Source organism: Hyperoodon ampullatus (assembly GCF_949752795.1).
Source record: "Hyperoodon ampullatus genome assembly, chromosome: 3".
NCBI classification, from domain to species: domain Eukaryota; kingdom Metazoa; phylum Chordata; class Mammalia; order Artiodactyla; family Ziphiidae; genus Hyperoodon; species Hyperoodon ampullatus.
In genome coordinates, this window is record NC_136916.1 from 94,130,174 (window position 1) to 94,245,638 (window position 115,465).

Sequence of the window (115,465 nt, forward strand, 5' to 3'; positions counted from 1 at the left end):
CCTTTTTTCTTACAATATCATTGTATTGGGTTTGATCAACAGACCTTTTCTGTGGCTCATGTTTATTTCCTATGCATTTTAAATGCATTTTGTAACATTAAAATTATATTAGCTCTGGTGATGTTAAGCTCTAAGTTACAACCTATTAAACTGTAAGCTGTTGTGAATTAGGTACGATTTTTTTTTTCTTAGCAGTGTGTTGGACTAAGGATAGTAGTCTGGGTTAACTGCCATTGACACCATGCTTGTCCTGAGGTCTAGCAATCTCAGTTACTGTAAATTATATTTGTGTTATAATATAATGCTTCTTTAATGTCTGGCTATTTCACTGGGCATCTGTAATGGAAAGATAAGTACTTTTTTTTTTTTTACATATACTAAACAGATTTTAGAACGGAATTTGTGGGGTTTTTCCCCTGTTTCTAGCAAAGCAACCTAATTAATGTATAGGATTAGTAGTGTTACTTGATGCTGGAATGTTTGTGTTAATTAGTTAGTCCTGATATGCTGCTGCGTTTCTTTTGTTTCAGGTTAAATGGAAACCACCCTTGGGAGCTGGATGCCTGCGTAGCCATTCTACCATATCAGTGAATTGCAATGAGTGGAGGAGGAGAGCAGCCAGATATCCTCAGTGTTGGAATCCTGGTCAAAGAAAGATGGAAAGTAGTGAGTAGTATACATCAGGGAGAGAGAGGGGCAGGGTGGGGGGAGGGGCTGCATACATATGAGGGGGTAACTTTTGGTATCTTGATAAAACCATTTCATTAGGAAATAATACATATATTGCTTATATGCCTAAAGCAGTTATTTTTGGTTCTTTTCCTATGATTAGGTTCTGTTTATGCCCTAATTCTTATTCTTGCTTCTTATAGGAGTAAATTTTCCTAAACTCTGATAGGTACTATTTTTTTAAAAATTTATTTATTCATTTATTTTTGGCTGCGTTGGGTCTTTGTCACCGCAGGAGGGATTTCTCTAGTTGCGGCGAGTGGGAGCTACTCTTCGTTGCGCTGCGCGGGCTTCTCATTGCAGTGGCTTGTCTTGTTGCAGAGCATGGGCTCTAGGTGCGCGTGCTTCAGTAGTTGTGGCACACAGGCTCAGTAGACGTGGCTCGCGGGCTCTAGAGTGCCGGCTCAGTAGTTGTGGCGCATGGGCTTAGTTGATTCACAGCATGTGGGATCTTCCCGGACCAGGGGTCAAACCCATGTCCCCTGCACTGGCAGGCGGATTCTTAACCACTGCACCACCAGGGAAGCCCTCTGATAGCTACTATTGAGTAAGGTAAATAAAAGTATACTTAGGGAAAGAACAGTTGAAAAAAAAATACAGTACAGTGAACTGCCCTTTTTTATTTTTTAACATTTTATTAAGGAAAATTGTAAGTATACATTAAAATAGTGAGACTGTTATAAAGAACCTCGAGGTACTCATGCCCCAGCTTAAACAGTTATAGACTGATGGTCAATCTTGTTTCATCTCTTTAACCTCTCTCCCAGAAATTTTTTTTTGTGTGTGTGTGTGGTATGAGGGCCTCTCACTGTTGTGGCCTCCTGTTGCGGAGCACAGGCTCCGGATGCATAGGCTCAGTGGCCATGGCTCATGGGCCCAGCCGCTCCGTGGCGTGTGGGATCTTCCCGGACCGGGGCACGAACCCATGTCCCCTGCATCGGCAGGCGGACTCTCAACCACTGTGCCACCAGGGAAGCCCTCCCAGAATATTTTGAAGCAAATATTTTACCTTAGCATTTCTCTTTACGCACTTCAGTATATATCTCTAAAATATATACTTCTTCTTAAAATATAATCATAATATCATTATCACATCTAGAAAAGCAATCATTTCTTAATATCATTAGGTATCCTTCCAACTTTCACATTTTCCTAATTGTTTTGTAAATTATTTTTAACAGTTGAATCAACCAAATCCAAGTAAAGTCTGGATATTGCAGTTGGTTTACATCACTTAAGTTTTGTTTAACTTCTAGGTTCCTTTTTATCTCTCTTTTTTTCCTTACAGTTTATTTACTAACGAAACTAGGTTATTTGCCTGTAGAATTTTCCACAGTTTGGATTTTTTCTATTGCTTCCACGTGGTGTTAACATGTTTCTCTGTCTCATGTATTTTATGTAAACTGTTAGTTATTTAGAGAGGCTTGATGGATCTGACTTCAGGTTTGTTTATTGAATTAGGGGCATTTCTTTTTTCATAGAGGGTATTGTGAACTTTGGATGGGAGGCATATAATGTCTTATTGCCCATCATTTTTTGTGATGTTAGCACTATTGATTATCATTGTCTAGGTCTGTTAATTCATTAGGGATTGCAGACTGGTGATAGTCTATCATTCCTTCATTTATTAGTTGAAGTACATCTATGAAGAGAAATTTCCCATCATTAGCTATCTGACTACCCTGAGATATGGTTTGACTAGGAATACAGGATAAATGCTTGATTCTTTTCTTAATTTACCAGTTTTCAAAATAATGAATTGGTTCCCTAGCATCTTCTAAAAGTGACCAATGAAATTTTTAAAAATATAATTAAGAATTCATGGATTTAAGCATATTTAATGTGTTTCAGTCCACATCAGTTATCATTCTTATTGATTCTAGTTATCATTCTTATTGATACGCAAATTGTCTCATTTGACTAAGGGGACATTCTTCAGGTTGTCTCCTGAGTGCTTTTAACATGATCTTAATAGTCTTTTGATGGCTTCCTTGCCCTAGACTTGGAATCTGCCATCTTTCCTCCTATGAAAGAAGCTATTTTTGTTTTGGATATATTTAAATATATTTTATGGCTACCCAGTCTTTGGTAACCAAAGTTTTGTTCCATTAGTAGGTTTAGCAAAACTATTTAATAGTTTCCTTAGTCTATCAACAGATTGGAAAAAGAAGATTCTTCTTTTAGAAATAAAAATTTTGGGCTTCCCTGGTGGCGCAGTGGTTGAGAGTCCACCTGCCGATGCAGGGGACACGGGTTCGTGCCCCGGTCCAGGAAGATCCCACATGCCGCGGAGTGGCTAGGCCCGTGAGCCATGGCCGCTGAGCCTGCGCGTCCAGAGCCTGTGCTCCGCAACGGGAGAGGCCACAACAGTGAGAGGCCTGCGTATTGCAAAAAAAAATAAAATAAAAATAAAAATTTTGTTTCTATGGTACAGTGTTTTACTGATTAGGCAAATCAGTAGGCTTTGAAAATTTACTTGAGTAAATATAAGAAAAGAACCTTTTCATCATCATGGACTGGTGCAGGGAGATTCCAGCAATTGGTAATCTTTAATGTAAGTCAGGCATGAGTGTTGGTTTGGTGGGAGCTTTGTGTTAAGTGCTGTGGTAAAGGTTGGCTTTCTTCAGTAGACATATCAAAAGGTGACAAATGAAGCTACGTCTGGCATAGTTGCTCTGTCCTGGTAATGAGAGCTAATAAATGTATGGAGCATGTCCCCCAAATTTGAGAGTCATAGTGGCATTTTTAGTAAAAAATCATAGGCTCATTGTTAAGGATGGTGTTTTGGTTATCTACTGTTATATAACAAACTGCATCAAAACTTAGAGGCTTAAAACAGTCATTTATTTTGCTCACAGTCTTGTGGATTAGGAATTTAAGAAGAATTTGCCTGGGTGGTTTGTCTCGTAGCCATGTGGCACTAGCAGGTTTGGGGATTGGAATGTCCACTTCCAGATGGCTTCTTTGGTGCCTTGGGGTCCTTAGTTCCCTTACCCCCAAACTGGTGGCCCATTTTCTAGGACCTCTCTACAGGGCTATGGCTTCTCAGGATGGACACACTTTTTACATGGTGGCTGGCTCTTGAGAGTGTTCGGTTGGTTAAAGTAGTCACAGGATCCACCCAGGTTTAAGAGGGTGGGGAAATGGACTGTGCCTCTTGATGGGGGAGTGGCGGGGTCACAGAAGAGCAAAAAGGATGGGCACTATTTTGTGGCCATCTTTAGAAAATACAGTCTGCCACAATCTTACCTCTATTCTTTCCCTAGTCTGCATATCACCATCGTACTAAATTACCTCTGTCTCTTTGCCATATAAACATTGGTGATGTCTTAGGGTTTTGTTAAGCTCAATAAAAAAAAAATTCATGCTCTATTATTGTTCAAATGATTTTATAGGAATAGACCAAGGAGCAAAATCATTTATTTCAGCTTAGAATTTTTGTTCTGTTGTTTGGTAAGGTTCTTTGTGAGGTAAAAACATGAAGCCACCTTGCATCAGAGTCCATAATTAGAAAGATGTCACTTTGGTACTGTTTATGACTTTTTAGAGTTACACAGTCTTTGTTTAATGGACAAAATATAAATAATCATAAGATTATTATGATTGGGCCCCAGTCAGGGCCCAAAAAAGAGAATTTATTTAACTGAAATTAAGTTCTGGAACTTTTTTTAGTCCCAAACTCATATCAGAGTTTCTCGTGGTATCTCTTCCTATCACCAAACCAGAATAAGGAAGGATTGTGGCTCATGTATACAAAGCAGTAAATAGTTGTTTAGCAATAATTATATAGTTACCACTTTGCCAAATGCTATGGGGGAAATAAAAAATAGAAGGAGTGGCCCTCTCTTTGAAGAAGATTAGTTTCATTGTAGGGGGATAGGGCATTGACAATGAACAGTTAAACAGTATGAGTTGAAACACTGTATAGTGTATTAATACAGGTGATACCTGAGGTATTTATAGTAAAATGATTAATTAAATGATTAAGCACATAATTCCTATAGAAATTTGGAAGAGATAAAGGAATCAACCTAGATGCAGAAATCAGTACAGACCGTGTGGGGAAAGAAGTAGGAATTGAGGTGAGGCCTCTGGGGTGGTTAAGATTTAGGACCCTGTGCCTCCAGTGATGACTTCCTACATTATATCACATCCTAGCTGCTTGATAACGTGCTAAGGAGAAGACTGAGTTTCAGGAATTGGAAGAAGGCTAATGTTATGCTGTATCTAGGCTGAAGTATATCACCTCCCCCCTCCTACCCCAGTTTCTCACTGCTCTACAGTTCCAGTTGTCACTAGCTCTTCAGAACTTGCTTTAATTTTATTTTATTATATTATTTTTTTCAACTTTTTATTTTACATTGGAGTGTAGTTAATTAACATAGAACTTGCTTTTAATACTCAAAGATCCTGATATTCCTCAGTTAAGCTAACACATTTTATTAGGGAGAATATTAAGTGTTTGATGAAAGTATTTATTTATTTATTTATTTATTTATCTATCTATCTATCTGTCCCACGTGGCTTGCAGGATCTTAGTTCCCCAACCAGGGATTGAACCCCGGGCCACGGCAATGAAAGCACCAGCCCCCAACCACTGGACTGCCAGGGAATTCCCTGATGAAAATATTTAATTTGGTTAGAGTTTACTATTATTTGAGCGTATGGATATATAGTGAACACTGGGATAGTTTAGAACAGGAGCTGTTCTGTGGAGCCTGTTCAGTGCCTCAGAAAGGAGGGTAAATGGTGCTGAGAGGGCTGAGCTCTGGCTGCCCCTGTCCCTTCTCCAACCTCCCCACATACATATCTCAATCAGGTTCCAGATAAGATTTCAGTTGGCAGAAAGATTTTTTTTTTATTTTGTGGTACGTGGACCTCTCACTGCTGTGGCCTCTCCCGCTGCGGAGCACAGGCTCCGGACGCGCAGGCTCAGCGACCATGACTCACGGGCCCAGCAGCTCTGTGGCATGTGGGATCTTCCCGGACTGGGTCATGAACCCACGTCCCCTGCATCGGCAGGCGGACCCCCAAGCACAGCACCACCAGGGAAGCCCCGGCAGAAAGATTTTATGGATTTAAAGTCTTCAAATGATTGCCTTAGAATTAGAATAAATAGGGTTGTTGAGGGGTATTTGTGGGAAGTGAACTTTCAGATATTGTGTCTTTTATGATACTTCTGATGCTGGCTGTAGGCCAGATTTTAAAATTGTTTGTGGCTGAAATAAATTCAGTACTTTTTGTGGACAAAACTGTGAGAAAAGATTTTGATGTTATTTCTAGGTATTTGTTCTTGGCATATGCCTAGTTAACAATATTGAGATCTTTTATCATAAAATAGGGCCGGGCTTCCCTGGTGGCGCAGTGGTTGAGAGTCCGCCTGCCGATGCAGGGGACGCGGGTTCGTGCCCCGATCCGGGAGGATCCCGCATGCTGTGGAGCGGCTGGGCCCGTGAGCCATGGCCGCTGGGCCTGTGCGTCCGGAGCCTGTGCTCCGCAACGGGAGAGGCCATGACAGTGGGAGGCCCGCGTACCACCAAAAAAAAATAAAAATAAAAAATAAAAAATAAAATAGGGATAGGCAAATTATATATTATTTTCTAAATGTAAGAGATGAATTAGTTTCTAATTAGAATCTTCTAGTAATTTTGTGTGTGTGTGTTCTTATTTTATTTCCCATGCAGTTGAGGAAGATTGGGGGTGGGGGCTTTGGAGAAATTTACGATGCCTTGGACATGCTTACCAGGGAAAATGTTGCACTGAAGGTGGAATCAGCTCAACAACCAAAACAAGTTCTGAAAATGGAGGTTGCTGTATTGAAAAAACTACAAGGTAAGCTGCTTGTATGATATACCAAACAGTTTATAATTTATTGTTACCTTTGTGAACCTCAATTACATTCTCTATCAATTGAATATTCTGGTGTCAGCTTGGTTTAAACATGCTGAACGTTTTTCTCTTGGAAATTTTATCACTAGCAGTTGTAGAAATACTGATTGCTTAGAGTAATTGGACTTTGGGAATTCCTTTTCATGGTGAGCAAGGATGAGAGAGAGTGAATAATCTGAAACATTCTGCTTTAGAAAGTGTTTTCATGTCTGTTATGGTAAAACTTGCCTTTTTTAAAACAATAGCCAAACATGAACACCTCTGAGTTGTTTCTACTTATGTTTTTGGATGTTAAACATGCTTTAATCCCATTAAGGAAGCTGCCTTCAAATCACACTGAAGGATGGATTAAAAATAATAGTATTTGTTATATGTTGATTTCATTAGCTTCAGTTTCATCGAATAACTCTTTCTGGCCCTGTCATCATTTTTGAGGTCCATTTTACGACTTGGATCCCTATTGTTTTACCACAAGCATAAATAACTTTTTTTCCGACTTCAGTCAAGTGATTAAAACCCTGAACACATGGCTAGTTTGATTCATCTTTGTATTTTCAGTTTATGACATAATCTGGTATTACTGATATTTAACTGTTTTACCTGAATCAAAATTAAATAGGGGTGATTAGCACATTAAATGATCTTGTTAAGCTCTAGAAGGTTTGATATTGCTATGGGACATTCATTAGCATCTGAAGGAATTTAGTACTAACATAGAGAGCAAAGGAAGTTGCTATAATTGGTAGAAATAACTGTAGTTGGTAGAAATAGCAAGGACAAAGTGCTGTGTATACTCTGGTTTCTCTTCAGATTGAATAAATCTTTTGCCTTTTACTAAAAAAAAAATGCTTTGTAGCTTAGGACTCTCAAATTCATGGCTGTGTAGTCTCTAGGGTGAATGTGCTGTCTTTGTGAACCACTGATGTGATGATGTCTGGAATTCTAGTAAATTAGTTTCTGTTAAGTTAATGAAGTGTGTATTATGTATTCTGGCAACATCTATTCTTTTAATCATTGCTCTTTGCCTTAAGCTTTCTCATTGTCCGAGTTTCTCTACTAGTTGGCTCATTTCATTAGAGCATGATGCTAATAAAATTATAGCTCTGTTTAATAGTTACTTTTAGCCTAAACTTAGCTTTCCTAAAACATGGGAAATCAGGAAGACAGTGGATAGATCAGCACCCATTGTCGCTACTAGAAAAAATGGATGACTGGAGAAGAAAGGATAGAGAAAAGGATGGTGTTCTCTTTTTCTCACCTTTTCTGCTTTTTCCCTATTTCTTTCGAGCTGTTTCCAGCTCAGTGACGTAGGGGCCACAAACAGGTGCAGCTGGAGCTACCTCTTCGTGGTTTGCACGGATCCCAAGAGATCTGTTTTACTTTCAGCTAAGTCCATAAAGGGTATGTCAACATCAGCTTGGCTTGGACGGTGCTGCTTCACCTGTCTTTCTCCTACTTGGTCCTGAGGAGATGCTTCCAGATGAGGCAGGATACAGCTTTGTAGCCCTTTCAGTAAGTTCTCCTGCCTATTTTGGCCATGGTTTACTTAGCATTGTATGTGATAAAGCTTGAAGAACAGTTTAGTACCTTTTAATGGGTGAATTAGAGATCCTTGGATGTTGAGTCTCTCCTTTACTTCTTATTTTATCTTTCGTACTATTACCTAAAATGTTTTTCTTTCTTGCTTATAACCACGTGACATCCTATTCCTCAGGACCCTTCACTTTCCAAAATAAGTAGATTTTTAATCTTTTGGTCTGTATTTCAGTGGACAGCCCTTGACTTTCTTTTCTTGGCTTTCTGACTGTGCCTTCTGCATACTTATGCCTCACAATTTCTTTTTGTTGAAGGTGCTTTGGAATCTGTACCCTTTGAGAACATTTTTATGGGGCTGAGCTGCTTGCTTCTGCCCGCTTGTTGGCATAATGATTTTCTTACTCAGTGACCCCAATAAAAAGGCTAAATGTGCAAGGAAAAGGTATATAACCAGAGGCTAGCCCTTTATAGGATTGGTTGGTTTAAAGTTGATGTTCAATTTTTGATAACTGGTATAGGAGTTGTTTCTTTTGTTTCTTTGTTTTTTTTTGGTTTTTTTTTTTTTTGCGGTACGCGGGCCTCTCACTGTGTGGCCTCTCCCTTTGCGGAGCACAGGCTCCGGACGCGCAGGCTCAGCGGGCATGGCTCACGGGCCCAGCCGCTCCGCGGCATGTGGGATCTTCCCGGACTGGGGCACGAACCCACGTCCCCTGCATCAGCAGGTGGACTCTCAACCACTGCGCCACCAGGGAAGCCCTGTTTCTTTGTTTTTTTTTTTTTTTTTTAAATGATTTATTTTTATTATTATTATTTTTTTTGCGGTACGCGGGCCTCTCACTGTTGTGGCCTCTCCCGTTGCGGAGCACAGGCTCCGGACGCGCAGGCTCAGCGGCCATGGCTCACGGGCCCAGCCGCTCCACGGCATGTGGGATCTTCCCAGACCGGGGCACGAACCCGTATCCCCTGCATCGGCAGGCGGACTCTCAACCACTGCGCCACCAGGGAAGCCCCTCTTTGTTTTTTTATGATGAGTTTAGCCTGAACCCTAAGTTTTGTTTCTTTTAAAAATCAATCCCCCTATTCAAAATTCTCATAATGTCTTTTCCTGGATTCCTTCAGTTCTGAGTTTTCTCCCAGTCTTTCCTGTACTTAACAATCCTAGATTTCCTCAGCTCGTGCATAACTCATAGTAGTATGTTCCTTTCTCACTGGCCCTAAAGTGCAAAGGCCTTAGCATTTTACCTCATCTTTCCTTCTGAATGACCTTCCCCACGCTACTATAGCAGATAACTCTCTTTTCAAAGCTCTCTGAAATATTCTGGATATATATCCTACAATTCTCTATTGAATCAAACTAAACTCCTGAATTATACTTGGGTTTTACAAATGAGTCTGAATGTTTTAGTCACTGCTCAACTAGACCACTTGTCTATAGGCCTCTTAGGTAGTACTTCTATACTCAGTTATTCTCTGAAGTTTCCTTATTAAATGGAACTGTAAAACTTATTAAGCTTTTCCTTTTATTAACATCATTGTTCAGAGCTACATCTCTATATAACCATTTATTTGTGTTTCTTTGCTCAATTTATGACTATACTATCTTCAAACCTTTGTTTTAAATTTATTTGCTTTGACACTGTGCAAAGTGTTACTGCCTCCTTACTCTGTTAGATTCTTTTTTTTTTTTTTTTTTTTGATGGTCCAAATTTTTTTTTTTTTATTAGTTTCTGCTTTATAACAAAGTGAATCAGTCATACATATACATCTGTTCCCACATCCCTTCCCTCATGCATCTCCCTCCCTCCCACCCTCCTCATCCCACCCCTCCAGGCGGTCACAAAGCACCGAGCTGATCTCCCTGTGCTCTGCGGCTGCTTCCCTCTATCTATCTACCTTACGTTTGGTAGTGTATATATGTCCATGCCTCTCTTTCCCTTTGTCACAGCTTACCCTTCCCCTTCCCCATATCCTCAAGTCCATTCTCAAGTAGGTCTGTGTCTTTATTCCCGTTTTACCCCTAGGTTCTTCATGACATTTTTTTTTTTTTTAAATTCCATATATATGTGTTAGCATACGGTATTTGTCTTTCTCTTTCTGACTTACTTCACTCTGTATGACAGACTCTAGGTCTATCCACCTCATTACAAATAGCTCAGTTTCGTTTCTTTTTATGGCTGAGTAATATTCCATTGTATATATGTGCCACATCTTCTTTATCCATTCATCTGATGATGGACACTTAGGTTGTTTCCAGCTCCGGGCTATTGTGAATAGAGCTGCAATGAACATTTTGGTACATGTCTCTTTTTGAATTATGGTTTTCTCAGGGTATATGCCTAGTAGTGGGATTGCTGGGTCATATGGTAGTTCTATTTTTAGTTTTTTAAGGAACCTCCATACTGTTCTCCATAGTGGCTGTACCAATTCACATTCCCACCAGCAGTGCAAGAGTGTTCCCTTTTCTCCACACCCTCTCCAGCATTTATTGTTTCTAGATTTCTTGATGATGGCCATTCTGACTGGTGTGAGATGATATCTCATTGTAGTTTTGATTTGCATTTCTCTAATGATTAATGATGTTGAGCATTCTTTCATGTGTTTGTTGGCAGTCTGTATATCTTCTTTGGAGAAATGCCTATTTAAGTCTTCTGCCCATTTTTGGATTGGGTTGTTTGTTTTTTTGCTATTGAGCTGCATGAGCTGTTTATAAATTTTGGAGATTAATCCTTTGTCAGTTGCTTCATTTGCAAATATTTTCTCCCATTCTGAGGGTTGTCTTTTGGTCTTGTTTATGGTTTCCTTTGCTGTGCAAAAGCTTTGAAGTTTCATTAGGTCCCATTTGTTTATCTTTGTTTTTATTTCCATTTCTCTAGGCGGTGGGTCCAAAAGGATCTTGCTGTGATTTATGTCATAGAGTGTTCTACCTATGTTTTCCTCTAAGAGTTTGATAGTTTCTGGCCTTACATTTAGGTCTTTAATCCATTTTGAGCTTATTTTTGTGTATGGTGTTAGGGAATGATCTAATCTCATACTTTTACATGTCCCTGTCCAGTTTTCCCAGCACCACTTATTGAAGAGGCTGTCCTTTCTCCACTGTACATTCCTGCCTCCTTTATCAAAGATAAGTTGGCCATATGTGCGTGGGTTTATCTCTGGGCTTTCTATCCTGATCCACTGATCTATCTTTCTGTTTTTATGCCAGTACCACACTGTCTTAATTACTGTAGCTTTGTAGTATAGTCTGAAGTCAGGCAGCCTGATTCCTCCAGCTCCGTTTTTCGTTCTCAAGATTGCTTTGGCTATTCGGGGTCTTTTGTTTTTCCAAACAAATTTTGAAATTTTTTGTTCTAGTTCTGTGAAAAATGCCAGTGGTAGTTTGATAGGGATTGCATTGAATCTGTAGATTGCTTTGGGTAGTAGAGTCATTTTCACAATATTGATTCTTCCAATCCAGGAGCATGGTATATCTCTCCATCTATTTATATCATCTTTAATTTCTTTCATCAGTGTCTTATAATTTTCTGCATACAGGTCTTTTGTCTCCTTAGGTAGGTTTATTCCTAGATATTTTATTCTTTTTGTTGCAATGGTAAATGGGAGTGTTTTCTTGATTTCATTTTCAGATTTTTCATCATTAGTGTACAGGAATGCCAGAGATTTCTGTGCATTAATTTTGTATCCTGCTACTTTACCAAATTCATTGATTAGCTCTAGTAGTTTTTCGGTAGCATCTTTAGGATTCTCTATGTATAGTATCATGTCATCTGCAAACAGTGACAGCTTTACTTCTTCTTTTCCAATTTGGATTCCTTTTATTTCCTTTTCTTCTCTGATTGCTGTGGCTAGAACTTCCAAAACTAGGTTGAATAAGAGTGGTGAGAGTGGGCAGCCTTGTCTTGTTCCTGATCTTAGTGGAAATGGTTTCAGTTTTTCACCATTGAGGACAATGTTGGCTGTGGGTTTGTCATATATGGCCTTTATTATGTTGAGGAAAGTTCCCTCTATGCCTACTTTCTGCAGGGTTTTTATCATAAATGGGTGTTGAATTTTGTCGAAAGCTTTCTCTGCATCTATTGAGATGATCATATGGTTTTTCTCCTTCAACTTGTTAATATGGTGTATCACATTGATTGATTTGCGTATATTGAAGAATCCTTGCATTCCTGGAATAAACCCCACTTGATCATGGTGTATGATCCTTTTAATGTGCTGTTGGATTCTGTTTGCTAGTATTTTGTTGAGGATTTTTGCATCTATGTTCATCAGTGATATTGGCCTGTAGTTTTCTTTCTTTGTGACATCCTTGCCTGGTTTTGGTATGAAGGTGATGGTGGCCTCGTAGAATGAGTTTGGGAGTGTTCCTTCCTCTGATATTGTTTGGAAGAGTTTGAGAAGGATGGGTGTTAGCTCTTCTCTAAATGTTTGATAGAATTCGCCTGTGAAGCCATCTGGTCCTGGGCTTTTGTTTGATGGAAGATTTTTAATCACAGTTTCAATTTCAGTGCTTGTGATTGGTCTATTCATATTTTCTATTTCTTCCTGAGTCAGTCTTGGTAGGTTGTGCATTTCTAAGAATTTGTCCATTTCTTCCAGGTTGTCCATTTTATTGGCATAGAGTTGCTTATAGTAATCTCTCATGATCTTTTGTATTTCTGCAGTGTCAGTTGTTACTTCTCCTTTTTCATTTCTATTTCTACTGATTTGAGTCTTCTCCCTTCTTTTCTTGATGAGTCTGGCTAATGGTTTGTCAATTTTGTTTATCTTCTCAAAGAACCAGCTTTTAGTTTGGTTGATCTTTGCTATCGTTTCCTTCATTTCTTTTTCATTTATTTCTGATCTGATCTTTATGATTTCTTTCCTTCTGCTAACTTTGGGGGTTTTTTGTTCTTCTTTCTCTAATTGCTTTAGGTGCAGGGTCAGGTTGTTTACTCGAAATGTTTCCTGTTTCTTAAGGTGGGATTGTATTGCTATAAACTTCCCCCTTAGAACTGCTTTTGCTGCGTCCCATAGGTTTTGGGTCATCGTGTCTCCATTGTCATTTGTTTCTAAGTATTTCTTAATTTCCTCTTTGATTTCTTCAGTGATCACTTCATTATTGAGTAGTGTATTGTTTAGCCTCCATGTGTTTGTATTTTTTACAGATCTTTTCCTGTAATTGATGTCTAGTCTCATAGCATTGTGGTCGGAAAAGATACTTGATACAATTTCAATTTTCTTAAATTTACCAAGGCTTGATTTGTGACCCAAGATATGATCTATCCTGGAGAATGTTCCATGAGCACTTGAGAAAAATGTGTATTCTGTTGTTTTTGGGTGGAATGTCCTATAAATATCAATTAAGTCCATCTTGTTTAATGTATCATTTAAAGCTTGTGTTTCCTTATTTATTTTCATTTTGGATGATCTGTCCATTGGTGAAAGTGGGGTGTTAAAGTCCCCTACTATGATTGTGTTACTGTCGATTTCCCCTTTTATGGCTGTTAGTATTTGCCTTATGTATTGAGGTGCTCCTATGTTGGGTGCATAAATATTTACAATTGTTATATCTTCTTCTTGGATCGATCCCTTTATCGTTATGTAGTGTCCTTCTTTGTCTCTTCTAATAGTCTTTATTTTAAAGTCTATTTTGTCTGATATAAGAATTGCTACTCCAGCTTTCTTTTGATTTCCATTTGCATGGAATATCTTTTTCCATCCCCTTACTTTCAATCTGTATGTGTCTCTAAGTCTGAAGTGGGTCTCTTGTAGACAGCATATATATGGGTCTTGTTTTTGTATCCATTCAGCCACTCTGTGTCTTTTGGTGGGAGCATTTAGTCCATTTACATTTAAGGTAATTATTGATATGTATGTTCCTATTCCCATTTCCTTAATGGCTTTGGGTTCGTTATTGTAGGTATAGTCCTTCTGTTGTGTTTCTTGCCTAGAGAAGTTCCTTTAGCATTTGTTGTAAAGCTGGTTTGGTGGTGCTGAACTCTCTCAGCTTTTGCTTGTCTGTAAACGTTTTAATTTCTCCATCAAATCTGAATGAGATCCTTGCTGGGTAGAGTAATCTTGGTTGCAGGTTTCTCTCCTTCATCACTTTAATTATGTCCTGCCACTCCCTTCTGGCTTGTAGAGTTTCTGCTGAGAGATCAGCTGTTAACCTGATGGGGATTCCCTTGTGTGTTATTTGTTGTTTTTCCCTTGCTGCTTTTAATATGATTTCTTTGTGTTTAATTTTTGACAGTTTGATTAATATGTGTCTTGGCGTATTTCTTCTTGGATTTATTCTGTATGGGACTCTCTGTGCCTCCTGGACTTGATTAACTATTTCCTTTCCCATATTAGGGAAGTTTTCAACTATAATCTCTTCAAATATTTTCTCAGTCCCTTTCTTTTTCTCTTCTTCTTCTGGAACCCCTATAATTCGAATGTTGGTGCGTTTAATGTTGTCCCAGAGGTCTCTGAGACTGTCCTCTGTTCTTTTCATTCTTTTTTCTTTATTTTTCTCTGCAGCAGTTATTTCCACTATTTTATCTTCCACCTCACTTATCCGTTCTTCTGCCTCAGTTATTCTGCTATTGATCCCATCTAGAGTATTTTTCATTTCATTTATTGTGTTTTTAATCGATGCTTGATTCATCTTTAGTTCTTCTAGGTCCTTGTTAACTGTTTCTTGCATATTGTCTATTCTATTTCCAAGATTTTGGATCTGGGAAATAGAATCTTGGATCAGCTTTACTATCATTATTCTGAATTCTTTTTCAGGTAGACTGCCTATTACCTCTTCATTTGTTAGGTCTGGTAGGTTTTTATCTTGCTCCTTCACCTGCTGTGTGTTTTTCTGCTTTCTCATTTTGCTTATGTTACTGTGTTTGGGGTCTCCTTTTTGCAGGCTGCAGATTCGTAGTTCCCGTTGTTTTTGGTGTCTGTCCCCCGTGGCTAAGGTTGTTTCAGTAGGTTGTGTAGGCTTCCTGGTGTGGGGGGACTAATGCCTGTGTTCTGGTGGTTGAAGCTCGATCTTGTCTTTCTGGTGGACAGGTCCACGTCTGGTGGTGTGTTTTGGGGTGCCTGTGGCCTTATTATGTTTTTAGGTATCCTCTCTGCTAATGGGTGGGGTTGTGTTCCTGCCTTGCTAGTTGCTTGGCATAGGGTGACCAGCACTGTAGCTTGCTGGTCGTTGACTGAAGCTGGGTGCTGGTGTTGAGATGAAGATCCCTGGGAGATTTTCGCTGCTTGATATTATGTGGAGCTGGGAGGTCTCTTGTGGACCCGTGTCCTGAAGTTGGCTCTCCCACTTCAGAGGCACAGCACTAACTCCTGGCTGCAGCACCAAGAGCCTTTCATCCACCCGGCTCAGAATAACAGTGAGAAAAAGTAGAAAGAAATAATTAGTAGAAGAAAGAAAGAGAGATTGAAAGAATGGAAGAAGGGAAGTAAGGAAGGAAGGAAGGAAGAAAGAAAGAAAGGAGGGAGGGAGGAAGGATGGAAGGAAAGGAGGGAGGGAGGGAGGAATGAAAGCAAAAGGAAGAGTGAATGGAAGAAGAGAGGGAGGGAGGGAGGAAGGAAAGAAAGAAAGAAAGACAGGAGGGAGGGAGGGAGGAAGGAAAGAAAAAGAAAGTGGAAAGAAGAAGGGTGGGAGGGAGGGAGGGATGGAGGAAAGAAAAAGAAAGAAGGAAAGGAGGAGCGGAGGGAGGGAGGGAGGAAGGGAAGGGAGGAAAAAAAGAAAGAGCAGGTAAAGTAAAATAGAATAAAGTATGAAATATAGTAGCGTTATTAAAATTAAAAAGTAATTATTGAAAAAAAACACGGACCGAAAGAACCCTGGGACATATGGTGGAAGCAAAGCTATACAGAGAGAATCTTACACAGAAGATTACACATACACATTCACAAAAAGAGAGCAGGGGGAAAAATCAAAAATCTTGCTCTCCAAGTCCACCTCCTCGATTTGGGATAATTCGTTGTAAAAAGAGGAAAAGGGCGAAAAGTCTGAAATCTTGCTAAGTCCACCTCCTTAATTTGAGATAATTCGTTGTAAAAAGAGGGAAAAAAAAGGGGGGAAAGTCTTAAATCTTGTCCTCAAGGTCCACTTCCTCAATTTGGGATGATTCGCTGTCCTTTCATGCACTCCACAGACGCAGGGCACATCAAATGGACCGTGGAGCTTTAATCCGCTGCCTCGGAGGCTGCACAGAGAGATTTCCCTGTCTCTGCTCTCACAGCTCCCGGGTCTCAGCCTTGGACCTGGCCCCGCCTCTGCGCGTAGGTCGCCGGAGGGCGTCCGTTCTTCGCTCAGACAGGACGGGTTTAAAGGAGCCGCTGATTCGGGGGCTCTGGCTCACTCAGGCAGAGGGGAGGGAGGGGAATGCCCTCTCCTCGCGCACCAGGCAACAAAAGGGAAAAAAGTCTCTTGCCTCTCCGGTAGCTCCAGACCCTTTCCCCGGACTCCCTCCGGGCTAGCACTAACCCCTTCAGGGTCTCTTCCTGCCGCCAGCCCCAGACCTCTCCCTGCGCTCCGACTGAAAGCCGATACCCGAGCCTCAGCTCCCAGCCCCGCCCGCTCTGGCGGCCGAGCAGACAAGTCTCTCGGGCTGGTGTGTGCCTGAGGGCACCGATCCTCTGTGCCAAAATCTCTCTGCTTTGCCCTCCACACCCCTGTTGCTGTGCTCTCCTCCGCTACTCCGAAGCTTTCCCCCTCCGCCACCTGCAGTCTCCGCCCTCGAAGGGGCTTGTAGTGTGTAGAAACCTTCCCTCCTTCACGGCTCCCTCCCACTGGTGCAGGTCCCGTCCATATCCTATTGTCTCTGTTTATTCTTTTTTTCTTTTGACCTACCCAGGTATGTGGGGAGTTTCTTGCCTTTTGGGGGGTCTGAGGTCTTCTGTCAGCGTTCAGTAGGTGTTCTGTTGGAGTTGTTCCACGTGTAGATGAATTTCTGATGTATCTGTGGGGAGGAAGGTGATCTCCGCGTCTTACTCTTCCGCCATCTTCCTCCGGCTCCTGTTAGATTCTTTTTTCTCTCTTCTCTCCCATCTTAATAAATATTTTATAGTGACATTCTACCTATCTTTACTTCTCCATTTTTATGGTCTCTTGAACTCTATCTCACTGCAGCACTCTTTTTTTTTTCATTTTAATAAATAAGTTTTATTTGCAGTGCTGGTATAAGAGGGAAGAAAGACCCTTTTGTCCTCTGATTCCAAATCTGATCGCTAGTAATTCTGCAGTACCTACCATCAATACTTTTTAAAAAGATAGATTTCATTTCCAATCTTTTTTTTTTTTTAATTTTTTTTTATTAGTTTCTGCTTTATAACAAAGTGAATTAGTCATACATATACATCCGTTCCCACATCCCTTCCCTCATGCATCTCCCTCCCTCCCACCCTCCCCATCCCACCCCTCCAGGCGGTCACAAAGCACCAAGCTGATCTCCCCGTGCTCTGCGGCTGCTTCCCACTATCTATCTACCTCACGTTTGGTAGTGTATACATGTCCATGCCTCTCTTTCGCTTTGTCACAGCTTACCCTTCCCCCTCCCCATATCCTCAAGTCCATTCTCAAGTAGGTCTGTGTCTTTATTCCCGTTTTACCCCTAGGTTCTTCATGACATTTTTTTTTTAATTCCATATATATGTGTTAGCATACGGTATTTGTCTTTCTCTTTCTGACTTACTTCACTCTGTATGACAGACTCTAGGTCTATCCACCTCATTACAAATAGCTCAGTTTCGTTTCTTTTTATGGCTGAGTAATATTCCATTGTATATATGTGCCACACCTTCTTTATCCATTCATCCGATGATGGACATTTAGGTTGTTTCCAGCTCCGGGCTATTGTGAATAGAGCTGCAATGAACATTTTGGTACATGTCTCTTTTTGAATTATGGTTTTCTCAGGGTATATGCCTAGTAGTGGGATTGCTGGGTCATATGGTAGTTCTATTTTTAGTTTTTTAAGGAACCTCCATACTGTTCTCCATAGTGGCTGTACCAATTCACATTCCCACCAGCAGTGCAAGAGTGTTCCCTTTTCTCCACACCCTCTCCAGCATTTATTGTTTCTAGATTTCTTGATGATGGCCATTCTGACTGGTGTGAGATGATATCTCATTGTAGTTTTGATTTGCATTTCTCTAATGATTAATGATGTTGAGCATCCTTTCATGTGTTTGTTGGCAGTCTGTATATCTTCTTTGGAGAAATGCCTATTTAAGTCTTCTGCCCATTTTTGGATTGGGTTGTTTGTTTTTTTGCTATTGAGCTGCATGAGCTGTTTATAAATTTTGGAGATTAATCCTTTGTCAGTTGCTTCATTTGCAAATATTTTCTCCCATTCTGAGGGTTGTCTTTTGGTCTTGTTTATGGTTTCCTTTGCTGTGCAAAAGCTTTGAAGTTTCATTAGGTCCCATTTGTTTATCTTTGTTTTTATTTCCATTTCTCTAGGCGGTGGGTCCAAAAGGATCTTGCTGTGATTTATGTCATAGAGTGTTCTGCCTATGTTTTCCTCTAAGAGTTTGATAGTTTCTGGCCTTACATTTAGGTCTTTAATCCATTTTGAGCTTATTTTTGTGTATGGTGTTAGGGAATGATCTAATCTCATACTTTTACATGTACCTGTCCAGTTTTCCCAGCACCACTTATTGAAGAGGCTGTCCTTTCTCCACTGTACATTCCTGCCTCCTTTATCAAAGATAAGTTGACCATATGTGCGTGGGTTTATCTCTGGGCTTTCTATCCTGTTCCATTTATCTATCTTTCTGTTTTTATGCCAGTACCACACTGTCTTGATTACTGTAGCTTTGTAGTATAGTCTGAAGTCAGGGAGCCTGATTCCTCCAGCTCCGTTTTTCGTTTTCAAGATTGCTTTGGCTATTCGGGGTCTTTTGTTTTTCCAAACAAATTTTGAAATTTTTTGTTCTAGTTCTGTGAAAAATGCCAGTGGTAGTTTGATAGGGATTGCATTGAATCTGTAGATTGCTTTGGGTAGTAGAGTCATTTTCACAATATTGATTCTTCCAATCCAGGAGCATGGTATATCTCTCCATCTATTTGTATCATCTTTAATTTCTTTCATCAGTGTCTTATAATTTTCTGCATACAGGTCTTTTGTCTCCTTAGGTAGGTTTATTCCTAGATATTTTATTCTTTTTGTTGCAATGGTAAATGGGAGTGTTTTCTTGATTTCATTTTCAGATTTTTCATCATTAGTGTACAGGAATGCCAGAGATTTCTGTGCATTAATTTTGTATCCTGCTACTTTACCAAATTCATTGATTAGCTCTAGTAGTTTTCTGGTAGCATCTTTAGGATTCTCTATGTATAGTATCATGTCATCTGCAAACGGTGACAGCTTTACTTCTTCTTTTCCAATTTGGATTCCTTTTATTTCCTTTTCTTCTCTGATTGCTGTGGCTAGAACTTCCAAAACTAGGTTGAATAAGAGTGGTGAGAGTGGGCAGCCTTGTCTTGTTCCTGATCTTAGTGGAAATGGTTTCAGTTTTTCACCATTGAGGACAATGTTGGCTGTGGGTTTGTCATATATGGCCTTTATTATGTTGAGGAAAGTTCCCTCTATGCCTACTTTCTGCAGGGTTTTTATCATAAATGGGTGTTGAATTTTGTCGAAAGCTTTCTCTGCATCTATTGAGATGATCATATGGTTTTTCTCCTTCAACTTGTTAATATGGTGTATCACATTGATTGATTTGCGTATATTGAAGAATCCTTGCATTCCTGGAATAAACCCCACTTGATCATGGTGTATGATCCTTTTAATGTGCTGTTGGATTCTGTTTGCTAGTATTTTGTTGAGGATTTTTGCATCTATGTTCATCAGTGATATTGGCCTGTAGTTTTCTTTCTTTGTGACATCCTTGCCTGGTTTTGGTATCAAGGTGATGGTGGCCTCGTAGAATGAGTTTGGGAGTGTTCCTTCCTCTGATATTGTTTGGAAGAGTTTGAGAAGGATGGGTGTTAGCTCTTCTCTAAATGTTTGATAGAATTCGCCTGTGAAGCCATCTGGTCCTGGGCTTTTGTTTGTTGGAAGATTTTTAATCACAGTTTCAATTTCAGTGCTTGTGATTGGTCTATTCATATTTTCTATTTCTTCCTGATTCAGTCTTGGCAGGTTGTGCCTTTCTAAGAATTTGTCCATTTCTTCCAGGTTGTCCATTTTATTGGCATAGAGTTGCTTGTAGTAATCTCTCATGATCTTTTGTATTTCTGCAGTGTCAGTTGTTACTTCTCCTTTTTCATTTCTAATTCTATTGATTTGAGTCTTCTCCCTTCTTTTCTTGATGAGTCTGGCTAATGGTTTATCAATTTTGCTTACCTTCTCAAAGAACCAGCTTTTAGTTTTATTGATCTTTGCTATTGTTTTCTTTGTTTCTACTTCATTTATTTCTGCTCTGATCTTTATGATTTCTTTCCTTCTGCTAACTTTGGGTTTTGTTTGTTCTTCTTTCTGTAGTTCCTTTAGGCGTAACATTAGATTGTTTTTTGAGATGTTTCTTGTTTCTTGAGGTAGGCTTGTATAGGTATAAACTTCCCTCTTAGAACTGCTTTTGCTGCATCCCATAGGTTTTGGATCTTCGTGTTTTCATTGTCATTTGTCTCTAGGTATTTTTTGATTTCCTTTTTGATTTCTTCAGTGCTCTCTTGGTTATTTAGTAACGTATTGTTTAGCCTCCATGTGTTTGTGTTTTTTATGTTTTTTCCCCTGTAATTGATTTCTAATCTCATAGCATTGTGGTCAGAAAAGGTGCTTGATATGATTTCAATTTTCTTAAATTTACTGAGGCTTGATTTGTGACCCAAGGTATGATCTATCCTGGAGAATGTTCCATGTGCTCTTGAGAAGAAAGTTTAATCTGCTGTTTTTGGATGGAATGTCCTATAAATATCAATTAAATCTATTTAATTTATCAATTAAATCTGGTCTATTTTGTCATTTAAAGCTTGTGTTTCCTTATTAATTTTCTGTTTGGATGATCCATCTATTGGTGTAAGTGGGGTGTTAAAGTCCCCCACTATTATTGTGTTTCTTTCGATTTCCTCTTTTAGAGCTGTTAGCAGTTGCCTTATGTATTGAGGTGCTCCTATGTTGGGTGCATATATATTTATAATTGTTATATCTTCTTCTTAGATTGATCCCTTGATCATTATGTAGTGTCCTTCCTTGTCTCTTGTAACATTCTTTATTTTGAAGTCTATTTTATCTGATACGAGTATTGCTACTCCAGCTTTCTTTTGATTTCCATTTGCACGGAATATCTTTTTCCATCCCCCCACTTTCAGTCTGTATGTGTCCCTAGGTCTGAAGTGGGTCTCTTATAGACAGCATATATATGGGTCTTATTTTTGTATCCATTCAGCAAGCCTGTGTCTTTTGGTTGCAGCATTTAATCCATTCACGTTTAAGGTAATTATCGATATGTATGTTCCTATGACCATTTTCTTAATTGTTTTGGGTTTGTTTTTGTAGGTCGTTTTCTTCTCTTGTGTTTCCCACTTAGAGAAGTTCCTTTAGCATTTGTTGTAGAGCTGGTTTGGTGGTGCTGAATTCTCTTAGCTTTTGCTTGTCTGTAAAGCTTTTGATTTCTCCATCGAATGTGAATGAGATCCTTGCTGGGTAGAGTAATCTTGGTTGTACGTTCTTCCCTTTCATCACTTTAAGTATATCATGCCACTCCCTTCTGGCTTGTAGAGTTTCTGCTGAGAAATCAGCTGTTAACCTTATGGGAGTTCCCTTGTATGTTATTTGTCTTTTTTCCCTTGGTGCTTTCAATAATTTTTCTTTGTCTTTAATTTTTGCCAATGTAATTACTTGTGTCTCGGCGTGTTTCTTCTTGGGTTTATCCTGTATGGGACTGTCTGCGCTTCCTGGACTTGGGTGACTGTTTCCTTTCCCATGTTAGGGAAGTTTTCGACTATAATCTCTTCAAATATTTTCTCTGGTCCTTTCTCTCTCTCTTCTACTTCTGGGACTTCTATAATATGAATGTTGTTGTGTTTAATGTTGTCCCAATGGTTTCTTAGGCTCTCTTCATTTCTTTTCATTCTTTTTTCTTTATTCTGTTCCGCAGCAGTGAATTCCACCATTCTGCGTTCCAGGTCACTTATCCGTTCTTTTGCCTCAGTTATTCTGCTATTGATTCCTTCTAGTGTATTTTTCATTTCAGTTATTGTATTGTTCATCTCTGTTTGTTTGTTCTTTATTTCTTCTAGGTCTTTGTTAAACATTTCTTGCATCTTCTGGATCTTTGCCTCCATTCTTTTTCTGAGGTCCTGGATCATCTTCACTATCATTATTCTGAATTCTTTCTGAAAGATTGCCTATCTCCGTTTCATTTAGTTGTTTGTCTGGGGTTTTATGTTGTTCCTTCATCTGGTACATAGCCCTCTGCCTTTTCATCTTGTCTGTCTTTCTGTGAATGTGGTTTTTGTTCCACAGGCTGCATGATTGTAGTTCTTCTTGCTTCTGCTGTCTGCCCTCTGGTCTGTTTTTCGTTTTGAGTATCACTATGAGATCATGGATTTTTATATATTTTATTTTAACCCACTGCAGTCATTATTCTTCTCAGACTAAAATTTTCACTTTTTTTCGCTAGTGGAAGCCCTTTTATATTGGCTGTTTGTCCTCCTGATGTAACTTCAGTGTTCTTTGACATTATTCTAGCTTTCTGGCCCAGTGCATGTTTCAGGCTTTCCTTGAACTTTCCCTTCAGCAGAGTTGGAATCAGGAACCCTTTTTCTCCAAGATCCCTACTTCCTTGTATTGGGAAACAATTGAGATCACGGTGTGGGGACTAGGACACTAATCGCTATTAGACCAACACATTTCTCTCAAAAGGTTTTCATAAATACTAGATTTTGCCTGGTTTTTTCTATGTGCACTTTTCAATTTGTTTACATTGTTTATTTTTAAAAACATATTTGTGTTCTCTTTTAAATTTCAGGCTCTAAAAGGGCAGGAATTATGTACTTTAATTTTTTAAATTTGTTTATTTTATTTTTGGCTGCATTGGGTCTTCGTTGCTACGTGTGGACTTTCTCTAGTTGCAGTGAGTGGGGGCTACTCTTCATTGCGGTGCACAGGCTTCTCTTTGTGGTGGCTTCTCTTGTGGCAGAGCACAGGCTCTAGGTGCTCAGGCTTTAGTAGTTGTGGCTCGCGGGTTCTAGAGCACAGGCTCAGTAGTTGTGGCGTACGTGCTTAGTTGCTCCGTGGCATGTGGGATCTGCCCAGACCAGGGCTTGAACCCATGTCCCATGCTTTGGCAGGGGGATTCTTAATCACTGCACCACCAGGGAAGCCCTGGAATTATGTACTTTTAAACTTGACATATTATGCTTAGTGGCAAAATGATAGCAGACGGTGGCTTTGTGTTTGCTGATACATTTGTAAATGGAGATGTGGAGAATAGGATAACATTAACTCTTCTGTTTTGTTATTTTGTTAATAAAATTTAGTTTTTTGGTAAGAAAAATAATTGTTAAGATTCTGGAATAATTTGTTAAAGAGTGTTATAAATACTAGTTGATAAAGTCACCTTTTGATGACTATGGCTTAGATTCTCAAAACCGAATTATACAGATGTTCAATTCTTCGTTGTTACAAAAGCCAGTCACTTGGGTGTTCCAGAAAATGATTTCTGTTTGGTTTGGAAGTTTTTTTAACCTTTGCATATAGGTGGTGTAATATTTTGGGAATTCAGAATATTATGACTAAAATTTATCCTTATATCTTTTCATCAAAGGAAGTCTTCCTAGGATCTTTAAAAGTTTATATTTTGTTTATTTGCTTCCAATTGAAATATAAATATATATCTAAGCTTAAAAATAGTTTTTCTTTAAAAATATTCTGTAGATCAGGTTTCTCACTAATTCTTATGTGTCTTCCCTCCATAATGTGTTCAATCTAATGAAGTTTTTTATACTTAAAAATCACTACTTAAATCAATGAGTGACTAGAACCTTGCCCAGCCTTTCTGTCCCATTTTAGCTCTTTACTTCATGCTGTAAATGAGCAACATCATCTTATCTCTTGTGTTCTTTCAAAGCACCAACTTGAGTAAAACTGAGGTTTTTCTCTTTATTCATTACCTTGGGTGAAAAAGTAATTAATTAAAAGCTTGTTGAATTATTTAAAAGTTTTTCTCCTCTACATTCTCTAAAAGCAAGTGAAGATCCTATTAATATTAAGAAATAAGAGAGTAAATGCCACTGTTTGATAACCAAATAATTTTATTATTCTCAGTTAAAATAGTTAGGAATTAATTTTTCTTGCCCCATATAAATGCAGGGAAAAACTACCTTTTTCCTAATAGCCCATAAAGAGATTGTGATTTTTATTCTGATTTATGGAGACTTTTTTTTTAAACCCTGAAATATTGGTCCTGGATTTTATTTTTGCCTTAGAAACTGCAGAGCACAAGCTGAAAGTTGAGATGAAGGATAACTATTACAGAAGATCAACTGCACCTCTTCTGCCTTCCCTGCTTGACATCTCCAGCTACTGCTGTAATATGTGACGACTTTCTTACCTCAGTCATAAGAATATAAGAAATATGTAAATTCTGGATTAGACCTCTGGTCTGTTCAGTATGGAATGTCTATGAAAGTTATTCCAAATTTGCTTGCCCTCGTTAAGTCTCTGTTTAATCAAAGGGTGTGTTAGAAGATCTCTGATGACTCCTTTTATGGAAGAGCATAATAGTCAGACTCCGGGACCTAAAGGTTTGGGATAAACCCTTACCCCTCATTATATATTTTAATGTTTTAAAAACCTATCGTCTTTCCTTTTGTTCATTTCAGCCTGTGCATTTTTTCCCCTTAAAGTAACTTTTGCTTGCCCTGGTTAAGGTTTGTCTTTTCTATCAAAGGGTGTTAGGCGATCATTGAGAACTTTATCTGTTAGTATGTCCATTTTAGCATTTCCTGACTTGGAAGATTTAACTTTATCTGCCAGTTTAGTGATTTGTCTATTCATTACTCTATTTGGGTTTAGAAAAATGACACGTAAGGAATATTGGGTTGGGGCTTCCCTGGTGGCGCAGTGGTTGAGAGTCTGCCTGCTGATGCAGGGGACACGGGTTCGTGCCCTGGTCCGGGAAGATCCCACATGCTGCGGAGCGTCTGCGCCCGTGAGCCATGGCTGCTGAGCCTGCGCGTCCGGAGCCTGTGCTCTGCAACGGGAGAAGCCACAACAGTGAGAGGCTCGCGTACCACAAAAAAAAAGAAATATCGGGTTGGCCAGAAATTTTGTTTGGGTTTTTCCATAAGCTCATGTGGAAAGACCTGATCAAAGTGTTTGGCCAACATAATAGAATAGGTCTAGATTATTTTAAGGAACAGAGGTTTATTTCCTTGAAAGAGAATATAATGTATATAAGTATATATATTTATATGTGCTTTATATGCGCAAATAAAGTCTGGAATTGTATAGAACTCAAGAGGCCATTTGGAATGGTTATATTTGGCTATTGGAATTAGAAGGAACAGGGCAGGAAAGGCTCTTTTGCTGTTTCCCTTTATACCCTTCAGTGCTTAAGAAAATGAGACAAATATGCAAGCATTTCTTTTACAATAAAAGAATTAAATGATAGTAATAAATATCTTTAAAATCCATTCTTACTCTTTATCTTTTCTCAAATTTCTGAATGCTTGAAAATACCTGGTAAATTAGTGCAGTATAGTGTAGTGTAATGTAATTGGAAAGCTGTTTTGTGTTGTGAAATTACTTTATAAATGGTTGGTAATATCTTACTTGTGGGAAGATCTGTAACAGTGTTTGAGTGCTTACTATATGCTAGAAACAATGTTACTGAACGCTAGGCTCATTCATACATATCCTGCTTTAATATCTTCTATCTGTCTCATATCTAATTTATGCATAAGATCTTCCATTTTTTTTACAACCCTTTTTAAGAGTGTAAATGTTCATGGTAAAAGTATTTAAAAATCAAACAGAAGAATAATGTGAAATGTAAAAGATTTTTTCTCTTAGCCCTTCACTCTCCTTCTCTAACCACTCTTACTGGTTTCTTGTGTTTTTTTCCAGAAACATTCAATACATATTTTAATCTATTTATCCACATATATACATACATATATATATAATTATATAGAATCATAATCAGATATAAAGTCATATAATCATATGATTTATGGATATATTTGGATATATAATCATGTGATTATATAAGATGTGTATAATAATATCATGTGTGTGCCTGTGTGTATGTGTGTGTATAAAATCTCCCTCCCTACCCATAACCCCCAACCACGTGTGGAATCATACTAGTATATACTGTCCTGCAACTTGATGTGACCCTTTAGATTCAGACAGTAAGACTCATTTTCTATGCACCTTTATGTTCTGCAGTGGAGTGATCCTTCAAAAATACCAATCAGATCATGTCACCCCCCCAAACATTGCTAAAACACTTCAGGGCCTTCCTTTACTCAGGTAAATCCACCTACCTTAGATTAACATGGCATACAAAACCTTGAACTGATGCCTGCCTGCTTCTCTAGCCTCATTTCTTGAAACTGTTGGGCTTACACTCAGAGTGTTGGTCATCCTGAAGTTTTTTTCGATTTCTTAAACAGTTTATAGCTTCTCATCTACAATTGGCTTCCTCTGTCTCATACTTTGGATAAGTACTTAGTCTTAGTATTTATAAAAATCCACAGGTAGAATAAGATTTAAAGAAGTAAAGCAAAGTACAATTAAGAACTTCACTTTTTTCCTAAGCGTTTAATTTCCAAAAGTATATGTGCTTAAAAAAATGTGATCCTATTAGCTTGCTTGTTCCCTTTTCCTCAATAAGGTTATTACAGGATTTATTTATTTTTAAATTTTAATTTCTTATAACCAAATTTAACAAATAGTTTAGTCAATCAGTTCTACAAAATTTGTTATGAAAAGCAGTAGTCCAGGTTCTGGTTCCAGATAAGATGGAGTAAGCACACTTCACCCTGTCTCTCCCACTGAATGCAGCTATAAGACCTGGACAGAATGCTTGGAGTGGCTATTTGAGGACTCTGAAAAATAAATAGTAGGAGGCAGATTGGGGAAGAAGACCAGAATTCAAAGTACTACTGAACCGGCGGTGAGTTTACCATTTTTTTTTTCTTCCAGTATGCCCCAGCCTGAACTTAATGTATCCTGAAACTTGGACGTGAGCATTATTAACATGGACAGAAAAAGCACCACGAGAAGCCCTCTAGTTCTGACTCAAGGAGTAGGAAAGGGGTATCCTAATATTCAGAGAAAATGTGGCAATCCCACATCTTCTCTTTTTTCTTTTTTTTCCCCTTTTTCTGCATTCTCTTGCCCCCAAGGCCTCAAGCAATCCTGGGCAGTAGCTGCAGTGGCGTCAGTGGGGCAGGCAGGAGCCTAAATCTGAGAGGGAAGGGAACCTTCCAAATGCCATTGCTTTTCTTCTCCCTCTGCTCTTCTGTTGCTTGGCCCTTATGTGGGCACAGTTACAGGAAGTACATGGCAGAATGGGGTTAATGAAGCCCCAGCTTTCTGCTGGAAGGCTGAAAAAGGGAAGCCCCAGGAAACCAAAAGATTACAGGAGAATGAGGAGCTTGGGAAACTGATCACTTAAAGTTGCTCACGGACTTCTGAGCTGACTTCCAAGCTGTGCGTGCATGAGTGTGATCCTAAACAACATACAAAAACATTGAGGACTGAATTATGGGATAGACCACCCCCAAGCCCCAAACTGGACACTGCGTGGAATGATTATGGAACACATTCAGTATGACTACAAAGGCTTTGCAAACTGAACTGAAATTGGAAATGCAGCCTGCAGAAGGATGGTCAGAACTTGAAGTGTGAACCCAACTGGGTCAATTACTGGCTAAAACAAAAACACCAACATTCTTGGTGGGACTTAAATAAGACTCAGATTCTCATAAGATAATATTCAAAACGTCCAGAATACAACCTTGAATTACTCAGCTTAAAAAGAACCAGTGAAATCTGAACTCACATGGGAAAAGACAGAAAACAGATGCCAGTGCCAGGACCACAGATGTTAAAATTATCTCAAGAAGACTTTTAAAATCAGCTATTATGACCATATTCCAGGAATGAGTGGGAAGATAGAAAGTCTCAGCAAAGAAATAGAAAATATAAAGAAGAACTAAACGGAAATTTTAGAACAGAGAAATACAATAATGGAAGTGAAAACTCACTGGATGGGCTCGGTAGCAGAGAGGATATAACAGACGAATAAGTCAGTGAACTTAAAAATAGATAAATAAAAATCCAATTTGAAGAATAGAGAAAAAAAGTTAAAAATAAATAAATAAGCAGCTTCAGAAACCTTGAGACTATCATAAGACCTAACATTTGTGTCATCAGAGACCCAGAATGTGAAGAGAACAGTTGTGGTGTGGCAAAAATATTTGAAGAAATAATGGCATACTGATTGGAAAGGAAGAAATAAAACTGTCTCTATTTGCAGATGGCATGATTGTATATGTAGAAAATCCCAAGGAATCCACAAAAAAATTCCTACAATAAATGAGTTTAGCAAGTGGTTCAAGGTCAGCCCACAAAAAGCAATCATATTTCTGTATACTAGCAATAAACAATTGAAAACTGAATTTAAAAAAATCCATTTATAGTAGCTCTCCCAAAATGAAAGAATTAGGTATAAATGTAGCAAAATATGTATGAGATCTCTATGCTGAAAACTGTAAAACCCTAATTTAAAAAAATAAGAAAATTTAAATAAATGGAGACTTGTATTCATGAATTGGAAGATTCACTATAGTTAAGATGTTGATTCTCCTCAAGTTGATTTATAGATTTAAAGCAATAACAACAAAAATCCCAGCAGCACTGTTTGTAGTTATAGAGAAACCAGTTTTAGAATTTGTATAGAAAGGCAAAGGGCCTAAAATAACCAAAACAATTTTGAAAAAGTAAAATATTGGGGGAGGCTGAGAGGGAGGGAGACGCAAGAGGGAAGAGATATGAGAACATATGTATATGTATAACTGATTCACTTTGTTATAAAGCAGAAACTAACACACCATTGTAAAGCAATTATACTCCAATAAAGATGTTAAAAATAAATAAATAAATAAATAAAAATAAAAAAATGAAAAATGTTGGAAAAATCAAACTACATGATTTTAAAACTTAGTACAAAGCTACCACAATCAAGACTGTGATACTGGCAAAGGGATAGACATATAGATCAATTAAATAGAATAGATTCTAGAAATAGACTCACACAAATATGGCCAAAGTTGCAAAGTGGAAAAAGAATAGCACTTTTGATAAGTGGTGTTGGAACAATTGGACATCCAAATACAAAAATAGTGAACCTTGACCTAAACCACACACATCATACAAAAATAAACTTTAAATGTACTGCACATCATCTTCCCAGACCAGGGCTTGAACTTGTGTCCCCTGCATTGGCAGGCAGATTCTTAACCACTGTGCCACCAGGGAAGCCCTTTCATTTCTTCTTGTACTTCTAACTTTTACTTTATATTTTGATTCAGTACTATTTGATGCATATTGATCTCTGAAAGTTATATTTTCGTTTGAAATTGTCTCTGATAATAATACAATATTTGTCCTTATTATTGCTTCTGAACTGGAATTTTAAACTGGAATTTGACATTGTCTTAACAACCTCAGAACCACCATGAGGATTAAATGAGATGTTACATGTCCTGAGCACTAAATAAATGTCAGCTATTATATCTCAAAAATAAATAAATAAAATGTACCACATTTAAATGTGAAATATAAAGCTATACAGCTTTTAGAAGCAAACATAGAACATCTTTGTGAGCTGGTGTAAGTAAGAAGTCCTTTCACATGATACCAAAATCATGATTGATAAAAGAAGAAACTGATGAATTGGACTGAATCAAATTAAAAGCTTTGCTTGTGAAAGACACTGTTAAGAGAATGAAAAGACAGATTATAGACTGGGAGAAAATATTTGCAAATCACATACCTGTACCTGCAAAGGACTTATATTCAGAATATGTAAAAACTCTGAAAACTCAACAGTAAGAAAACAATCTAATTAAAAATCTTTAATGGGCTTTGGCAGAGAGGATATAGAGTGGAAAATCAGCTCAGCAAAAGGTGTTTAGCTTAACTAGCCATTAAGGGAATGCAAATTAAAGTCATGGTGAATTTCTGCTGCACATCTATTAAAATAGTATAAAACCTTTGACAATACCAAGTGCTGACAAGGACATAGAGCACCTGGAACCCTCATACCTTGCTGGAGGGGATGCAAATTGATACAGCTCCTCTGGAAAACAATTGAACATATACTTACCATATGTTCAATATGGATTCACTCTGTGACTCAGCAGTCCCACTCCCATAGGCATTTAACCTAAAGAAATGAAAATTTACATTCATATAGAAACATATACATAAGTATTTATATCAGCTTTATTCTTAATTACCAAAAATATGTCCTTCAAAGAGTGAATGGCTAAATCAACTGTGATGTATCCATACAATGGAATACTATTCTGTAATAAAAAGAATGAATTACTGATAAACACAACAATTCTTTTTTTTTTTTTTTTTTTTTTTGCGGTAGGCGGGCCTCTCACTGTTGTGGCCTCTCCCTGTTGTGGCCTCTCCCCTTGCGGAGCACAGGCTCTGGAGCACAGGCTCAGTGGCCATGGCTCACGGGCCCAGCCGCTCCGCGGCATGTGGGATCTTCCCAGACCGGGGCACGAACCCGTGTCCCCTGCATCGGCAGGCGGACTCTCAACCACTGCGCCACCAGGGAAGCCCACAACAATTCTTAATTTCTTCTTCTTAGGGAAATCACTTCAGGAACCTCCTAGTCTGTTCCAGTTAGGCCTGGTTATTTTCTACATTCACAGCTATTGTCCTTGGATCACCCTGCAATTTCTTCCTGGGGACTCCCCTTGCTTCTCTTTTATATTGTATGCCTTGTTGAATCCCTTTCTCTTTTTCGTTTATTCTCATTTTAGTGAAGCACCCCTCTACTAACTTCCTGAGTAAAGGGTGCATGGGAGATATATTTTTGAGACCTCTCTTGCATGTCTACCCTGATGTTAAAAAACACTAGCTGGATATAGAATTCTGGATTGAAAATAATTTTACTTCAGAAATTTGTCTTCAGACTCACTGTAGTGGTTGAGAAAGGTAATTCCCATTGTGATTCTTGTTACTTTGGCAACTTGTTTTTTTCTTTTTCTCCAGTGTTGTGCCATTTGTGTATTTTCATTTAGTAAGCCAGGCTGTGTCCTTTATTGAAACTTGCAATCTGAAAGTTTTTCTTGGGAAATTTTCTTGAATTATTTTGTTGGTGGTTTCCACCTGTTTATTTTATCTATCTTCTCTTTTGGAACACCTACCTGTTATGCAGATATTGGGCCTCTTGTAGTGGTCTCCTAATTCTTTATCTTTTCTCTCTTTTTTTAAACATATATTTGTTTATACATTTTTGTAATAGTTTAGTACATCTTAAAAATAGATAGGGTGAGGAAATCATGTTCTTTTTTTTTCATTCTAATCATAAAAGCCTGCTAGTTTTAAATTGGCCATTGTGATAGGGTAGTCTTGTTTAAATGATGAAATTCCCTGTGATGGTTATCTAGACTGAAGAGTTTGGAAACTTTCTTCTGCCTTTAGTTCCTGGTGAGCTACTTAGAACCTTAAGGATTGTTAGATGGGCATTCTTATGAATGCTGATAGGAGCCTTTATTCCTTAGACTCCTTGGCTGAATTATTTTTCCTAGGGACTTGGCTTAGAAGACACCCTTCCTTCTTTTGGTATCACTGTCAAGTTAACTCAATCAAGCTCCAAGCTCTATGATGTATTCTAATCTAATCTCTTGCTTTCTCTGTAATGCTTATTCTTCATTTTTATAGGCTATAATTTGATCTTGTACTGCCTATATTGGTCTTGTAATACATTTATTGCTTCTAACAAGATTGTAAATTCTTTGAGGAAGGGACCTAGCCTTATACTTTTCTGTCTCCTGTTGGTGTGGATATTTCATGAGTTATTATTAGGGTAGATATGGTTTGTTTGTTTTTGGTGAGGAGTGGGTAAATATGAGGAGTAAATGATAGATGGATAAGGAAGCTAATTTTGTTGTATCTTTAGTAGTCTAATTGTCCAGCTTTGCAGAGTCCCCTTATTTGCTAATTTGTAATTGACCTGGAATTTGTTCTTTGAATTCCAGAACATCCCCATTTAGTGGGTTAGGGATACTTTTAGTTCAGGTTTTCACTTTATTACTAAATGGCTTCTTTTATTTAAAAAGAAAAATAACTGATGCCCATTTTGATTGATTTACTTTCCTCTAGCAGCAAGTTATGTAAAATTACTTGCCTTTTGCATGACATTTTACTCTTATTAATATTTAACACTGGGATGTCGACCACCAAACCACTACCTGCCATAGTTTTAAGCTCTTGAATTGAAAGCAAGAGTAGTAGATGATCATCTGAAATTGTAAGAACAAAAAGATTCTTTAGGTTATGTGCGTTTAGTTAAGCATATAGCATACCTCTTCCTTTAAGAAAAAAAAAAGCCTTAGATGAATAGAAATCCTTTCTTATATCACATTTAAAATCTGTGTTTAACTAGCAAGGTCCTACTTTGCCTATAATATCTTTAGATATTATCTGTCTGTCTAAATTAAGCCTACTTCTTACTGTCTTTTTTGGGTGGAGATATCACTGATTATTTCTCTTTTGCACAGAGCTTGCTTAGTCCACAAGCATTCCCTGTAGGGTTAGAGTAGTCAAGAGCTAGAAGATTTAAGAAAAAGCCTTAGTGGTGACATTTTGAGTGGTTGATAAAGATCTGGTTTGTATGTTCAGGATTCCTTTTGTCTTTTAGCAGATTTCTAAGAGTAGACATATAAGCAGAAAGTTAAAATTGGTTTGTTGATATATTTCCATCCTGTGTTTTCTTGTGGTCAACAACCTATGATTCCTAGTGATCAGTGCTGCCTTGCTGACTTCTCTTCTTTCTCTAGTTCCATCTGTGCACCAGACTCTGCTGCTCTTATTTGTCTCTAGGGAACTCTTGTTTTAATTGTCTTGTTTATTTTTTCCCCCTCAGTGCCTGGCTAGGTGACTAACTTGCTAAATATCTGAAAATCTAATGCTGAGTATTAATTTGTTAATATTACCTCCTACAGGGATATTTAGATTTTAAGAGCTGTATTTGATTTGAGGAAGCAAGGTTGAGGGAAATAAATGTGAGCAAAAAATAAGGTAGAACATTTGTGAGGGACAATAAAAAAGAAACAGACTTCAGAGTGTATAATTCTTGTTAAACTGAAGGAAATGAGGTTTGATAAGTAATGTAGAATGAATCTTGAATTCCAGGCTCACCATTTTAATCTTATTTCTTCAGGCATTATTGTTTATGGTCTCTTGAGCAGGCAAATGATAAAAACAGTTTTTTTGGGGAGATATCCTATGAATAGTGTGTGGGCAGTGACATTATGGGACATGTTTGGCCTGGTCCACTGAAGTACAGTCAGATTTGACAGAATGGATGGTGCCAAAGAGAGGTACATGCTAGGTGAGCCTGATTGGTAGATCCAAGATTTGAACTTATATCTGTCAACTTCCAAAATTAGTGCTCACAATCACTAAACTTTAATGATAGTAATAGGGAGCATATATTGAGCATTTATTATGTACCAGGCAGTATATTAAGGATTAGACATACTTTAGCTGATTTCACTTGTGCAGTAACTCTTTGAGGTAAGTGCTATCTTACTCTTCATGTGGCTTTTAGAGGTTAAGTAACAAACTAGCAAGTGAAAAAGCTGATATTTAACTCAAGCAGTCCTGAGCACATGCACTTTTCCTACACACCAAGCTGAAAGGTTCAGAGGTGGGATATGCTTTAGTTATATTTTGATGCTTTCCTTTGCTGTGCAGAAACTTTTTGATTTAGTGTAATCCCACTTTTTATTTTTGCATTTATCATCTTTGCCCTTGTTGTCAAGTCCAAAAAAATCATTGCCAAGGCTGATGTCAAAGAACTTACCCCTTGTCTTTTCTTCCATGAGTTTTATGGTTTCAGGTCTTACGGTCAAGTCTTTAATCCATTTTGATGGATTGTTGATTGTTGATGTTTGATAGTTGATTTTTGTATATGGTATAAGATAGGGTCTACTTTTCATTCTTTTGTATGTGGCTGTCCATTCGATGCTCTTTTTTCCTGTGATTATCTTTTCCATATTGTGAACTTTATCTTCATGTTGGTTTCTTTCACAGTTGAGAGACGATTGCCCATAGCAACTGGTAGGGGGCTATATTCTTTCTCTTTAAGTGTAACATCGCTTCTCATAATTATATGAAGGTATTGAGTTTTGCTCTCATTAGAACGTCCCTGAAACAATTATACTTGTTAGAGTAATATCATGCATTGATTATCTTAAGTCTTGAATATCTAGTTTTCTTTCCATCATCAAAGTGATCTCAATTTCTAGATTATTCTGATTGGCTTAGAGCAATTAATGCCCAGGCTTGCCTGAGAGTGAATCAGACTCATTGAGACAGTGGATATACAATTGAGGAAGATCGTTCCCCAAGGGAAATTTGGGTGCTGTTAGTATGGAGGAATGAACACTGAATAGTTAATCAAGAAAATGATTTATAAATATATTATCTCATTTAATTTTTTTCAATAGCTCTGCTGAGGAAACTGAGACTTGCTCAAGGTCCCATAATTACTAAGTGGCAGAGCTGAAATCTAACTCAAAGCCAACTTCTTTTCTTTACAGCAGTATTGTGTCTCCTTCAAAGAAAAATAATAGGTTGTCCTGCATCATATATGGCATTAATGACCCTACCTTCTAAGATTCTAAAGTGATTTTCTACAGATTCCTTATTTAAAACTTAATCATCACAAGGTACCAAAAGTTATGGGGTACAGCTTAAGCAGTACTTAGAAGGAAGTTTATAGCAGTAGACACCTACATTATGAGGCCAGAAAGATCTTCAGTAAATAACCTAAGCTACCACCTTATGACACTAGAAAAAGAAGAGCAAATTAAACCTAAAGCAAGCAGAAGGAAGGAAATAATAAAGATTACAGTGGAAATTAATAAAAGAAAACAGAAAAAAATGGGGAAAAATTCACAAAACAAAAAATTAGTTCTTTAAAAAAATGAACAAAATTGGCAGACCTTTAGCTAGACAGACCAAGAAAAAAAAGAAGGCAAATTACTAAAATCAGGAATGGAAGAGGGGACATTTCTGCTGACCTTACAGAAATATAAAATGGATTATGATAAGGGAATGCTATGGACTACATGACAAAAAAATTAAATAATTTACATGAAATGGACAAATTCCTAGAAAGACCTAAACTGTTGAAACTGACTCATGAAGAAATAGAACATCTGAATAGATTTCCTTCTCAATCTCCTTCACCATTTCCTTTTTCCTTCCCTGACGTGTTGGTGTTCTGGCGTTGACCTGGTTCTCTCAAACTATCCATCTTCTTTGGGCAGTCAGCTCCGTTGACAATACACAGATCTATTACTTTATATAGTTGACCTCTGTTAAACTCTACCCCTAAATTTCTAACACAACTTGCATGTCTTATAGATAAATCGGTACAAAATCCCCAAACCAGAAATCATTATCCTCTCTCATACTTTTGTCTTGGTTTATATTAATGCAGTTTATCTTGTCCACTTAGCTTAAGCTAAAAGTCTTCCTTCACTTTCTTCTCTTCCATAATCTGTCTATTCTGTCTCTTAAAGCTTAACTTGAAAGCTTAATTCTCACTCCCAGTGCTTTAATTTGAACCTTCCTTATCTTTTACCTCCTCTGTTGTTTTAACCTCCTAATTGATCTCCCTGCCTTAATCTCTTACATAAATCAGCATCTAATGGTGAACAGCATTACCTTTCCAAAACACAGGCCAAATCATGTATCTCTCATGCTTGAAAACCTTTGAACTACCTCCTCCCATCTCCAACTGTCACCCGTTATCTAATAATGAGTCAAATCTGAATTCCTTTATGTGGCATATAAGACTTCAGTGTACTTTTCTTGTCTCAGCATGCCCCCCACCTGAGCCTACGTTTTAACTATTATCCAGCCCTCTAGCCTTGTTAACTCTATTATCTTTCATATATGCTTGGATCCTTCACACTTTATGTCCTCTTAGAATACTCTTCTCATATATTTAAAATTTAGTGATTTAACTCTCATGAAAAGCCTCATAAACAAAATTTTCACATCTTCTGTGTGTCCACAGCAATTTGTCTATAATGTAGAGCTCATCATACTGTATTACCATTTTTTGTTTATGTATCTGGGCTGTGAATTCCTTGAGGGTATGGGTCTTACTTAATTTATCTTGTATTCCTAGTGCCTACTTTAGTTTTTGGCACTTAGTAGGTCTTCTTGTCTGTGTTTTCTCAGTCTTTTTTTTTTTTTTTTTTTTTTTGGTACGCGGGCCTCTCACTGTTGTGGCCTCTCCCATTGTGAAGCACAGGCTCCAGATGCGCAGGCTCAGCGGCCATGGCTCACGGGCCCAGCCACTCCGCGGCAAGTAGGATCTTCCTGGACCAGGGCACGAACCTGTGTCCCCTGCATTGGCAGGCAGACTCTCAACCATTGCGCCACCAGGGAAGCCCCTGTCATAGTCTTTATTTATCTTTTAGTTTTAATATTTATTTGCAAGGTGTTACTTGACTTTAAAATCTGTTTCAATTGTTTCTGGCGTAATGGATAAGAACAAAGGCTCTAAAATCAAACTGCTCCATCATTTTCCAGCTGTGGGGTCTTGAACAAAGTACTTAACCTCACTAAGCCGCCATTTTCACATTGGAAAAATAGGGAAAATAATAATACTTATGCTATTAAGTTGTGAGGATTAAATACATATAAAGCATTAATATAATGGCTAGCATAGTATGCTTCCTATTATGCATGCTTTATTAGTTATTGTTATTTCTATTAATTTGTTCATTCACAAATATCAGTCAGGTGTTTCACTCTTTGCCAGGTACAGTGGGGTAGGTAACAGAACAGACAGACATGGTCCCTGTACTCATGGAGGGATACCTCAGTTTGTACTAGTTATTATAAAAGTTATTTTAAGAATTGCTGTAAGTGGTGGTGAAGAGTTACTGTTTCAGTTAAATTGTAGTTTCTCTGTACTTCCAAAAATTTGTACATATTTACTGAAATAACTTTGTTAAGTAGTTTCATTAATTGCATATATCTAAAATATAAGATCAGTAGTGTATTATGTTATAATGTATGAGATAAGAACTCATTAAGCTCTTACCTAAAGCAGTAAAGATGTACCAGGGAATCCTAGAAAATTTGCTACTGACTTTGTGTTTTGGTTACCCAATAAAGGGTCTAGTTTATTTGATTTTTATCGTTTTAAAAGTAGGTTGGTTTTGGGCTTCCCTGGTGGCGCAGTGGTTGAGAGTCCGCCTGCCGATGCAGGGGACACGGATTTGTGCCCCGGTCCGGGAGTATCCCACATGCCGCGGAGCGGCTGGGCCCGTGAGCCATGGCCGCTGAGCCTGCGTGTCCGGAGCCTGTGCTCCGCAACGGGAGAGGCCACAACAGTGAGAGGCTCGCGTACTGCAAAAAAAAAAAAAAAAAAAAAAGTAGGGTGGTTTTAGTATCAAGAGATAAATAGTATTCTGACGTGACTTATCATAAAGATATTTTTAAAAGGGCATTCCTAGAGGAGTTAAATTTCGTATGGCCTTTTGTTATTAGATGATTTAAATGTCTTTGTAATAGAGATGCTGCGTTTAAATGTTACATGATAGGAAGGTGGAATCTTGAGGAATGGATAATAAGAAAATACTTTAAAATGATTTTTTTTTTTTTTTTTTTTTTGTGGTACGCGGGCCTCTCACTGTTGTGGCCTCTCCCGTTGCGGAGCACAGGCTCCGGATGCGCAGGCTCAGCAGCCATGGCTCACGGGCCCAGCCGCTCCGCGGCATATGGGATCCTCCCAGACCGGGGCACGAACCCGTATCCCCTGCATCGGCAGGCGGACTCTCAACCACTGCGCCACCAGGGAGGCCCTAAAATGATTTTTTAATTGTTTCTATGAAGCTGAGGAAAAGAGTAAGTTACCAATTGGTGGTCATTTTAATCCTTTCATTCTTACTACAATTTATTAGATGACTTAGTTTTGCAAACATATGTAAAATATATATAAAGTGATATACATACATTGTACACATTGTGAATTATTGTTCCCATTGCACCTGTTCTTGCTAGTTATGGCCCTTTTCAACAAAAGCACAGAGAATGAGAGAACAATGTGATAACCTAGATGCAAAAGAGAAGTGTGGAATTATTAACTAAATTAAATCTGGATTGTATTTATATTTTAAATCAGTCAGTGGACTAATTCCTTATGATTGTTGGGATGTATTTCTTAACAGTCTATCAAAATTTGTCATTCTAGCTCTTGGTCTGTGACTTCCTCTCTCTTTTGGCAAGCTTATTCAAAGATTGCCCTCATTGTCTCATGTTCCATTTACTCTTTAACCCATTATAGACTAGATTCTGCCCTTTCCACTCACCAGTGACTTCTTAATTTTTTATATTAATGAGCACTTCTCAACCTTTCTATAGTATTTGTCACTGGCCACTTCCCCCTTAAAATGCTCTTCTCCTTTGGATTCTGTGATCTATATCCTTTTTTTTTTTTTTTTTTTTTTTTAGTTTCTGCTTTATAACAAAGTGAATCAGTCATACATATACATCTGTTCCCACATCCCTTCCCTCATGCATCTCCCTCCCTCCCACCCTCCCCATCCCACCCCTCCAGGCGGTCACAAAGCACTGAGCTGATCTCCCTGTGCTCTGCGGCTGCTTCCCACTATCTATCTACCTTACGTTTGGTAGTGTATATATGTCCATGCCTCTCTTTCGCTTTGTCACAGCTTACCCTTCCCCCTCCCCATATCCTCAAGTCCATTCTCAAGTAGGTCTGTGTCTTTATTCCCGTTTTACCCCTAGGTTCTTCACGACATTTTTTTTTAAAATGCCATATATATGTGTTAGCATACGGTATTTGTCTTTCTCTTTCTGACTTACTTCACTCTGTATGACAGACTCTAGGTCTATCCACCTCATTACAAATAGCTCAGTTTCGTTTCTTTTTATGGCTGAGTAATATTCCATTGTATATATGTGCCACATCTTCTTTATCCATTCATCCGATGATGGACACTTAGGTTGTTTCCAGCTCCGGGCTATTGTGAATAGAGCTGCAATGAACATTTTGGTACATGTCTCTTTTTGAATTATGGTTTTCTCAGGGTATATGCCTAGTAGTGGGATTGCTGGGTCATATGGTAGTTCTATTTTTAGTTTTTTAAGGAACCCCCATACTGTTCTCCATAGTGGCTGTACCAATTCACATTCCCACCAGCAGTGCAAGAGTGTTCCCTTTTCTCCACACCCTCTCCAGCATTTATTGTTTCTAGATTTCTTGATGATGGCCATTCTGACTGGTGTGAGATATCCATTTCTTATAGTTTGCTCTCAGGCTGTTACTCTGTTTCCTTCATGGACTCTTTTATTTCTGCTCATGCTTTAAATGCTTCATTTTCTTTTCTTTTCTTTTCTTTTTATTAGTTTCTGCTTTATAACAAAGTGAATCAGTCATACATATACATCTGTTCCCACATCCCTTCCCTCTTGTGTCTCCCTCCCTCCCACCCTCCCTATCCCACCCCTCCAGGCGGTCACAAAGCACCGAGCTGATCTCCCTGTGCTCTGCGGCTGCTTCCCACTATCTATCTACCTTACGTTTGGTACTGTATATATGTCCATGCCTCTCTTTCGCTTTGTCACAGCTTACCCTTCCTCCTCCCCATATCCTCACGTCCATTCTCAAGTAGGTCTGTGTGTCTTTATTCCTGTTTTACCCCTAGGTTCTTCATGACATTTTTTTTTAATTCCATATATATGTGTTAGCATACGGTATTTGTCTTTCTCTTTCTGACTTACTTCACTCTGTATGACAGACTCTAGGTCTATCCACCTCATTACAAATAGCTCAGTTTTGTTTCTTTTTATGGCTGTAAATGGTTCATTTTCTAGTATTCTGTTCTTCGGTTTCTTTTCTTCTCATTACTTATTCTTTCAACTTGGAAATCATCCATTTATGTTTGTAGTTCCATCTGCCTTCCATGAACCAATCCTTCCCCAATGTATTTCTGGAGTTCAGCTTTTTGTCTCAGCACCAGGCTTGAAATTACAATTGTCTACTGAATTCAACTGGTTGTCCTCAAACTCAACATTCTGATATCCCTTAAAATCTATGCAACCTACTATATTCTCTTATTTTGGTACAACTTTTACTTGTGCCAATTTCTAGTCAAAAACTATATCTTTAGTATCTCTCAGATTTATCCTATTTTTTAATCTATCTATAATACGTAAGATTCAAAAAAAAGGTTCAAACCCATATTCTCTCTCTTGAGATATTGTAACTATCAGCAGAGTGACCATTCTGCATCCATATTTGACCTCTCTGTAGTCGATCTTCCTCATTGCTACCATAGTGATGTTCTAAAATGGAATGTTTTAAGTGTTTACCTTTTAGATGCTTCTCACTACACAGCAGTAGTTTCCAAATACCTGGATGTTTCAAAATCATCCATGGCCTGTCTGCGTTTGGGTCATTTAGAGAATTTTTGAAAGCTCATATCCTGTATCTTCCGCCACAGATCCTGAATCAGTATAAAGTTCAGGAGTTTTCAAAAAGTTTCCCAGATGATTTTGATAAGCAGCCAGGGTTGGAAAATATTGACTTATACATATGGTTCAGATTCCTTATCGTGGAGTCCAAGACCCTTCTGGATTTGGTGCCTACCTGTTTCTCCAGCATCATCTCATTCTGTTCTCCCTCCCTTCATTCACTGTTCTCCAGCCTGATTCCCTCTTCTGGCCCTGGAATCCACCAGTCCTGATCCTCTTTTAGCACCTTTGTTTGCTTTTGCTGAATCAGGGGCAGGACCCTAGCCTCTGTCTGCTCCATCTCTGATTCCCTCTGCATTCTAGCCACTAGCAGCTCCTTGGATTTCACATGTGGAACTCAGGTTGAAAACCACTGAGCAAATCCAAATCAATAAGGCCTAGAAAGATGAAGGGACTCACTGAGTCTATAATGGTGAATGGCAGACCATATCTAAAATTCAGGGTTTATATTCCTAACATAGTTCTTATTTATTGCTCTTCTGTGCTTTCAGATGTATCATGTCTGGGCAAGTTGATCTGAAATGACCTCTTAATTCTTTCCTTCCTAAATAAATTATCATTCATTTGTTCCCTCATTTACTTATTTATTTATTCATTTAGTAAACATTTATTTGACTACACAAAGAGCAGGGTAGGATATGGAGGGAGATGGGTAGAAAATTTGAATAATACTAATCTCCTGTCCTTAAGGTTCTTAAGATAGATCCTTTACATTCGATCATAAAATACTATACAGAAAAACAAATTATTAATTTTTAAGAAGAGAAACTGTAGTACAACCTTTTCTACTATCTTCTTTCTTTCTTCCTTTTATCCAGGGAAAGACCATGTTTGTAGATTTATTGGCTGTGGGAGGAATGATCGATTCAACTACGTGGTCATGCAGTTGCAGGTAGGTTAACTTTGAAAATGTATCTTAAAATTGTCCAGTTTTGATCAAAATACCTAATTATAGTAGATATGAATAAAATTAACAACATTCTTGGTATCATCTCAGAATGTTTTATACTATGCAGATGGAACTTTAAACAGACCTGATAACATATTTTTCCAAAGATGGAAGGGTTGTCTCTGTCAACTATTTAGTTGATGCATATCTTCATTGATTGTCATCACTGCAAAGTTTTTGATCTCCACATGGATTGCTGGATATAATATGAGTTTTGTCCTGTCCCTGTCCCTTCCTTCTCCACCTTTCACTACCTTAAGGGCTCTAGTTTTCCATTTTCACAAGTATCAACCTTGACTGCTTGAAAATTTAAGAATAAGATGAGATAGGGGAGAAATGCCATTCCTCTTTCTCTTTATCATTAACATAGCTCTGTTCCCCTATCCTTTAGATGGAAAGTGGAGTTGGGTTGGGTAGCAGATGCAAGAAATTCAGAAAGGGAGCATTGAAGTAATGACTACAGCAAGGAGAAGAGGAAAACCATCCCATTCTCTCTGACACTGCCTCTGCCCCTGAATGAACACACACATACACACACACACACACACACAGAGTTCTGAACCTGTAGTCACCATCAGTGTGTAAAAGCCATAGTTCAGGGACTTCCCTGGTGGTGCAGTGGTTAAGAATCCGCCTGCCAATGCAGGGGACATGGGTTCGATCCCTGGTCTGGGAAGATCCCACATGCCGCAGAGCAACTAAGCCCGTGCACCACAACTACTGAGCCTGCATGCTGCAACTACTGAAGCCTGTGCGCCATAGAGCCCATGCTCCGCAACAAGAGAAGCCACCACAATGAGAAAGCCCGCGCACCGCAATGAAGAATAGTCTGCGCTCGCTCCAACTTGAGAAAGCCCACTTGCAGCCACAAAGACCCAACACAGCCAAAATAAATAATAAAAAATAAAATAAAATAAAGGCCATGGTTCACTTTGCTGCCTAGTTTAGGATCCTCAGGGTTTCCCTTCATCTTTAGCAAAGTTTGTTTTAGGCATTTGGTTCTTTTATTTTTATTTTTTCAACTTAGGTACATAGTAGAGATTTTAGAGACATAGATCCTGGCCTAAATTCTTCCTCTTCTTTTTTTGTTTCCCTCAGCTATCCTTCAGCATTTGATTTAGATCTATAGATATTAATCTCCCTGCAGACTGTAGCCTTAAAGTCTTTGAATCATGTGATTCACTACTCTTGAGCCAGCATAGTTTTGTTTCTTTTTTTTTTTTTTTGCGGTACGCGGGCCTCTCACTGCTGTGGCCTCTCCCGTTGCAGAGCACAGGCTCTGGACGCGCAGGCTCAGCGGCCATGGCTCACGGGCCCAGCCGCTCCGCAGCATGTGGGATCTTCCCGGACCGGGGTGCGAACCCATGTCCCCTGCATCAGCAGGCGGACTCTCAACCACTGCGCCACCAGGGAAAGCCCAGTTTTGTTTCTTGAAGTAGCTATCCCTATATCTTTTTAGGTCATTAGTATGGACCATTCTGTCTTTCACTTTGACCAATAATAATATAACTTTTTGTATGCTATTTTATAGTTTTCTTCTGGATTTATTATGCATCTTATTTGATCCTTATCATATCCTCTGAAGAGGATAGGACAGGTTTTATCCCCATTTTGCAAATGAAGAGACTTAAGCTCAAACAGTTTTGTGGTTTGCCTGAGACTGACTAACTTGATGGGTGTTAGGACTTGATGGAAGCCTGAGGCCAGTACTCTTGGCACAATAAAACTATTTTTGTCTTTAGGCTACTACTGACTGGAGAACATGGACAGTCTTTTTTAGTCTGCAGTCTCTCTCTCAGTCCTAGCATATACTCAGTTTTATTTTATTTGCACTTAACCTTAATCTCACTTTCTGGAAATGGGAAGGCTCCTAGTCTGGGAGAACTAAGGAGGCTGGTGTATATCAGATAACGATGGCTTTTGTGACCTTTGGCAAGCGCCTATGGACCCATCCAAGAACCTTTCAATTTGACTTGCATGCTGTATTTTTTCCTGTCATGAGAAAATTAACCCACCATTAACCTCCCATCCCTACAGTTATGGTTGACTCGATTTGAGGCAAGACTAAAGCTGTTATAACTGTTCGAGGGTTCTTTCTCTTATTTGACATACTGAAGATGACTGCTGGGGTTTCCCACATATATTTTAATAAAATTTATATGCTCAGACCCAGCTTCTCACTGACATATCTAATTTTTTCTAAAAACCCTCATTGTTCCTAAGTTAACTTCAGTCTTTTCCTCCTGGCAATTCAATTATATAACATCTGCTGTTTAAAATGTTAAGGAATAATCCTGTTTCTCTTGTAGAAGTTCTAGCTATTTACCGTTAAAATGGGTCTGAAATCTAATAGAGTTCAAGCAGTCACACATGTTTATTTCCTCATTTCTACTAGGAAGACCTTGGCCAGGTCTCATTTGATATCCTGTCACTATTGAGGCTTTACATGATCATCCTTAGTATAGCCAAAGGGTGATATTTTGTGATAAGCATATCACCTAGGAAGGGGCAAAAAATGTTTTGAATCCTGTAACCAGTACAGATGTATATCTAGATTGCCTAACATCAGGACTACTATATATATATATATATATATATATATATATATATATATATATATATATGTGTGTATATATATATATATTTTTTTTTTTTTTTTTTTTTTTTTTTTTTTTTTTGCGGTACGTGGGCCTCTCACTGTTGTGGCCTCTCCCGTTGTGGAGCACAGGCTCCGGACGCGCAGCCTCAGCGGCCATGGCTCACGGTCCCAGCCACTCCGCGGCATGTGGGATATTCCCGGACTGGGGCACGAACCCGTGTCCCCTGCATTGGCAGGCGGACTATCAACCACTGCACCACCAGAGAAGCCCCAGGACTGCTATATATTTTTAAACTTTTTATTATTGTGGAAAAAATTAAACATAAACAAAAGTAGAGCGAATAGTATAATGAATATCCATGTACTCACCACCCAGCTTCAGTAATCTTCAATATATGGCCAATCTTATCTGAGGTGTAGTCTCCCTTTCCTCTCCTTCCCCAGATGATTTCAAAGAAAATCCAAGGCATATTTTATCTGTATGTATATCAATATATATTTCTAAGAGTCAAGGATTCTTTTTTTCCCACTGTTAACCATAATGCACAATAGTATCTTAATAACATCAATTATCAGGTCAATCTTTAGATTTTCTTGATTGTTTATCTCCCTTATTTATTTATTTTTTTTATATTTGTTTTACTTGAATCTGGTTCCAGACAAGGTTCACACATTGTATTTTGTGCATACATATCTCTTAAGCCTGTTTTAATCTTTAGTTTCCCTCTCATTTTTTTTTCTTACAGTTTTCTTTTTGTTGTTTGTATTGTCATTGATAAAAACAGAGTCATTTGTCATGCAGAAGTTTCCATATTCTGGATTTTGCTGATTGTCTCCATGTGGTGATATTTAACATGTTCTTCTGTCCCCTGTATTTTCTATAAACTTGTGATTAGATCAGATTCCAGTTTTGTTTTATTTGGCTAGAATACTTCAGAGGTGGGTTGTGTGCTTCCTATTTATATCATATCAGTAGGCAGTGTCTGGTTGTCTCTCTTTTAGTTAAAATTGAACAGTGAGGTTTCGGGGCCATCAGCCTCTCCATCCATTTTAAAGTTCCCAGTGATTTTTCTCTTAGGTTTTATCAACCCATTATTAACCACTGCCTAGATTCATTACTTCAGTAGGGTTGCAAATATACTGTTGTAATTTTTATAATTTCTTCTTTATTAGCTGGAATTCTTTAAAAAGCACTCCACCGGGCTTCCCTGGTGGCGCAGTGGTTGGGAGTCCGCCTGCCGATGCAGGGGACACGGGTTCGTGCCCTGGTCTGGGAAGATCCCACATGCCGTGGAGCGGCTGGGCCCGTGAGCCATGGCCGCTGAGCCTGCGCGTCCAGAGCCCGTGCTCCACAACAGGAGAGGCCACAACACTGAGAGGCCCGCATATAGCAAAAAAAAAAAAAAAAAAAAAAAAAAAAAGCACTCCACCAACTATTAGGTAATCCTAAGGTACATTTCACACAGAAGGGAAGGACTAATGTTTGATTCTTTTACTTAAAAGTTTTCAGAATAATGAGTTGGTTCCTTAATAGGGAACTTTGATAGTATCCTTACTTTCTGATTCCTCTTAATGAGAAATGGTATTTAGAGATGACAATATAGATGCTATGGGTGCCTGCTGCAATTGGGTTGGTCATTGTTTTAAATTCTTTTCAAGTGGATAGGTTCAGGATTTTTTTTTTAAAGAAAAAATATATCATAGTTCATACTGATATTTCCAGTTCAAATTTGTGGCGATAGAATTGCTGGCATGTAACTTCTTTGATTTTATATTTTCATCTCTTTGCCTAATATATGTAGATGAAGTGATATGGTTAGAATTTACATGAGAATAATCCAGTATATGTGTGTACAAAGGGAGATGTTGTGTGTTGCATAGTGGGAGAGGAGAAGTGGATAACAGATGAAACAAGATTGGCCATTAATTGATAATTGTTAATTCTGGGTGATGGATAGGTATATGAGAGTTCATTCTTTTTTTAGTGGTTGCATAACAGTCAGTAAGATGACTGAACCATAATTTATTTAACCATTTCATTTATTGATGGATGTATAGATTGTTTTCAGTTTTTATCTATAACAAATAATAATCACCTGTAATATATACCCTGAAGTATAACTTGGTGGATCAACCTGCATGTATGTACCATGTTAATAATTCCTTTCCCCATACCCTTGCCAGCTTTGTTTTTATCTTCTCAGATTTTGTTAATTGATACCTTAGATTTATGTTTTAAAAGATTTAAAATTTAAAAAGCATTACTAATATCATAAATACACTTTAATTGATTTCCTTTCAAAAACTTTTATGATGACAGAATTTGTTTACAAATAAAGTTCCAGTATTACCTTAGGTATATATTTGGCAGTCAAAATACTGATTTTTGAAGAAAAAAATTATTGAAATGCTAATTAAAGTTATTAGGTACTCTCATGGGATTATAAAACTCATTGCCCTAGATTATCAGTCATTTTACGTTTGCTGAGGATGTAGAGAACAATAAAATAAATTCCACTAACATTAAAAAATAATAAAAAAGTTAACTACCAATTAATGCTGTGGGAAAACCGCATTTTTAAAGAGGATATGAAGTATTAAAGTCTCCTGACTTTTCTGTAATTTTTCAATTCTCGTATTACTTGATTACTATTTAATATTTTATTTTACATGGTATTTAAGTCACTTAATTTATTACTTTTTCAGAAGTGAATTAACTGTCTTTAGTTGAGGTAATGGTATTAGTGGTATTAATCCCAAACATACACTATAAAATTTTGGGTATAGAGAGATTAGGATGTTTCAATCCCCTTGTGATATAGGAGCCAGTTTCCATTCTTTGGGAGGTGGAACTGCAGCATCCTAGCCTGCTCTTCTCGTCAGATTGCTTGTTTGTACCTATGCAATAAGGAATCTTCTGGGTAGAGCAGCACTGTGCAGTGGAAAAAGAGCACTTTCCAGTCAAACAGACTAAGATTTGAAGAACAGTTTTACCTTAACAGGTCAGAATTATTTAAAGTCTCTGAGCCTCAGTTTTCTCATCTGTAAAACAGGAATAACAACTTCTATTTAGGGTGCTAAGGACTAAATACAGTCATGAATGTAATACATCTGGCACAGGCTAGATAAATTCATTGCTTTTATCTACTGCTATAAGTAATTGAGTGTTTGTTTCATATCATTTTTATTTATAATAACAGTAATTAGCATTTATTGAGTACCTAGTGTGTGCCAGACAGTATTCTAAACACTACATGGATCTTGTTTAATCCTTACAAAACAGTGTAAGGTAGGTATTATGGGCCCCATTTTATAAGGAAACTGTGACACAGAAAAGTTAAGTAGTTTGTATAGGAATATGTTAGGCAATAATGAGGAATTACTGCCCTGTGTATATATCTTTTTTAAGTAATCAAGACTATATTTTGTTATAACATCAGTGACAAAGGAAACATGATGACTCAGAAACATATAATAGACGTAGAATAGACAAAGACAAATACTGTATGATATCACTTATATGTGGAATCTAAAAAATACAATAAACTAGTGAATAAAACAAAAAAGAAGCAGACTCACAGATATAGAGAACAAACTAGTGGTTACCAGTGGGGAGAGAGGAGAGGGGGTAGGGGCAGTATAGGGATAGGAGATTTTTAAAAAGAGTTATTATGGCATTATATGAAATCATGTGTGTGAAACTTTAGAAAATTGTGAAGTTCTATAGAATTTAAAGAATCCTTCATTCAGAAAAAAAAGTTAAAAAGAAACATAATATGTTAAAAAAAACTTTGGTTATTCTTAAATATCTCCGAAATGTTCATGCGTTATCTTAAGAGAATCTCTTCTCTTGAGTGAGAGGCTCATGATTCGGGTAAAATCCTTGCTATTTCATTCAAAACATTTTTTAATGGTAAATGAGCAATTCTCTACTCTTCTCTTATACATTTAGTACAGTACTTGAAAGTATTTATTTGGTTTCCACAGGGTCGGAATCTGGCGGATCTACGCCGTAGTCAGTCTCGGGGCACATTCACCATTAGCACTACTCTTCGGTTGGGTAGACAGATTCTGGAGTCTATTGAGAGCATCCATTCTGTGGGATTCTTGCACCGAGACATCAAACCGGTAGGGGGCCTTTTCCTCCAGATCACAGAATGAGTTTGCTTGGTAATCTTAATCTTATGATGGGACACAGTAAATTACAAATGTAGCTTTCTATATTAAATACAAGGTAGTATTTTAATTTCTGTGGCAAAGATGTAAACTTAAAGTACATGTAACTTGCCTTTTAATTTAAAAAAAATGATAATTACAAACTATAACTTATAATAAAGAGCTTTTCTCATACAATGAAAATGTTGCTCAGCAGCCAAATTAAAAATTATTAATGCTTCACTATTATTATTATATGTGTTAACATTGTCAATTACTTAGCCTTACACCTAAATTAGTAGTTATTCTTTGGATTTCTTTTTCCTGATATTGGTTAAATATATATACATATGTTGCTTTTAGATGTTGGCATTATGTTCTTTGAGCTATTTCTCAAGTGACAAATTATACTTATAAGAAACCATCAACTGTGAAAGAGCTTGCTTTTTCTTCTGAGTGCTACAGTGCCAATATATAGTATTTTTTTCTATTCTGTTTTTTCTTAGAAATTGTCATTTCTGTAACTGTGAAATATGTCTTTATTTTCTCTTTCTTGGTTTTTGTATTACAAGGGGAAATGACCCATTTCTGATATGCTGTATTTACTATAAATTTATCATATGTTGGTTGTTGCAGTTGAAAATTATTTCCATCTGTTGCTACATGATTTCTAAAATTAAACAGTTTACATGAAAATGCCAACTAAAATTAACATAGTTGAGTCAGACTTAATGTAACGTAGATTTCTCCTGCTTTTATTTTTATGTCAAGTTAAACGTCATTATTTGAGAACCATGGTGATTGAAGAGTTTCCATTTTGATTAGAAAGCTCCCTAAGTAGAACAGTATTTTAAAATAAAACAGTATTTCAAAATAAAAGCTAACAATTCTGTAACAATTTGACTTTTGACTTTTTTTTAAAAAAAAATAAATTCCCTTATATACCTGTCTTTGCAAGTTTGTGGTCATTTAATGTTACATTTATTTTTATTAGGGGAAGAATGCAGAGTGTATTTTCCTTAAGTCTGTTTTGAAATGTGTCCTTGAATTGTATTTTAATTTTTACATGTAGTGAAATTCAGGTTCATGATGCTTATAGGAAATTCATTTCAATTTCTGAACTATGTATTCTATTTTGCTCACTCCTAGTTCCTCCCATTTTAAAAAGTAAGTAGTGACTTAGACTAGAATTTCAAGGAACTTAGAGTACTGATTCCAGTTAAGTCAGTGTTGTGTTTTATGTAAATTTATAGTCACATAAATTTTTTGTTGCTCAAAGTTCCCCTGATCCTAGGCATTAGTAGAATCCACAGCAAAATTATGTATTAATATCCAGTAAACATCATTGACTAGAATAGTATATTTGGGACATGTGTGTTTTATAGAGTTTAAGTAGAAGAATTAAAATAGAGGAAGGATAAGGTATAAGGACTAAGTATAAAAATAATATGTATATTTTCCTTCTTTATTTTTCTAGTCAAACTTTGCCATGGGTCGCTTTCCTAGTACATGTAGGAAATGTTACATGCTTGATTTTGGCTTGGCTCGACAATTTACCAATTCCTGTGGTGACGTCAGACCAGTAAGATTTTTCATATTATTATTAAATATTTGAGAATTAACTTATGATTTATAGTGTCACACTTTTTAAAGAAATGCTAATTGTGTATCAGAATGGATGTCATCCAAGAAGTATCATATAGATTTTATGATTACTTTATAGATGGTGTTAATTAATTTTATTATTGAGAGTTGTGGCTTTTAAAAACATGTACATTAGATGCAGATTTAGAGTGGTTTTATAAGAACACACATTACCGCTTTAGCGTCAAGGGTCTTTTTTGCAGTCTGGGTCTCTTTGTACATCCTATACTTCTATTGCAGTTACCGTATTTTTCATACCCAGAATTTCTATTTGGTTCTTTTAAAAAATTTCTCTTTAGTGATATTCTCTATTTGATATGGCATTGTAATTATACTTTCCTTACTTCTTTAAGTAAGGAAAGCTTTCCTTTATTTCTTTGAACATATTTATAATGCCTACTTTGAAATCTTCTCCTGTTATATCCAACAGGAGAAGAATGTAGTCATTCTTATAGTCAGTTTCTGTTGTCTACTTTTTTTTTTACATGTATGGGTCACATTTTCCTGTTTCTTTGCATGTCTTATATTTTTTTGTTGTTGGAAATTGGACATTTTTGATAATATAATTCTGGGTACTGGTCCTCCCTTCCAGGGCTTGTTAGTGCTATTTGCTTATTTATATGATTAGTGACTGACTAGATTATTATTATTTATTTTTTTTTTTTTTGCGGTACGCGGGCCTCTCACTGTTGTGGCCTCTCCCATTGCGGAGCACAGGCTCTGGACGCGCAGGCTCAGCAGCCATGGCTCACGGGCCCAGCCGCTCCGCAGCACGTGGGATCTTCCCAGACCGGGGCACGAGCCCGTGTCCCCTGCATCGGCAGGCGGACTCTCAACCACTGCGCCACCAGGGAAGCCCCTGACTAGATTATTTTATCCTTCCCCCCCATCCCAGCACATAGGGTTAAGTCTCTCTTTTTAAAAAAAATTAATTAATTAATTACTTAATTAAATTTTTGGCTGTGTTGGGTCTTCATTTCTGTGCGAGGGCTTTCTCTAGTTGCGGCGAGTGGGGGCCACTCTTCATCGCGGTGCACCGGCCTCTCACTATCGCGGCCTCTCCTGTTGCGGAGCACAGGCTCCAGACGCGCAGGCTCAGTAGCTGTGGCTCATGGGCCCAGTTTCACGGCGGCACATGGGATCCTCCCAAACCAGGGCTCGAACCCGCGTCCCCTGCATTGGCAGGCAGACTCTCAACTACTGCGCCACCAGGGAAGCCCTGTTAAGTCTCTCTGTTGCCCCTCAGGGAGGTGCAGCTTTGGGTCTGCCCATCGTCACCCTGGAATGACAGTGGTGCTGGTAGGGCTCTCCTCCACACTTTTTCTGACCACATCCAGTTATTAAACCTGCTGATTGCTGGCTGATTGCTCTGTTGCTTACAACCAAGTACCCCAAGACGTACATTCCTTGACAGACTAATCCAATCAAATTGTGGCTCCTAAAATGGAATAGTTTTGGGTTTTTTTGGCTGCTGCTGCAGGCTTGCAGGGTTAGTTCCCTGACCAGGGATTGAACCTGGGCCCTCAGCAGTGAGACCACAGAGTCCTAACCACTGGACTGACAGGGAATTCCCTTCTGAGGTGATAGTTTGATGTTTGTTCTGACCCCAGAAGGGCTCCCCCACCTGTCTTGTTCCCCTGGTTCTCACCTGGCCAGCCTGTGGTCTAGGCTGTATCCTCATATCCACAAATCCTCCCAGTTCTCTTTATTATAACCTCCACTATTAATGAGAGGGTCTTAAGTTTAATTAACTTCACTGTTGCAAGTGAAATAAGTTCCTTTGGGAAGAGATTGGGAGATAAACTTTTTTATGGCGTTCTTCTGTCCGCAGACAAAATCTCTGACCGAGGGCTCTGGAGTTGGGGGTGAGGACTATGGCAGACTTCTCTCTGAGTGACATCCTGTCTTAGGAGCAGGGCCCTCTGGTTCAGATCGGGACAGTAGCCTGAGGTCTCTTGGCTTGACTCTCCTGGCATGGAACCACTGCTTCATGAGCCAGGAGAAGGGCTTTTGGGGCCCCAGTATTTTCAGCACACCATGCCCAAGGTAGAGCCTTCATTCCATGAGTGGAAGCTGGGTGCAAGAAAGGGGCTTCCACCTCTGTACCACGCTTGCCCATGACAGCCTCCTCAGCAACAGGCAGCTGGGAGAAGATGAGAAATGCTGAAGTCCTGCTCCTACACGAAGAAAGCCCTCTGGCTCGGAACTGGGGAAGGAGGGAGCCCTGTGTTCTCGGCTGCAGCATCCTGGAGTGGAGCCACCCCTGCTGATCTGGAAGAGAGGAAGGAGGGGGAGCGGTTTTGGTTCAAATACCATGGACTCTAGCTTTTCTTACTGACTTTTCATGAAGTAGCTGTTTCATCATTTGTTGTTTGCTTGAAGGACCATTTCCAGAGGCTACGGTTATTTTTTTAAATTATTTTTACCGGTTTTACTGGGGAGCAGGTCATTAGAGCTCCTCATATTGTCATACTGGCAGTTGATCTCCCCCTACAGTTCTTTAATGTCTACCTTTTTTTAAAATTTATTTTTAATTGAAGTATAGTTGATACAATGTTGTGTTATAATGTCTACTTTTATACTTTTTGTTTCAACTTGGTACTATGATTTTCATTTCTAGCAGAGTAGTTGCACAGAAGTTGAAACACTGGTTTTGAATGAGCTAACTATATAATAATAGACTTGTATACAATAAATGTAAATTATATTTAAAATATAGGCACATGAAAATTTAAGCACCTGGAAATTATAAGAGAATCTTTTTGGTTCCAGTGAAGGTCTTGCATTAATAGATAGCAAGGCAGGTAATGAATTTGGGTCCAATGCAGCTTATTAGACTTGAATATATTTCTGGAGTCTCATTTCTTTTCCAAGTATCTTTTTTTTTAGTTTTTAGAATATTATGAGGTTATTATTTATTCACTTATAAGACACTTATTAAATGAGCACAGATTATGTGTGAGGCATGGATCTAGGTGCTGGGACTGCAGCGGTGAACAACAGACCAAAATGAGGTTCTTATGGAGGTTATATTTTAGTGGTGAAGACAGATAATATACAGATAAATACATAATTTTAGACTGTGATAAATTCTACAAAAAAAACCCAGCAGAAAGCAGGGTATTGACATAGAGAGCGATGGGCAGTGAGGCTAGGAGACTATTTTAGAGGTATTAGTTAGAAAAGACTTCTCTAAGGAAATATTGAGTTGAGAGTTGAATGAAGTATGAGAGCAGGCTGTGTGATTTTCTGGAAAGAGAGTGCTCCAGGCAAAGGGAACAGCAAGTGCAGAGACTCTGAGGCAGAGTAAGTTTGGTATATTCAAGGAAAAGGAGGGAGGCCACTGTGGCTGTAGCATGGCATAGCATAGTGTGGTGGGTAAGTGGAGAGAGACGAGGTTTAGGAGGTTGGTAGACCCCAGAATGTGAATGATTTTGCCAAGAGATGGATTTTATTCTAAGTGTGATAGGAAGCAGGGTTGTTGCATAATATGTTACATGCTCTGTCAATAAGCTAACTATAGAGTTATATACAGAAGTAGGTTATATTTAAAACGTAGCCACATGAGAATTTAAGTGCCTTGAAATTGTGGGAAGACTATCTTCAGTTCTATCAATGTTCTTGTATTAATTGGTATTTGGGCAGGTAAAGAATTTAGTTTCTATGTAGTGTATTGTATTTGAATATATTTCTGGAATCCCACTTCTATTCTAAATAGAAGTTTTTCAATTCTTAGGACTTTTTTTTTTTTTAATCACTCTGTGAAGAAGAGACTATTGAGAGAAAGAGTAGAATCAGAAAGACAAGTTAAAAGGCTAATGCCATGGTCCAGTGGTCATTGCTGGTGGCTGGGACTTAGGGCATTAGGGTGATACAATGAAGATGGTGGAAAATGCTTATATTTAGGATATATTTTAAAGATGTATTTAACAGGACTTCCTTCTGGATTTGATACTGAAATGTGAAGGGAAAAGAAGAGTCAAGAATGACTTCTAAGTTTTTGTCCTGAAACCATGATAGAGATGAAGGCTGAAGTGTGGATTTGATGAGGGAAAAATGGAAGTTCCCTTTTCTTTTCTTTTTTTAAAGCTTTCTTAGTTGTTGTTTTTTAATGTAAAAATTTTTTAAATTTTTGGCTGCATTGGGTCTTCGTTGCTGCGCACGGGCTTTCTCTGATTGTGGTAAGTGGGGGCCACACTTCGTTGCGGTACACGGGCTTCTCATTGCGGTGGCTTCTCTTGTTGTGGAGCACAGGCTCTAGGCACGTGGGCTTCAGTAGTTGTGGCTCACGGGCCCTAGAGTGCAGGCTCAGTAGTTGTGGTGCATGGCCTTAGTTGCTCTGTAGCATGTGGGATCCTTCCAGACCAGGGATCGAACTCGTGTCCCCTGCAATGGCAGGCGGATTCTTAACCACTGCACCACCAGGGAAGTCCCCGGAAGTTCTACTTTCTAAAAGTTAAGTTTAAAATGCCTCTTAGATTCTAGATGGAAATAATAAGAAGTTGACTTGATATGATAATCTGTAGCTCAAAGGAGATATCAGGGATGGAGATAATATAAATTTAAGAATCATTTGCTCCCAATGTTTAAAAATAAATGGTAATTAAAAAAAATGGAACTAGGTTAGATCAGCTAGGGAAAAGGTATAGCTAGAAAAGGAGAGAGGTCTGAGTCTGAGCCATTGAGACACTTTAGCAACTCGATAATGGATAGAAAAGAACTATGAATTAGCAAAGAACAGTGGGGAGGAGGATTGGCCAGTGATGTAGGAGGAAAATCAGGAGAGTGTGGTATCTTGAGAGCCAAGTGAAGAAAGTGCTTCAAATATGTGCGGTGCTACTGATGCTACTGGTAGGTCAAGGAAGGTAGGAGAACTGAGAACTGATCATCTGGATTTGGCAAGATGGAAGTGACTGGTGACTTTTATAAAAGTGATTCGGTAGAGCAATGAAAACTTAATTGGAGTAGGTTAAAGAAAGTGTTGGAGAGAGGATGTGGAGAAAAGGAATATAAGTAAAACAGGGAAGTAGTTGTGAGGGAAGTAAAATCCTTCCCTCCTTCCCTAGTTTATTTTTTTTTAATGTCAGCTATTGTAGCATGCTCGTGTTCTAATATTAGTAGTGCTCCAGGAGACATGAAAAAAGTTGATGATGTAAGACAGAGCAGGAACAATCATAGGAGCCAAGTTCTTGCAAGCTGTTAGGGGAAGGAATCCTGGCACAATGGTGAGGATAGCCCATTATTAGAGCAAGAACACTTCTTCCACTGTAACTGAGAAAAGGTAGAATAAATGGACAGAGATACAGGTAGGCATTTAGATTTGGTGGTGGAAGTTGAAGTTCTCTCATGGCTTTTATTTTCTCAGTGAAGAAAGAGACAAAGCCTTTTGCTGAGAGTGCAAAATGGTGTTGGAGGTTGAGGAGAGAAGAGCACATGTGAAATAGTTATCATGGAAGGGGAGAGAGCAAACTGACTGGGAAAATATACTAGATTGCTGGGCTGTGCTGAAAGCTCATTTGAGTATGATGGTAATTTAAGGTAAGATTGTCAGTACAATCCTTTTTCTCCATATACTTTTAACTGCTTGTTTACAGGTACAGTTTAGTCTATGAATTGAGTTTAACCGGGGTTGGGGTCAGTTTAGCACTATGGAAGAAAGAGGGAATATTGTTGTGGTCGAATGTAGCCCAGGCTGTGTAAGGAGTTAACCTTCCCTTTATTTATGTGTTAATAGCTAGTTCCTTTTAGAGTTTTTATGCCAGTAGGATTTCATAATTTTCTTTAAAACTCCTAAATCTCAAGTAAAATTACTTTCTTACTTTTTGGATCATAATTATGATTGAAATCATTTTCTTATATTGTTCCACTAATATAAAATCAAAAGTTGCCTGGGTAGATTTCTTTTATATAGTACAATTTTGTTTATTTATTGCTTTTAAGAAACTTGAATTGAGTTGCTTGGATTCTCTAGGTATGCCATCATGTTATCTGCAAAAACCAATATTTCCTTTTTTTTTTTTTTGCCTTGCTATGTGTATTCTAGAAGAGTGTAAAAAACATATAAAAATTTTAAGGAAGAATGTCAAAACATCTGTGGCCTCCATCTAGGTTAAGAAATAGTTCATTACCACCTTAGAAGTGTTCTGTGGGTCGGTCACTTCCTGATCACATCCCTTTTCCTTCTTCGAGCTCCTTCAATGGAGCTTACCGCGAAGATGGAAGTGTCTGTATGTGTACTGTCTTATATGGTAGCCACTAGCCACATGTGGCTATTGAGCAGTTGAATTGTGGCCAGAGCAAGTGAGGAACTGAATTTTAAATTTCACTTAGTTTTAAGTTGCTGTTATAGTGGCCATTGCAGCCATAACCTACATTGTATATTTTGCATTAACCAGTCCCTTGCTTTGCTTTCTTCTTTCTTCTATAGACCTGAGGGTACTTGTTTTGGAGTATGGAGCAGATTCAGGGAGCTGTTGTAAAATAGTACAGTTATCATGTACCCTTCACCTAGCTTCCCCCAATGATGACATCTTACATAATCATAATACATTGTCAAAACTAAGGAACTGTTGTTGGTATACTATTATTAACTCAAGTACGGACCTGAGTCAGATTTCACTATTTTTTACATACACTTTTCCTTTCAGGGGAGGAGTGGTATATGAAATTTTATCACACATATAGATTCATATAACCAACAGCCCAATCAGGATATAAAACTATTCCATCACCACAGAGAAACTCCCTCAAAACATAAATGTGTATTTATTTTTCCAAAATTATGATATAGGATTGTCACTCAGAATGCATTACAAAGGGAATGATGGATCCTATCTGTTACACTAGTGATACTAGCAAGTTGTTTATGTGGTTGGTTTTGAGAGCCTCTACTGTTTTTTGTTTGTTTTTTATGAATTTATTTATTTATTAACTTATTTTTGGCTGTGTTGGGTCTTCGTTGCTGCGTGCAGGCTTTCTCTAGTTGCGGTGAGTGGGGGCTACTCTTCGTTGAGGTGCCCGGGCTTCTCATTGCGGTGGCTTCTCTTATTGCAGAGCACGGGCTCTAGGTGTGCGGGCGTCAGTAGTTGTGGCACGTGGGAGATCCTGTACTGTCTATAACCTTTAAGATGTATTAGTTGTATCAAATAGGGATGTGAGATAAAAAGGAGTTGTGTGTGTCTCTGTATATATATTTGCAGTACCTTGGTTCATACGGTTTTGGAGTTGAACTTCTATTTACTTAGTGATTTGAATCTGCATGTTCATGTTTTCCCTCCTGGTTTAGAGGATGCCCCAGTTTCTTTAGCCCTTGAGCTGGCATCTTATTACATTGGCCCTTTGTGTCTAAGCTCTTGGAATGCCATGTTTTCTCCTGCTACTTCCTTCTTTTTTTTTTTTTTTTTTTTTGGTACGCGGGCCTCTCACTGTTGTGGCCTCTCCCATTGCGAAGCACAGGCTCCGGACGCACAGGCTCAGCGGCCATGGCTCACGGGCCCAGCCGCTCCGCGGCATGTGGGATCCTCCCGGACCGGGGCACGAACCCGTGTCCCCTGCATCGGCAGGTGGACTCTCAACCATTGCGCCACCAGGGAAGCCCCTGCTGCTTCCTTCTTAACCATTCAGCTGAAACTTCCAGTGCCTAGGGCTATAGTGTCCTACTTAAGAAAAAATTTTAAATGTTAACATTCCAGAATTTCATCTATTTTCTTATTTCCATTGAGGGTTTTATTACATAGTTCTCCACGCTTTTTTCCCCTCCTGATCCTTTCCTTTTGGTAGCAGTAGGTCTAGGCTTATACCTCAAGTCCTTCCCTTCTTCTGGATTTATTCTCCTAGGGGCTCATTCTGTCTCTGACATTCATCCCCGCCTTTGCTGCTTCTGTCCTTGTACTAGTCTTGTGGTTTCTTGTTTGTATTTTTAAAATAGTTTCCTCACTGGTCTTCCCTACCTTCTCCTTCCAATCTATCCTTTATACTTGCAGTGGAGTAAACATCCCAAGCACTTTCTCAATCATGTTACTTCCTTACTTAAAATTTTTTTATGAATTCCATTTGCCTCTACCTTATAAGCCAAACAACATATGACATTTAAGACCATCCTTCATTTGATTCCAACCTACTTTTCCATTATTTTCATCCTTCATTTGATTCCAACCTACTTTTCCATTATTTTCTCTCACCATTTGCTTCAACCATACCAAATTCTTTTCCCTAACACTTAACAGTACTTTTGTCTCTTTTTGCATTGTTCACTGTGTTCTTTTAAAAATGCATTTCCTTTTCTTTTTCTGACTTACTTCACTCTGTATGACAGTCTCTAGGTCCATCCACATCTCTACAAATGACCCAATTTCATTCCTTTTTATGGCTGAGTAATATTCCATTGTATATATGTACCACATCTTCTTTATCCATTCCTCTGTTGATGGACATTTAGGTTGCTTCCATATCCTGGCTATTGTAAGTAGTGCTGAAATGAACATTGGGATACCTGTGTCTTTTTGAATTACGTGGTATCTAGAAAAATGGTAGAGATGATCTTATTTACAAAGCAGAAATAGAAACACAGAGAGAGATCAAACTTATGGATACGAAGGGGGAAAGGGAGGGGGGGATGAATCGGGAGATTGAGATTGACATATATACACTATTGATACTATGTATAAAATAGATAACTAATGAGAACCTATTGTGTAGCACAGTGAACTCTACTCAGTGCTCTTTGGCAACCTAAATGGGAAGGAAATCCAAAAAAGAGGGGATATATTTATACATATAGCTGATTCACTTTGCTATACAGTAGAAACTAACACAACATTGTAAAGCAACTATACTCCAATAAAAATTAATTTAAAAAAATAAATAAATAAAATGCATTTCCTCCTTCCTGTTGTAATTCTGTCAGTCCTTTAAGGCTCAATTTATTTTTGCTTTTTCATTTTCACTTAAATATCTAGGTACTTTTTTTCTTTTTCTTTTTAAAAATTGAAGTGTAGTTGATTTACAATATATTAATTTCAGGTGTACAACATACTGATTGAATATTTTTATAGATTATACTCCATTTAAAGTTATTATAAAATATTGGCTATATTCCCTGTGCTATATAATACTTCCTTTTAGCTTATTTATTTTATATATAGTAATTTGTATCTCTTAATCACCTACCCCTGTCTTGCCCCCTCCCCATTTTTCTCCCCAGTGGTAACCACAGTTTATTCTCTTTGTCTGTAAGTCTGTTTCAGTTTTTTTTTTTTTTTTTTTTTTTTTTGTGGTACGTGGGCCTCTCACTGTTGTGGCCTCTCCCGTTGCGGAGCACAGGCTCCGGATGCGCAGGCTCAGCGGCCATGGCTCATGGGTGCAGCCACTCCGCGGCATGTGGGATCTTCCCGGACCGGGGCACAAACCCGTGTCCCCTGCATCGGCAGGCGGACTCTCAACCACTGCGCCACCAGGGAAGCCCCCTGTTTCAGTTTTTTTATATTCATTTGTTTGTTTCATTTTTTAGATTCCACATATAAGTGATAACATACAGTATTTGTCGTTCTCTATATGACTTATTTCACTAAGCATAATACCCTTCAGGTTCATCATGTTGTTGCAAGTGGTAAAATTTTATTCTTTTTAAGGCTGAGTAATATTCCATTTGTGTGTGTGTGTGTGTGTGTGTGTGTGTGTGTGTCATCTTCCTTATCTATTCATAAGTTGATGGACACTTAGGGTGTTTCTATATCTTGGCTATTGTAAATAATGCTGCTATGAACATTGAGGTGCATGTATAATTTTGAATTAGTGTTTTCATTTTCTTTGGATATATACCCAGCAGTGCAATTTCTAGATCATATTGTCTATGAGCTATTTTTAGTTTTTTTTGGAATCTCCAGACTGTTTTTCTTAGTGGCTGCATCAATTTACATTCCCACTAACAGTGTATGAGGGTTCCCTTTCTTCCCTGTCCTCACCAACATTTATTATATGTGTTCTTTTTGATGATAGCCATTCTAACAGGTGTGGTTTTGATTTGGATTTCCCTGATGATTAGCAGTGTTGAGCGGCTTTTCATGTGCTTCTTGGCCATCTATATGTCTTCTCTGGAAAAATATCTATTCAGGTTCTCTGCCTATTTTTTTTTTTTTTTTTTTTTTTTTTGCGGTACACAGGCCTCTCACTGCTGTGGCCTCTCCAGTTGCGGAGCACAGGCTCCAGACACGCAGGCCCAGTGGCCATGGCTCACGGGCCCAGCCGCTCCGCGGCATGTGGGATCTTCCCAGACCAGGGCACGAACCCGTGTCCCCTGCATCAGCAGGCGGACTCTCAACCACTGCGCCACCAGGGAAGCCCTGCCTATTTTTTAATTGGGTTTTTTTTTATATTGAGTTGAATGAGCTGTTTATATATTTTGGATATTAACCCCTATTGGTCATATCATCTGTGAATATTTTCTCCCATTCAGTAGGTTGTCTTTTCATTTTTTCAGTGGTTTCCTTTGCTATGCAAAAGCTTTTAAGTTTAATTAGGTCCAATTTGTTTACTTTTGCTTTTGTTTCCTTTGCCTGACAGATCTAAAAAATTGCTACGATATATGTCAGTGTCTGCCTATGTTTTCTTCTAAGGATGTTATGATTTCTGGTCTTACATTTAAGTCTTTAATCCATATTGAGTTTATTTTTATATATGGTGTGAGACAATGTTGTAATTTCATTATTTTACATGTAGCTGTCCAGTTTTCCCAGACCACTTACTGAAGAGACTGTCTTTTCTCCATTAATATTCTTGCCTCATTTGTCATAGATTAATTGAATGTAATTGTGTGGGTTTACTTCTGGGCTTCCTATACTGTTCCACTGATCTATGTGTCTGTTTTTTGTGCCAGTACCATGCTGTTTTGATTACTGTAGCTTTGTAGTATAGTCTTAAGTCAGGGAATGTGATACCTTCAGCTTTGTTCTTTTTTCTCAACATTGCTTTGGCTTCTAGGTATTTATTTTAATAAAACATGCTCTTAGGTAACTAACCACTCTCACTTTTTACTTTCTTTTTCTTTAAAGATGTTTTTAAACATAAGTTTTGGAAATATATTCATATGGTACAAAAATAAAAGAATTAAAAATTCATCAAAAGTAAACACTTCTGCATTTTGCAAAAACACTATTAAGCAAATGAAAAGTCAAATCACAGACTGGAATAAAATATTTGCAAAACACGCATCTGACAGAGGACTTTATATCCAGAATCTATAAGCAACTCTCAAAACTCAATAATGAAAAACAAACCTATAAAAATAAGCAAAAGATTTGGATAGGCATTTCATTAAAGAATAGATACTACAGATGGCAAATAAGTACATGAACAAATTCTGAACATCTTTAGTTATTAGGGAAATGCAAATTAAAACCACAGTGAGATACCATTACACAGTAATTAGAATAGTTAAACCTAAAACACTAGACAATTCTAAGTTCTAAGGAGGGACAGAAATCAGAGGTTGCCAGCCAGACACTGGGAGTCAAGGGAGGGGATTGACTATAAAGGGCATTAAGGGAACTCTTGGGGTAATAGTACCCAATAATTTAAGTTTATGAACATATGAATTACATGTGCAGGGAGAGGTACAAGTTGCCACCATCTTTGAATTGAGTTTGAATGATATAGCCAAGACACAAAGAGGTTGGCATCTTATTTTACTTAGACCTCATGGTCTTAATATACTTATTTGTAACCAGAGCCTGAATATTAATGTATATACTATGATGCTTGTCATGAAAGCATTTATGTTTTCTAATGTACAGAGTTTGTCATAAATCCTACTTTATTTTAAAATGGTAGGAAAAAATGGGAGTCATTGATAACTAAAATGGGACTCATTGATAACTAATATGTTTTAAACATATGACTTAGAGATATTCTCTCTCTAATTTTTATAATTTCACAATTATTTAGAAAGTTAGGAATTTAAGTAGTGTTTTCTTAACAATAATACACGTTTCTCCCTTCTTCTTCATGGGCTCAAGTGTGCTGAATCTTATGCTATTTAAAGCTCAGTTACTATTCTTTGCTTTGTTTTGTAGCCTCGAGCTGTGGCAGGCTTTCGAGGGACAGTTCGTTACGCATCAATCAATGCTCATCGGAACAGGGTAGGTATCTGAACTAGAGTCGTGGCTGTATAAGCATGCTGATGCTTGAATCAGATTGACTTCTTTACATTAGAGTACAGAGGTGTGGAAAGTGCTTGGGAGCAGAAGGAAAGGTGTTAGAAATACTAACGCATGGTATGGTGTATAGTGGATAGATAATAGATGTGTGCAGCTGCATAGAAAATAAAATTTAATTTGGCAGAAAATATAATGGCTAATTATATATATGTCTATGGAGAATCTTGTGTCCTTAATTAGATGTAAGTATTAAATTTACTATAGAATTTTGAAGAAAGAAAATATCTGTGTTCTATTTCAAGAAGTTATTTGGGAATTCATACTATCAATACCTAATGAAGGAGGTCATTTTATCTGTAATATACATCTAATCTGTGATATCCCCTCTCCATCAAACTTTTGTTTTCATGAAGATCTAAAGTATAGCAACTTAAAATTTTTTTTTCATCTTAGTACATTATACCTCTCCTCTTGGGTTAAATTTAAAAAATTTCTCTCTCTCTTTTTTTAACTTTGATCCTTTTGTTTTGCTCTAAAATTTTTTTTCCTCATCCTGAACCTTAGTTTTGAGTAGGAAAGGTGTGTACTTTATGGATTCTCAACTCTTGAACTTGTTTGGACAGAGTTGAGAAATTTAACAAGTGATTCCTTGATAAAATAAAGAGAAATCTTTTCTTGGTCTTTTGTTACCTTATTCTTGTTCTGTGAAGCCAAAACTGCTTTAATAAAAACTTGACCAGGACTTCCCTGATGGCACAGTGGTTAAGAATCCTACTGCCAACTCAGGGGTCATGGGTTTGAGCCCTGGTCTGGGAAGATCCCACATGCCGCGGAGCAACTAAGCCTGTGTGCCACAACTACTGAGCCTGCGCTCTAGAGCCCGCGAGCCACAACTACTGAGCCCATGCACCACAACTACTGAAACCCGTGTGCCTAGAGCCTGTGCTTTGCAACAGGAGAAGCCACTGCAATGAGAAGCCTGCGCACCTAAACGAAGAGTAGCCACTGCTCACCGCAACTAGAGAAAGCCCACACACAGCAATGAAGACCCAACGCAGACAAAAATAAATAAATAAATAAAAAATAATAACTTGACCAATGCTAAATGTAATAGGAAGAGAATGCTGTGGTTTTATATGCTATGCTTCAGTTAATTTGGTTTCTTAGGATGTGATTATAAATTGAAAATAGGAAAAGTATTTTTATCAGTGTGTAGCACTCTGCCGAGCATTTTAACTCATTTGGTTTGATTCAGTGTTGCTTTATTTTATGGTATTTAGTTAATTATTCTACCTTGAAAAGAGGTACGCATCCTCCAGATAGATTCTTGCAAAAGTTTAGAAGTACTATGCTTTCTAATTAATTCTATTAAAGAATATGTCCACATTGGAATCTGGAATAGGACATTCTTTTTGAGATAAGCATAAACATTTTCAGAGATCATAATAGCTATATAAACATTTTCAAAATAGCTACTAGAAAGAGATTTTATATATATATATATATATATATATATATTCTTTTTTTATTTTTTATTTTTTTTAATTGTATTTATTTATTTATTTATTCATTTATTTATGGCTGTGTTGGCTCTTCGTTTCTGTGTGAGGGCTTTCTCTAGTTGCGGCAAGTGGGGGCCACTCCTCATCGCGGTGCACGGGCCTCTCACTATCGCGGCCTCTCATTGCGGAGCACAGGCTCCAGACGCGCAGGCTCAGTATTTGTGGCTCACAGGGCTAGTTGCTCCGCGGCATGTGGGATCTTCCCAGACCAGGGCTCGAACCCGTGTCCCCTGCATTGGCAGGCAGATTCTCAACCACTGCGCCACCAGGGAAGCCCTATATTCTTTTTTTTTCTTTTTAATTTGAAGAGTAGAGATTTCTTCTAAAAGCCTTTCCAGCATAGAGTGCTCTATCCGTTGCTCTGTTAACCTGCTTATTAATCTTGGTAGAGAAATTTAATAGTGTATGGCAGTGGTTCTTACCCTTCTTTTCTGCTCCCAACACACCTGAGGAGTAGAATGCTTTACACAGTAACACAGCTTCACAACAGTGATTTTCGGTGTATGTGGTGACACAGGAGTGCAGCTAGTGGAACCTTGAGAATGTCTTGTCTAATTTAAAAAGAATTCCCAGGTAATTCTAAAATACACTTCTTTCTTCCATACTCTGCGACCATGATTCGATAATTTCTAAACTTAATACACTGCATTTCTATTTTTTGGGTACCTAAATCTTAAACTTTTTTTTTTTTAAGTAAAAGCAAGTTTATTTAGAGAATCTTAAACTTTTAACGTAAATAATTCCCAAACAATACAAGGACTTTTCAAAATACTTGACGAACTCTGTTTACTTCATCTCATTGTTTTCCTTCATTTTAATCCTTTGTTAATATTTGTTTTGTGTCAATACTTTGAAGAAATTATTTTACTTTCTTCTGGTTCTATGGTTGCTACTGAGATCTTTGTCCATGTATTGTTGTTACTTTGTATTTAATTTGTCCTTTTTTTCTTGACTACTTTTGATATCTTCTCTTTGTCTTTGGTGACCTGCATGTGCCTTGGTGTGGATTTCTTTATATTTATTTTGTTTTGAGATTTGTTTTGCTTCCTGAACATTCATATCTTTCATCTATTCTGGAAGATTCTCAGACATTGCTTGTTTAAATGTTGCCTCTTTTCCTTTCTCTCTGTACCTTCATTTTCATATCTCCAAATTGATGCATATTAAACCTTCTTGTTTTGTCTTCCATGCCTTTTAAGTTCACTCTCAGGTTTTCTCTTTTGGTCTCTTTTTTGCATTCTAGATAATTTCTTCAGATCTGTCTTCCGGTTCATTAATTCTTTTTTTCTGGTGTGCTTGATCAGCTTTTAACCTGTCCATTGAGTGTGGGTTTTTGTTGTTGTTGTTGGTGGTGGTGGTGTTTTGGCCGTGCCACGTAGCTTGTGGGATCTTAGTTCCCCGACCGGGGATTGAACCCAGGCCCTTGGCAGTGAAAGCACCTAACCACTGGACTGCCAGGGAATTCCCTAACCATTGAGTTTCTAATTTCATATTTGTGCTTTTTATTTCTAAATGTTCTTTTTAGTCCTTTTATAAATCTAATTGGTCTTTTTATTTGGGGGGAGAGAATATGCTTCCTTTCTTGTGACTGATTCTATTTCTTAAACATTTTAAATATCTTATTTCATATTCTATATCTTATAATTCCATTCTGAAAGTCTTGGATATCTAATTCTGCTCTTTATAGTTTTTCTTGCCGTTAGTTTATGGTAGCTTGCTTTCTAATATATTTTATAATTTCAAGTAATGAACTTGTATTTGGGGGGGCTTTATCTATAGGAATTCAATGAGGTCTGAATTTAAGGGTATCTTGAGAGGATTTTCATTTGCATCTGTCATTACTGTAGGACAGGATCACCCAGAAAACACTTAATTTCTGGGCCTGGTTTCCTGGACCACACAAACAATATAAATTTAAACCCCAGATCTGAGTGAGGGGTAGTCCTATGGTAACAAATTCTCAGGGCAAATTTTTTTTAACCACTTGCTTTATCTTTTTGATAGTGGTCAAATTTTACAGAAAAAAATTATTGTAGTATAACATACATACCAAATACTGCACTAAAGATAGTCCTTTGAGGGTCCTAGCTATATGTTGGTGGTAGAGGTGGGGAAGTTACAAATTCTGTCTTGTGTAGGCTCAATGCTTTTACACCTGTCCCCTTCATGACTGATAAAACCCTTGTTGGTAAACCTGTGACAAATGCCCCCAAGACAGCCAAAGCCAGAGCTTCAGTATTAGGTTGCTTCTCATGTTTCCAGCTTTCTTTTAATTTTGGCTCTTAAGATTTCCTTTGCTTTTTTTTTTTTTAATTATTGTAGTAAAGAACACATAACATTAAATTTACCATCTTAACCATTTTTAGGTATACAATTCAGTAGTGTTAAATATATTCATATTATTGTGCAACAGATTTCTAGAACTTTTTCATTTTGCAACACTGAAACTCTGCACCCACTAAACACTAATTCCCCTTTCCCCCTTCCTCCAAGCCCTTGGCAAGCACCTTCCTTTACTAATTAGTGAACTCATTTATTAATTAATGGGTTCTTAATTATTTCCAGCATTTCTGGGTTTTGGGATGTTCTTTGTATCAAAAGTTTTTCAGTATATCTGTTATGTCATGTAGATTGCTGTATAGCTATACAGCTACATAGATATACCTACCAGATAGTTTTACAGGAAAATGAAACACAATAGTTAGGCCTTAGATAATGTAATGTACTCACAAGGAGTGGTAATGGAATGTGACTGAATTCTCTTTTGCTTATGAAGGAAATGGGAAGACATGATGACCTTTGGTCCTTATTCTACATGTTGGTGGAATTTGTGGTTGGTCAGCTGCCTTGGAGAAAAATAAAGGACAAGGTAATTTTGGAAATGGAAATGTTAGGACTTCCCTGGTGGTTCAGCGGTTAAAACTCCATGCTCCCGGGGATTCCCTGGTTGGCGCAGTGGTTGAGAGTCCGCCTGCCGACGCAAGGGACGCGGGTTCGTGCCCTGGTCCGGGAAGATCCCACATGCCGTGGAGCGGCTAGGCCTGTGAGCCATGGTCGCTGAGCCTGCACGTCCAGAGCCTGTGCTCCACAACGGGAGAGGCCACAACAGTGAGAGGCCCGTGTACCACAAAAAAAAAAAAAAAAGACTCCATGCTCCCAATTCAGGGGGCCCGGGTTCGATCCCCGGTCAGGGAACTAGATCCCACGTGCCACAGCTAAGAGCCTGCATGCCACAACTAAAGATCCCGCATGCCACAACTAAGACCCGGCACAGCCAAATAAATAAATAAATATTTTTTAAAAAATAAAGCCTTTAAAAAGAAATGGAAATGTTAGTTTTGGTAGGGGAAGGAGTAAAAATTTCTGGGTAGGCGTTTTTGTTGAGATTATACTTATGCATAAGAATTAAAAGTTACAAACATTTTCACTATATCCCAATATGTATATTTTTCTTTCTATGAGCTGATATTAGAGATGTAATTAATGTTATGACTTTTTTTTATGTACGTGGAGAATAGATACTAATTTAAGTACAATCGTCATTTCTGATTTGACTTCTAGCCCTCCCTCTTAGGTTTTATTTTTACTAGTTCTCTTTTTTCTTTTTTATAAGTCAATTAGGCTTTTAGTTTTTAATTGTCACATTATATTGTTCGATTTGAAAACTAAAAATGCATGTGTTGATAAAGAAAAGTAGACCAGATTTAAGGTCAGCTCTTTCTTTTGGGGAGCTATGTGTTCACTGATGCAGAACTGTGTTACCCCTTTGGTTCTGCACTACAGTCCCCTCCCCCTGCCCCCTTAAAGCAGTGTGCATTAAGCTGTTAGCTATTAGTAAGAGCTCAGTTCTTGCTTTATGCTTAATTACCCACTGTCTCATTCTGTAGTACATACCCTTGAGACTGTTACTGAGAGGCTCTTAATGTGTAGCTGCCAAGAGAAATTGACTTCGGTTCCTTTTCTCTTTACTTCCCAGGAACAAGTGGGCTCTATTAAGGAGAGGTATGAACACAGGCTTATGTTGAAACATCTCCCTCCAGAATTCAGCATCTTTCTGGACCACATCTCCTCTTTGGATTATTTTACAAAACCAGACTACCAGGTAATCACCTTTGTGAGTTCTGTGGGTTAATTCTTCTCTCTAATTTAGTCTGTCTTCACTCATTGTACTGTTGAGGGTGCTGTAAATGAGTATGGGAAGTCCCTAGAATAATACTATTTTAATACATCCTGAGAAATGTGGTTAAATTGGCTGATGATGACAGTGTCCACGTCCGCACATGAGCGCGCGTGTGTGTGTTTCCTCCCTTCTGGACGAACATACTTCATTAGAGTTTTAGGTTTGTTCATCATGTAACATTTTAACTGTTCCTGCTGTGGTTCTTCTGGTGTACAGAATTGCTGATAGTTCAAATTATGAAAAACTTATGGCTAATTTATTGACTAGAAGGAAATGTCCAACTAGGTAATGTGTCTGTCGAGGGCTTGAGGGCTGCATATTGTATGTTAATATGCTATGGGACAGCAGTCAGTGAAGATTACTGGCTCCGTTTTGTCTGTGGTGAGTGAAACATTTCCTCAGAGCATCAGTTAATGAGGCCTTAGAAGCGTGACTAGGATTACCACAAATTGCATCCCTAACCCCAACCAGCTAGATTTCAGAAGATTCTGTTGCTCTCAGGGGGGGAACTTGGTCAGAGCTTAATGTGAGATAATCACTACCACTGAAAACATAAATGCAAGGCACACATTGATTAATAATAATAATAATAAAATAATATATTAGTGTATCATTTTTATCTACAAAGGACAACATATAGGCTTTACTGCCTGTTAATGAAAGTTTCATATTCTAAAGTGTTGTCAGTGTCAAAAGACTAAAAGATTGTCTACAGCATAGTGAACTTATTTGCATATAATAACTAGTTCTTTGTGAAAATGCAGCTTTTGTATAATATATACAGACTATAAAGCAGAGAGGCAACATACAGCCTTGGGTCCTTAGAGACCTTAAGTAGGTGAGCCTGTGTTATTCTTTTCTATATGGCTATTTGAGTTATAAACTGTATAGGCTAACAAATGGAGGAAATACGTTGTATATGAGTCACTTTGGAATATGTTCTCATTTATATTTTATATGGGTTTTCTAAAATGCAGGAGTTCACATTACTTGCAATAAAATAATGAAATTTTACTTGTAAGGCTAGATTCAGGAGGAGCTAGGAATTGTTACAACTTTCTCATCTTGGGTGCTAATAATTTTTTGGTTGACAAAGTTTGCATGTGAATATTAAAGTTTACACAGCAAAAAAATTTTAATTACATTCTCTGCTTAGTTATGCCTACAGTCTAAAGAAGACTAATGTTCACCAGCTAAAGTTTGAAACTTAGACCTATAATTAATTTAATTTAAATTAACAAAGTATTGTTCTCAGGTTTTTCAGTTGGACATTCTCTAAGGGGAATCTCTGTGTTTCTGTCACCTGATAACAAAACAAAATATAGTAATTTCCCTATTTTAGGAAGAGAGAGAGCAGGCATAACATTTTCATTGTTTCACAGATTCTATAAATAATCTGCTTCTTTTTTACTCTCTGATTTTCTGTAAGCAATGAGTGGGAGCAGAGGACAGGTAGATGGGAGAAGGATAATTGGGGAAAAGATGTTGGCGTAAGTGACGGGTATATTCTGATGACTAGTATCAATGTGATGTCAGGTTCTAAAAAGATCTGACCTTTGCAGTTTCTGTCTCTTGCTTTCCTCACAATGCTCTGCTGCAGTCTTCATTTTGAGAAAAATTACTCTGCTTTGTTTGTTTTAATTTTTATTTTATTTATTTATGTGGATGCGCCGGGTCTTAGTTGCGGCATGCGGGCTCCTTAGTTGCAGTGTGTGAACTCTTAGTTGTGTCATTCATGTGGGATCTAGTTCTCTGAGCAGGGATCAAACCTGGACCCTCTGCATTGGGAGCGCAGAGTCTTAACCACTGTGCCACCAGGGAAGACCCCTCTACTTTGAATCTGAATGTCCTTGTGAACTGATGGTTAATTTTACAGTTTGGAATTCTGAATATGACTTTGATTACTGTTCTTTCAGAATTTTAAATTCCTTATGGAACAACCAGTGTAGTTAACAATAACAACAAACCTCCTCCAACAGCAAGCATACTAGTACTTAGTGTGACTGCTTCCCTAGTGTTATCAAAGGTCAAATAACAGTATGTCTCCAACTTTATATATTCTGAGACAAGACCAAAGTAAATATATTTTATAATAGTGTTAAATGATGCTGTTTTCCAAAGCCACTTTCCCTGTGAATGTCTGTGTTTGTGAATCCTTAAACATCATAGTTTCTTGCCAGAGAACATTATCTTAACAAGTTGCATATGGCCAGCACATTACCAGTAACCTGCTAGTGCTCACTCTGACAGCATGTGCAGACCTAGAGAGGAGAGCTGTTTGCTCTCTACCGGGAATCTTTTATGCATGTCTCAGGTTGAATAAAGGCTGACACTTGCTTTTGGAAAGCTTTATGGTGTTTTGGGAAATTACACCCAAGTTTGTACTTAGTACTTATGTATGTCTGTCTTACCTACTGGCTTTTAAATCCTGGGAGTACAGACATGTCTTGTTTTGTTTTTTTATTCCATACTACCCTGGCACTGTGCCTGGCACCTAAATTTTCAACAAATGTTAGGAAGATTGAATTGAATCTTACTTTGCCTAATAATCTCCTACTCAGGAAATATAAGAAAAATCAGCTCTCATGAGTGCATAAATACTGTTTTCTGTCTGTTAAACTAAAGGTGAAGATGTTAGAATTATAGTCAAGATTAAAGCAGATATCTTATTATGAATGCAGTCAGCACTCAATATCTGCAGGGGGTTGGTTCCAGGACCCCTGGGGATCATGGGTTCTCAAGTCCCTTATATAAAATGGCATAATATTTGTATATAACTTATGCACATTCTCTCGTATACTTTAAGTAATCTCTACATTACTTATAATACCTAATATAGTGTAAATGCTATGTAAATAGTTGCTGGTAAGTTTTGCTTTTTGGAACTTCCTGGATTTTTTAATATTTTTGATCTAGTTGGTTGAATCCTCAGATATAGAACCTGCAGATTGTTTTTGTTATTAGGTTTTGAAAGAGTATATCAACTATAAGAGACGAGTGCTGGGCCATGAATCTTCTCTGGTGATAAAATTGTATAGAACTATACACACACAAGTACATGTAAAACTGGTGAAATTTGATAAACTGTCTGGGTTGTAGCAATGTCATTTTCCTGTTTTTGATATTGTACTCTAGTTATTTAAGATGTTACTGTTGAGGCAAACTGGGTAAAGGAGACTTCTTTGCACTATTTTTACAATTTCCTATGAATCTGTAATTATTTCAAATTAAAAGTTTAAAAAAAGTGCTGGGTCAACATTTTCAGAAATGTAGATAGTGATTAAAACATTCGATCTTGTTGTTGCCACCTTATAATTTAAATAAATCCTCTTAAAGTGTTTTGAGAAAGGGAGATATTTCTGAGGGGTGCCTAGGAAAATCTTATCAACCTTGAATTCCACCACAAGACTCCTCCTGTAGGTGACACTGTTACTAGTTAGTGGGAAACTAAGCAGCATCAGATTAGATAAAGAAGAACCCTTGGTGCCTTTACACATTATTATCACAGTAATGACACAGCGTTGTCACAATAACACCTGGGTAGTAGTATTATCCCTCTCTTACAAAAACTTAATTTAGACATGTTGCCTGGGAAAACTAGTGGTGCTAGAGGTGGTGTCTGAACCCATTTCTGACTCATTCAAAAAGGCCCAAGCTCTTTCTAGTTTCCCAACATGCCTTCCTTAGAGAGGTGGCCACAAACACAGCAGGCACTGTTAAGTAAATACTAACATGAGTGGCTAATAAAATTTCAGGGAAAGAACTAAAAAGTTATATGAAAAATTATCAGAAATTATTGTCAGTAACTAATAGGATCACATGATCCTGACATAAGAACAAAAAAAAGTATCTTTATTAGAGTGTCAGATTATGTGAAGCATCATTTAGCAAATTGAGAAGACTAATGAAACCCGTAAATATACACACCATTGGTGAGCCTGAAACTAAAATGTGTATATCAGCCAGTTCACACACTGACACAGCATTGCTAAAATCAGAGGATATGAGTGAGGAAATCCAAAGCCAACTAAATGTCATTAATCTTGTTAATATATTTTCCAGGTTTAGGAATGGCACTATTTATACAGAGATTACATCAAAATTTAGAAGGCTTGCCTCTTGCTTTGGGGGACTTAGAGCCGTTTTAGGATCCCCTGACTCTAATAATGACAAAGTTAAAATTTTCGGAAGGCACAGATGGGCTGCTTGTGAAGCAAACAAACAAGAGGTTGAGCTAGAGTAACAAGGGGGAACATCCCATAAAATAAGATGTGAGGGACGATCTGTCTCGCTTAAGCTGCCATTTCAGCTGAGCCCTAAAAAATGGGACTGTATTGGCCATGTGGAGAGCAAAGACAAGAGGAAGAAGGTTACAAGCAAAAGGAAGAACATGAGCATAGGCTCTGATGTGAGAAAAGAACGGAAAGAAGACAAGTAAGTGGCTAGGACGTAGCAAATGAGGGGAGAAAGTGGTTTGAGACAAGACTGGAAAGTAAGGCAGAGGCCAGGTGATACAGGGCCTTGTCAGCCTTGTTAAGGAGTTTGATTTTATTCTAGTGCAACAGGAAGCCTTGGAGTCTAATAAACAGGAGCATGGTGATCCAATTTGTGTTTGAAGAGGATTGCTTTTGTAGTTGTGTGTGTTCAAATGAGGCAGAGGAGAATTAGAGACTACTTAGGAAGGTACTGAGAGAGGCTGAGCTATGCCTTAGAAAGAGAGAAATATTTTAAAAATCAGGATCTTAACACCACAAAGGTTTATTTTTTTGCTCACAAAACAGTGTAGTTAAGTTGGGCCTCTCTCCTGGGCAACTCTCAAGTGGTATCTTGAACATCTGGGCTCCACCCATATTCTGACACTGCTGTCTTTAATCCGTGGCTTTTACAGTCATCAGGAAAGGGAAGAGCAAGTATGGATGATGGTTTAGGGGTTTCAGACCAGGCCTGGAAGTGATCTAAACACTTGGACATATACCCCTGTGACCAGAACCCATTCACACTGGCTCAGTTCTAACTGCAAGGGAGGCTGGGAGATAGCATCTTCCTAGGCAAGGAATGATGATGGTCTTGGCTTGGATATAAGCAATGGAGATGGAGAGAAGTGGATGAATTCTTGCTTTCCCTCTTTTAATTATCTCCTTTCATTCTCATTTGTACTTATGTGTTCCATAAGTACCCCTCAGTGCAGTCAAATTGGACTCCTAGCACTTCTTCCAGCTTGTCCTGCCTGGAATGCCTGTGTTTCATAATGCTGCTTGTCTTATGAAATTGAAGGCTCGACTCAGATGCCACAGTCTCCTCTGATTCCTTTCAGACAGGAGTGATTTCTTATGCTAAACTCTTATAGTGATACTTTGTTTTCTCTCTTTACTAGATAAATTCCATTAGAGCCAGTACCTTGCACATTTATCTCAGCTTTCTCAAGAAGTTAGCACAATGATAGGCATTTAATAAAAGTTTGCCAAATTGAATGAAATCTGCTTAATCTGATTATTACTTCTGTTAAATGCAAACTCCCTGAAGACAAGACTGTGTTTTGTTCACTCTTGCATTCCTAGCACCCAGCGTAGTAGGCATTCAGTGTATGTCTGAGTCAATGAATGGGTATTTGATATAACTATATAGAATACAGTAGAGTCACAGAACATCCATGTTTACTTGACTCACTTAAATTCAGCTGCATATGCAGGAGATGGAACAATTTTAACGTGTCTGTGATTCTGCTTGCCCTTTGGCTCAGCCATGCCCTGTGTGCCTTTGTGAATCTGCTGTTCCCTCACTCTTTCTCTCATTCACAGCAATCAGGCCGCACTGACTATGATTCTAATGTTTAAAAGGACAGTAGGGCTTCCCTGGTGGCGCAGTGGTTGAGAGTCCGTCTGCCGATGTAGGGGACACGGGTTCGTGCCCTGGTCCGGGAGGATTCCACATGCCGCGGAGCGGCTGGGTCCGTGAGCCATGGCCTCTGAGCCTGTGCGTCCAGAGCCTGTGCTCCACAGTGGGAGAGGCCACAACAGTGAGAGGCCCGCGTACCGCAAAAAAAAAAAAAGAAAAAAAAAAGGACAGTAATTTGGGGGGTACAATATAACCCCTAAATGTAGGTAGCTTCATTCACGTTAATCTGAAGAAATAGAAGTCTCTCCCAATGCTGGAGAAAAAAAATCTAGCTATTTTGCCTCTAGTACAACTACTATCCTGTACTTTATTTATGGGCACCTTAAGAAGCTTTCAAGAATAATTTCAACTTTGTACTGTTTTTGCCTTGCCTGGTATATGGTCAGACCACTCAAGATGGCTGTTCTCTTGCTCTCTGTACATCCCCTGCTCAACCAGTCCCTGCTTCATCTACACCCTGCTCACATGGATGGCCTTGCTCCCTGGCCCAGCTTGTGATTATTCTAGTTCTTAGGACAGAACAGCTCCATATTAAAGGGAAACATCAGCCCTTGTGATGGTCATTAATCTGAGGGTCTGTGAGGGACATGCCCCAGTTGCTGGTTTCCCTGGTAACTGATGAGCCAAGCTGACATCAATTTCCCCTATCAGTGGTAGCCTCCTTCTTCCCCTAGTTGTGAAGATTGCAGCCATGACCTGCCTGCTGTCTGCCATGCACCGTGGGTTGTTGCTCCTGGACCCTTTTGCTGCGTACATGTAAGGTTCCCTTTCCAATAAACCACTGATATCTCTGTCACTGTCTCTTGGCTCTTTCTTCAGTCTTGAGGCTTGGCAAGTACAGGGCTTGCAGGCCTGTGGGGTGCAGCTCAACACCTGCTGACTGGCTGTAACTCTAACATGGTGGAAATGGCACTGCACTTAAAAGAGCTGTTTCAGTTGGTGCTTTGCTACACACCATTTGTATGGCCTTTCTAAACCTGTTTTCTTTTCTGTGAAATGGTGAAAATGCCTACCCCACAGTGTTGTTAAGATTTTAATGAGGTAATTGTGAGAATGTTTTATAAATTGTAAAGCATCATGTAAATGAAAGTGGTTTTACATGTACCTCAGTGACACACTGCGTTTGCTTATAATTATCGCACTTTTCTTCATTCTTTTATTGTACTCAACGTTACTTCTATGTTAATAGAACTTCTATTTCCTTTATGCTGCTTTGTCCTGTTACGGCAAAAAGGAAATGTTGCTTACCTTTTTCATTGAGCTTTTTAGGAGGCATCGAGAAGCTTAGACATTGCCAGTTTACCTTGTGGGCTGATGAGCACCTGGAAGAAATGACCTTGGTATCAGTCAGCACAGTGGCTGAGCAACCATGCTGCCTCACAATGCCTCAGGTCCCCTGGGGTAGCTGACCAAGGGGCACTCCTAAGTCATCCTAGTATCTTATAAGTGGTGAAAACAGCCTAAAACTCTGAAGCTTCTTCAGCTAATTCTCTTTATTTGATCTTTCTTTTTTTGGTTCTGTTCTCCAAAGGATGCGTGCAATGTAATTTTTTCCCCCTCTACCAATGCTGCTAAAAAACCCCCAGAAGAGGAGAGAAATCTAGAACCTGTGCATTTCTTTTCCTCTATTGCATCTACTTATCACTGAAGTGAGGCAGTTTCTTTTGCCATAAATAGTCTATCTTTGAATCAGACAAGCCAGCATTGTCATTGTGCTCTGCTGGTTAAGTGCTTTATTGATCCATTAATTTACCACTTATTAGCTGAGAAGGAATCAGGCTTCTCAGTCCTCAATATCACATTGCAAATAGTTCTTGTTTTTCAAACACTGGACTTTGTCTGCATTTTCTTTGAAAGGGCAAACTGGGATTTCATGTGGAGATAAATATGATAAAGCTATTGATTGCATTTGTGCTAAGGATAAGAGGAGGGGTGCTTCCCTAAAGCATTATGTCTATGTCAGATGAATGATTGCTATAAAGAATAAGGGTATTGCCCTGCCCACTTGAGCCTGGGAAACCTGCTGAGCTCCCAGGTCAGGTCCTCTGCCCTTCAAAGAACCCTCCAGGCCACGTGGGTCCTGGGGGCATAGGAGGGAGGCCCTCCTAGGGGAGAACAGGAGAGGCAGGCAGGAGGGGCCCTCCAGGACTGGAGGAGCAGGAGCGGGAGAGGAGCAGAAGGTGTTTGCCTCACCAACTAGGGCCCAGGAAGCCTGCTGGGCTCCCAGGCCGGGTCTCCCACCCTCTGAGACCAGAGGCACGCCTGGACCCCTTCTGTTCCATTGAGCCTAAGCCCTACACCCCCCAGGGCCTTTTCCAGCCCTGTGGGTCCTAAGCATAGGCCCCACCCACTGCCCAAACCCCACGCCTGCCTAGGCCCTGCCCGCCACAGCTAAGGCTTTTTCCACCTTTTTTTTTTTATTATTGTGGTTCTGTTTTACCTTCTGGTTGTTGTTTCATCTATATTTTTATTTCTTTATAGTCTTTCTGACATATCTGTTAGTTTCCTAGTCTAATTTTATTTTTTACTCTTTGTTATTCTTTTTTTTTTTTTTTTGCCACCCCATGTGGTTTGTGGGATCTTGGTTCATGAGCTGGGGGGTGTCAGGCCGAAGCTCCTGCGGTGGGAGCTCCGAGTCCAAATCACTGGACTAACAGAGAACCTCAAACCCCAAGGACTGTTCATCGGAGGTCTCCCGGAGGTCCTTATCTCGGCACCAAGACCCAGGTCTACCCAACAGCCTACAAACTCCATGTTGGAAGCCTCAGGCCAAACAACCAGTAAGACAGGAACACAATCCCAGCCATCAAAAAAAAAAAAATGAGACAGCAAAAAAATATATCACAGATGAAGGAGCAGGTAAAAACCTACAAGACCAAATATATGAAGAGGAAATAGGCAATCTACCTGAAAAAGAATTCGGAGTAATGATAGTAAAGATGATCCAGAATCTTGGAAATAGAATGGAGGCATGGATTGAGAAAATACAAGAAATGTTTAACAAAGATCTAGAAGAACTAAAGAACAAACAAACAGTGATGAACAACACAATAACTTGAGATGAAAAATACACTAGAAGGAGTCAATAACAGAATAACTGGCAGAAGAAAGAATAAGTGAGCTGGAAGACAAAATGGTGGAAATAACTGCTGAGGAGCAGAATAAAGAAAAAAGAATGAAAAGAATTGAAGACAATCGCAGAGACCTCTGGGACAACACTAAACACACCAACAGTCAAATTATAGGGGTCCCAGAAGAAGAAGAGAAAACGAAAGGGTCTGAGAAAATATTTGAAGAGATTATAGTGGAAAATTTCCCTAACATAGGAAAGGAAATAGTCACCCAAGTAGAGGAAGCACGGAGAATAAACACTAGGAGAAACACACCAAGATACATATTAATCAAAATAACAAAAATTAAATTCAAAGAAAAAATATTAAAAGCAGCAAAGGGAAAAATAAAAAATAACATACAAAGGAATCCCCATAAGGTTATCAGCTGATTTTTCAGCAGAAACTCTGCAGGCCAGGAGGGAGTGGCAGGATATACTTAAAGTCATGAAAGAGAAAAACCTACAATCAAGATTTCTCTACCCAGCAAGGATCTCATTCAGATTCGACAGAGAAGTCAAAAGCTTTTCAGACAAGCAAAAGCTAAGAGAATTCAGCACCACCAAACCAGCTTTACAGCAAATGCTAAAGAAACTTCTCTAGGCGGGAAACACAAGGGAAGAAAAAGACCCACAAGAACACACCAAAACAATTAAGAAAATGGTAAAGGAGCATACATATTGATAATAACCTTGAATGTAAATGGATTAAATGCCCCAACCAAAACACACAGACTGGCTGAATGGATACAAAAACAAGACCCATATATATGCTGTCTACAGGAGACCCACTTCAAACCTAGGGACACATACAGACTGAAAGTGAAAGGATGGAAAAAGATACTCCATGCAAATGGAAATCAAAAGAAAGCTGGAGTAGCAATACCCGTATCAGATAAAATAGACTTTAAAATAAAGACTGTTATAAGAGATAAGGAAGGACACTACATAATGATCAAGGGATCAATCCAAGAAGAAGATATAACAATTATAAATGTTGACGCACCCAACATAGGAGCACCTCAGTACATAAGGCAAATGCTAACAACCATGAAAGGGGAAATCGATAGTAACACAATAATAGTAGGGGACTTTTAACACCCCACTTACACCAATGGACAGATCATCCAAACAGAAAATAAATAAGGAAACAAAGCTTTAAATGACACAATAGACCAGATAGATTTAATTGACATTTATAGAACATTCTACCCGAAAGTGGCAGAATACAGTTTCTTCTCAAGTGCACACGGAACATTCTCCAGGGTAGATCACATCTTGGGTCACAAATCAAGCCTCGGAAAATTTAAGAAAATTGAAATTGTATCAAGCATCTTTTCTGACCACAACACTATGAGATTGGAAATCAATTACAGGAAAAACACTGTAAAAAACATGAATACATGGAGGCTAAACAGTGCACAACTAAATAACCAAGAGATCACTGAAGAAATCGAAGAAGAAATAAAAAAATACATAGAAACAAATGACAACGAAAACACAATGGCCCAAAACCTATGGGATGCAGCAAAAGCAGTTCTAAGAGGGAAGTTTATAGCAATTCAATCTCACCTCAAGAAACAAGAAAAATCTCAAATAAACAATCTAACCCTACACCTAAAGCAACTAGAGAAAGAAAAGCAAAGAAAACCCAGAGTCAGTAGAAGGAAAGAAATCATAAAGATTAGAGCAGAAATAAATGAAATAGAAACAAAGAAAACAATAGTAAAGATCAATAAAACTAAAAGCTGGTTCTTTGAGCAGATAAACAGAATTGATAAACCATTAGCGAGACTCATCAAGAAAAAGAGGGAGAGGACTCAAGTCAATAAAATTAGAAATGAAAAAAGAGAAGTTACAACAGACACTGCAGAAATACAAAATATCCTAAGAGACTACTACAAGCAACTCCATGCCAATAAAATGGACAACCTGGAAGAAATGGACAAATTTGGGGAAGGTACAATTTTCCAAGACTGAACCAGGAAGAATTAGAAAATATAAACAGACCTATCACAAGTAATGAAATTGAAACTCTGATTTAAAATCTTCCAACAAACAAAAGTCCAGGACCAGATGGCTTCACAGGCGAATTCTATCAAATATTTAGAGAAGAGCTAACACCAATCCTTCTCAGACTTTTCCAAAATATTGCAGAGGGAGGAACACTCCCAAATTCATTCTACGAGGACACCATCACCCTGGTACCAAAATCAGAAAAAGATACCACAAAAAAAGAAAATTATAGACCAATATCACCAATGAACATAGATGCAAAAATCCTGAATAAAATACTAGCAAACAGAATCCAACAACATATTAAAAGGATCATACACCATGACCAAGTGGGATTTATCCCAGGCATGGCACAGATTCTTCAGTATACACAAATCAATCAATGTGATACACCATATTAACAGATTAAGGAATAGAAACCATATGATCATCTCAAAGATGCAGAAAAAGCTTTTGACAAAATTCAACACTGATTTATGGTAAAAACTCTCCAGAAAGTGGGCATAGAGGGAACCTACCTCAACATAATAAAGGCCATATATGACAAACCCACATCAAACATCATACTACATGGTGAAAAACTGAAAGCATTTCCACTAAGATCAGGAACAGGACAAGGATGTCCACTCTAGCCACTCTTACTTAACACAGTTTTGGAAGTCCTAGCCACGGCAGTCAGAGAAGAAAAAGAAATAAAATGAATACAAATTAGAAAAGAAGAAGTAAAACTGTCACTGCTTGCAGATGACATGATACTATACATAGAAAATCCTAAAGATGCCACCAGAAAACTACTAGAACTACTAAAACTACTAGAACCAAATCAATGAATTTGGTAAGGATACAAAACTAATACACGGAAATCTGTTGCATTTCTATACACTAACAATGCAAGAACAGAAAGAGAAATTAAGGAAACAATCCCATTTACCATTGCAACAAAAAGAATAAAATATCTGGGAATAAACCTACCTAAGGAGGTGAAGACTTGTACTCAGAAAACTATAAAACACTGATGAAAGAAATCAAAGATGACATAAACAGATGGAGAAACAGACCATGTTCTTGGATTGGAAGAATCAATACTGTGAAAATGACTATGCTACCCAAAGCAATCTACAGATTCAATGCAACCTCTATCAAACTACGAATGGCATTCTTCACAGAACAAGAACAAAAAGTTTTACAATTCGTATGGAAACACAAAAGCCCCCAAATAGCCAAAGCAATCTTGAGAAAGAAAAACAGAGCTGGAGTAATCAGGCTCCCAAATTCAAACTATACTGCAAAGCTACAGTAATCAAGACAGTATGGTACTGGCACAAAAACAGAAATGTAGATCAGTGGTACAGGATAGAAAGCCCAGAGATAAACCCACGCACATACAGTCACCAAATTTATGACAAAGGAGGCACGAACATACAGTGGAGAAAAGACAGCCTCTTCAATAAGTGGTTCTGGGAAAACTGGACAGCTACCTGTAGAAGAATGAACTTAGAACACTACCTAACAGCATACACAAAAATAAACTCCAAATGGACTATAGACCTAAATGTAATACCAGACACTATAAAACTCTTAAAGGAAAACATAGGAAAAACACTCTTTGACATAAACCACAGCAAGATCTTTTTTGATCCACCTCCTAGAGTAATGAAAATAAAAACAAAAATAAACAGATGGACCTAATTAAATTTAAAAGCTTTTGCACAGCAAAGGGAACCATAAACAAGACGAAAAGACAACCCTCAGAATTGGAGAAAATATTTGCAAACAAATCAAGGGACAAAGGATTAATCTCCAAAATATACAAACAGCTTATAGGGCTCAATATCAAAAAAACAAACTGTTAAAAAATGGGCGGTGTTGGCCAAAGTAGGTCACATGGCCAAGCCCAGAGTCAGTGTAGGAGAGCAGTATCAAAAAAAAAATAAAATGGGCAGAAGACCTAAATAGACATTTCACCAAAGAAGACATACAGATGGCCAAGAGGCACATGAAAAGATGCTCAACATCACTAATTATTAGAGAAATACAAATCAAGACTACAGTGAGATATCACCTCACACCAGCCAGAGTGGCCATTATCAAAAAATCTAGAAACAATAAATGCTGGAAAGGGTGTGGTGAAAAGGGAACCCTGCTGCACTGTTGGTGGGAATGTAAATTGATACAACCACTGTGGAGAACAGTATGGAGGTTCCTTAAAAAACCAAAAAGTAGGGCTTCCCTGGTGGCGCAGTGGTTGAGGGTCCGCCTGCCGATGCAGGGGACACGGGTTCGTGCCCCTGTCCGGGAGGATCCCACATGCCGCGGAGCAGCTGGTCCCATGAGCCATGGCCGCTGAGCCTGTGCGTCCGGAGCCTGTGCTCCGCAATGGGCGAGGCCACAACAGTGAGAGGCCCGCGTACCGCAAAAAAAAAAAAAAAAACACCAAAAAGTAGAACTACCATATGACCCAGCAATCCCACTACTGGGCATATACCCTGAGAAAACCATAATTCAAAAAGAGATATGTACCACAGTGTTCATTGTGGCACTGTTTACAATAACCAGGACGTGGAAGCAACCTAAATGTCCCATTGACAGATGAATGGATAAAGAAGATATGGCACATATATACAATGGAATATTAGCCATAAAAAGAAATGAAATTGAGTTATTTGTAGTGGGGTGGGTGGACCTGTAATACAGAGTGAAGTAAGTCAGAAAGAGAAAAACAAATACCGTATACTAACGCATATGTATGGAATCTTAAAGAAAAAAAAAGGTACTAATGAACCCAGTGGCAGGGCAGGAATAAAGATGTAGACATAGAGAATGGACTTGAGGACACAGGGGTGAGGGGGAAGCTGGGGTGAAGTGAGAGAGTGGCAGGGACATATATACACTACCAAACATAAAATAGATAGCTAGTGGGAAGCAGCTGCATAGCACAGGGAGATCAGCTCGGGGCTTTGTGACCACCTAGAGGGGTGGGATAGGGAGGGTGGGAGGGAGGCTCGAGGGAGGGGATATGGGGATATATGTATGCATGTGGCTGATTCACATTGTTGTACAACAGAAACTAACAGCATTGTGAAGCAATTATACTTTAATAAAGATGTATTAAAAAAAAAAGAATAAGGATGTTCCAGGTGGTGGGATATTGCATCACACATTTTTGGGACTACACATGCTTATGTATACAATTAATTTATTTTAGATAATGCATTTTTGTTAAATTTTTTCTTGTTATTAAAAGTAATACATATCATAATACAAGTTTGGAAATTAAAGAAAATAGAAAGTCCAAATAATTCAGAATCTCATTACCCAGACATAGTACCTGATTTTTATGTACTTTTTTGTGTCTTGAATAATATGTTTTAGAAAAAGCATTTTATTGTATATCCCATTAGAATTAAGATTAAGAAAAACAACTACCTCTTATTCGTAAGTGCAATCAGAAGGGAAGTTGACACAAATACTCAACAACAGTAGCCACATAAAAAGTAATATTGCATTGTTGTCTGTCCAGATCCTCAGGTCCTCCCTCCTCTTTTCTTCCCCTTCCCGCCCCGCGCCCCCCTCCCCACCGCCAGTCTCCTTCCCCCAACCTCCTCCCTTTCTCTACTTCCGTTCAAGGAAGATTCACCTTCCTGATGATGTTATGCTTCTAGTGTTTCTCACACTGTTTCACCAATTTCTCCTATTGCAGCAAAATATGAGCATGTTCTCAAGAGTTCTCTCAGTCTTAAAGTGTCAGCCATAAGTCCACAATTTCTTTGTATTCTCTTGATTTATCCTAAAGGTTCCTATGAATTTTGCTTTCTAACTTCTTTGTGTTCATTGTATTATAAAATATCATATTAAATGTCTTACTCTGAGTAAAATTCTCCAGGAAGCTGTGCCACATTTATCAAATGACTTTAAACTCTCTCTGGCATATGGCTGAATCCCCTGAGGGTGCACGTTACCCTAATTTGAGAAACCTGGACTCTTTAGTTAAGTTTGTATTTTCTAAGAATACATTATTAAATAGAAGGAGTCAGATATATACTAGATTTCCAGTGATTCTTAGTGAAGAGATATGGATCCTGTCTTCCCAGAGGGAAGTGTCAGAATCATCTGGAAGGTTTTTTCAGATTTTTGCTCTGCTTCCTTTTCAGTTTGAGAATTACTGCACAGTGAGCTCCTGTTCTGATTGGAAAGTGAAAGTGTTTTAATCCGCAGTAGTACTGGGCTATAAAAAAGGATGAGGACTACAAGTTTTATTTATTTATACATACATACATATATGTGTATATATATATTTGATTTATAAGGTTAATGATTTATATTCTGAAATCTATTTGAATGAGTAACTGAATTGAGTTTTTCCAGTCTTATTATTTATTTTAGCCAAATGTGATATGATGAATTCAGTTACCAAAAAAAAAAAAAGGCTTTGACTTGTCCTATTTCTACTATCCCAGTCTGTTGAAGTTTAGGATTTAGAGCAACCGTGATCCTGAATTAGAAAATTATTCTGCTACATTGGAAATGTTTTGCTCTTTAAGGTATCTGCAGAGCTCTAATCATCTGACCATTTGTTCCCAGTAGGGTGCCTTCAGTGCTTCAGTGCTTCAGTGCTTTTAGCTTTCCTTCTAGTTCTTTTGTTATGTGCCCTCCATCCTTCTGCCTCCTGCTGCTGGTCTCAAGTTATCACCATCATAGTAATGAACTGTTTCTTATTTTTGGACCAATGGCATATGCTACATTTTCTAAGATATACAATACTATGATAAATGTAAGAAAAGAATTCCATCATCTGACAATAAAAACTGTTTAGGACCATGCCTATTGCCAAGCAGTACAGGCAGAGCATTTAGCAGTAGCAGTCTGAGTACTCACACAGCAGAGCATTTGCTGCCTCGTGGATAGGGACTCCACCTTTCAGGAAAGAAACATGTCACTCTGTGGGAACCTATGAGAACCTCAATTTCCAGAGTTGGAAAGAGGTCCAAGGTCTGCTGTTTCAGTTCTCAGGTGCAGGGTTTCAATCCTTGTGTGCAGGGTTTCAGTCCATCTTCCTGTCATCCTTTGTGTTTTCTAAAGCCCTCTACCTCTGACAATTTGGGAGGATCTGAGCTGTAACATTGATAACTTATGTCAACCAAAATAGGACCAAAATAAAAATTCCGAGGTTTTATAACTATGCCTTTCCCAATTCCTTTTAGCTTTTTAGTTTCCTTTTCTACATCTATTATTTTTTTTGAGGGAGGGTACTTAAACAAAAGGTAGGATCATGTGAATCTTTCAGCAAGTATTAGTACAAATAAACATTTATTCTCAAACTGTTTTTAGAGTACTATTTAAGGGTTCTGCACCCACAATTCCAATTTTTTTTTCCCACACCACCAAGCAATTCTCTGCTGCCAGCTGGATTCCTAAAATTTCACTCAATTCTGACACCATCTACCCAGAGATAAATAGCATCAGATTTCACAGGTTAAGGACTCATTCCCACAAGACTACCTTCCACTTTAGATACCAATTACAAGTCGTAGTTGTCATGTGTACTTCTGACTGACTGGCTATAAATTGGAGGTTGCCATGACCCCGTCCTTGGGTTTGATTAACTTGCTAGAGTGGCTCATAGGCCTTGGGAAACCAGTTTTCCCCCTAGATTACCAGTTAATTACAAAGGATATAACTCAAGCAGCCAGATGGAAGAACTGCATGTAACAAAGTATGAGGAAAGGGTGTGGAGCTTCCATGCCCTTTCCAAGGGCACCGCTCTCAGTACCTCCACATGTTCACCAACCTGGAAGGTCTCTGAAGCCATCCTTTTGGGTTTTTATGGAGGCTTCATTATATAGGAATGATTGATTAAATCATTGACCACTGGTAATTGATTCAACCTCCAACCCCTCTTCCCTCCCCTGGAGGCCAGGGGTGTGGGACTGAAAGTTCCAACCCTCTAATCACGTGGTTGGTTCCTCTGGTGACCAGCCTCCGTCCTTAGGTGCTTTCCAGAAGTCACCTTATTAACATAAACCCAGTTGTGGTAGAAAGGGATTTGTTATGAATAACAAGACACCCATTTCACCTTTATGGCTCAGAAGTGATTTCAGGAACTGAGGAGTAGAGATCAAATACTGTAACAAAAAATGCTCCAACTGCTCTTATCTCTCAGAAAATTTCAAGGGTTTTGGGAGCTGTGAGTCAGGAACTGTGGACAAAGACCAAATATATATAGAAATGTATTTTGGGTCCTCTAAATGACCAAATATTTATTTCATATAAATCACAATATGGCACTCTTAGACATAAGGCATTGGTTAGATACAGTGATGAGCAAGATCAGACACGTACCAGCCTCGTGGAGCTTACAGTCTGGGTGAAATCAATTAAATAATCAAAAATAACTATAAGTTTATAATTGATAGCATTTGACCATCTCCTTGTTGAGGTGGTTTCTTCACTTGGTATCTAGAACACCACACACCTGTTTCCTACCTTACTGGCCACTCCTTGTTTCGTTTTGTTTTTTTGCTGAGTCCATCTCTTCTTTCCATCTAAATGTTGGAGTGCCCTAAGCCTTAGCCCTTGTTACCCACTCTCCTTAGATGATATCATCTAGTCATGTGGCTTTAAATAATACCCATTTATATCAATATGCTGATGATGCTCTCAAATTTGTATCTGTATTCACTATTCCTCCCTAAACACCATAAAACTTTCAATATCCCAATCCTCACATTCACTGCTTTCCATCTCAGTAAATGGCACCACCATTTACCCAGTGGCTTGGGACAGAAATATAAATTATTCTTTTATTCTTTCTTTACTTTCACAGCTTTCATCTAATCTCTCAATAAGTTCTGTTGGCTCTACAAATTATGTCCAAATCCTACCACTTCTTATCACCTCCACTGTTACCATGCTGGCTCAGTTGACAGTAGCCTCCTAAATGGTCATCTCTTCCTAGCACCTTCATCCCCCTCCTATTTATGGCATCTGTTCTCCACTTCTTAGCCAGAGTAATCTCTTTAAAGCCTAAAACAGACCTTTGTAAAAAATCCTCCAGTGAAGAAGTGCTGATTTCAGGTCTGGGACAGGAAATGTACACGATGAATCTCTGAGGATAGGATACTAACAGAGTAAGAGAAATGATGAGATATTAATCCAGTTTTAATCATAAAATTGAAAATGTTGCATACTGTCAAACATAAAGGAAGGTCTTTATGAGATCTTTCTCAATATTACATTAGACTTTTGGAATTTAAAGACAAAAATGGAATAATATATAATATAAATAAAATAATAGAGCAGATTTCTTTTTGATAATTCATGTGCACACACACAGTTTAAGAATTTTTCAAACCCACAAAAAAACTCTAAGGCAGCACAATGAACTTTTATATGCCTCTTAACCTAGATATACCACCTGTTAACCCGGTCACTTATTTAAGTTGAACCATATGTGCCCCTTTTTGACACACACAAAAAAGTGATCATGTGGTTGAAACTGAATGCACACATACACATACAATACACATTTCCTTTTGCCAAACCATCAGAAAGTAGGTTTTAAGTATGACGCTTCATTATTTATCTTCCAAGAAAAAATACATTATCCTACATAACTAAAAACCAGTATCTCAACTGAGAAAAATCAATATTAATTGAATATTATCATCCATATATAATCCTTATTCAAATTCCCCTATTTGTATCATCAGGCTTTTAAAAAAAGTCATACTGCTAAACTAATTTAAGAGTCTGAGGTGCTGTCTCTTATAGAATAAAGTGATTATGTTTACTGTTGGCTTACTCTAGTTTTTTCCTTTCGTGGTTTAGCTTCTTGCATCCGTGTTTGACAACAGCATCAAGACCTTTGGAGTAATTGAGAGTGACCCTTTCGACTGGGAGAAGACTGGAACTGATGGCTCCCTCACCACCACCACTACTTCTGCCACTCCTCAGCTGCACACCCGCTTGACCCCTGCGGCAATTGGGTATGTCCTAAACAGGTGGTTCATCAGTGTCTTTCCTAGATGTGTTGTATCAATATTAGCAGAAATGTCTTTTATGCCATCCAGGTTCCTTCAGATGACCAAATGCTAAGACATAGGGGTGCCTATGGGTTTCCTTGAATTAACATTGCTCTTATATATGCCTTTGTTTGGATTTACTTTTCTTAGAAAGTACTTAAAGATTATACCGTGAAGTGGCAGCTTAGAGCTTGTGTTACTCGTTAATGTCAGATGTACAGCAGATTTTCTTCAAAATGAGAAGGGGCATTTGTTGCATTTACTACTAAAGAATAGATGGGCGGGCTTCCCTGGTGGCGCAGTGGTTGAGAGTTCACCTGCCAATGCAGGGGACGCGGATTCGTGTCCCAGTTCGGGAAGATCCCACATGCCGCGGAGCGGCTGGGCCCGTGAGCCATGGCCGCTGAGCCTGCGTGTCCGGAGCCTGTGCTCCGCAACGGGAGAGGCCACAACAGTGAGAGGCCCGTGTACCACAAAAAAAAAAGAATAGATGGGACCCCAGAACAAGAACAAGCCACAATTATTTCTGACTACACTGTGCTTAAGTTTAGTGGGAACAAAACGTATAGCTACTCCTCTTATGAAAGTGATTAATTTTCGAGGTGTATTAGGAAGAGGTTAGTGTATTTCCATCTTCTTGGGGGGTTTTTTTGTTTGTTTTTTGATTTGTTTTCCTTATATACATTAAATACAGTTGCTTTTCTTTCTTTTTTTTTTTTTTTTGTTTGCGGTACGCAGGCCTCTCACTGTTGTGGCCTCCCCTGTTGCGGAGCACAGGCTCTGGACTCACAGGCTCAGCGGCCATGGCTCATGGGCCCAGCCGCTCCGCGGCATGTGGGATCTTCCCGGACCGGGGCACGAACCCGTGTCCCCTGCCTCGGCAGGCGGACTCTCAACCACTGCGCCACCAGGGAAGCCCTGTTTGTTGTTTTTCTATTTGGGGGGGATTGTCTTTTTTTTCTGACCCCCCCTCCCTTTTTCTTACCTGCTCTAGTTGGTTTAAAAGAAAAAGTAAATAGGGAAAAATCATCATACAATGAGCTAATTGGAACACTTTATCACTAATCCATTGCTTTGTTTTTACAATGAGATGAGATCACTAGAGCTTATTGAATCAGAAAAGGTTACGCAGACTCGTATAACTGGAGATGATATCCCTGATTAGTTAGTCTAAGAATTCTTAAATGTGAGACCTTGACTAGCTATAGTAGAATCACCACAGATGTTTGTTTAAAATACCCATTTGTAGGACTCACCCCAGACCTACTGAATCAGAATGTCTAGGGGTATGGCACAGAAGTCCATATGCATCAGATGTTTCTCATGCTTATCTGAGTTTGGGACTCACTGCACTATTCCAGCCACCCCATTTTACAAATGAGGAAATAATTCTAACTCTGAGTGAACCATCCAACTTTAGATAAAGATTAGTGAGCGGGAGCCTATGTAGAAATTTTGATTCTTGCTTAAATGCTTTTGTCCTCCTTCTCCTTTGATTGTTGTTAGAAATAAATCTCACATTTGCAGAAATCCAGGTGATAACACTTCAGGGTAGCCGAAGTCAATGAATAGATTTTAAGTTCCCATATCCCAAAGTTTTTTCCTAAAATAAGATAGAATAATAAGAAAGGAAAAATAAAACTACATAAAAGCTATGCCCTCAGCATAATTTGAAGACAAAGGATGCCCAAATCAAACTAACTGTGAGTAAAAAGAGAAAAAAACAAAACCCTAAGGCCTTATGTAATATCTCTTATGCTCCTGCCTCACCCAGTCCTGCCACAAAGCTTACTGAAGGCAGATCAATAAAAACTGTGGGAAGAGGAAAGTTAGCCCTGGGACTTAAGGTTGATTTAAAACGAACATCAGAAAGACTAAATCCATCCGAAGAATGAAAATACTAAAAAGTATCCGGGTAGATCAGATAATAAACTACAGGGAGATAAAAATATTCATGATTCAAAACATGTAGCTTCTGAGGAAGAAAAAAGACAAAAAGGGAGAAATGCCCTTTGTCAGTTGAATGGTGAAGGAAAAAAACACATATCTGTTTGGGTCCAATCAGGAGAGAGAAACTACATAGTAATTTGAACAGGGAAAGATGATACCAAGAATTATTACCTATAACACAAAAATGGAATAATGTGGGATTGAAAAAGTAGAGAGAACCGTAAAGAATACAGGAATAGCAAATATAAAGTGCAGCTCCTACTCCTAGGGCTGAATTAAGCATCCAAGGAAAAGCTCCCTCAGTCCCCACCCAGGGCTGAGTTCTGACCTTGTTGGTGAGTGTATGTCCTCACTCATTGGATGGCAGGGAAGTTGCTCTAATGCCATACTGGTAGAATTTGCTGAAATATCTGCCCTCTGGAACTTGATGGAAATCTGCCCTCCGGAGTGCCAGAGAAAACGATTTACTGGAAGTGTCTTACTAGAGACACTCTGCTACAAAACTTATGGGTAGTAGGCGTTGCTCTGGGAAGATATTGATTGCTGCTGTCTGTGTACTGCAGGAGACAGGCACGGGGAAAGCCACACATGCTGGAGAAGCTTGACAAGCTGCACAGTGGAACCCAAAGCAAAACCCTTTCCTCCTGCAGGGTCTCTCCAGTGCCTTCTACTGACAAAACTCCCATGCCAGCTGGCAAAGGAAAAGAGTTAAAGGACACAGATCCACTTTCACAGAATAGGCAAAAAGGATGAATTTGGAGCTGAAAGGCAATAAATGAATAATTACAGAAGGGCAAAAGGAGAAATAAAATTTAATTACCTATAAGAAAAGAGAACTATAAAATCAGAAGATGCACAATATCTCCTCTGACCAAATAAAAATCCACTGAAGTGTTTGGATTTTGCTATACTGACAGAGGAGGGCACCAGTTAATCTATGAATCCTGTAAAACATTCCAATGCCACAAAAATGAACAAGAAAAATATTGTAAATATCCATAAAGTGTTATTTCAAAAACTCAAGAAAATCTAACACATATTTACTAAGGAAATTTCCTCTCAGGAATAAACAACTATGAAAAAGGAAATTATAAGATAGAACCCCAAATGGAACTGAATATGTTCATGCATTGAAGATATGGATAACCACCTTGGATCAGAAATTTGAAAACTAAGAAATAGAGTGAGTGTGGTGTGGGGATGGAGAGAAGAAAGAAAAGGAAAAGATGGAGGAAACAATGAAATGATAGTCCGTTGAACTCAGGAAAGAAATGGAATAAAAAGATATCTCACAATTGAATAAATCACAAAGTGCGCAAAGGACAGTAGACGCAAATGAAAGTTTAATAAAGGGCATTGAATAAAGTCGGGGAAAAGCCCCAAGAGAATGAAAATAAATCATTCAAAAGGGCTAGAGAGAAAGTAGTGCCAATGGAAGGCAGAGAAGGAATAGCATTCATATTGTTAGAGTCCCTGAAGAAGAAAAGCAAAACAATACCAATTAAAACTGAGAAACTCAATAGCAAAAGGTTAAGTAAGGAAACAGGGGACTAAGAGCATTTAAAAAGGTAAATGTCCAAAGATGACCATTAGAACAAAAAAGCAAACCTTCTAAAATATATATTCTTAAAAGTTTATAGATTAAAGTACAAAGAATACTCATCTGGTAGAGAAAGAAATATAGCAAATATGACAAAATACACATAATTATAAAATACTGTGACAGAGTTAAGACCAAACATATCAGTCATAGCAATAAATATGAATGGGGACATCTATTAAAAGAAAAAGATTTTTAGTTTGGTTTATATAGCTGTATACATATGCTGTATACAAGAGATATACCTTAAAAAACATGTTTCAGAAAGGGATGGACAAAGATAAACCAGAAAAATGGAAACGGTCAGAAGAGAATAACAATCCTGATATCAGACAATGTAGAATTCAAGCCAAAATAAAGCTTTAAAAGTTATAGAGATGGAAGTGTACTTTTTAATGTTAAGTGTCAAAGTTCACAAGTGGGACATAGTATTTATTAATATTGTCACCAGAATCACAACAGTCATTTTTAGGAAGCAACAACTATGAGAGATTAAAGGAGACAAAGAAACACACTAGTAATTGGAGATTTTAATATACAACTCAGTTCAAGACTGAATTCAAGTGAACAAAGAATATGAAATAGAAGACAAACAACACAATCAATAAGGTAGATCTTAGGCATATTTTTCAATATCTACACCCTGATGATAGAGGTTATACCTTCTGCTCAAGTACCCCTGGGACATTCACAAAAATTGATCAGTTATCAGGTCACCAAAAAACATATAAGTTGTTCCATAAAGCAGAAATATTACACTGTCTGATCACACTGTAATAGAACTAGAAATTGCTAACAAAAACAAAAATGTCAAAGGCCCTTCTACCTGGAAACTTAAAAACCTCCAATTAAACTACTCTTGGGTGAAAGGGAAAATACAAAGTGAAGTTATAGGAAAATAATGATAATTAAAACAATACATATCAGAATTTGCGGTATAGGGACTTCCCTGGTGGCGCAGTGGTTAAGAATCCACCTGCCATTGCAGGGGATATGGGCTTGATCCCTGGTCTGGGTAGATCCCACATGTCACGGAGCAACTAAGCCTGTGCACCGCAACTCCTGAGCCTGCACTCTAGAGCCTGTGAGCCACAACTACTGAGCCCGTGTGCCACAACTACTGAAGCCCGCGCACCTAGAGCCAGTGCTCAGCAACAAAAGAAGCCACCGCAGTGAGAAGCCCGTGCACTACTACAAAGAGTAGCCCCCACTCGCTGCAACTAGTAACCCCCATTGCACCGCACACAGCAACGAACACCCAACGCAGCCAAAAATAAATAAATTAATTAATTTAAAAAAGAAGTTCTTAAAAAAAAAAAAGAATCTGTGGTATACATTTAAAGCCAAGATAAGAGGAAAATCGATGGCATTGAATAAGGAGATATATAATGTCAAGATGTCTTATTACTGATGATATTAATGTTGGTAATCTGGTTATGGTTGTGTTAGGTTTTCCACTTTATATAAAGTTACTATTTTTCCCTTTGTAAGTAATAAGTATCTTGTGAGAAGATACTTTGAGACTATTCGAATGAACTTGTTTTTCCATACATTTGCCTACTAATTTTAGCATCCATCTTGCCTGCAAATTATTAGGCCCACAAGCCTACCATTTACTATCTGAGCCTTTAGAAAAAGTTTGCTGACCTCTGAGTTATCTCTTTTTGCAGATGATATGGTAGAATACCTGGAAAGCCCTAGAGAATCAGTGTTAAAGAGAAAAAATGATAATTTATGTCCCACAACTCTTAGTTCTTAATAGAGGGAGAAAGTAAGTTCAGGAAAAGGTAAGAGGATGCTTTAGATCAGGAGTCAGCAAGCCTTATCGTTCACTAAGAGCCAGATAAATATTTGTGGGCTCTGCTGTTTGTCACCACTACTGCTGCCACTGTAGTGCTAAAGCAGAGGTAGGCAGTATGTAAATGAATGAGCATGCCTGTGTGACATACACAGTATTTACAAAAATAGGTGAACAGGCCAGATTTGGCTCACAGGCCCTAACTTGCTGACCCCTACCTTAGATTATGGGGACGGGCATATGAAAAGGGTGTCCAATCTTATTACTTCTCTTGACATCTGTCCAGTTCTTCCATATATCTTCTTAATTTTTTCCCTTAATCTGCTTCTGTAATTTATACCTTGCCTGCAAACACAGGCCATGTGCTAATAATACTCCCACATATATCTTTCTTATCATACTTATTCCTGAACATAATATAATTGTCTTGGGCAAGAATGCTTTCTTTCCATATCTCAAACTCCCGATTTGGATCAGAGTTACAGGAGAAGGAAGAAAATAATAATTAAGCAAGGAATAAAACTGGTGGAATAAATGCTGAGAGGAACTTGAGTCATGTGGGAGGTAGCCTGTGTGGAGAAGATGGAAACGTTCCTTGAAGTGTGTGCTCTTACACTGAAGCACACGATATAAGGGGGAAACTAGGATAGAGTAAAAATGGAGGCAGTTTCATAGGTGGAGGTGTGGTTTGTTTCCTGAGAGATGGAAGGAGGAAATGCTAAGCAATTGGGGTAGCTGGAAAGAAGCAGAATCGTAGCTAGGCTAGGGAAAAAAGGATTTGGAAGAACATTGAGTGACTAAAATGGGGGAAAAAATGTGGAGCCAGTAGGTTGAGCTTCCTGAATTCAAATATTCCTCCTTTGCCATTCCCTTTTCTCAGGAATAGAGGGAATTCTTTCAGTAAACATTTGGATTACCACATAGCACATGTAGGTTAGTGTCCATTATAATTCCTTATGTCAATAAACAAATTATATTGAACTTATATCTGAAAAATATATCTTTTAAGTAGTCTATTTCTGAACTTTAATTACTTTTATATTAAATCCTTTCATTTGAACTATTTTGGGTCAAACTACCTTTCCACTGTATCCCAGTGTCAGAACTACAGGGAGTACTTTACAAGGCTGTAGGGTTTTTCCCTGGGAGCCATTATCAGTGCTTTTCCAGATTAACATTGAGAGTGGTGGTAGTGAAGGTCATCAAATCAGGTGGAACAAGTCCCTGAAAAATCATGTTCTTTTTTTTTTTTAATTTAATTTTTTTATGCAGCAGGTTCTAAATCATGACATATTTATAACACCTGGGCCAGGGTGTAACCATTGCCCTTAGAGTGGTACACTGAGAAGATGTCTATTTTCCCACTCATAATATAATCTACTGAAGGTGGTTTTTTCTGCTTTTAGACAGTGCAGATAATGCTAAGAAAAGGTTTCACTGTGTGCTGAATGTTGTGTTCAGTCAGCAATATTTAAAAAAAAAAAACCCAACAACTAGTATGTAGAGTAGAACATACTAGTTATAGAACATTAGAGCCAGCAGGGACCTGATCACTTAGTGAGTGATAGCTGAGAACTAGAAAAGCCCCTCATGGGCCAGAAGTCTAAGGGAGAGATGACCAACTATGTAAATAGGACATGGAATTGCTTTGAAAGAACATATAGACAAGTGCCAATTAATATTTTCTATTTGTTCATAATCAGTTCATACAGGACCATATGAACTGTATAATTGCAGAATTTCTAGTTTCCCCTAGAGGGCAAGAATTTCCTTTCTTCTTTTTATGTCCCTAGGGCCTTACATGTAATAGGTACTTAGTAAAAAGTCTGTAAATGAAAAAGCAAATGCATATAGTGCACTATTTAAAAAATAAAACGTAACTGATTGATCTGATACCTGCTTATATCATTATGACACTTAACATTTTTCTGTTTATAGTTTTTGTTATTCTCTAAGAAAAATAGGTAAAGAATAGAAAATATTAAAATTCACAAAGAATCCTTGCAAAATAAATGAAAGGTTTCTAACTTTTAAAGTGATTGCTAAATTAGGGAGTTATTTGTATTTTTAAATCAGCTTGAAAATTCTGTTGATCAAAATGCAGTTTTAAAAATAGATAGCTAGTGGGAAGCAGCCACATAGCACAGGCAGATCAGCTCGGTGCTCTGTGACCACCTAGAGGGGTGGGATAAGGAGGGTGGGAAGGAGACGCAAGAGAGAGGAGATATGGGGATATATGTATAACTGATTCACCTTGTTATAAAGCAGAAACTAACACACCATTGTAAAGCAATTATACTCCAATAAAGATGTTAAAAAAAATAAAAAACAAAACAAAAATGCAGTCTTAGGGACTTCCCTGGTGGTCTAGTGGTTAAGACTGTGCTCCCAGTGCAGGGGGCACGGATTCAGTCCCAGGTTGGGGAACTAAGATCCCACATGCCACACAGTGTGGCCAAAAAAAAAAATGCATTTTTAGTTTGTAGAATTGGTGTGCCCTAAGTTTCTGAGGTTTTTTGTTTTGTTTTACTTTCTTAATTATGTATAGACTTCATCATTTAAATCCAGAAACAAAATGTAGGATAGTCCCATAGTAATTTTTAATTCTGGTGTTTTTAAGTTCTGCCTTATTTTCATTCCTCATTTTCAGAATTGCCAATGCCACTCCCATCCCAGGAGACTTGCTTCGAGAAAATACAGATGAGGTGTTTCCAGATGAACAGCTTAGTGATGGAGAGAATGGCATCCCTGTTGGTGTGTCACCAGATAAATTGCCTGGATCTCTGGGACACCCTCGTCCCCAGGAGAAGGATGTCTGGGAAGAGATGGATACCAATAGGAATAAGATAAAGCTTGGGATTTGTAAGGTGTGTTTTTCTTGCATAGGAAGTGATATCTCTCAGTGTCTTATTATTTTTCTCCTATTGATGTAGCAAAGTATCATGATTCTCAATTTTGAATGAGAAGTAGAACGTTGTGTTGCTAGTTATTTATATATTTGTAATTGCAATATTTTTGTCTAATTTTGCTCATAACGCTCAGGTATGGACACCAAAAATTAATCTTCATCTTGTATTTTGTGGAAAAGATGAAGGTAGTTTTAAAAAAATAACCAGACACGGAGTCTAAAAGAAGAGACATCTATAGAACAGAAGTTAATGGTCCTTCCAAGTAGAATGACAAGACTGGGCCCCTTCCATATTGTAGACCAATGGAGCTGAGTGTTCATTCTGAAAACTATCTCAAATGGAGGCAGGGAAATGAGGGTTAGAAGTGGAAAGCATCAAACTGGTCATGAGCTGACAAAGTGGATGTTGAATAACATGATTTTTTCTTCATTAGGATTGTAAACAGGTCCACTTGTAAGTATGGGGAGAAATATAGACTTCTGAATTAAATGATTTTCAGTAGTCTTTGGGTAGATTATCCCCAAATTTCCCTTTGATCTTACTGTTTCCTGTCATTTCCATTTTCATGGAAGATGATGATTAATGGGATGGAGGGGCAATGAATTACAAATCAGTTAGTTTTTGGTACTTCCTGTGTTTTTATAATTATTTAGTTGGGAAGGAGGTTAAATTTATAGGTGTAAAATGAGACTCCCGGCTCATATCTGTTAACATGATTGATAGAAACTTTGCTAGTCCTGCTTTGTGAATGGGAAATATATCTTGAAAAGAATCTTCTGTGACAACGTCTGAGGAGCTTGGCCTATCTTTGGACAATATATACTATATTTTTAAAGTATATAATTTTTAAAAATTAACAGTATATACTTTCAGTAATGGGAGTCATTTGCAGGAACATTCTCTGCATAGATGTGATATGCTGCCCTGTGGTCTGGTTGTTGGTTAGCACTATCTGGACTAGTAGTAATCAGGAATAAGTAGTGAAAAGTAGTCAGGAAGTCAGTGTCAGATTTTTGTAATGTCACCTGTGGCTGCCTTTATAGTAAACACCAGGAGCAAACTGTTCTTAGTAAAAATTCTCTAGTGACATTGTCAGTTGTCAGCCCATATGGGTGTTTGTGTATGTGACAGAGTGTAGTGGCACTTGACATAGGTCTTAATTAGTTTTCTTTCACATGTTATCACTATTTAATCTACATTTAATTATTTTCATTTTTTAATTCCTTCCTTTTAAAAATTATGTAAATTAGATTATTAGTGGTATTCTTTTATACAAGTAATGTTTATATGGAATTTTCATAGATGTTTACCATTTCCTTGCAATTTTGGAAGTCCCCAACTCAATCATTTTTCTTCCTGAAATATTCCCTTTAGAAGTTTCTTTGGTTGAGGTCTTCTGATAGAGGACTCTTTCAATTTTTACCTAGCTGTAAATGTATGTATTTCAGGCTTATTCTTTAAAAATAGTTTCTGCTGCCTTCAAATTTTTTGATTGACAGTTATTTTTCTTCTGTCTTCAATTATTAGTGTTCAGAAGTCTACTGTTTTTTCTTTCTTTTTTTGGTAGATGACCATTCCCCCAGCTACTTTTAAGCTTTTCTCCTTGTCTTTGGTGTTCTGCACTTTAACTATGACATATATAAGCATACACATACTTCTTTTTTTAATCAGTTCTGGGAAATGCACAGCTGTTCTCTACCTAAATATTGTCACCTCTTCATTCTTTCTGTTCTCTCTTTCAGGGACACCAATTAAGTAAACATATATTAGATCTTTTTATTCTGTCATCTCTTAATATCATTTTTTATATTTTTCTTCTTATCTTGCTGTGCTTCATTCTAGGTAATTTCTTTTGCTATGTCTTCTTATTCATGAATTAATAACTTTGGCCTTTTGTGGCTAATTTGCTGTTTAACAACTTAATTGAATATTTAAATTAAATTCATCAGTTAATTCCAAGTAATCCTTTGTTGACCTTTATATGTTTAAACATTTTATGCATAACTGTTCTATATGCTGTATCTGAACAAGTTTGATACCTGAAGTCTTTGGGAGTTACAAACATTTTTTAAAATTATTATTATCATTTCTGCTGACTCTTGGTCATGGTGGCATGCCTTCTTATATGTTTGACTACCTTTAGTGTTTTACTCATTAATTAATAATTCGTGGGAGTCCTGTAGGCCTAAATTGGGGGTTGGGGAAACCTTCCTTCGGAGAAGATTGTCTTCTGCTTCTCCTGGTAGCCAGAGAGCACCCCCAGTTTAAGACCAACTGGGCATTCTTGAGGGTCTCTAATCAGAATAGACATTCAGACTTCCTCTCTCTCCCTACTGCTGGTGTAAAGCTTAATTTCCCTGGTAATAGTGCTACTGTATCCTCTGTCCTTAGGCACCTCCACCCCTCTGGGCTGCCTCATTCTCAGCTGCCTTCTGCTCTACCTAGCTGCTTATTGTCCTAGCTCTAGTTTTCTTGTTGTTGTTTGGTTGGTTTTTAGAGAGGAACTGAGACAGGGAGTATTCAGGCTTGGCAACCTCTCCTACCTCTTGTGAGACTACTTATGTCTCAAAGAGAATGTCCTCTCCAGGTTTAATTTTGGTTTAGTGGAATAAGGTCCTGCAAACATTTAGTTAGACATAATACAAAAAGCCAAGGTTGTTAAACGTTTTCAGTCTGTTTATCTTTGTACCAAAATATAAAACACTAAAAATACTGAAACTGAGAATAAATTTAGAAAACTTATTTAATAAAGGGTTAATAGACAAGTATGTAATGAATTACACTAGCCAAAATATCCTAATCTTCTGAAAAAACCCCCAATCATTTGCTTATATTATTTTGAAAGACTTCAATGATTCCTATCATTTATAGTGACTAGAATGTTTTTCATGGTTTCCTTTTATGTTTTGCTAGGCTGCTACTGAAGAGGAGAACAGCCATGGTCAAGCAAATGGTATTCTGAATGCTCCAAGCCTTGGTTCACCAATTCGTGTCCGCTCAGAGATTACTCAGCCAGACAGAGATGTTCCGTTGGTGCGAAAGTTACGTTCCATCCACAGCTTTGAACTGGAAAAACGTTTGGTGCTGGAGCCAAAGCCAGATACTGACAAGTTTATTGAGACCTGGTATAAAATAGCTTTCTTTTTCTTTTTCTTTTTTTTAAAGCAACTAAAACACTATTGATATTATTACTTTCTATTATGTAAAGTTTTTCAGATAAGGAGTTTTTACATTTTTGTAGCACTGATTTGATTAAGCTGTCATCTTTATCCATGTTTTTAGTTAACATCCTCATTCTTAATGTGACTTGCCTTCTGATATTATTACAAGTTCTATAACATATAGCCTTTGGCTGTGGGAGCTGGAAACTTCGTAAGACTAGGTATGAATTAAATGAACATTTTGAAGTGATTTTGTTTGGAAGATGATCTCTTTTATTGGAATGGAGAAGATGCATTGTAAGAGAGGGCATGAAAAAGATGGTATTAGGCAAGAAGAAGGAAGAGTACATGAAGTAGGGGAAAAAGTAGTTTATATACAAGTGATAGGCAGTTGAATTCAATTTAATGAAGGCCTTCTATGAGTAAATGCTGTAGGAAAAAGAGACATGAATATTTATCATTCTACCTAGAAAGAAGGAAAGTTGGAACTTTAGAGAGCTATACATAGGTAACGACTGTTTGTAGTTCATGGTTCTAAGGCCCCTTATCTCCAATTTTGATAACAAAAGACTGAAATGAAACTTTAAAAAGAACTTGGGATATATTTATGAATTATAGAAGGCTTTAGTAATATTAAGACCTGAGTGACTTTAATAATAGTCACATCCTTCAATTGTACATCCCCAGTGGCTACTATTGGCAAAGAAATATGAAGTTAGAAGGACCATGTATTTAACTAACATAATAGTTACTGTGTCTGAAGATAATTCAGCCACTTCTGGCCTAGTCCAATCTAGCTTCCATTTTAAACAGCACTTCATAGCTGTGTATTCTTCATATGGTACTCATTCAGTCTCACAGCTATGTGATGTAAGCTTGTGTCTACACGATGATATGATCAAAAGGATGGACTGGGGCAGTGTTTAAACATTTTCAGTTGTGCATGAGATTGGGAATAAAAACAAAAGTGTGATAGGGATAAAAGCTTAGTTTGGGAAAAAATTAGTCTAACAAAAGAATGTAACTAAAAAGAGAGTCCATGCTGAGGGAAGAGCTGAGAGATAAGACAGAGAACAGAAGTACTCCAAGAAAATGAACTCAAGCCAGAACCTAGAATGAATAGGGAGCAGTTGAAGGAAGTGAAGCACCTAATTACAAACTTAAGGAGAGGAACAAATATGTATTGCTTAAACTGCTTCCCTGCAGGTGAGAGCAGTTCTCAGAAGCCAGTGCAGCCAAATACCACCAGTCACACTATTGCTTAGACCTGTCTTTGGAGGAGTTTACTTGAATGAGTATACATTTATATACCTCTCTGAAGACAAAACAAATGCAGAAAGTATTTGCCTGATGTGTATTAGCTTCCTCATTTCCTTTTGTAGGGCCTCTGCTGAGGCAAAAGCCCCTTGGGTAAGTTGTCCCTCAGTCCCTCAGAGCAGAGCAGTGAGCAGAGGGCAGTGTGATTGAATTGGCAAAGCAAAGGTGAACTGGATCACACAAGTCACCCTGGTTAACCTGGTTAGGCTTCTTTCCTGCCCAGCAGCAGGAGAGACGTCTTCCTCCTCCGGGCTCCGTCTTCCAAAACAGGATATGACAGGTGGAGCAGAGCGTTATCCACCCGTGAAATGTTCCTTATGCTTTATCCATATTGTTTTTTTCTCCTCTGTGGGTAAATATTAGTTCTGTATAGAACTTATAGGCTATATAATAAGTATTCTCCCTAGGACAATTAAGTAACTTGTGTTCATTTTCTTAAGCTTGGAGAAAATGCAGAAAGATTCCAGTGAAGGAAAGGAATCTGTTCTCCCTGCTCTGCTTCATAAGCCTTGTGTTCCTGCTGTGTCCCGTACTGACCACATCTGGCACTATGATGAAGAGTATCTTCCAGATGCTTCCAAGCCTGCCTCTGCCAACACCCCTGAGCAGGCAGATGGTGGTGGAAGCAATGGATTTGTAGCCGTTAACCTGAGCTCCTGCAAGCAGGAGGTTGACTCCAAAGAATGGGTGATTGTGGATAAGGAACAGGACCTTCGGGATTTTAGGACAAATGAGGCTTTAGGCCATAAAACAACTGGAAGCCCTTCCGATGAGGACCCCGAAGTCCTTCAAGTCCTAGAGGAATCGCCTCAAGATGAAAAGCTCCGATTGGGTCCTTGGGCAGAAAATGATCATTTAAAGAAGGAAACCTCAGGTGTGATCGTAGCAGTTTCTGGGAAGTGCCCTGCCACTGCTGCTTCAGAACAATATGCAGATAGGCTGGAACTCCAGGCTGGAGCTGGTAGTCAATTTATTGCAGTGACACCCACAAGTCCAATGGAGGCACAAGCAGAAGGACCCCTTACAGCAGTAAGTGATTTGCTCCTGTCATTTTTCTGTCATCCACTCAAGGTGCTATTAAGAAAGGACTAATAGTTGATCAACTAAGATTCTTCTACAGAGGCCTAAGTTTGGCACATGGGTATAGGGAATGATGTCTGGACTAAGTTCTGTAGTCCATCTTCCAATGTGAAATTTCTCAAGAAGTGAGATTTTCTATCAGGATACTAACCTAATATGTGAAATGTCATCATGACCTAATTTCATAATAACATTTATAATTAGACCACAAGAGCTGTCTATCTGTGTATGTATATATAATATGATTTTTTAAAATTTGTAATTCTAGAGATTTTTGAACTCTACATTATAAATACGGTGAGGATGGCATGTATTTAACCATTCATGGTTTGTACTTTATACGGTACACCGTTGCTAGTATCATTCTCTTTGTTTCCTTTCTCCTTCATAACCTTCACCCAGAAATTTGTCATATTTTATGTTCCTTTTTTTTTTTTTTTTTTTTTTTAAATGGTATGGAGGCCTCTCACTGTTGTGGCCTTTCCCGTTGCGGAGCACAGCCTCCGGACGCGCAGGCTCAGTGGCCATGGCTCACGGTCCCAGCCGCTCCGCGGCATGTGAGATCTTCCCGGACCGGACCACGAACCCGTGTCCCCTGCATCGGCAGGCGGACTCTCAACCACTGCGCCACCAGGGAAGCCCTTATGTTCCTTTTAAACAGTAGTTTTCCAACTATTTTCTTCACATTTAATTTTAATTTTGATAGTAGTTTTCCAAGCTTAATGTCTTTTGTTTATAAAATAGAGTCCCAGCCTCACTTCCAGAACTTCTGCTTCAGTAGGTTTGGGATAGTGAGAGCCCAGGAATCTGCATTTTAACAAGTAGCTGAAGGCAATTGTGATACAGGCCTTCTGCAAAGGAACATTTTGAGGAAACTCACTCTTTATTCTTAGTTTGGGCATTTAGCTGGAGACACCTGTTACCCTGTTCTTATCAGTAAGCATTGGTGCCCTCTGTGACTGTGTGAGTCTCACAAAAGCCAGATATGGAGGCAGCATCTCAGGCGCGAGCAGGTCCATCTGTCCTTACATGCGTGGGAGTACCAGGTTTCCTTAAATGCCGTCATCAGCTAGCAGCCGTCTCTTCCAGCTCACCAGTAACAGCATTGTTCCGCGAGCTGAAATGTTTTCAGTTAGAACAGAATTGCACACGCAGGTGTAAAACAGTAAGAAAAGGTAACAAAATTTGATTTTGTGTACAGCTCTATAGGAATTTACCTGCACTTCTAAATAGAGAAATGAATGCTTGCCTCTTTCTTCATCATAGTTAGTTGGTCTTTCCTTCTTTCCTAGGACTGTTTTGTGTAGTTATACAAGTCATTCACTGCATAAAGAGACCTAGCCAAGGGAACAAGTTGGGGCTGAAATCTAACCCAAACTTTGCTAGCCAAACTGTTTATCTTTGTGTAGGGCTGTTTCCTCTCTGAGGGGCATCCTTTTCCAAATTGAACAGAGGTCCCCTTTGGGCTAGGAGCAGATCCTAATGCCTCCCTCCCTTGTCTGCATTTCTTTTTCCACCCCACCTTCCTCTTTCCATTCATTCCCTCTTTCCACCTTCCCAGATTCAGTTTCTTCTTTTCTTTGGCTCTAGTATGCTATATACTCACTGTTGGCTCATGCATTTTTCCAACAGCATTCTGGTGTGCTTCCCTGCATAAAGGGTTCTAAACCCTCTCGGCTCCATTTCTCCTGGTATTTTTTACTCTCTCCCATCAATACTGTCCTGTCCACAAAAATTGTTCTCATGGTTCTCTTACACTATCTGCAACATTTTCTCTTATCAAGTTTTTGAAAGACTTGTATATTATATTTGCTATTATAAGTTTGACCTTATTTTCAGGTATCTTTAAATAAAAAATCTTTTTCTTAACTGAAGGTCTCTTAAATAGCAGCCTCATCACTTGTACACTTGTATCTAAGGTATTGAACTTACCATCTCCTTCATTTTGGGGAGCTTGGGATAAAAATATATCTTGATTCTCTTCTTGAGGCCTACATTCAGAGTTTACTTTTGCAAGCAGATGTTGTTACTTCCCTAACTTAACTACAGACACATTAAGTAGGGAGTACCACCAAATAGTCTCTCTAGGTCTCTTGCAGCTCTGATCACGTGCTCTAGCTTAGACAGTATGATAAAACATATTACCATTCTATCTGAATATTTTAAATTAGGACATATTCTGATGGGAAACAGTTTGTTAGTTTATATCTTTTGCATTCAGGCTTGTTTCCTCTTTATGATGATATGAAAGGAAATTGTCCTGGTATCTTAAAATATGTAAGAACTATAAAAATAGGCAAAGCAAAAGTTTATCTGTATTACAGGTATAGTTGGCATATTAAATCAACGGATGAGAACTTCAGCATTCTTTAATTCTCTTTATTTCTTAGCATAGATTTGTGAACCTTGTTTAAGGGCTTTCCTTATCCATATACATGAAACCACTGGTTATCAAATAGCATGTATAAATTTTTTAGATGATATATTTTGAAAGACGGATAAATTTGCTAGATTCAAAAGAAATTGGGGTTATTTTTGGAAATTAGATTTTTTCCCCCCTGGGGTAAACAGTTATGAAGTTAGCCCACTACTAATCATTTCTAAAAAGAGGCTGAACAACATAGATTTATAGGGAGCAAAATAAGACTAAACTTTGGCTTATAGGGGAGATACTAAATTATGTTTTGATTAGCAAATGGAGAGGCAAAATTAAACTGGCATAAATGAACAAGGATAGAGAAGGAAACTAAAGTAACTTGAACTGCTTCTGAAACAGATCTAACTATTGGTCCAGAATGACAGTAACTGTAGGAAAGAATGTGACCAGTTTTATGTGGTGTTGAGTAATCACTGTTGGTAGGGAGATGGTTGGACGGGTTATTCCTTACAGAATATCGTGGCAGATTGTACCACATGATCTCTTAGTTCTAGACAGTCCTTTAGAAAGGCAGTGCTTCATTTTAGTATCACCTTTGGAAACACTATAAATGTGACTGGAGAATAATAATACCACCTATATGTTACCTTTTGCTATGTAACAAATCACCCCAAACTTAGCAGCTTTAAACAACAGTTATTATTTCGCACTTTTTCTAAGGGTTGGGAATGCAGGAGTGGGTTAGTCTGATCGTTCTGGCTCAGGGTTTCTCATGAGGTTGCTACCAAGCTGTAGGCCAGGGAAATCATCATAGGGTTGGACAGGATGGGAAGATCCACTTCCAAGCCCACTCACGTGGTTGTTGGCAGGCCTCAGTTCCTCACTGGATGTTGGCCAGAGGCTTCAGTTCCTCACCACGTAGGCTTTCCATACTTGACATGGCAGCTGGCTTTTTCAGAGAGTGAGGAGAGAAAGAGACAGAGAAGGGGGCGGGGGTGGTGGTGGAGAGAACACCCTCCACCAAGGTAGAAGCCACACTGTCTTTTATAACCTGATCTCAGAAGGGGCATATCATCATTTCTGCCATATTCTATTGGTCACACAGACCAGCCTTTCCTCATACCAGGGGATTGTCAACATACTGACTTTCCTCATTGACTTGTTTTTCAGACATTGAGAAGAAGAAGAGCAGGAGTGGGGGGTGTAAAATAATGCACAGAGAAGGAGCAGGACAAAAAGAGAGTCACATGTACTTCTTTTGTAATCTGTTAGTCAGCATCTATTAAGAGGATTCCTCTGGCTGTATTTACAGGAATTACCAATACCAGTACTATGAGAGTCAGACCAGCAGTTGATTGCCTTGCCTTAATTCTGTTCTTTCAGCCCTTCAGTTCCGTGAGGTGTCTGCTAAGTTCCAGGCTTTCTGCTGTACCTCAGGGATAAACATTTGGCACCAACCTGTTAGGTTGACAGTGAAGGCCTGTCACTAAATCTAAACATTTACCTTAAACCACATGAAGTGATTGTGGTGGAGCTGTGTACACAAATGAGAACACAGATAAATCTGCCTAGGACAGGGGAGTGCAATATTGGGTGTTTCAATTTTCTCAACTCTTATTTTCTAATTTTATTTACCATGGTGAAGATATATTACTTTCAAAAATAAGAGGACTTTGAAGGATGAATAAGTTTGCTGGAAGGAGATGCAGGGGTGTCAAGCAAAAAACACAGCATGTATGAAGGCAGAGAGGCGTGAAACACCAAAATTTAGAGTATTAAATAAGTAATCCAGAATGTTAGGGCAAAGGAAGGAGGCTGAAAATGAGCTGCACAAGTGAGGTGATAAAGGGCCTTGACCTGCCATGATGAGGTATATGGGATGCAGGACAAGAAACTGCCAGGGTTGAGGGTGGGGAGTAATGTGCTCTTTGGGAGCCATGGAGGGAGAATGGCTGGGGCAGCAGCCAGTGAGGAAGCTTTGGCATTAGTTCAAGCAAATATGAGGGCTTGAACTATGAATCATGAAAATCTCAATGAAGACTTGAGACATTTCAGTAGTGCAGCTTACCTGAAATAGTAGCTTCATGTGACTTTTCCAGTGTTCCCCTGAATATTTGGAGCCCTTGTACACCTGGAGTGACTATGAAAGCTCATGGAGTCACTCAGAGTCTCTATTGAAAAATGAATGATCCATGTAATTAACAGATGAGTTCTTTAATAGTGTAGAAAGGTAAGGACTTTTTGGATTGATTGCCACCATGGTTAACTTCTTGAAATGGATTTTGTAGGAGAGTTGAATGCATGTACATTGACTAGGGAGTGGCTAAATGTCCTCTGTCTGACCATGGATTTCTATTTTTTTTTTTTTTTTTCGGTACGCGGGCCTCTCACCGTTGTGGCCTCTCCCGTTGCGGAGCACAGGCTCCGGACGCACAGGCTCAGCGGCCATGGCTCACAGGCCCAGCCACTCTGCGGCATGTGGGATCTTCCCAGACCAGGGCACGAACCCGTGTCCCCTGCATCGGCAGGCAGACTCTCAACCACTGCGCCACCAGGGAAGCCCCATGGATTTCTATTTTTGATCTGGAAAGTTGGGTCATTATAATTATAGAAAAGTTTTGTTTCTATGAGATTACATCTCTGGAATTATATATGATGGTATAATTCAATCCATGAACGGTCAGAAAGGATGAGAGACTGGATGGACTGACTTAGGAAGTTAAAAAAAGCCCATTTGTGAAGTGTTCAAATAAAAGACTGGACTGTTACTTGGGAGAGGCTTCATAGAAGGAACCCAAGCATCTAATGGTTGATTTACTCATATGTTCAACATTTATTGAGCGTCTACTGTATGTCAGGTACTGTGCTAGGCATCAAAGCCCAGTGACTCTCCTCACTATTTAAGTGCTGTAGATGCTGTGATAGAAATCTATAGGTTGTGGAAGTTGGGGATAGTTGGACTAGATTTATCCCCAAAGTGTCTTCCAAGATTGTATGAAGGGGCTTGAAAAGTGACTATTAAATCCTGTAGCCATGTATGTGATATATAATTACAGGCCAGCCAAGAAATATTATTTCAATCTGTCTTTTCTGGGACTTCTATTCTTTGGGTGTGAGTTGTGACTTATTTATGATTCCTAGTACCTCTATAAAATTTTTATAACTTCAGATTCCCTTAAATATACATTCAACTATTAATAATGAGTGACTGTCTCTGAGGAGTGGGATAACAGGGGAAGGGAAAAAACAACTTTTACTTCTCATTTACTCAGGTCTTGAGGCTTCAGGTTTTCAGTTTTACCCACCTCTGTAAACAAAGACTTCTGCCCTCTCCATTCCTTACCACCGCATCAGCCCTCATATCTATCCACATAAGCCAAACCACAAAATAACAATATCTTCAGCAAAAGTAACCAACATAAATGCAGTCAGAGTAAGCAACAGGGGTAAAGAGTGAGAGAGTGAGACATTCTTTTAGGATGTATGGCCTCTTAATATGCACATGTTACCGCAACTGTGTACTGTCTTTATAGAAATAAAAATTTAGTACATAAAAACATGGTTCAATAATAGTAGCTTAGTTTTATTCATAGTTTTCGACACTTGTATGAAGTATTATATAAAGATGCTTTAAACAAAAGTCTGCAGTGGAATTTAAATAGCCCAAAGAAATTTGAATGGTTAAAATTTGATTTTTTTAATAGGCCTGGAATTAGGCCAAGAATAACTCAGTTACTCTTGGCTATAATAGGAACCGGTAAATTATTCTACTACCTATATCTCTTCTAAATTGTTTGCCAGAAAAACAATGAAATATAGATATTTCATATACCATATTCCTTTCATTTGGAAGAGAGACTATTTGGTATGAATGTTGAATTTACCAAGGTTTTTATTATCTTAATAGCATTACTATCTTTGAATGGAGGAAAGTAAAAGGATAATTTGTAAGTTAAAATGTGAATAGTTGGTTTGCAGTTTATTGTCTCTTGCCTGTGTGGCCAGTTCTGAACATGGGGTAACTATAAAATAATGAGGCTGCTTTATCTGAACTAAAAAGTAATGAGACTGATGTTAGTCAAATTCAGTACTAGACATTAATAAAAATAAGAAAATTTGAAAGAAATGGAAAACATTGAGGTGATTTTCTAATTCTATAGAAGGGTGTACCTGATACAATTAGAGAACAGAAGAAAGGAAATGATTGAATTCATGCCTTGATGAAACGTTTGTGAATTAGAGAAATTAAACATATAAAGGATGTATATGGCTTACTGGCAGATCATTAATTCATTCTATAGAGTGTCCCAAGTATGGGAATTGCTTTTGTGTCTTTATAGTCTAATGTTAAGGAAGCTGTTTTCAGCTATACTTAGAATTAGCTTTCTTTTCTCTGTATGCAGCTATTGATCTTTGGTTTTGTTCACCTTGATAGATAATGTTTTTATTTTTATTATTTTTTTTTTTTTGCGGTACGCGGGCCTCTCACTGTTGTGGCCACTCCCATTGCAGAGCACAGGCTCCGGACGCGCAGGCTCAGCGGCCATGGCTCACGGGCCCAGCCGCTCCGCGGCATGTGGGATCTTCCCAGACCGGGGCACGAACCCGTATCCCCTGCATCGGCAGGCGGACTCTCAACCACTGCGCCACCAGGGAAGCCCTATTTTTAAAAAAATTTTTTTTTGCAGACTCAGTTTCCCAGACTTCATTTGAGAGTGTTTAGTACATGTCAGTAAGTAGGCTTTGCTGTGAGGGACTTTCAAAATCCTAGAATCCTGTCCCTAACTTTTTTTGACTGTGTTTTTCTTCATTTGTGAAATTTGTGTTAATAAAAGTACTCAATTAAAATACCGGGCAGCGGGCTTCCCTGGTGGCACAGTGGTTGAGAGTCCGCCTGCCGATGCAGGGGACACGGCTTCGTTCCCCGGTCTGGGAGGATCCCACATGCCGTGGAGCGGCTGGGCCCGTGAGCCATGGCCGCTGAGCCTGCGTGTCCGGAGCCTGTGCTCCGCAACGGGAGAGGCCACAACAGTGAGAGGCCCGCGTACCCCCAAAATAAATAAATAAATAAATAAATAATAAAATAAAATACCGGGCAGCTATGAAATGGAATCAGTAAAAATGATTTTAGGAATATTTTATAAATTAAAGTGCTATATAAATATTACAGTAATTTATGCAGTTTCTCATAATTGCTCAGAATCTTTTCAAGAAAATTAATTCTTCTCTCCAGTGGTTCATATATCTTTTCTCTATACAAGATTATCATCTCTTTTTTCATACCATACATACAGGCATTTATATCCTGAATCCAGATGAGTTAGGCTCAGAAGTGCATTGATTCTCTAGCTTCAATCTCAGAAGACCAGTGGAGTGTTATTTTTGTAAATAATGCTGATTTCATTTTGGCTGATGTACTTGGAATTACATATAATAATGAAATGACTGTTGGTTTATTTTGAATGTAAATATAGTCATCTCCCTAGTTACTTGGTATTTAATATAATTTCATAACTGCTTTTCTTATCACCATCACTCTCAGATCTTAAAAAGTAAAATTTGAAGAGTAAATAACTATAAATTTTAAGTTTCAATATCATTTTTAAAAATACTAGAAAATTGCCATTTGCCTATATTTAGTATAATGAAAGAGAGGTACAGGTATGAGGTGACTTCCTGAAGGGTGACAGCACCAGTAGAACTTATTGCCTTTTCCCCAAGGTCATTGTAGGTCTGGGCTTATTGTGAGAATTCATGTCTGAACCTAGCCTGTCTTGGATTAACCTGACAGAGCCTCAGTACACTGATTCCATTCAGGAACTATTCCAGGACATTAGTTAAGTGTTGTCTCCCTGGGCTGGGCTTAGGGTAAGCTTTGCGTGTTCTTAAACCTAATTGTATTCCTGACACACAGAGAAACAGATCTAAACAACTTATCTGGGGCCTCCCTGGTGGCGCAGTGGTTGGGGGTCTGCCTGCTAATGTGGGGGACACGGGTTCGAGCCCTGGTCTGGGAGGATCCCACATGCCGTGGAGCAACTGGGCCCGTGAGCCACAACTACTGAGCATGCGCGTCTGGAGCCTGTGCTCCGCAACAAGAGAGGCCACGATAGTGAGAGGCCCGCGCACCGTGATGAGGAGTGGCCCCCGCTTGCTCCAACTGGAGAAAGCCCTCGCACAGAGACGAAGATGTAACACAGCCAAAAATAAATAAATAAATAATTAAATAATTAAAAATGAGTATCTGTTTAAAAAAATAATAAATAAACAACTTATCTGACTCTGGAACCAAATGGGTTTCTTGGTGTCATTGGACTAGAGATGGGGTCTAAGTGAAATCTCCCATGACAGCTCCAAATTCATTTTGCTTCGAATTCAGACCAATTTCCATAGTTTTATTAGAGCTTAATGGGCTTCATTAAATGATTTTCGAGTTAATTTCTCAAAATGCTTTTTTCCTTACCAGTTTATGTGGTTGACATTTTCTGCCTCCTTACATGTCACTTAACAAATGGGAAGATGTAGGTGTCTTTAATGTATTTTTTAAATTTTATTTTATTTGTTTTTCACTGCGTTGGATCTTTGTTGCTGTGCACAGGCTTTCTCTAGTTGCCGCGAGTGGGGGCTACTCTTCATTGTGGTGCGCAGGCTTCTCATTTCAGTGGCTTCTCTTGTTGCTGAGCACGGGCCCTAGAGCATGCAGGCTTCAGTAGTTGTGGTGTGCAGGCTCCGTAGTTGTGGCACATTGGGCTTAGTTGCTCCGTGGCATGTGGGATCTACCCGGACCAGGGATCGAACCCATGTCCCCTGCATTGGCAGGCGGATTCTTAACCACTGTGCCACCAGGGAAATCCTGTAGGTGTCTTAAAGAAAGGACATTCTTATTAAACAATGAATCTTATTCACATAGAATTGAAATGACCTCTGTGGAAGGATGGTCGAATTTCATTTATAATAGGCTTGACCTTAAAAAATTAAAGAAGATATAAAACATTAGTAAACATCTTTGTGTTTGCTTATAGGAAAATATTAATAATATTGATTTACAGAATTTAGGGGAAACAACAAATGCATGTAAATTTGGAGTTTTTCAACTTACAATAATTTACCAATAATTTTTCCCTAAGATCCTGTATCTGGATTCTGGCAGGAAATAGCTGGCACACTCACAGGGACTTGGAGAAAATCTAATGAAAGGAACTTTTTACAGACGTGTGGGTAGGGTTTAAGAGAGCCAACAGGAACAGAAATAGAGGGAGCTATTCCTATTCTGAGTCCTGAAGGAGAAGGAAGAGGGGCAGTTAGCAGAACCTGGTAAGAGTCATATCTATAGGAGAGGGGGCCATGTGACAGAAGCTGTGGCCAGGAGTGGTAGAATGTACCGCCAAAGCTGCAGTCCCTCAGGAGGAAGCAGAGAAAAGTAATACCCAGATCTTTTTTCGCCTCCAACTCCCTGATTCTCTGTTGGTGCTGCCCATTGGGCAAACACAACCAGAAATCAGAAGGCAAGGGAGCCTGGATAGTGCAGTCAGTAGAAATCAATCTTCCAGAGTACAGAGCAAGCTAAAGAAAAGGCAGGGATGAACCTAGAGGGAGACTGTTCTGTACAGGTTCTGAGTAGGGGAGCTTGAGTATCATGCATTTTTATTCAGAATTGTTCATTTTAACTATGAGTTGGGCAAAGCTGGTTGGGATCTGCGTTCCTCTTATAAATTAGAATTTGAGGTGTTAACTCTCAACTCATACATCTTCATTTTATAATTCCACATTATTGCATTTAACTTTTTTCCTCTTCTCTCTCCAGATTACAATTCCTAGACGTTCTGTGGCATCTACACAGTCGACTTCAGGTAGCTTTCATTATGGTCAGCAGCCAGAAAAGAAAGACCTTCATCCCGTGGAGCCCACTGTGGAACTTTACTCTCCAAGGGAGAGCTTCTCTGGCTTGGTTGTGACAGAGCGCGAACCTCCTAGTGGAGGAAGCAGAACAGACTTCGGGCATCAGATAGATCATATTGGTCATGACATGTTACCCAGCATTAGAGAGTGTGACAGCTCCCAAGACCTGGGACCAAAAGACCTTCCTGACCATAACAGACTGGCTGTGAGAGAATTTGAGGGTCTCCCTAGGGAAACAGAAGAGAAAAGCATGCTTGTGGGGTCAGTTAATGAAGATGAGAAGTTGAGTAAAGGGCAACCTTATATTGAGATCTCCCCTCTCCCAGGAGACTTGGTGACGGTGGAAAGGGATCACTCAGCTGCTACTGAACCTCTTGATGTGACAAAGACACAGACTTTTAGTGTGGTGCCAAATCAAGACAAAAGTCACGAGATAGTGAAGCTTTTGGCAGTTGGAACTTCAGCAGTATCTTCACGAGTTATTGACCAACATGTTGAAGGACAGATAGGCCAGGTGGCAGCAATGCAAAAAGGTAAGATATCTAAGGAGGATGACATCAAGAGTGAAGACTTGCTGAGTCATCAAGGAGACCTCTCTACTTTTTTGTACCAAGAGGGTAAGAGAGAGAAAATCGCCCCTAGAAATGGAGAACTATTTCATTCTGTTTCAGAGAGTGAACATTGTCCTCCATCTCGGAAGGATGTGGTTAGGTCATCCTTTGTAACTAGACACAGCCGAATCCCTGTTTTAGCACAAGAGATAGATTCAACTTTTGAATCACCCTGTCCAATCTCTGCAAAAGAGAAGCTCCTCCAAAAGAAAGCTTATCAGCCAGATCTAGTCAAGCTTCTGGTGGAAAAAAGGCAACTCAAGTCTTTCCTTGGGGACCTCTCAAGTGCCTCTGATAAATTGCTAGAGGAGAGATTATCCACTATTCCTGCTCCTTTTTCTGAGGAGGAAGTCTTCACTCCCTTTTCAAGACTGGCTGTAGACTCACACCTGAGCAGGTCAGCCGAAGACAGCTTTCTGACACCCATCATCTCCCAGTCCAGAAAGAGCAAAATTCCAAGGCCAGTTTCATGGGTCAACACAGATCAAGTCAACAGCTCAACTTCATCTCAGTTCTTGCCCCGGCCACCACCAGGAAAGCCACCCCTGAGGCCTGGAGTGGAAGCCAGGTGATGCTGTCTGCTCTTCTCCCTATGTTAAGTGTGTAGCATTATTTCCGTGTCTGCTTGATAATGTCATTGGTTTCATTTCTTTGTTGCCTGCTTCTGATCATCTACTTCCTTCCCTGCCTTTCCCAAGCCTTATAGCATAGTGTAGTTGAAAGGGTCAGTTTGATCCAGGTTAATTCTTAGCTCTCCCACTTTCTAGCAGTGTGAACCTCAATTTCCTTATCTATAATATGGGTAAAACATTTGCCTCATGGTTTGGGGAAGAGGAAGTAGGTAGAATATGTCTAGAGCTTTGTTTAGTGCTTTTTACCATGCAACAAAGGTTATGTCTCTTTCCCAGTCCATTTTAACTAGATACTCGGTAATTTTCTAGTTTTGTCCAGTCAGAATCCCGTTATAACAGATGTCATTATGATGTCAAATTCTGGGGAAAGGTACTGTGTCTATAATATGATGAATGGACCCTAGTAACAGTTCTATTTATCTGATTATAATGAATTCAACAAACAAAAAATCCTTTAGGGAGTTTCCCTACATCTGATGATATACAGGACCATACATAATAAAGATATTGCCTTAATATTTACTGCGTGGTATGCTTGTTTATTGAAATATTCTTATGTGCAGTTGACCATGGAGTGATTATATTTTGAAGAGAGGAAAATATTGGGAAGTAATGAACCAATTAAGAGTGCTTTCCTTGGAGCCGTTACTCACTTTTCAGAGTAGAATGGTCTAAACCCTTGGAGAAGAAGCAAAAGGATAGTCTTTTAACAAAAACAAAGTGGACATCAAAATAAATTTACCTGAAAATTATAGCTTGTTCTAGATAATAGGCCTCCACCTGTTATAAGGATTTCTGAAGTATATTAAAGTGAGGTTCTATCTGTATCATTACCCAGCAGAACTTGCTACCCTTACCTAAAGTTTAGTTTTGACTTGCCCTAGGGTTTCTTTCAGGTTCAAAGGTAACTAAACACTGGATTTGAAATGACCATGGAACTAGACTTCAACGGGAAAAATGGTGATGAGTAAACAGCAGTCATTTAGCTGAGACATTTTAAAAAGATGATTCCATGGACAATATTCACCTGTCCCCCCTTTTGCTTGGCATCTGTGCTTAACAGAGATAGTGTATCTGTGGCTTGAGCTGCTTTGGACTGCAACAAACAAATCTTAATTACTATTTACTATTTAGAACTTTACATGTCTCCTCAAAGTAGAACTTGGTGACCTGATAACGAAGCCAGATGTGTGGCATTGTGCTAGATATTACAGAGCTGACCAGCCTGAAACTCATCTGGGAATTCAGTGGGAACTCAACTTTCCCACATAGGTCCTGGCACAGAGGAATTATCTTATTCCATTCTTCAATTTTTACAATAAGATCCATGAAGTTAGGCTTAACCAGAATGAGTTTCATGTCATTTGTCAGTATAAGTAGATGGTGGGGAAGGAAGAAGAGAGAAAATTCAGAGAAAAAATCAGTAACTTGTTGCTGATCCATGATGGTGATGGTGGCTGTATATGTCCCCTGCATCCTGCAGGTGCCAATACAACTTGGAAGTTCTTCTCCCATTTCCTTCTGTAAGGAGTGGCATGTCAGCAGTTTGAGGTTTAAATTCTTAAACTGAATGGATTTTAGGCCAAGACAGAAAGATATTTAGGGCAGAGGAGACATTGCTATTCATATGAATGCTTTCTAGATGGCTTGGTTGCCAGTAAGAGAGGCATTCGGCTCTCCTGAATCTCAGGGTATCGTCAGGGGCAGAAACTGAGGCCCAGAGAAACCAGTGACTACTCTTTTCTTTTGGAAATTATTAAATGAGGTTGAAATATATTTTTATCTGTAGTTCCTGCTGTTGGTGAGTACTATTGAAGACTTATATTGTGGAGTTTAATGTTTGCCTAAGTATATATAGAACTCCTGTTCTAGAAGCCTTAAACAGTTGTTTACTCTCCCTAATGTGCTAACATGCTAGAGACATTTCATTAAGTTAATTCTAAAATGGGAAGAGCAAACATGCTATAGGAGGAAGGGGCTTAACAACATGTAAGTGCTTCTGGATGGCAGACATCCAATTAAGTACTTTACTGCACTTGACTGCTCAGTAACCCTATGAGGTAGATAATATTCCCCTTCAAAGCTGGGAGAGGTCAAATAATTTGTCCAGGGTTATACAACTGGTATATGAAAAAGTAACTCCGCATCCTCTGTTTCCTGATTTTGACTCACATCATACATATTATGATTTGGGACATTGTAACTTTCTAGGCACACTTAAAGTGAATTAAAGTGAAAATAATTATTCTCTGTTTTTTTTCAGGCTCCGCAGATATAAAGTCCTAGGGAGTAGCAGTTCCGACTCAGACCTTTTCTCCCGCCTGGCCCAAATTCTTCAAAATGGATCTCAGAAACCCCGGAGCACTACTCAGTGCAAGAGTCCAGGATCCCCTCACAATCCAAAAACACCACCCAAGAGTCCAGTTGTCCCTCGCAGGAGTCCCAGTGCCTCTCCTCGAAGCTCTTCCTTGCCTCGCACATCCAGTTCCTCACCATCTAGGGCTGGACGGCCCCACCATGACCAGAGGAGTTCATCCCCGCATCTGGGGAGAAGCAAGTCACCTCCCAGCCACTCAGGATCTTCCTCTTCCAGGAGGTCCTGCCAACAGGAGCACTGCAAACCCAGCAAGAATGGCCTGAAAGGATCCAGCAGCCTCCACCACCACTCGGCCAGCACTAAAGCCCCCCCAGGGAAGAGTAAGTCAGCCAGTAAACTCAGCAGATAGGAGCTAGGCTGCATCTCTGTGAAAGGTGTGAGATCTTCCTCCTAAATCTGATACATGTGTGTCCCTGTACTGTCTATTAAAAAAAATCAGTGTTGATCTTGTCTTGCAAAAGAAAGTAACATGATAAAATATTTATAAGCAGATATATGATAAGAAATTACCTAAGATAGGCAGCAAGCAGATCAGGAATCAATGTCTGCATAG

General features: G+C 38.5%; 1 protein-coding gene across 1 annotated transcript; it reads left to right on the forward strand.

Annotated features, from left to right (window-relative positions):
* Positions 1-568: 568 nt before the first annotated feature.
* Positions 569-115,261, forward strand: TTBK2 (tau tubulin kinase 2; the record flags this gene model as incomplete). Its single annotated transcript, XM_079698786.1, has 14 exons — positions 569-666; positions 6,414-6,561; positions 41,738-41,811; positions 48,455-48,595; positions 50,100-50,204; positions 62,335-62,400; positions 66,757-66,849; positions 67,957-68,082; positions 87,008-87,165; positions 95,200-95,416; positions 98,372-98,583; positions 100,377-100,965; positions 111,198-112,471; positions 114,799-115,261. Exons 1-14 carry the CDS (start codon positions 598-600, stop codon positions 115,259-115,261), a joined length of 3,735 nt encoding a protein of 1,244 aa, XP_079554912.1. The 5' UTR covers positions 569-597.
* Positions 115,262-115,465: the final 204 nt, after the last annotated feature.